Source organism: Ovis canadensis, chromosome 4 (assembly GCF_042477335.2).
Source record: "Ovis canadensis isolate MfBH-ARS-UI-01 breed Bighorn chromosome 4, ARS-UI_OviCan_v2, whole genome shotgun sequence".
NCBI lineage: Eukaryota > Metazoa > Chordata > Mammalia > Artiodactyla > Bovidae > Ovis > Ovis canadensis.
The window spans coordinates 48284119-48428297 of NC_091248.1; the positions used below are offsets into that span (position 1 = coordinate 48284119).

General features: G+C 40.7%; 1 protein-coding gene across 1 annotated transcript; it reads right to left on the bottom strand.

Moving 5' to 3' along the window:
* Positions 1-388: 388 nt before the first annotated feature.
* On the bottom strand, positions 389-105408 carry GRM3 (glutamate metabotropic receptor 3). Its single transcript, XM_069588803.1, has 5 exons — positions 104797-105408; positions 81227-82082; positions 25052-26118; positions 15039-15213; positions 389-938 (listed from the first exon to the last, which is right to left on the bottom strand). The coding sequence occupies exons 1-5, from the start codon at positions 105262-105264 to the stop codon at positions 865-867; spliced, it is 2640 nt and encodes an 879-aa protein (XP_069444904.1). The 5' UTR covers positions 105265-105408; the 3' UTR covers positions 389-864.
* Between the last annotated feature and the right edge of the window lie 38771 nt (positions 105409-144179).

Here is a 144179-nt window from a genome sequence, read left to right on the forward strand (position 1 = left end):
TGACAGGTCAGTTTTGGTATTCAGAGGAATATAGGAATGGAAGAACTCTCTCCTCACCTCAGAGACCTATTCGGGCAAATTCTGGGCTGGCTTTCAGATGTGGCTTAAAGAAACCAATAGGGTATTATTGTCTGGGCCACTGTAATAACCTGATATTTATGGTGTCATCAGTCAAATTCTGATCATGTGATCTGTAAAGATCTGCAAAGAAGTCTAGACATGCTTACAATTCTCTTACAGGGTAAAACTTGTGTTCAGTGTATCTATTAACAGATGTAAAGAGAAGCATAGTTAGATAAATTCCTCCAACAATAAAATAGAAATGGTCTAAATCAACATATTCAAATTACCTGGAATGATTAAATAAGAACAAGGCCATTATCCACCATGCTGGAAAACCTTGAAGGTTTTATTCTCAGTATCTTTACATTAATACAGATGCTTTTGATTTTGTGCTGAGAAAAACAATCTGTTACACATAATGTAACTTTAATATACAACATAGAAACTCATCCTAAGTTAGTTACAACAAGGGCCTACAAAAAACTTCATAGGAAAAAAAGTTATCTAATATTGCCACCATATTTTCTATTAGACTGACCCTGTCACACCCTGTCACCAGTGCTCAGCTCTGTAAACAATGGGTTATTTCCAGGTTCTAAGGAATCATTAATAATCACTAAAATCAGTCTAAAAAGTTCTAGCACATCACTATATACTGTACAGTCCTTAAAAATAATTTATTGTACTGTTTCTAAAAAAAGGTACTAGGGGTATTCTTTTGTTGTTTCCACATTCTGGAGCTGCACATGAGCACTTTCATCTAATATCCTAAAAACACGACAACTGAACTGCAATTCACAATCACAGAGATGAGGTGGTGGAGTCGAGGACTTCCCGGCCGTTGCACACTGTTGGCATGTATGTGCTGGCAGAGGCTGGAAAACAGAGCAGGACAGAAAATTCTGCATTAGTCAAGGGGGCCATAGAGCTACTGGCACAGGTAATCCTAGATACTAGTTAAAATTAAGTGGAAAACTTGGCTTTAGAAAATGCTAGGTGATTTAATGCTGCAGCAGGTCAAGTTTCAAAATGTGCTCTGCACAAAATTAGTGTGTATCCCAGATCTTACCTCCACTAATGTCATACCTCTTGGAAAGAGTTGATAAGCATAATCACTGTTGAAAGAAGTCACTTGTGGGTTTAAAATTAACTTTGGTAATTTCCAAACTGGTTAAAATACAGTGTGTAAAATTGAATACTCATGGCAATTTACTTAGATTGTTAAATTTATTATTATTTTCAATACCTTCATTAATTTTGTTCTCTATGGACAGGATGACTCTGTAGACCCAAGAGTCATCTGTGAACCCACTGCCTTTGAGAATAGTTTCACGTGTTTTCATTCTTCAAGTGGATAACATCAGTGATAATTCTAGTGAGAGCTGAGTTGTAAGAACTTCAATTTCATAACAGTTTGCAGAAAGAAAGGCATTTCAAAGGGATGATGCTCTCATTAGTGACAACAGTGATGACTATGTCAGGGTGTGAGTATAATATGGATACAAATATTCATTCTTTTTATGGGTCATCATTTTCCTAGATGAAATTCCTAGCTGAACTTGTTTTGAACATTTTTTTTGTGAGAAATATAAAGACAGCTAAGTTATATTTATGTCTCCCTGAAAGATTTTTCCTTTTACCGAATGAGAACAAAAGCAATACCCCCCATCCTCCATGGGATGAAACAACATGGCCAAGAGAATCAGTTAGCAATGGCCTCACATTACCTTTTGGAACTGCTGACATCCTGTCCTTGGTCTGTCCATCTGGCGTGCTCTGACCTACAGGAGCTGATCTCCTTGGCTACCTGACCACAGCCCAGGTCAAGCTGCCCAGTCAGCTGTCCCATTCTTTAAAGACATAGCTCTCTCAGTTAATAATCAAATAAACTAACTTCATGCTAGAGTGTTCATGTTCACTGCTGCTGCTGCTGCTGCTGCTGCTGCTAAGTCGCTTCAGTTCAGTTCCGTTCAGTTCAGTCGCTCAGTCGTGTCCGACTCTGTGCGACCCCATAGACGACAGCCCAACAGGCTCCCCCGTCCCTGGGATTCTCCAGGCAAGAACACTGGAGTGGGCTGCCAATTCCTTCTCCTCATGTTCACTATCATAGTGGAAATATTCTTGCCACATGAAACTGCATTTTTCATAGGAATGTCTTTAAACGTGAAGGAGAAGCTAATTGTGAAATTTGCTACTATGTGGCATTCAGTGTGGGAACATTCACCATGGTAGGAGCACTAGAAGTCTTTCAGCAGACACCCTGCTAGGGAAACTCCAGCCTCTCAATTCTGTGCTATTTGTCTTGGTGTGTGAGAAAATAAGAAAGTCAAGTCTGTGTGGCTGCCTAAGGTTACAGAGGAATCATGTGATGTGCTAACTCTTTCGGAGATTCTTCCCTTTTATCATTTTTAGAATGAGGCTCACTTTTCTTTACCATGTGATCCCACTAGAAGCTACAATATCCTGGGGGACAGGGATGGCATAATCTACATTTCCTGGAACTTCCATGGTGAAAACAGTGTGTACCAGATAAATATTTAATGGAAGGTGATACATGATAATAATTAAAAATATGATGGCATTAATTTATTCTTTGCAAAGCTTCTTCATATACTTTATCTGGTTTTTGCTTCATCAAAGCTAGGCAAGGCAAGAGAAAGAACAAGGTGAAATGAAGTTCACACCACGGTTCACTGGAGACCCAGGGGAGTGCTCCCGGCCACTCAGTGTGCGCTTTCTCTCCAGCTTCCTTGTGTTCACCTGTCTACTTGGCATCTCCATGTGGCTGTTTAATAGACATTTCAGAATCAAGTGGCCCACACATAATTTTGATTTCTTGACCTGTCCCTGTTTAGTCTTCCTTTTCTCAGTGAACGGTCTCACCATGTGGCCAGTTATCCAAACCAAAAGTCTAACATTTACACTTCCTTCCTTTTTCTCTCTCCTCCCATGCCAAACCTATCCTCAGGTCCCATCCACTGTGTCTCTACCTCCAGCTACTTGTCTGTTTGCATCCAGTGCCCTGGGCCAGGCCAGCACTCTCTCTCGGCTACTGTAACAGCTGCACCACTGGGCTATCTGTGTCCCTCCTTGCTTCCCTGCAGGGCTTTTATCTACAGCAGCCAGCGTCTTTGTAAATGTAAGTCACCTAGGTACACACCTCCCGTGGCGCCTCTGTGCTCTCCTAACTCTGGTTTATAAATCTCAGCACGATTTAGACACTGCTTAGCTTTCTGAGTTCACCTAATTCTCTCCTCCTCCAACCCCCATCCCCTTCGGATTTTGTTCTCTAATACAGAATATGTTTCTCAATTTCTGGCCTTTTAAAGTAGCTGTTGCTTCTACCAGGAATATTATTTCCTCTCTTAATCACATATCTGGCTGCTTCTTGTCAGCCACATGTGAAATGTCATCCTCTGGAAAAAGGCCATCCAGCCATCTAGTCTAACGTAACCAACCAGTTACTCTCTGTCATGTTACCCAGTCTTTAAACTGACTTTTTCCCTTGCCTTTTTTTTCCCCTTAGCATCTTAAGTATTACACTTTTGACTAGAAAGTATGCTGGGGCTCTGTTTTTTTTTTCATTATTTTATTCATCTTGCTGATCATGGAACAGACACTATATAAATACTTTTTTGAATGATTGTATGAATGGTTGCCTTTCAAAAAACGGTGGAGCCAGTGGAAATTTCAACAGGGGAAATAATTTATTATCCTGAAGAAATGACAGCAAATGTGAGGCTTGTGAGTGGCTTTATTTTGGAACGAGCTGGCCTTTCTCCTCCTCAAGTCGCATGGTGGCATCAACTGTGCTTGCAGAGAACTGGCTGGGCTGTGAGCATCCCATGGCAGTACTGCCTTTGACATTTTGACTAAGCTCTTCATCTTTTCCAGGATCAAGTTTTATTATTTCTGTGCAGGATTTTCATTTTCAGACATTGAAAAGGAATGATGTGTCATGGGGGTACGTCTAGCATAACCAGGGATTAGTGTGTTAGTGCTCCCTGCTGTCCACCTTGAACTTGTCTAATCCCCTCTACCTGCATTTCTAAAGATGGTGTCAGAAACCTACCCCAATGTTGCCCATACTATTGTGGAATTTGATGAATGCTTTCTTAAGTGTGCACTTATGATCTGCTTGCTCACTGCATTCTAATTTCTTAAAAATCATGTATATTTTGACCACGTAGGTAAGAAGTACATGGGCTGCAAAGGCAGGCACATGGAAAATTCTCAAACTATCAGTGTCACATAATCTGCCGAACACCATGTGAACGTCATCATGGAACGTTACGGAGTAACCTGAAATTATCTATCTGCTTCAGAGGGACTTTAAAGGGGACACCCTATGATAGAATGTCTAAACTATTTGAGAGGAAGTAGTGCAAATTCAAGGTCTTCTTGCAAGGAATAACAACAGCAAAAAACCCACAAGACACTGCGGTTTTATTTTTTTCCTAAACACTTTCTAGTGTATAAAAGGGGATTGTAACTTGTATTTTTCTGCTTTTCTTTTACTGTTTCATCTGTAGCTTTTGTCAGTGCATTTTTTATTATGTAAAAGATATTCTCATTTTTGTACATGCTGCTGAATATAGCAGAAGAAATGACTGTTTGATGAGTTTACCATCACAATTACTTTGCCTTTCATAAATATTTTACACATGCCTCCTGTATTAGTCCATCTGTTATTCCCCAAGGTAGTAAAATATGTGGAAGAGGAAAGTACTGTCATTTTCGTGTGTGTGTGTTTAGGATGAGCTTTTCTATGATTCTAATGAAATTCTCACAAGATTTTTAATGGCATAAGTTTAGCCTATTTTATTAAGTGCGGTTAGGCAGATTTCTGTAATTGTCTTTTCTGTCAGAAATAAGAAGTATGCAGGCTTATTTTTGGCTTTCCTGGGAGTGGGGGTGAGTAGCAGCTGTTACTCTAGGTTAACATGGTACTTTTTGCTATTTAAAGTGAAAACTGAAGAAAGCTGAAAAAGACCTAATAAGTTCCACAGCTGACCACAGAAGGACCATTCACGTCCATCAGAAGGCATGTTTTGCTTCACAAACGTTGGTGAAGCCTTAGAGATCAATGCAGCCAAGTGGCAGCTTTGTCTAGCACCATGAAATCCATTTTTCTTGTACCAGGAATGCAGGGACTGGCCAGGCTTTGGAGAAAATGACCCAGTTTTTCTGAGTAACTGGGCTCTCAATCAATGCTAAACATATTTATTCAATAGATTCTTATGGATGCCAAGTCTGTTAGTCAGTTCAATGGCTGAGACTTGATTCCTGAGAATCAGTGTGTTACTCTGTGTAATAAATACATCAGACTTAGAAAAAAAATAAACATTTAAATAGAACAGACATTCCAGTCTGTTTCCATCTGCTCCATTTCCTTGCTCCCAGTGACCCCGAATAATTTCTCCCAGTGTATCTGCTTGTTTAGAGATTTTACTGCTATGGTCAAGGAATACAATTTCCATCCACTATCTGTTGCCTTGTCCTCCTGCTTTGTTATTGGGCCTGTTTTTGTTTTACTCTTCACCTTAATTTACTTGTGCTAGGGCCCCTTGGTCCCATTTCAAAAGAAGTGCATGTGTTGATAATGTTGTCTGGGCAGAGGTGACACTGCTAGCCAACCATTTGGTAGCCTTGCTATGTTGAGATTTCTCAGTAGGAGACAGAGAATCCATTATTAATAATTTAACTTTCCCTTTACAACCAAAATGTCTTCAACTGTTACCAGTAGTTTGAAGAGGAAATTATTTTCTGTAAACTCAAGAGTTAGTTTCCAAATGTGGAGTTAGAACTTAAGAAAGCAAAGATTGCTTCATTTAGTGATTCATTTCTTATGAGACAAGATTCATGGAAAGAGAAAATAGAACTCATGATACAACTTAATTACCTTATCAACAGAAATTCCACTTGATCTTCAACTTAATACCTCAGTCCATTTTGCCACATAATGCTGTCGTGTTTTCTTTCCAATTATGTTCCTTTATCTTCTCTTCCCTCCCCCAAGAAATACCAAAGTTGGATGCACAATAATCTCTAAATAAAAATACTCAAGAAGTTTTTGTACTCTTCTACTTATTTTTTGTTCTTCTCCCCTCTTCTTAGTTGCTAAACAGTTGCTGACCACAGAAGGGCCATTCACGTCCATCAAAAGGCATGTTTTGCTTCTGTTTTTCCTCTTTTCTATCCAAATGTGTTCTCAGGCTAGGATCAGAAACTCATTTACAACAATTAATTCAAACAACGAATAGGAGCTGTAAATGCTACTACATCTAGGGATCCAAATCGAAAGCTGAAAGTGTTAAACTCTATTAAAATAATGGCAGGTATTAGTCCTTCTTTCTTGTGAAGCTGATCCTGATAGCCTCGTCTTCCAGTTACCCCCAGCATCTGCACACTGTATTGTCTTCCATCACTACCACCCTGATTTAAACCATCATCTGGGCTAGGCAGCAGCCTGCTAAATGAGGTAGGTCTCTGCCTGCTCCCTGTCTTATAGTCTGCCCACACAGATAAAACCATGCTTTACAAGTCGGGTCTTGCCACTTCTGATGAAACCCTTCGAGTGTTTTCCCAGTTCTTTCAGTAGAAAAGTAAAAGTCCTTACAATACCTCCAGAATCCTAAAGGATCTGCTCCATCTTTGTCCTCATCTCCTCTCCCTTTCACCACTTACCTATAGGCTCATTGCCTCTTTGACCCTTTGCACGTGCTGTTTCCCATGTGCGGAATGTTTCCTCAGATATCAGCATAACTCCCTTCTTTCATTTCCTTCATGACTCTGCTCAGCATCACCTTATCACTTCCTCCCATTTTATAAAAATAGTAACACATTCTATTCTCCATCTGCCTCATTTGCCTGTGTTTCCTACTATTTTCTACACGTTGCTTATCAACCAGCACCTGGAGTTATTATGGAGTATTGGTTTCTCTGTGCCCCACCTTGCTTGATGAGAATGCAAGCATCATGAGTATACAGTTTATCCATTTCATCCATGACCACAGTGCCTAGAGCTGAGCTTGGACACAAAATTTCTTTAATCAAAGTGTGCATTATCCATCAAATCGGTCACATTTACTTGGTTAGTGTTTCCTTTCCCAAAGCCTTTGCAATTACTCCAGGTGAGGTAGAAATGGTAAAATTTTTTTTTCCATATGAGTAGGCGTTTTCCTGCCACAGGCATACAGATATCTCCATTTATGGCTGTTCTCTAGAGAATTTCACTTAAAATGTAAAAGAAGTAGATGAAATAGGATATAATAAATTGATGTTAGACCCTTTGCTTTGTTTTAAGGTATTGATCATCTGAGATCAATGTATGGACAGGATTTGATTAAATACATATTTTCTTTTTTATTGACATATACGCATAGTTCTGAACATGCTACCCTGTTCTTAAAGGCGTTAATAAATTTGGGGTTACATGGAAATGCATATGACTATAAATATCTCTGATACAATGCTAAACTCTCTGGTTTAGGAACTTTCTTTGAACTCCTGTGTTTATGTTCCATTCTAATATACAATACAGAAGAGAAACTATACAACGTAATTTAATTCAAGAAAGTGAGGCTTTTAAAAAACTATGTTAATGGGAGAAATTATATCTCTGACATAGACAATTAGAGAGGGTCACCATTAACTATATTCCTTTGTCTTCATCAAATCACGTTTTCAAAGAAACTTTGTGGGTAGCCCTTTTGGAATATGTCACCTTGTCTGTGTGCAGCCAGGGTGTGGGGGTCACAGGGCTTTCAGAGAGACATGATTTACGGTGCTGAACTTGCTATGGATTTTTGAGAGGAACACAAGTCTGCACCCATGCTGCTAGAACAAGATGACGTCATGTGCCGTGCTTAAGAGAAAGCTTTGAACTTAAAAAAAAGAAATCACTGAATTTGCAGATGCTAAGATTTGCTCACTGTCAGAATGGTCTCTGAGATGACTTCTGTAACTGAACTGAGGTAGAAACTCCAGAGAGTCCAGAGGAGCCACAGAGAAGCTTTTGAGAGTTTTATCTATGACTTCAGTTATCAAATTCTATCAAGTACCTAATAGATGGGACCTTGGTTTTCTCATCTACAAATGTGTTTGTTAGAATAAATGGTCCATATCATCCCTTGCAGCTCCAGTCTCTGTATTAGAGGAGGTGGGCTATAGTTACTTGGGGAAAACCTAGGAAAATAGTAGAAGTAAAGAGAAAATGTTTTAAAGGCTGTGTAAAAGTGGTTGTGAGACAAGTAGATGGACATGTCAAATAAAAGGAGAGGTATTAAACATCAGCTCCCTGATGTATATGGGGTTACCTATTATAGCTGGAGACTACCCTTCCTTCCTCAATGAGGGAGAAAAAGCCAATAGAAAGTGGTTTTCAGGAGTGCTGTGGACTTGGCTTTCTTAAGGGAAAATGGATTGACATCTATCTGATTTGGATGCACTAGGTTGTATTCTGCCTGAAGCAAATGGCTTAACTTGCTGAAAACTCTAAGCTCTTCCTACATTGGTCAGAGAGGATTTATGTTTATAATATACTTATGCCTGTGGCAAAGAAGACCGTCACTTCAGCGTGGGTTGCCAAATAACTTCCTAATTTGCTGGCCAGTCGTCATGAGACTCCCTGAACTATAAAGTGCAGGTATGTTATACTGTTTTTCTGAACTATCCGTGTAGAGAAGCAGCTTGGTATTATGTGCTTTATTTTCTTTTATAAAGTACTATTCAGAGTTGAACAGTGGCTTGCCCCTGCCAACTGGGGTATCTTCAAAGCTTGACCACTGATAAGTACAAAATCTGGCCCTCATGCAGTTCCTTTCTGTTGGTATCGATCCCTGGCACATTATGCTGTGATGGTAGAAGACTGTTCCCTTTACCATTTTATTTCATTAAAAGATTTTTGCTTGATGTGGGCCATTTTTAAAAAGTCTTTATTGAATTTGTTACAATATCACTTTTGTTTTGATTTTGTTTTTTTTTTTGGCCCTGAGGCATACGGGATATTAGCTCCCAAACCCGAGATTGAACCTGCCCCCTCTGCCTTGGAAGGTGAAGTCTTAACCACCGGACTGCTAGGGAAGTCCCTCCCTTTATCTTTTTAGACTACTGCTTTCTTTTTATAATGTGTAAATTCTTAGTAATAATAATTCTATTAATTGAGCTGTTCACACATTCCCACCTAAACAAGTTACTTTCTGAATAAGGTTTTGGATGAAAAAAATTAATCTCCATATGCCCATGGCTCTTCTGGGACCCAAATCTGGGCATCATTAGTTAGCAGGAGCCTCTTGGCTGATCTTAATGATAATGACATACATACATTTGAATGATCACCATGAGCAAGAGAACTACACATCCCCGTAGGACCATGTCTGGGTACATAATAGCTCTGAAGACCATTGGGCACACTCCATTTCTCTCTTCTCCCCTCAGTCTATGCTGATGCAAACTCACATTAGTGTCAACAATTTTCTAACCTGCACAGGCCCTGTAGGATTTTATGGTGTGAAACCTCACATGTTCACCCAGCTTGTCTCCCTCAGAATGATGCCATTCCCTTACACTGTACACCCACGCTGGTAGAACAAGACGCTGCCAGGTGAGATGGGAAAGGGAAGGCTTTTATTTTTAAAAAATCATTAAATTTGCAGATATTAAGATTCTTAGCATAGGTTCTTGATTGCCTTACTTTGGGGATCAGCTCTGGGAAGATCCTTTGCTTCTAAAGCTGATCAAAACAAAGAATTACCTCTTTTTTTTTTTTCTTCTCTCTTCCAAATATGAAGGCTGTTTGCTTATGTGTGTGGGTGTGGGAATAGCATTACAAGTATGAGTTTAGGATATCAGGGTCTCTGAGTTCTACTGCTATCGGATGTCTATTCCCACCTTCACCTTTAGTAAATGTTTTTTTTTTTTTTTGAGGGGCCTGATGCTTCTATGAAAGAAATACCTTCCCTTGAGTGTTCTGAGGGTGGTGGGGAAATAACTGTGCTGAGATGTAGCTCTTGGCATCACGAAGCAAAGGACAGGACTTCAAAACCACTCTCCTTCTCTGAACCCAGGGCCTCCTTCCTCTTTGAGAGTCATATAAGTGATGCTCCCTGCTCTTCACTGATCACAGTGGATGAAGTAGACAGGTTGCCTTCAGCCGAGGTCCTCAAAATGTTTTCCTTGCACCATTTCTATTGAACCAGCTGGAGTATCTGTTATGGACCAGATTTCTGGCCTTTACCAAGAATCCATGATACAAAGGGTCTGGAGACAGGATCTGGGAATTTCCATTTCAAACATTTTTTTTTTAAATACATAAATATTGGGAACACTTAGCCTATGGGCACATTTAGTGGAAAAAAGTTACTGTTTCCTTTATTTTTATTATTCTGTATATAGTTAATCAGATGCAACTAAAATTGTTCTCTCTTATATACAGTAATATGTAAACATTTCTCAGGTTGTGGATTTTCCAGGATGTCCTTAAACCATGTTGTTTCTTCCATGCCTGCTTCTGAGTTTGGCCATTCTTTTGCATTTTTTGGAACAACTGCCCAGCTTTTAAAACCCAATAACAGATACTCTTTCTACTAGCAACCACCTTAGTTGCTGTCAGGGAGCTCACTTACACTCGAAAGTAGAGGGATGTGGTATCTCTGCTATTCTCTTGCCAGAGAATTAACTGGGAGTTAATGTGGCTGCACCTTTCAGTCAAGATGAGTTCTAGGTATTGCGGGCGTCATGTCACTTAATCTCCGCTAAAGAGTGCAGTACTAGATGGATTTAGGATTTGGAGAGGGTAGCATGATGGAAATGGCCACACATTCTCTGAGAAGTGAGGACTTCATCTCTCCCCTTGAATTAGGGTAGGGTCTGTCATGCTCTCCAGGTCCTACATGGAGATGCGTTCCACCAAGCTGCCATATGAGGGAGTGAACCACTGTGTTTTCTCCAGATTAGCTCAGTCTCAGCCGACAGCACAGAAGGACCCCAGTAAAGCCCTCGTAGGGGAGCCGGACTGCTCAGTCCAGCCCTGCCTGAATTCCTGACCCACAAAACCAAGAGACATAATGAAAGTGCTTTCTTTTAAACCACTAAATTTTGGGGGAAGTTTGTTATGTGGGAATAGATAACTAAATGTGTCTCTGTGGGGGTAACTTTGTGGCTATACCAGCTGACTCTTATCCATACATAAGGTTTTCGTTTTTACCTCTGAAGGAAGTAAGTCAGAAAGTCAGCAGCAATATTGGTAGCAATAACCCAATGGAATAACATGCTTGCAAATACTCACCAGAAGAATATAAATTATGTACAACTTAAGAAAAACATATGCTTTACTTAATGAATTCAGAACAGTTTAAAGATTTTTCTTGATTACTTAAAAAACACACTTCCCAGTATTTAGGAGTGAAATGAATATTAATTGAACTGAATCTATAATGGAGGAAACAGGCACTGAGATGTTAAACCAGTTGCTCAAATTTTCACCATAGTGGGTCAGTAGCAGGTTTATACTTATAACTAGATTCCATAGATCAATGGCTTTCAAATTTCTCTGATGGAAATTCATAGAAATAAATGTTTTACCTGAACCTGGTATCCATATATAAACTTGAGCAAACTTCACGAAATGCTATTTACCCTATTACATGTGATGCACTCTAAGATACTTTATATTTTCTTTTAAAAAATGCTGGTCAAAGCTACTAAATCAATTTCATGACTCATTCATGGATTACACTCTATAGCATGAAAAACAATGCCCTAGACATTAAGCTTCCTGGGACCAGGGATTCTATCCTATTCATTGTGTACAACAGGTGCTTAGAAATTTCTGGTGCATAGAAGGCATTCAAGCATTTAATGATTGAATGGATTTCATGGCAATGGTTCCAATGTATTAAAATGGGAAGGATACTAATCACAAATCAGAAAATCCATTGTCAATACTTGAATCCTTGTGTATCCTTGAGAAGTTACGTCTCTTATTTTCTTGCTATAAAATAGAACTCATGATATCCATTATTCATGGGATAAAATGAGCCCTGAGTAAAAGATAAAGAATTATGATGTATGGCAAAACCAATACAATATTGTAAAGTAATTAACCTCCAATTAAAATAAATAAATTTATATTTTAAAAAGAATTATATGGGGAGGGGGTGGGAGGGGGGTTCATGTTTGGGAACGCATGTAAGAATTAAAGATTTTAAAATTTAAAAAATAAAAAACAAACAAAAAAAAGAATTATAAGTAAAAAATCAATGGATTTGTTATTGATGCACTTTGAAATTGCCTAGAAACATGCCAAAAGTACTTCACTTTGTTACTTTAGAAAGAAAGAAAGCGAAGTCGCTCAGTCGTGTCTGACTCTTTGCGACCCCATGGACTGTAGCCTACCAGGTTCCTCCGTCCATGGGATTTCCCAGGCAAGAATACTGGAGTGGGGTGCCATTGCCTTCTCCAGGGGATCTTCCTGACCCAGGGACTGAACTTGGGTATCCCACATTATAGGCAGACGCTTTACCGTCTGAGCCACTAGGGAAGTCAAAATTTATCTCATTTGTTACTTTCATGCCACTTAATTAATTTGGATTAATTAGAGGAAAGTCATGGGGAAAATGAGGTCTAAATTTAGACTTTTTAAAAGATAAAGAATGAAATTTCGCTGAGTAACAAAACAGTCCTAAACTGCTGGGCTGGTAGACGTCTGTGTTGAAGAACTGGCTGGGCCGCCAGCAGATCAGACTCAGTGACAGGCGGAGCGTGTCCGTGGCAGCTGCACCCCATTGTTTCTGTGTCAATGGAGGTTTCTGAAATTCTAAGGAGAGACTTGATTGGGTAAAGTGCCTTTGTTACCTTTTCAGGAATTTATTAATTCCTACACTATGCATCAGAAAATGCCACCAATCTAAATTACTGAGGTTTGGATGTATGAGATTTGAAAAATGTCTGTGAAAGACTTGGGGATTTTGATAACTTGTTTTAATAACAACCAAGAGCTCTAAGCTTTCAACAAGACTCTTTTCACCCAGAGGTAAATCATGCTGCACAGCCTAGGGTAACCTTTCTTTTGTTTTCCCTTGAAAGCCTTGTCCATGGGAAACTTCCCTTGAAAGTACCTAGTTTTCCCTTGAAAGTACCTTGTCCATGGGAAGTTTCCTGTTTGAAGTAGCAGCATGCGGTGGTGTGGTGTCCTGGTTTGGAAATTGGAGAAACTGTCTCTAAGTTCTGGTTCTGCCGTTTTCAATATGTGTGACCTTGGATGGGTTTCTTTATCTCCTAGCGTTGTGAGCATTAAATAAGCTATATCATGCGTGCACACATGTATGAAGTATTTAGCACAACGCCTAGCACAAAGGAAACAATAAATGATAGTTCCTCTTAGCTCCATTACTGTTTTTGTTTTTATTAGCTATTATTATTAGTTATATGCCAGCTTTTTCTTGTCTGGATTAGCTGTTATAGTGTGGCTGCTAGACAAGAGATTTGTTTGCTCAAGAAATAAGCAGCTTTCCTTGTGGCTCAGACAGTAAGGACTCTGCCTGCAATGGAGGAGACCCAGGTTTAATCCCTGAGTTAGGAAGATCCTCTGGAGAAGGGAATGGCTACCCACTCCAGTATTCTTGCCTGCAAAATCCCATGGACAGAGGAGCCTGGTGGGCTGTATAGTCCATGGGGTCACAAAAAGTCGGACACAAGGAAAATGATGTCACAGGTTTTACCAGGTCCTGGGACTCAGCCATTGTGACACCTGGAAGTTGAGCTGAAAATAAATAAGGTGTCCATCTCTATAGCAGCTGAGACTGGGGAGGAGTGGTATACTCAGCGCGTCCCTGAAAGGTGCTGGCAGCTCTCAGTCTTCCCTTTGTTTGCTAGGGAAAGGAGTGCACTATAAAATTCTGTATGTTGTTGAAGAAACTGGGGCACTAATGCGATTGCTCTCTGTGATGCTGAGCTATTTTGAAGTTTTCTTTCTAATCGGCTTGGGGCAAAATTGTGAAGTAGTCATTTGTCTCTGTCACTTTCAGCCCTTCTCCCCCACACTTCCCCTTCTTCATCCTTCTGTCAGTGAATTTCTCCTACTTCATACCACAGATTAGCTGAAAATGGCTTAAAAGGTTGTCCCCTTTAGGTACATTTGTGCTTTGGATGACTCTAAAGAATTAAATGCTTCTCTAAGGATAGTTTCAGATACTTGCAGGCCAAGAGGAGAGAGTATTCTGATTGGGAGTTATCCTGGCATCTTTCAGTTCACACTGCCTTCTCAGCTGGTTGTTAGCTGAAAAAACATTGTGTCTTTGTAACAGGAGGTAGATCTAGTCCAAATTTTCCAAGGTGTATTCCGTGGGATGTGAGTTGGTTTCCTTGTGGTCAGATACTTTTAAGAAACTGTAAATAACAGAATGAAACAGGGTTCCTTGCTGTAGAGACTCTTAGAACCTTTATCATGCTCATGGCAAGGAGGTACTTTGAACTTCCAAGTGGGTATTTAGGTTGTTGCATTTTCCATCTTATTTGATTATCTTCCTCTTTTAGTTTTTATGAAGCACCTTCAGCATCTACGTAACACAAAACACACTTTATAGAGCACCAATCTAGTCCAGCCCTCTAGACCACCTAAGGCAGGAAGCAGTAAAGTGATGTGCTCAGGGTTCACCACTGAACTGGTTGGACTAGAAACTTGGTTGTCTGAGTCCAGAAGGTCGTTAAAAATCCCAGTTGTGGTCGTGGATTTAATATCTGTCATCTCAGCTAGACTGAATGCAGGAACTTGCCCTCTTCCATTGTCATTCTATTGGTAGCAGCCAGCACAGCACCTGACACACAGTGATTAACCAGCACTTTTTAAACCTGAACTGAGATTGATTATGGGGTGGACATGTGTTGTCTGTTTCTATGTCTTCTGTTCCCCCTCCCAGCCTGCTCCCTACCACAATGCTATGTTTGAAGGGGTCCATGTCAAGTGCCATACTTACACTGAGAATACGTGGTCCCAGTTCCACTGACACTGAACCTGTTCAGGTGCAGCCTGTGCGTGACCACATTCTTCTGGGGTTGAAACAGGATGATGTGCACCTTAGGTGCAAACAAACATCCCAGGACCACAAAGCCACTCAGGCTGACAGAGATGCACATGGTCGTTGTCTGCACCTACAAGAAAAGGTTGCCTAGTTAAGTATCTTGCCTATAAATTCAATACAGTGGTCAACTCAAGAGAATGCTAAAAAAAAAGAGCAAACTGAAAAAACTAGATTGTCTACAGTTCTGTTCTTATTCTAGCCAAACCAATACAGCAATTATGTTGAATCTTCTGAGCCTGGGATCCACAGGGAACCATTGCTGAGGATTTGTAAGCAAACACTCTTTGTGATGGGTGTTCCCATTATGTTTGTATAAAAGATACTTCTGTACAGCCACTGAAGTCAGAGTCTTAAGTAGTAAAATGTCAGTACTGATTGATGGAGTGACCCGAAGTCTGATGGTTTGAGTTAATCAACTTGGCTTGTTTAAGGTTTACTATATCAAGAACAAATTTGATCCTGTTTCATATTTCTGTCTGTCTTTCATGCTGGGAGGGCTGCCTATCTGCTCTCGATTTCCTTACTCAACAGTGAGGGACACTGTCAATTTTCTTCTAGGTACCTACTCTTAAGCATTTCATTAGCATCTCTCTGGAATTTTGATACATCAGATACTCACTAGTCCATCTCTGTTTTCCCTTTCTTTCAAAGAAAGAATTTCCCCTTTATCCCTTTGCTTCCCCAGAAAGCAAACCTCAGAACTAGGTTTTATCATCTCCTCTTTTTATTCTCTTGCCACCACTCTTCATCTTCTCTGATCTTCTCATTTGTCCTGGCTTCAGCTCCCATAGATTTTTCTGGAAAATCCCAAATTAGATTCTACATATTTAATCACTCTTAGTATGAAAAATGGTGATTAATTATTTCTTCTATCAGTTTCTACTCAGAGTAGCTATGGTAAATCCTAGAGTCATTTTAGAGTTCTTTTTCCTTTTTATTCAGGCGATGCTATTACCAGATAGCAATAATTTCTCATGCCCCAAAGTGTCTGACCTTCTTCTATAATCAAGGAAAACTGAAGACTGAACAATTAACTAGAAGAGCCACATAGTTTTAGAAGATTTCTTCCTGTTTCTGATTTTTTAAAAATCAGGTTACATGTGTTTCATAACTCTTTAGAATCTGGTTTTACTTTAATTGCTGAAAGCAAATCTCTCCTCACTGTCTTAAAGCTCCTGCTCCACTAACCACTCCAGTGCTCTCCACCTTGGTCCCCGATTTCAGGCTCCTTTAACTTCTCAGAAAAGTCTACTATCTAATTCCATGATGGAAAAGCCTTGACCATCATAACTATGTTATTCATAGCAACTCCATTACTAGCACAATTTTTTTACATAGATATATAAAACATGTTATTAAAACCGTGTTCTTCCTGTCTCAGATCTGACTGTGGTGCCAGTTTGAAAGTGATGAGTTATCCCATGAGGGTGAGACAGGTTCAAATGTGCACATTTTCTAAACCTTTTCTAAAAAATTTAAAACTCATCACACATTGTACGACATTAAAAGGAGAGGAGGAAGGCTTTTGTGAGAAGAGCCTGCACAAAGTTGTACTGTGAATTCCACATCCTCTCTACTATAGGGGGATTGTACCCCTCTCCTCACTAGAGAGAAGGGCATTGGTGTGGCCATTCACAGAAGGTTTGACGCTTTTTCTGTGGAGGGAAGATGCTCTGACTGGGAGCCTGATTCCTAGGTGAGAAATGACCAGTTACTTTTGTACCACAGCAAGAAGACTTGTGAATGTGTTGAAATAGCCTTTTAAGAATTTATCAAAGCAGAGGCTATGTGAGTGGGATGCTGGACAAGATGAGCCACGGGATAGAGAACCATCGGGGGGAATCTAAGGCCCATGTGGAGGGGCCTGGAGCCTTTCCCAGGATGGGAAGGAGGCTGGAGGGGGAACAGCTGGATGTTTTGGGCCTAAGTGTGACAACTTAGAGTAGAAAATTGCCAGCCAACTCACTCAAGGACCTGCAAGAAAGAAAAAAAAAAAAACACAGGAAATTTCTGATAATCACATGAAAACATCCTTTAATCATCTTCCAGATTATCCCAAGGATGTGTCTTTAGCCACTGGGGACTCAAAGATCATAAAGCCCTCTGTTCCATAAGGACTGTCCTACTTCTTCCTTATTACTCTTTAACCAGAGCCGAGGGGAAAGTAACTGGTGGACTGAGGACTATGAGCTGGGAGAAAGGGGAAACCGACTGGTACAGCTCGAAGGCAGGCCAGACTGCAGGAGAAAATAAGATTGAATGTTAAGTCATGATATGGTTTTGATAATTACATGGGCAAGGCTTTTGAATTTCCTAATAGACTATTTCCCACTGAAAGTTATTGTAGGACCTTATGTTACCCAAGGGTGCACAAAGTCATGGACCTCTTGAGCATTGTCACCTGCTTTTCTGTCCCATGGTGCCTTACATGGTGAACACCCTGTGTGTTTGTTCTATCCACTGGGATTTCCATCCAGGGCTGGGGGGTGATTACTCTCACTCACTACTAAGGGAACAATGCGAGGCAAAACTAAAGGTGCATTTTGGTCACAGTTTATGCTGCAAAATTAAAAGGTACTTTTTAAAAAAATCCAAATATCAGCCTCATAGTTTCAGTTGCCCAATTCCTTCTATAAATCACATTATAAAAAGTCTGCACTTACATATAATTATTTGTCCTGCATCTCTGAATGTTCCCAGTTCACGCTGCTCTGTTTTCATCTTCCTCAAGCTCCTAGCAACACCTGACATGGTTAACCACTTCCTGGATACATCCTTGCCTCACTGACAGTTCCTCATCCGAGTTACCTTTGCTAACTTGTTCCTCTTCTCCCTGAGCTCTAAGTGCTGGAGTGTCTCAGAACTCAGTTTGGGACACTCTTCCCTTCACCATCTCATTGAGTTCCAGGGTATAAGTACTTCCTGTGTGGATGATATTCACATATGCAGTACTAGTTCTAGCTTATCCTCTTGGGCTTCCAAACCTATGCACTCAGCTGCTGTCTTGGCGTACCGTTGTGGCTATGTAGTGGGCAAATCAGAATGAATCTGTAAGCAGACTTGATCCTTTCCTCCAGTGTCTCCATTTAAGTGACACCAAATGCCACCCAACTGTGCAGCCCCCAACCTGAGAGCCATCCTCAGTTTTTCCACTCCCCTTACATCCACACTTCCAGTCCAATAGCAAGTTGTATTTGTTCTTTTGGAAGATAATCCTCTACGACCTCTTGGGCTTCTATATCTTTCAAGCCGTGGCTCTGACTGCTTTTGTTCCAGATTTTCTTCTCAAGGGGTTTTTATTGCAAAGAGCCTTAAGAGATGAGACAGTGTCTGTGAAACAAGGGACCAGCGTATCATCCATTAGGGAAGACTCAGGTTCCCTAATCTCACAGTGCCTCCGGCTTATGCCACCACTGACTATGCGGTGGTTACAGTCCCCTTTGCCTAGTCTGCAGAAAGTAGGGCTCAGGGAACCAGAGCCAGTGCTAAACTTCCAGCTACTGCTATTGCTTTGAGTTACAAAGTCCTTTTTGTCAGCGTCTACAAAACTGGCAGGGTAGCATGGTAAGTTAGAATAAGTTGAGTAAAATCTAGACTTTATGGTCTTAGACAGCTGTGACAGTGAGATTGGAAAGGTTTTCTCAAAGAGAAATGGGGGCTGATTAACAGGCCTTGAGAGAAGTCCCGAGAATCTGCAGCAAACAGGTTGACCAAGTTATGTGGTCGTCCAAGCAATGAATAGTGCTCCACTTTACTGCCATCAATGAAGAAGATTTGAGGCATGGGGTCACAGGCTGAGTAACAGGAAGTGGGTTTAGATAGAGCCGCTGGACCAGTACTGAAATCGTTGCTGACTCTCCTCTGGGCATGGGGTGGATTTCCTCCCTATTCTGATTTGGATCCCTGATGGGCAGAAAGTTACACTCTTTCCCACATAAAAGATGCAGGGACATGTGACTACATTGACCATGAAAAGAGGAACCTTGCAGAGACCAGGTGAATCATTGGGACTTTGCCTGCCTCCCCTGGAAGATGAGGGAGGCAGGTGACTGGTGCTTGTGAAGGAGGAATGGCAACAGCTGAGCCCCTTTTGGCTTATCCCCTGCTGTGGTCTCTCTTGCCAAACTTAGATCCATTCCAAGATGACAAAGGTCTCAGCTTTTTTTTACACTGGAAACCTGGCTGCAGAAAAGGAGCTTTGGTCCTTTCTATGAGATTTCCCTGAAACAGAATAATGCTTTGGAAGACCATAGATGAGGCACTGACTAGTGTTTGGGCTTTTACTGACCTGCATTGGGTTTAAAATGCTGACAAAAGAGCTACACCAAAGAATGAGAAACTGATGTGAGGAAATCTAGAGAGATTCTTACAGTCAGCTGCAGTGCTGGAACACTTGCTGAGCTCTATGCTAAAACCAGGCAAGACACTAAGCAATGTCATTGTGCTGAGATAGCAAATGACCTGAGTTGAGATGGATGCCTTTAAAAATGTTGCTGTCTATGTGAGTCAGTGCCAAGTAAGCTGAAATACACAAGCAATATTCCCTAGGCAGATAGCTACCTGGCTCTGGCCTCCTGAGTCAAGGGGTCTCCAAAGTTGAACAGTGATAATAATGATGATCTTGCCATTCAGTTCAAGGTTTTGGGTGCTCAGAAACATTGGATCTTCATTTGAAACACAGAGCAAATGTGCTTTCCTTCTTGGCATGCAGATTTGCCTTCTACCTGGTTCTTCCCTTACTCTCCATCCTGACTGCAGCTGCCTTAAGAAGACAGGAAGGATTGGATGAAAGTCTCCCCATCCCCAAGGGTAGCTGCCAACTGTATACATCAGACCCAGTATGCTGGGAAACTTTGGGGAGGTAAGAACTCAAGTATTTATGCTCTGTTGTTTACAGACAACCAAGTCACCATCCTACCCAGACCTGTTAGGGAGAATTTAGGGCTGGGATCAGAATGAGAAAAGTGAGGCACTTCTTGCTAAAAGCCGATGATAAACACAATACCCACCTTTTAAAAAAAGGATAAGATCAGTAACGGTGCTGGGCTGTGACAGATTCAAAGAGAAGGTGAAAGGTCAGTAACACTGATCTTGTCCTGATGACTGTGTATGCAAGCGTCACCAGCCCACTCTGCATTGCCTAGTGGAAACTGGGAAGCCTACACAAATGCTGATGTTCCGGCTACAGTGGTGGCTGTGGGTGATAAAGTCCTTTGTCTCTGAATCAGGAATCTCTTGTCTTCTGTCAGCATCCCTGAAACTGTGGTGGACTTACCTGTTAGACTGCATGATGGTTTAAAAACCCTTCACAGTTCCTGACAGGTTCTGTCTCCATCACTGACATCCTACCCTTGGCTCCAGACACCATCAGCTCCAACCGGAACACCTACCACAATACCTAACCAGTCTCCCCTCTCCTGCTTTTGCCTTTCTGTCATATAGTGTCTTCAGCAGATTGAAATTTTTTTTTTTCTAAAATGTGAGATTACTAAACTGTTCTGCTTAAAAGTGAATTTCAGTGGTTTCTTTTTCCATATAGAACAAAATCTAAATTTTTGCTATGTGTTATGAAATCCTATGTGGTCTAGCCCCCCATGCCCTGCCTACCTCTCATATAAAATCACACTTCCATCTGCTCATTAAACTGTAGCCAGATCCACCTTTCTTTGCTATGACATTTTTGTCTAGAGGCATTTGTGCTTACTGCTTCATCTGTTTAGTGTGCGGAATTCCCCTGTCTGGCTTTTCCATCTTTCAGTCGAGTATTATGAAATGGGTACTAGGAGGGGTGGCAAAGATTTTTTTTTGAAAGAACGAGATGTGATACATTTCTTTAAGTCTTCAAATATTCAGCATGGGAACACTGAAATTTCTTTGCAAGTACTTAAACCTTGTAAAAAAAATTCTAAAGTCACCCCCAAGTCTCTGCCTAGATTAAGTGCTTTGCCTATCCCTAAACCAGAAAAGAATCTAGCACCTTGAAACCTGAAGTACAGTCCTTTGCCCAGCAGCATCTCCATCACTTAAGAGCTTGCTAGAAATCCAGAATCTTGGGCCTCATCCCTTCTCACTGAATCCAAATGTTTAGCAAGATTTCCAGGTGTATACACCTTAAAGCTTGGGAGGTAGCATACCCCCTCTCCCTTCCATCACAGCACTCACCCCTGCATGAGTTATCCCAAATTTTCATTTGTTCATTACTCACTCTCCATCTCTATCTCCTCTTGTTCCCTACTTGACTATAAGTTATAAAAAAGGAGGGGCTGGTCTATATTAATTGCTGCATCTCCAAGGCCCATGATAAAGGCTCAAATACTTTTGGAAAACATGACTGCACAAAATACTTAGTAATTACCATTTTAATTTTTTATGGAAAACTTTCCACCCAAACATGGCCTAATTTTTTATTTACACCATGTACACTATGTATTGAATCCCTGATGGCTCAGTGTTTGTTTCTTTACACTATCCAGGACGGTTATGTTGCAATAAAGGAGATGGTCTGGGTATTCCTCTAAGACTCTTCACAGTTTTGGATTCTTACCAAGTTTTTGCTTGCTTTGTCTTGATGCCTCTTATAGCATCAATGAGCCTTGCTTGTTTTAGGCTTTACTCCTACAAATGTATTCCTCCTATTAAGAACAGATAAGTTTGTGGTGTAGCATGAAAGGCACGGATTTGGATCCAAAAATCTTGTCCTACTATTTCTTAACTGTGCCACCTGGGACGTTAATTATCCTCTGAGTCTGTTTACTCATCTTTCCAATGGATAATGAAATTTGCTTTCCAGGGTGCTAATGAGAATAAGTGAGCTCAAGTATGCAAAGCATTTAGCAGAGTAAGGTCTTGGAGGTCGAACAGGTAGAGTCAGTTCCTTTCTTTCCCTCTTACCCTAATTATGTTACTTTTTTGCCCAAGCGAACAACCAACCAAAAGAAAACAAGAAAAATTAAAAAAAAAAAAGTCACAAGACCTCAAAGCCCTTAAACATTATTTAAATGAATTCTTTTACCTGGTATAATCTGACCAAATTGCCAGTTCCCATGAGTTTCTTACTGGACTCCCCTTACCTTCCATTTGAGAACAACCAATATTACCATATTTTCTTGGTTCATTTCTATTTTGCTTCAAGAATATTCCCTGTAAGATTTATATTCTCTAACTACCTTAATTTCACTTTCCAATGAAGGTCCAGGGTGAAATCTCACCTTTTTCAGCAGGAGTATTCCTGGAAAGACCAAGCTCTTACTGATCGAACACTTTTTTTGAAACAAATAGGCATTTAAGAGTTTGTATCAGTAATTTAATTATAAACTATTCTGCATTAGTCTTGGATTCATTCATTCTTGTTATTTTTTCCCAACTGGAGTATAAGCTTTTTGAAGACTGGAATGGTACTTTATATTTATGCGTAACTCCCAGTGGGTGGCAAAGTACTGAGTCATAAGCCTTGTTGACTGATGTCCAGATTTCTAATGCCGGTTCTTAGATTAATGGGTACTTTTCTAGTGCTGCTGATTCTATCTGAGCCACATGGTTTACCTCTGAGAAATTTAAAATCTCAATCTAAAACAAGGGGCCCGAGTTCAAATACTTCATACATGAAGGAAACCAAGTGTAAGAATTCAGGGGTTGGTGGGCATTGTGGGCAATAGGAGTGAGAGTTCTGTCTAGATACATGAACACTACTCAACCAGCTAATTGCTGCATGTAGGAATTAGGGTTCACATGTTTCACTTTGTTAAGAGGAGCCAAGAATCTGGATAGCTATATAAAATTTCTCAGTTTTCTAACTTTGACAGATGTTTCAAAGAATTTCAGAACAATGCAGGCCACACTAAAGCTATCTATGAGATGAGAAGAGCATGTGATTCATTAGAGCAGTGATTTTAATCGTGGCTGTAAGTGAGAGTCACTTGGGGAGCTTTGACAAATCCTGAAGTTCAGGCCACAGATCAGGCCAATTAAATCAGAATTTCTGGGGCTCTGCCCCAGGTGTCAGTAGCTTTTCAAAGCTACCCAGTTGATTCAGTGTGCAGTTGAAATGAGAACCACTGTGTTGGAGGCTCTGGTGTACCTTCTCAGTTCTCTTGTAAACTTAGGGTTGCCATTATTGCAAGGATAAGTGAGACCTCAGATGATCTCTGTATGCTTTGTTGCCTTAATTAGCACACACCTCAAACACTCAACTTCACTGCATTTTACACTCTCTGCTGCATTTCTCTAGTAACCTGTCATGTGGTGAAACTTTGGGGCTTCAGCTAATTTCATTTAATCATGATACTGCTATCATGTTAAAGGGAGGGAAGTCATTTTTAGAAATAAATGCTAGTTCATTCAATGAAATTAAATTTCATTCTAAGTAGTATTTTCTGCTATTTTTTAAAATTAGCTTTTCTGAGAAAGAATAGTTTCAAATCATATGTTGAGGCTGAAATAATTAACAGTGTAATAACCATTTTGCAGTCCCAATACCCCAAGTCCTATCTACTAAAGATGGCTACCTAAGAACTGGAAAAAAAATCCTTACAGGTCTTTAAGAGGGTGATGTGTACTGAAAAATAAAAGATAGAATTGAGAGTATTAAAATACATGAACTGTAGTTCTCCATTTAATCCCCACACTCAAAACTTGTGGTGCATATAATCTAGCCTTTGATTTTAGTTCTGACCTCTGATTTGGTTCTGATGTTTTTTCCTTTGACAGATTTTCAAAAATGTTTATAGATAGTCTCAGAAAGCCTGACGGTCACCCCAACACTGAGTATATAGTCTTCATTTTTCTTGTTCTTCCTTTGTGGTCGTCCAGAGCTTTGAGTCATATGCTGGTGGATAATTTAATAGACTAGACACACTAAGCTTTGCTGGTCTCTTGATCTGTTGCTGTAAATAGCTTTGTCTTATTTTTGAGCTGCTATATTCAAGAGCTTGGCAACACAGGAACTGCTGATAAACAAAAGTTTTGGAGACTATTCTAACCTACAGAGGCACTTTATTTGGTGAAATCACAATGTAACAAGGAAACCATAATGCCTCTGGAAAACTTTATGATAACTTAAGAAATATAGAAAATAAAAACCGACTGCTTTAAGAGGGAAAAATTCCTATACTCACTCATACTCACTCATTGGAAGATACTAAAATTACAATTTTAAATGCAAGAACAACTGATGGATCATTTCAACAATTTGAGAAGTTTTGATGGAATGATGAATCAGTTTCTTTTAGAAAAGATGATAATTATATTGAAGCCCAGAACTTTGAACTACGTATCACTGATTGCCTGAATATAGACAGTAAAAATTTTAACTAATTCAAGGATTACATATATATACCATGCCTACAGGAACTAAAGTTTAGGAAAAGTACAATAAGTAAACATTGTATTTTAACCCATTTTAGAGAAATAATGATGCTTATCTGAAACTCAAGTGAGAGTTTTTAGGTCTTTAAAGTGATCCTGGCTTAATATTGCAAGTCTGTTTTAACTTATAGATCGATCGATGGTAGCCCGGGCCTCTTGTGTATAATTTAAAGTATTCTCATTAGATTTCTAGTGGTGTAAGTCTTATTCGCTCGTCATTCATTTTCTAAATTTAATTAAAAGTTTTAAAGGTGTGTGTGTATTATACTTTTCTCCCACCAGATTATAAATTGTTTGAATGACCATGCTGTATACATGTATCTTCCTCTCTGTGCCTAGCACAATGTTTTCCACATAGTAAGCACAAATTAAATGCTTTTAAAACACAGTGAATTAATTTCCATATGCAACATGGCAGTTCACCATAGCATTTGTTATTTAGCTACCTGATTGCTGAGATAAAGAGAATCTATTGTAAATTCTACATAACAAAACAGTAGAAGGATACAGGAAAAAGGAAAAGGAGAAACCATTCCAAGACTTACTCTGTAGTCACTTGATGTCACATAAAATATAGGGAGGAAGGCCAACCAGATGATGCACGTGGTGTACATGGTAAAACCAATGAACTTGGCCTCGTTGAAATTTTCTGGGCACTTCCGCGTTTTGAAGGCATACACAGTGCACAAGATGACCAGGACTACGTCGTAGGTAAGTGAGATCAACATGCTGGAATCTTTGACGTTGCATTTTAGGATGACTGTTTCCCGCTTCTCTGGAAGGGTGTGCCGCCTGGTGCCTGGAGCCTCCAGGATGAGCCACACAGACACAACCACAATCTGCACCAGTATCAGACCCAGGCAGATGAAAACCTGAGAACTCGGGCTGATGAATTTTGGCCTCTGAGCGCCATTCTTTACCCCATCGAAGATGCGGGCAATGCAGTTTGTCTTGGTCAGCAGGGCTGAGTAACAGACAGCGAAGGAGGTCCCCAGCCCCAGTCGACGCAATGCGCAGATGACTGGTGACGGCTTGGAAATGAAGAAGAACGTCATGCAGTAGGACAGGCCCACCCCAAACAACAGGATATAGCAGAGCTCCCGGCCTGATGCTTTGACCAAGGGCGTGTTGTTGTGCTTGATAAAAACAGTCACAACTACGCATGTGCACATAAAACCCAGGCAGGCGATGGTGACTGGACCAATGGCCCAGGCATCTTCCCACTTGATGTAGTCCTCAGGAAGGTCAAAGCAGCCAGACAGGTCTGCAGTGGGCCACTGCCCAAGGCCGCAATCCATACAGGTGAACTCATCAGCCAGGTATTCGTAGGGCTCGCAGGGGATGCAGATCCAGCAGCAGACATCCCCTGGCTGCATATTCTTCATTTCATTGGGTGCGCAAGGGTCGCTGCACTGGGAGGTGGGCATTGAGTTCCGGGCCCAGTGGATAGAGTCAGCATCTAGTGATAAGGTTTCGGACCAATGACCAACCTTCAGGTAGGAATACTTGCCACCCACATACTGGAAGTTGAACACGTTGTATCGTCCCATGCCATCTCCAAAAGTGTCAAACTTGACAATGCTATCTACACCTTTATTTGCGATGAATGGAGCTGTGATGTGTAAGTAAAAGAAAAAGAAAAGAACACTGTTTAGGTGTCTTAAGTATGATCAGTCAATGACTTTATATCATACACTTAGCAAAACTGAAATAACAGGGAATAAGATTCCAAGGCTGAGATAAGTTATCAATTACCATTGAATTTACATATTAAAAGCTACCGGAATACTCAAGCATTCATAAATTCATTCACTTAACATTCCTGAGTGCCTCCTATGTGCCAAGTGCCAGTGACAATCCTCGAGTACAATATAGTGTCTGCCTTCAAAGGAGCTGATTATGTAACTGGGGAACTGGGGAACTGGGGAACGGCAAACATGCAGTCATAGTCTATGTGGTATATAAATATTCATTTCTTGAAAAACTCCAAATAGGAATGGACAAAACTTTGGATCATATCTGTATTATTTATTGAATGCATAGAAATTAAATATTTTCATGGAAGTATATAATTAAAAAGGAAGATTTCTTTTTCTCCTTCAAAGTCAAGAAAAAATATTTTCACCATAAATGGATGGTACTTTTCTTTTAAACAGTTTAGATGATTCAGATGGAAAAAAACCACTCATCCATAATCCTTCAACTGTAGTATTTTCATATTTTGGAGGATAATGATTCTGACTACATATTTGCAAGCATCTATGGATGTGAGAGTTGGACTGTGAAGAAGGCTGAACACCAAAGAATTGATGCTTTTGAACTGTGGTGGTGGAGAAGACTCTTGAGAGTCCCTTGGACTGCAAGGAGATCCAACCAGTCCATTCTGAAGGAGATCAGCCCTGGGATTTCTTTGGAAGGAATGATGCTAAAGCTGAAACTCCAGGACTTTGGCCACCTCATGTGAAGAGTTGACTCGTTGGAAAAGACTCTGATGCTGGGAGGGATTGGGAGAAGGAGGAAAAGGGGATGACAGAGGATGAGATGGCTGAATGGCATCACAGAACTGATGGATGTGAGTTTGAGTGAGCTCCAGGAGTTGGTGATGGACAGGGAAGCCTGGCGTGCTGCTATTCATGGGGTCGCAAAGAGTCGGACACGACTGAGCGACTGAACTGACTGACTGATTTACAACATGCATGCTAAGTCACTTTAGTCATGTCTGACTCTTTGTGACCTTACGGACTATAGCCCACCAGGCTCCTCTGTCCATGGGATTCTCCAGGCAAGAATACTGAAGTGGCATTGCCATGCCTTCCTCCAAGGGATCTTCCTGACCCAAGGACTGAACCCATGTCTCCTGTGGCTCCTGCACTGCAAGCAGACTCTTTACTGCTGAGCCACTGGGGAAGCCCCATGTATAACATATTCCTATCTGTCTGTCTGTCTACACAGAACCTGAATATTCTGAAGGCACCTGCAGTATGCAGAAGCTATGTAATTGCTTTAAAGTTTGTTCCTAACTGTACAGGATTGGTACCCTCAACATTGTCTCTTATTGCTGGATGTGAGAGTTGGACTGTGAAGAAAGCTGAGCGCCGAAGAATTAATGCTTTTGAACTGTGGTGTTGGAGAAGACTCTTGAGAGTCCTTTGGACTGCAAGGAGATCCGACCAGTCCATCCTAAAGGAGATCAGTCCTGGGTGTTCACTGGAAGGACTTATGCTGAAGCTAAAACTACAATACTTTGGCCACCTGATGCGTAGAGTTGACTCATTGGAAAAGACCCTGATGCTGGGAGGGATTGTGGGCAGGAGGAGAAGGGGACGACAGAGGATGAGATGGCTGGATGGCATCACTGACTCGATGGCCATGAGTCTGAGTGAACTCCGGGAGCTGGTGATGGACAGGGAGGCCTGGCGTGCTGCGATTCATGGGGTCGCAAAGAGTCGGACACGACTGGGCGACTGAACTGAACTGAACTGAAGAGCAGCAGCTGTCTAGGCGTGTCTGCTTCCGCTCTTCCAGCTGCTGCTCATCACGTCTCTTGCCGACATCTGCTGCCGTTTTTATGCCACCTTCTCTGGTTGACTCTGTGCCTACTATTTCACACTGCTGACTTCTACTCTTTCCTTAAATGTAGAGAATGTGGCTGGTGTCTCTGTGATGTGTAGACAAATTTAATTAGTTAGAGTAGGCTTGCCTGTGTGGATAAATAGACCCAGACTATTTAAGGGTTCAAATACAATGGAAGTGTATGTCTCCCTCACGGAGCAGGCTAAGGTCTTGGTCCATGGGTATCTCTCCTACACACGCTGATTCAGGAACTCGGGTCCCTTCCATCTCAAAGCTGTACCAGGTCCTAGGGCCTCCTTCCCATCAGCATCCACCCAGTGGAAGGAGAAAAAGAGTATGAAGTAGTTGCACCTGCCTCTGAAAAGTATAAACCTGGAAGTGGCACGTGTTTCTGTTCACATTTATTGACTAGAAATTAGTTACAGGGTCACACTCAACTTCAAGAATGGCTGGGAAATGTGGCTTCTACAGCTCTTGTGCATAAAGGCTCTGGGAGGATGCCCAAGGATAGTGGTTACCTATGGCGAGAGATGGGAAGTGGGCAGATGCATGGCAAAGATGGGTGGGAAATTTTTACTGAATTCTTTTATATTTATATTTTTGCATTTTGAAGCATATGATTATAATACCTATTCAAAATACAATAATAAAAAAAAAAAAAAAAAGGAAAATATACATTAACAATCAAGGAACACCAGATATTTGAGTAAACTTCCAACCTGAAAGAGAAAGACAAACAACCAGGAAAGGAAATTTGGCATCAATAGAGACAATGCAAGGAGCAAAAGATGAAAACTTTATAATAACAATGAGCTCAGAGAGATAAGGAAAGAGGCTGCATCTAGGAGACAGCTACAGTCTATTCTTAAAAAGGAACATTCAGGGAGCAAGAATGAACTTTTGGAATTGAGAGCAGAAAATAGAAATTCAGTATAAGGATTAAAAGTTAAATTTGAGAGAATTCTCAAAGTTTGACCAAAATGCTCAGAAGGAAAGTAGAAAAAAACCAAAGATTTGAGAAGATTCTATGGAATTTCAGCATTCAATCAGATGTTTTAGAAAGAAAGAGAAAATAGAAGGAGGACAGTATCAAGACAGTCAAATTATTGGACAAACTGACTTGGGAAAGGGTGACAAGAAACTATTGCTCTTTCTTATGAGCTTTGTCAAAGTCATGTAAAAAATATGTACATGTATTATTTTTATAAAAATAAATTATTAAGTTAAAAAGTATAATGAATAATTGGGCCAGGTCAGGCAGAACAGCTTGCAAAGTAAATAAATACGGAAAATGATACTGCTGCAAATATTATCACAAGTGCTTGGTAAGTGGGTGGTAAACAGTCATTTGGTGGAATTTTTTCATATAAATTTTCCTCTTATTAAGTCTGTCTCATTAAATATGTAACAAACCCATAGTCAGCAGAAGTGCTCTGATCTGTAGTTTGGAATAAAGAGCTACCGTGTCTGCGTGTGTGTTAGTCCCTCAGTCATGTCCGACTCTTTGAGATCTGAGAGAGTCTTGCCTGGAGAACCCCATGGACTGTAGCCTGCCAGGCTCCTCTGTCCACGGGGTTCTCCAGGCAAGAATACTGGAGTGGGTTGCCATTTCCTCCTCTAGGGGATCTTCCCAACCCTGAGATTGAACTCGGATCTCTTGAGTCACCTGCAATAGCAGGTGGATTCTTTACCACTGCACCCCCTGGGAAGCCCTTGCTAGGTCTATACTAGAAGGAAAAAGAATGAAAGGGGAACCTAGAAGAAAAAGGTAAACTGTATCCATCAAATAGTCCACAAGGGAGAATCTTCCTGCACCTGAATGCTGATCCAAACACAACTGACTTGGATAGTGAGGAGGCGGGTAGGAAAACCTAGCTCTTTCTCAGGTGTTGCTGGAGTGACTTCAAGTGACAGAGCAGCGTGCAAGTATCGATCCTGTCACCTTCCTGATGCACTCAGAGTTGCTTCTGAGTCAAATGACTCACCTGGGAAATAGTTCAAGTCCAGAGATCCGTAAGTATGGTTCTCTGGAGATGAGCTGTACTGTTCTTTAGAGTGAATTTCCTATTTCTCGAGTTGAATTTCCCCAAGGGAACTAAGCATCATTCAAAATGGAAAGATAAATCACCTCTGTTGTGGTAACAGCATGAAAAAAACTAAAGGGTTTGGGGAAGAATTGGAAAGTAGCGGAGTTTTTTGTTTTTGTTTTTTTTTTTTTTTCCCCACAAAGACAAAGAATCTTTCTCCAAAATCTACTTCACTGAGCTAGTGTCTCAAAATCAGGTCTTCATGTTTCAGAGGAAACCTGATCTGGCCTCGAATCAGGCATACTAACTTCTCAGTTTAGCTCATTATCCAGTTAGTTCTGATCCCAGTTTCAAATGGACTTATTTGGGAAGTTTCATACCAAGATGACCTGCCCTCCTAGGGTCCATTTCATAGAGATGAGGCAGGTCGATACCTTACAAATACCACAGGTCAATGGCAGGAGGAAATTAAATCAGTTCTTTATTTTTTCTTCTCAGACAGAAGTCCAATGAAGGTAAGACAGTAATGTGGCTCTTAACAGGCTGTTAATAATGGGAATATAACTGCCACTGCCTGGGTTCACATCCATAAATGCTAATAAAGATTGCAAGAGCTACCAGCAGCAACATGGCTCCAATTTTACAACCAGGCCATCACTGAAATTTCCGTGAACTATTTTGATGGATTGGAATAAAGACCGAGGTGAGAAGACAGAAAATGGCTTTTCCCTTGAAAGACCTTGTTAGGGGTCAAGAGGTGAAGAAATCAAAATCCTCTGGCTGGAGCCAACAGAATCCTTACAAACATCATGCAGCAAGAAGACAGGAAAGAATAAAAATGAACTCTTGGCTACGTGTGATTAATTTACCTACTGATTAGGAACACAATTGCCGATGCATTCCCATGGTTATTTATCACCTGACAGTGGTTGCTGAGGCTCAGCACCATCTAGATGTCTGAAGTGCTGTCTCATACTGGAAAAATACTGGCTAAGTTCCTCAGGTGCAAGGGAAAGTGAGTGTTCTAAAAAAGCTATTGAAAGAACATTGCATTTTTTTAGTGTTAAGACAGTATAAAGACCTTTCCAGTTCTCCTGAGAAGTTAGCACAGCTAACACATCTGAGGTCTCATTACACATTTTCCTGTTTCCCTATCTAGAATCTACATCTTACGGCTGAAATTTTCAGCACTGGTGGAGGTTCAGAAAGGAACAATGTTTTCCTAGACTAAGAATGAAGAGTGTGGAGGCAAGGCACAGAGAAAATAGCAGTGAGTGGAAATTAGTGAGCCCCAATTCAGGGGAAAGGCTCAGGGTCTGCTTTTGCTTTTTTTTTTTTTTTTTTTTTTTCTTTTTTTGGTTTTAGCTGGAAGGTTCACGGTGGCCCCTGAATCTTGGTTAGGGACCATTTTTAACCTGAGCTAATATAACTACCACATCTTTTTCTACCCTCTCTTCCCCAAGTCCTGATCTCCATTACACAATCTATTGCTTTTCTCACATGCCCTATGATGAAATTTTTAAGAACTTTTAATTGAAATACATATACAGAAAAGGGGTAAAAATAAGGATTACCACAAAGTGAATACTCCTATGTAATGTTATGGATGTTAGGAAATGGAACATTGCCAGTACTCTTGTTCCTATCCCTGTCTACCCTTGCTTCTTCCCAACGGTACCATGATCATCTTTAAGTACCATGAACAATGGATTGCCTGATTTTATGTGTGATATGAATATAGTAATAAAGTATGGGTTATGTTAATTCTAATATCTTTTGCTCAAAATTAAGTTTGGTGAGATTCATTCAAGTAACATTAAGAAGCTATAGTTGGTTTACTTTTATTGATGCCTCATATTTTATTATATGGCTGTGCCACAATTTACTTTGCCAGGCTGCTGTTGACGGTCATGCCTTTTCCCCTTTCTTTTTAAAGTCTTCAGCTTATATGAATCATGCTGCGTCTTTAGCTGGTTTATCCTGGCAGTAAACCTTAAGGCTAGATTTGGGTTCAAATAGTTGATTTGAGAGTTGATAGGGAAATGGAGAAATAAGACATACACAGGAATGAATCCAAAACAAGACTGTGTGCATGAGAGCCATGGGTCTCATTCTCCCTGGGGTCTTTACAGAATGGGTGTTGGGACAGAATACCAAAGCTACTCACTAGCTGGGATGGGACAGCTCTTGTTTGTCATTGGTTAATGGCTGGCCCAGGCCCCTTCAGCTGCTCTGGATGCAGACAGAGCATGGCTCTGTGGCCAGAGAAAGCTCCCTGGCAGAGGGTCACAGATGCATCTATTAGGAAGCCCTTGACTGCAGATGGTGACTGCAGCCATGAAATTAAAAGACGCTTACTCCTTGGAAGAAAAGTTATGACCAACCTAGATAGCATATTCAAAAGCAGAGACATTACTTTGCCAACAAAGGTCCATCTAGTCAAGGCTATGGTTGTTCCAGTGGTCATGTTTGGATGTGAGAGTTGGACTGTGAAGAAAGCTGAGCACTGAAGAATTGATGCATTTGAACTGTGGTGTTGGAGAAGACTCTTGAGAGTCCCTTGGACTGCAAGGAGATCCAACCAGTCTATTCTGACGGAGATCAGCCCTCGGTGTTCTTTGGAAGGAATGATGCTAAAGCTGAAACTCCAGTACTTTGGCCACCTCATGCGAAGAGTTGACTCATTGGAAAAGACTCTGATGCTGGGAGGGATTGGAAGAAGGAGGAAAAGGGGATGACAGAGGATGAGATGGCTGGATGGCATCACAGAACTGATGGACGTAAGTTTGAGTGAGCTCCAGGAGTTGGTGATGGACAGGGAAGCCTGGCGTGCTGCTATTCATGGGGTCGCAAAGAGTCGGACACGACTGAGTGACTGAACTGAACTGAACTGACTGACATGTATGAGAACAGTGAGTGCTAAGGGAATTTGGGGGAGACGCCGAGAGCATCTCCTGCGTGATGCTGTGACCTCTCCAATACATGTGTGCACTTCTGATGTGTGTATGTGTGTACAGTGTACATATGTACATGTTGACAGTAGTAAAACTACTATGTATGTGAGTTCTGGTTGCTCTACTTCTGAATGTTGCTGCTTTTGAGTTTTAGCAGTGCTGATGGAAATGGAGTGACATCTCAAATGTTGTGCCATCAGGCTACCAGTTCTTCCTCTGTGTTGGTACAGTGTCCTGTACATTTAACATTAAGAAAATCGAGTACATCTTGGAAATGTTTCCACTGTGTGTCCATCTCTTCACTAGGTCATTAGCCTCTCATTCATCTTTGCTCTCTCATCATCCAAGGCAATGCTTGGCATGCCGTATGCATTCACTGATTGTTTCCTAAACTGATGATTAGACTTAGTAGGTCAAATATCATCATTCTAGGAACTTCAAACACATACCAGAGACCGATTAAACATCAGTCTTAGGAAATGGGCCTGCACTTGTATTTTGATGGTTTCAGTTCAGTTCAGTCGCTCAGTCGTGTCCGACTCTTTGCGACCCCATGAATCACAGCATGCCAGGCCTCCCTGTCCATTGGCAACTCCCAGAGTCTACCAGTTTACTGTATTATTACACAGCCATGGTTAACAGCCAGTGGTTCTCAGCCAGGAGTAATATTTCCTCCCAGAAAATATTTGACAATGTCTGGAGATATTTTGGTTGTTATGACTCAGGCTGGTGGCTACTACTAGCATCTAGTGGAGAGAGGCCTGGGGTGCTACTAACCAGTCCATAAGGCACTGATCACAAACTCACAACAAATAATTTCCCAGCCCTAACTTTCATCAGTGCCAAGACTGAGATATCCTGGTCTAAGGTAATACCTGTTTAGAGTTTTAGAAATAGTTTAATAATCTCAAACCTCTTTAAAAATGGAAAACATCCATTCCAGAGGAATTCTTTATTGGTGTTGTAAAATGGGTGTTATAATTATCTAGTCCTTTTCCTTCCTCCAGTCATTTCCAGCTTACAAAGTCCTTTCAGTGTTCTCCTTCAAAGTCCTTGCCTTTTCACATTCGTCAACAGCTTTCCTGCCCCCAGTCCCCTCTCCGCATCCTCTCACCTCTACTGCAGACCCCATTTCATACAGATCTCTGTGATTTTCCTTTTATCCATTTTGGAAAACCAGTCAGCCCGGCTGGGTGTCTCCTGGCTCTCAATCACCTTGTAGGAGAGCAGCAGTCTCTTGTGTGTCACAGGGGTGGGTGTCAGGGACCCTTTTAGAGCAGATCACAGCGAGAAGAGCTGTCGGGGGGAACAAGCAGTGGGGGCTCTGTGGGAATTTTCTTCCTTTTTAATGTGACATCTCCGGCACAAATCTAAGCACCCAAGAACACTGTGACTTTGCAACACTCACCAGAGGTGTTCAATTTTATGAAAAAAAAAAAATTGTGAATTCTGAGGATAAATTTAATCTGTCCTCATGCTTTTAAAGGTGACTACCTCACATGAATTAAATAATTTAATCACATAGATTTAAAAAAATGCTTCCCCAAACCAAAGTTGGATACAAGCACATGTCCATCACTTTGTTAAAAAAAAAAAAAAGAAGGCATCTGTTTCCCATTGTCCTGCCCTTCAGTCACTTGGCCTTCTGGGCTCCAATTCTAAAGCTGCACGAGAGTGAAATGTGAAGTTGAAAACTGAGAAAATCCCTTTCAGAGAGGTGATAGTAAGTCAGCAGTGAAAACTGGTAAAAAAAAGAAAACTTATTTAAAATATAGTAGCAAAGCTAGTATTCTGAACATAATCATGGTTGCAAGAATACTTGATAAAATGAGTTTCCCTTTTTAAGCAAACAGTATACCATTTCATATGAAAAGCCAAACGGCAGAAATCTTATTCAGCATTCATGGATGAACATCCACAGATAGGCAGGGCGGCTTAGCATGCGGTAACTGCGGTTTCTATGAGGGAACCAAATTAATTTCTAGTCTCCTGCCTTATGCATGCCCGGACATGCGTTTGACACTCTGTATGGTGTGGTGCAAAGAGAATACAGGGGAAATAAATTGCTTCTCCTCCCAGTATGTGGGTCTGCTGTTACATTGTCATGTTTTTCCTAAATGACTGTAGCGTAGCAGGTCTTCACTGAGAGGGACTGCATCAATGAACTCCTGTATGTTAAGTGACCTTGTCAGAGCATCAGGCACTTTCACACTCTGTTAAAAATTCCAAACCTGCATCTTCCCAAAAGGATTTCTGTTCTGCTGGAAATAATTAAGGTGACAAAATTGAAAGTAATTGCTTTACATTTTCACCCCAATTTGTGCACAAAATCTATTTTGAATTATTCTAAAAATAAGAGTGCAAAGGGTATCATAAATCTATTTATTCTGTTCCTTCTTAGAAAATATTCCTAGAAATTAATCAACCTCAGGAATCGTTTTGAATCAGATGAGTCTTCCGCTCTTCCTCCAATTGTGTTAAATTAACTTACTGATAGAACTCTATCATATCCCTTATATAATTATATAATATGTTAGTATGTAATTATCAATTATATAGGGCTTCCCAGGTGGCGCAGAGGTAAAGAATCTGCCTGCCAATGCAAGAGATGCAAGAGATGTGGGTTCAATCCCCGGATCAGGAAGATCCCCCAGAGAAGGAAATGGCAACCCACTCCAGTATTCTTGCCTGGAAAATTCCATGGACAGAGGAGTCTGGTGGGCTACAGTCCACGGGGTCACAAAGAGCTGGACACGACTGAGCACACACATACATGTCAATTATATAATTAGACAGTATATACTGACATAGTACCTATAATGTATATAACATTATATATATATACATACATACATATATATGTATATATATATATATATATATATATATATATATATATATATATATACACACTTATACTTCCCTGGTGGCTCAGATGGTAAAGCGTCTGTCTACAATGCGGGAGACCTGGGTTCAATCCCTGGATTGGGAAGATGCCCTGGAGAAGGAAATGGCAATCCACTCCAGTACTATTGCCTGGAAAATCTCATGGACAGAGGAGCCTGGTAGGCTACAGTCCATGGGGTCGCAGAGTCGGACACGACTGAGCGACTTCACTCACTCACTCATACTTATATAATACATAATCATTCTACTTAAGAGATGTTAGGATTCTATCACCAAGTTAATTTTGTCTATTATAAAGTCATATATATATACATCATTTTCTTGCATAAATTCCCTCATTTCCCAGATGGTGCTTTTGCTGCAAAACCAGAGGACTGGGCATTGTTAACATCAGGACTTTACCCAAAGTCATCCTTGAAATCAGTGAAAACGTGATCATATTTGCTGATAGCATCTGAGCAGATGTGTAACAATGACGGTGGCACAAATTGTTCTTGGGACTCATCTTCCTCCTTTTTATCTTCTTTTTTTCTCAGCATGCTTTCTTGTTCCCAATACCCCAGCTTTCCACATAGCCCTAGGCAAAAGTAATTCCCATCAAAGTACTAGATTCTGTTTAGGTTACTCCTTTCAGGGCTGTTCATAGTGAAAGAGATCATACTTAGAGGACAGTGTGAAAGGTCATCAGGGATACATTATTGATGATGGAATGTGATATCTCAGTAGAGAAAGAATTTGGCGCAAAGAAGGTTTGTCCAGCTTTCCTAAAATAATGCCTTTCATGTTTTGGCCTCTGGCCTAAGAAAGAGGGATTTCTGCTCCTTAACTTTACCTCTTTTTCCATCTTATCTTTCTCCTTCATAGAAGAGAATCTGTGGATGTGATTGGCGGAGTCTGATGTTCATGGATCTTTTTTCCTGTTAGAATCACAGTGATTAAGAAAGACAGGCAGGTACTCTTCTACCTCCCAACTGATGGAGGCACCAACCTCTCAGGGCTGACCTGGACCATCTTCATGCCCATGTTTGCACCTCTAGTCTGCAGAGTATGCAGACATGCTGACATTTGTCTAGTAGCTCTGATCCTCCTCCAGGCTCTCTGTTCTTCCTGCCTGGAAGATGAGGGAAATAAAGTTCTGATATTCACTCCTCATGTAAACAGACGTTTGGATTTGTAGGCTTAGAATCTGCTCTAAAGATTCAGCTGTTTAGAGGGAGGAAACCAAAGCTTTTTTTCCGCTTCTGGCCTTTGCCTTATATCCTACCTGTAATATCATAGCGGTATTGTAGGGCGAGGACGGTGGGAAAGAGACCAAGCCCTTGCTCATTTTTTTTAAACAAACATTGAAATTTGTTTCCTCTTGGCTATTGATCCTTATGTACTAAAACCCAGGAGGAGAAAAAGGAGAATGGGGATTTGGCACTGTTAACGACCTACTTCAAGGAACAGTAAAAAGAGGAATGAGTGGAAAAATGCTTTAATGGCAGCATTCAAATGTCTAATGTTTGTTTTCTTTCAAATTGTAGTTATAGGGCACATGTACTTGTATTGGAGAAGGAAATGGCAACCCACTCCAGTGTTCTTGCCTGGAGAATCCCAGGGACGGCGGAGCCTGATGGGCTGCCGTCTATGGGGTCACACAGACTGAGGCGACTTAGCAGCAGCAATACTTGTATTAGAAGTAAAAGGACAGGGAGAAATTATAGAAAAAGCTGAGAGGATGAGAGGGGAGCAGTGAATACTGGCTGATCCAACTTTTTCCTGAAAGTGAATAGTGAGGACTGCTCTTACCCTAACTTTGGTTCTCATTACAATATGTATATATGAACAGCACCTCATGTGATATCTGGCACACAGGGAGTGCTAGCAATCCCAAAATGTTTTATTACAATGGATTATTATAATAGCCTCCTAGGTAACTTTCTGTATCCGGTCTCTCTCCTCTCCCCGCCCCCCTTTATTTTAACGGTTCACACTCCTATTACAGCCTGGTGGTTCAGTGGTAAAGAGTCTGCCTGCCATTGTAGGAGATGCGGGTTCAGCCCTTGGGTCGGGGAGATCCCCTGGAGAAGGGAATGGCTACCCACTCCAGAATTCTTGCCTGGGAAATCTCGTGGACAAAGCAGCCTGGCAGGCTACAGTCCATGGGGTCGCAAAAGAGTTGGACATGACTTACTGACTCAACAAAACAACAATATATAGCATACTCCTGTCTATCCATCTATCTATACAACCTTAATATTCTGAAAGCACCTACAGTATGTGGAAGCTAGGTAACTGCTTTAAAGTTTGTTCCTAACTGTACAGGGTTTAGTTTTTAGAGCATCTAATTTGTGAATCTGTTTTGAGAATCATCCAGAGATTGATGTGGTATGCAGCCTTTCCCCAAGATTTGGACTTCCAAACTTTATTCCATTTACTTCATTGAAGGACGCCTAACATCTTGTGTATTGGTGATCCTTGGGACTATACCCTCCAGAATAAAGTATCATGCTAAATTCCACAGTCCTGCAAAATCCAGTCCATCTCACTGTTTGTATCTTTCACTTTCTCCCTTCACAATGCACAAGAAGCTCCAATAATCCTCTTCCACTTTGCTGTGATGCAGCCTGCACTTTTCCACCTGCAGCTTAACTCATCCCCTTGCCTGCGCTGCATATGCCCTCTCTTTCTTGTAAATGCCTGTGAAATTGCTCACATTGACTTGCTGCCCTTTGCTGAATCACAGTTGAAAGTGTAATTCCTCTCTGAGCCTACGTCTAACATTCCTTTTCTTCGGCATTCATCGTCTTTCTCTTAGTATAAATCATCTTTGTCTCTATTTTCCATTGCTATCCTTGTTTTGAGCTCCTCAGTGGCACAAGCCAACTTTATTATCTTTCGAGACTGTAATCTGGGATCCATAGGCTAAGATCAGCCTGAGAAATAGTTTTATTTGTCCTTTATTGCATTTGTAAAAGTGTTAGTTGCTCAGTCATGTCTGACTCTTTGTGACCCCGTGGACTGTAGTTCTCCAGACTCCTCTGTCCATGGAATTCTCCAGGGAAGAATACTGGAGTGGGTTGCCATTCCATTATCCAGGGGATCTTCCCGACCCAGGGATCGAACCCAGGTCTCCTGCATTGAGGACAGATTCTTCATTGTCTGAGCCACCAGAGTATTTGTAAAACACTTGAATTAGCTTTATTAAAATACTGAGAGAAAAGTTTAGATTTATTTTCATCTCTTGAATCACAGAAAGACCAGATAACTCTGGACCTTTATTGAAAAACAGCCATGGCTGATGGGAGTTGCAGTTCAAATCCATACCTGGTGGGGTATTTGAACTTCCACCCCTCAGATAATGACTAATACAGAATAGGCCCTTGAAAAACGGTTTTTTCAAGCCAGGTGTAACTACCTCAACAAATACCAAGGGAGATGGAAAAATAATCCTACTATTTAGGAAGAAAATTTAAGATTTCAAAATTTGATTTTCTTTTCAAAACGAGGAGAGAGGAAGTAACTGAAGGAAGTGTTTTGGTGGAGAAGGCAAGTAAACAATGAGGCCTGACCATAAATGAACTCTCTTCTGGGGTTCCAGAGCCTGTGTGTATACCTGTAGCAGAGAGTGATTCATCGTTAATAAATTGTTTATTTGCTCTGGGACCCCAGTCTAGACTGAGAGCCCCATGAGACCCGGAACTATGTCGTGCATCAATTTGCACTGGAGCCTGCCTGCCTGCCGACATTGGAATCTGGGTTTCATCACTTACTGGTTACTTACTCGTATTTCAGTGACCCAAAGAATTCCTGGGACCGTTACATTGACAGTGCTTAGTATAGTGTATAGTGTACTGAAAGGTTCTATCACTCTCTGATTATTAGAGCATCTGTCCTCTGGTAGGTAGTTGAAAAATGGTTGTTAAATTAACAAATGAATGAATGAGAGAGTGAATCAGTGTCTACCATTGTACAGCCACTATGTTGTCAGCCAGCTGGTTCTCTGAGTCTTCATTAAATGGCTTAGGTCTGTTCCAATAATCATTATAGGAACCCTGGCTAATCTACAAACCATAGTTCTTTAGATTCCAGACTTCACTGACCTAAATTAGACTAAAACCGCCTAAGTGTTTAGAACATAATATGTTTATTTATAGCTAAGAAAACTTTCCTCTTCATTCAGCTTGTTACCATGGAGCATATTATCTGTACTATTGTCTTTGTTTCCAGTTTTGCAAATTGCTTATGAAATAACTGCATCCCACCACACCCTAGACCTTGCCTGCATACCTCTGTTAGGTTTGGATGTCAACACACACACACACACACACACACACACACACACACACACACACGCAAAGCGAGAGCTAGTGAAGAAATGTTGGACCTTTTCTTCAGGGTATGATTTTGGCTATGGAACTGAGCAAGAAAAACCTATGACTTTGTCTCTCTGTACTTCTAGGGATTTCTTGCCAGAAGATGGGCATGGGGGTGCTGCTGAAGGGGGAAGAGCCTGGAAAGGTGGAAGCAATTCTGTTTTGGAAAGTTCGTTCTGGTTCTGCTTTCCTATCCCAGTCCTTTTCTTTTGGAGAACCTATAACATGTTTGATAGCAAGGATTTTGTCTTATTAATTGTTACAACCTTAGTAGCTAGCATTTACCAATTTTGTGCTGGAGGAATGGATAAAGGAACTAGAAGAAGAAAGAAAGAATGAATAATACGAGGCAGAAAGCAAGGGACCTCCCCAAGCATCAGATGATAAGTTGATAAAATTCTTATAAACATACATGGTAGAGTATATATTATTATAGTCTATTATTGGTGGTGGTTTAGTCACCAGGTTCTGTCCAACTCTTGCGACTCCATGGACTGTAGTCTGCCAGGCTCCTCTGCCCATAGGATTTCCGAGGCAGGGATACTGGAATGGGTTGCCATTTCCTTCTCCAGAGAATCTTCTCAAACCAGGGATTGAATCTGGCCTCCTGCACTGCAGGAAGATTTTTTTTTACCAACTGAGCCACCAGGGAAGCCCATTGTATATTATTATGATGCTATAAGTATGGTCATAACACTCTGAAGAAACCTGATATATTTAGGGTTAATACTTCAAAGCTTTCATCTGAATACTAACAAATGTTTGCAAGTTAAGTAGATTATCTGCTTGTGTAAGGTACTTAATACATACTACCTGATGAGTTAATTTGGGAAGGCCCAATTTAAGGTTTTAATTAATTTCTGTTATCTATTTTAGAATAATGACTTTGAGATAAAGTAATTCTTCCTCGCCTCTCCATGCAAGCACCAGGGCTGAGACCCTGATGGAAATCAGAGAGCACCTTTTGCATGCTAAGTTGCTTCAGTGTGTGTCCGACTGTGTGACCCTATGGATCATGTGACCCTATGGATTACAGCCCTCCAGGCTCCTCTGTCCATGGGATTCTCCAGGCAAGAATACCGGAGTGGGTTGCCATTTCCTTCTCCAGGGATTCTTCCAGACCCAGGGACCAAACCTGGGTCTCTTACATCTACGTGCATAGGCAGGCAGGTTCTTTAGCGCACCTGTCATGCCCTAAATGCAGGTCTGGTCTACTCCCAGCAGGATGAGCCTCACTCAGAGCTGTGTCTAGGCACTGGCATTGGATGTGTGAATTTTGAGTATCTAGTTTTTTTTTTCCCACAATACTTATATGCTTTCCATGTGTCATGAGCCAGAAATATTCGCCACATCAAAACTTGCTCCCAAGGGCATGATTATTGGTTATAGAGACTGGAGTATAAATTTAAAATCACTGTAAGAGTTGGATAATCAGTTCATTTTGTAAAAGTCTGCAATCTTAATGGGATCGAATATGATCATCTGGGAACAGATAATTTTGGAAGGCCGGGAAGGATATATTCAAGGATAGTGGGGAGTCTTTGTCATTCTCCTAGAACTTGGCAGATCCTATTTTATTTTGACTTCAAAGCAGCTTCTGTGGAGCGTGGAGTAGGAGGGGATTTGTGTGTGTGTGTGTGTTTTGTTTTGTTGTTTGTGTGTGTTGTTTTTAAATCTATTTTGTTTTTGACTATTTTCATCGTGGCGAGTGCTTTCCACTCAGAACTAATGACAGACAGCTTTGGAAGGAGGCAGCAATGATGTGTGATTTTGGCATTCACGAGGTAGAACATGGTACATCTTGGATCAAATGCCTCTGAGTAATTGCACTGCAGAAATTGCAGTTTGGAGGAGAGTTCATTTTTTGGTTGCTGATCATAGCCATTGTGATGTGTTTGTGCCCCCGGGCCTGCTGGGCAGCCTGGTATTAACTTCAACTCGGCCCCTACATCTCTGATTGCTGCTGCTACAGTGGTCAGCTTTCAATACTTTTCTTCAAACAGGTTCCAAATTGTCCTTGGAGCATTTCTGTGGTTGGCTTTAGGGTTTATGATTGTCCTTAAATGTAGTATATGATAACTCATTTGAAGCAAAAGCAATAAGCAAGAACATTATTAAGGTAGCAATTGGAATGAATGTAAAATCCTTTCTTTTTTCAAGGCCTCTCTTAATAATGTATGATTTGAGAGAGAAGAAATTTGCAAAAATTTTGTTGCCGGGATAAAGGGGAAAGATGAAAAGCTATTTTCCCCTTAGATTTACTGCTTCCCACACACATGTATAAAGACATACAAACAATGATGGCTATTGCTTTCTTTTTTATTTTCATCCAATGAATTCAGCAAATGGCATCAAGTGTCTCTGGCTGGGATAACTGCCATAGAAAGTGGAGTCTTCTTTCTAGTGAAGTAGTTGAACCTGGTGGAGCAGACTTGGCAGGGATATATCTTACAGGTAGATATGTCTTACAACAATGAACTTGGAGACAGATGTTTTGGGGGTGACTGTGATGGCTGAGGGACACCATACAGCCCAGTTCCCATCAGAGGTCTGGTCAACAAGATGAGAGATGTGGTGCCCAGAAAAGAAGCTTATGGTCCAAGGTGTACAGGTGCATGTCCCAGAAGCCGATCCACTTCACGCAGCATTGTTGGATCAGACCTTCTTCTTTTATTAATTGCTGTGTTAGATGGAGGTGGTTGTCGTATCTGACTCTTGTTGCTGCAGGGACTGTAGCCTGCCAGGGTCCTCTGTCCATGGGATTTCCTAGGCAAGGATACTGGAGTGGGTTGCCAATTGTATTTAGTTTCTAGAATTTTAGGTGCTGCTGGGAAGTGAGTAAGGCTGCAGGTTTCTGTGACCATTGAGGCATTTGGCATTATATGCACCTTCTCTTATTGGATAATAAATACCCTTTAGTACCTTCTCATGGAGAAGGCAATGGCAACCCACTCCAGTACTCTTGCCTGGAAAATCCCATGGAGGAGCCTGGTGGGCCGCAGTCCATGGGGTCGCTAAGAGTTGGACATGACTGAGTGACTTGACTTTCACTTTTCACTTTCATGCATTGGAGAAGGAAATGGCAACCCACTCCAGTGTTCTTGCCTGGAGAGTCCCAGGGACGGGAGAGCCTGGTGGGCTGCTGTCTATGGGGTCACACAGAGTCAGACATGAGTGAAGCAACTTAGCAGCAGCAGCAGTACTTTCTCAAAAGTTCCTTCTTATAATCATCTAAGAGAGGAATTATAAGCTATATTTATGAACACTGCTACATATGCATCTACTTGAGGAGTGCTACACTTGTGCTTTCCATATATCATCTCATTTAATTTAACCAAGTCAAGTGGGTCCTTATTGAACATTTGCATGTGAGAGAAGTGAATGTGAAAGAGGCTGAGTCACGAGACTAGTAGGTGAACATCTCACAACCAGGCCTGGCCTGTATGACAACAGCACTCGTGTTCTGAACTATGGTTTGTCCTTAGTATGAGTCTTGTCTCCCCAGCCTTATTTATATGTTTGTTTATGGTGCTTCCATAAATAGTAAGTGAGTTCATCTACCTTAGTGATTTTCACATACTGATTTAGTTGTCTTGAAGGCAGAAACCATGTCTTATTCATCCTTAATATTTAGCACAGTAAGAGGTACATAGTAAGCATTTCAATAATTGTTAGATGAGTGATTAGGAATGACAATCAAGGCTGGTCTTTTAGGCAAAGTAAGCAAACACCTTCATAGTGCTGTAAGTGGGTAATTTTAGAAGGAATTCATTTTTTAGGCTGTCACCAGGGAAAGGAGTGATCTAGGCTAGAAGGAATACCCTTGTCTGCAATGTGAGACAACATCTATGGAGACATGCTGTGTGTGTGTGTGTGTGTGTGTGTGTGTGTGTGTGTGTGTCTGTGTCTGTGTCTGTATAGTGCATGGTCTACTTCAATAGATCTAAATTCCCTTTCTGGCTCAAGGCTGCGTACCAGATAGTTGCTTTGGTGGTATAAGTGTCTTCTGGACAGACTTAATGTTGTTGCTTTGAGTATTTCATTGCTTAATAAATTTTGAGACCATATTTGTGAGTTTTCATTGTGAGCAATTAAAAAAATTGCATCTTATTAATTAAAGTAAAGGGGGAGGTTGAGAAACTGTAGAAGACTCTGAATTCTTTCCATCTTTCCTGATTCATGCACATTAATTTTTTGACTTCTAGTAGACTTCAATTTCACTTTTCACTTTCATGCATTGGGGAAGGAAATGGCAACCCACTCCGGTGTTCTTGCCTGGAGAATCCCAGGGATGGGGGAGCCTGGTGGGCTGCTGTCTATGGCGTTGCACAGAGTTGGACACGACTGAAGTGACTTAGCAGCAGCAGCTTCAGCTCCATGAGGCAGATTCCAGTACTATACCAGATACTAAAGCAGTTCATAAAGACTATACTTATGGAATGGGAACAGTGAGAGACTTTATTTTTGAAGGCTCCAAAATCACTGCAGATGGTGACTGCAGCCATGAAGTTAAAAGAGGCTTGCTCCTTGGAAGAAAAGCTATGACCAACCTAGATAGCATATTAGAGAAGAAAATGGCAACCCACTCCAGTATTTTTGCCTGGAGAATCCCAGGGGCAGAGGAGCCTCGTGGGCTGCCATCTATGGGGTCGCACAGAGTCGGACACGACTGAAGCGACTTAGCAGCAGCAGCAGCAGATAGCATATTAAAAGGCAGAGACATTACTTTATCAACAAAGGTCCATCTAGTCAAAGCTCTGGTTTTTCCAGTAGTCATGTATGGATGTGAGAGTTGAACTGTAAAGAAAGCTAAGTGCCAAAGAATTGATGCTTTTGAACTGTGGTGTTGGAGAAGACTCCTGAGAGTCCCTTGGACTGCAAGGAGATCCAACCAGTCCATTCTGAAGGAAATCAGTCCTGAATATTCATTGGAAGGACTGATGCTGAGGCTGAAACTCCAATACGTTGGCCACCTCATGCGAAGAGCTGACTCATTTGAAAAGACTCTGATGCTGGGAAAGATTGAAGGCATGAGGAGTAGGGGACAACAGAGAATGAGATGGTTGGATGGCATCATCAATGGGATGCACATGAGTTTGAGGAGGTTCCAGGAGTTAGTGATGGCCAGGGAAGCTTGGTGTGTTATAGTCCATGGGGTCGCAAAGAGTTGGACATGACTGAGCGACTGAACTGAACTGATACTTACGGACATCCAGAGAGGGAGACTTTCCAGCCTAGTAAATGAATTTCCAGATTTAAGTTGAGTCCACCCCCACCCTCACTTGGCCACCCCAATCATGCTGTGGCAGTAACAATCTTCCTAAAACCATATTTGTTAGGTTCCTTCTTGATTAAAATCTTCCAATGGGCTTATGCCTTCATGAAAAATACTTCAGATTCCTCAACAGGATACTGTTTGTCTTTGACAGTGTGATCCTTTTACTTCTTTATCAAATGCTTATCTCTTCCCGCACATCCTTCTTCCCAGTGTGTGTACCCACCACTTCTGCTCCAGAAAATCCTTCGAAAGCTCTGTGCTCTGTGAGTACTGAATCACTTCCTATTCCCTGAAAGTTCCATGTTCTTGCCTTTGTTCCTTTGCACAAGCAATTTCCTTCACCTGACTCCTTTTTACTAATCTTTATGTCTGAAGACTTGTTTATTTTTGCTGACCCCCTCCCCCCCACCGAATTAGGATACGCGAGACTCCTTTGTATTCCCACAGTGTTTGATTCTAACCTCAGTTGATTCATGTATTTATCAAACATGTAGCAGATGCTAAGGCTAATCGTGTGACCAACATGACTACAATCCTTGCCTCCATGCAGATGACCCTAGTGGATTACAAGCAAACAAATATATACTGTAACTTTAAATTGTGATCAGTAAATGCTGTGACAAAAAGTCAAGCAAGGTAATGGTATAGAGAATGACAGGTAATGCTGGTTGGGAGGATTCTCCAGGGAAGTAATAACTGAGCTGAACTTAAAGACAAGAAGGAGTCAGACACTTGAGGCTCTAGAGGAAGAATATACTAGATTGAAGGAGCAGGAAATACAGTTTCTTAAGTTGGAACAGGCTTAAAGTGCTCAGTGGACAAGAAGAAAGCCAGTGTGGTTCATGTGTAGAGAATAAGAAGCAAGCGTGGTGCAAGATATGAATTTGGAGAGGAAAGCAGAGGTCAGGATCCTGGAGGGGCTTATGGGCTTTGGTAATGTATTTAGATTTTATTCTATCATCAATGAAAAGTGTTCAGAGGATATTCTGACTAGATTTACATTTTGAAGAGCTCACTCTGGTTACTACGTGGAGAATGAACTCTAAGAGCATCAGAAGGGAGTCAAGGAAAGTCATTTAGCTCCTGTTTCATGGATCAAGAGATGAAGATGGATGACTTGGAAGAGGAGTGCAGACAGTAAGAAGTGGTCAGATTTAGGAAGTATCTTTTGAAGCGGTGCTCATGAACTGAACATTAGGTATGGGAAAACAGAGTTAATCTTTGATTGATTATAAAGTTTTATTTAAATAAGCAGATGATGGTACTATTGACTAAAATTGGTAATGGATTGGTTGTGTGTGTGTGTGTGTGTGTGTGTGTGTCTTTGTTTTGGTGCAGGAAGGAGAGGTGAAAAATAAAGATCTTTGAGTTGAATATGATAAACAAGATTTTTTTGCCTATGCAAGATGAGATGTCAAAGAAGCCATTAAATATACAATTCTTTATGCCAGCAGAGAGGGTAGGGGTGGAGAAAATCCACTTGTGTGTCATTACTACATGGATGATGTCCAATGTTAGGGACTAGAGGAGGTAACCATATGGGAGGAATAGGAGGATGGAGTCTTTAGGTGTCCCACGGTTGAGAGCTTGGACACAGGGTGAGAAGAGGAAGCCTTCCAAGAGACTGAAAGAGAAGGGCTACAGAGGGAAGAAGGAAAGATAAAGAGGGTATGGAATCGTGGACATCATAGAAGAATTGTGTTGTGAAAAGTAATAGGAGCCAGAGAATCTTAAAAAAGAACGAATAAAAAAGCAAAAGATCAATTGTGTCCAAAGTGGGGTAGACTTATTACACATACTGTAGTCGCCTCTTCACTCATATGTATCCTCCAATAGATTCGAACTTCCTTGAAGGTAGATTAGGATACCTTTCTAGCCTTAATGTGCAGGTACAGGGCCTAACACCTACTGGATGCTTATTAAATATTTACTGAGTGGATAAATGAACTCCAAAGCCTAACAAGATGACAGCTAAAGTGAGACTAGGCTCAGGAAATATGGGAAGTATTTGTCGTTCTTCACACTCACCTCCAGCCTAAGTTATACTTTAAATTTCCTATAAAAATTAACATAAAAGGCAATCAGAAGCAGGCCCCTGAACAGCTCGTTGAATAAGATTCATTAAAAAATGATGGACAGTGTGACACAGTACCCCATACAGGAGGGAGCCGGGGAGCCTGACTGAGCTATATTTTGAGTTAATTTTATATTCATAAATAAGATTGGAATTGTGGCACTGGTTTGATTCACCTCATTGAAAGTGAAAAGGTGGAACTGCACATTTCCCCACAGGAAATCTAAAATCAAATATAGCATAGATGGTAATGGTGTTTTTGCTTAATTTTCAATAACGCATAATTTTATAATTTAATTACAGTGCTAGGGAGATACATTAGAAGGGACACACAGAGCATTTAGGGTTCCTTGGAGAAAGGTGTTCATAATTTTAAAATTATTGTGTTAATTATTAGATAATGAGGGAGCTTAAAGCTACATCTGATCTACACCGTGGCAAGCTTTGTTTCTTCTGAGCTCTACCTAAATCCTCCAATTGCAGAGAAAGAATAAGATACGTTTTTCTTTTTGTTTTATTGTTACCATACCAGCTAATTTTGTTGTTGTTGCTCCTTTGAGAATTTCTTCATCTTATTTCTAAATATCAGAGTACATCAGGGTTTGGTTCTGTGTCTTTTCCTTTTTCCTATGCATTTTCCCCCTAAGTCATCTAATCTGTTTCCTGTCAGTCTAAACACACAGATGATTCCCAACTTGGCTCTAATTCAGAAGTGGCCTCTGAAATACAGATGCTCAATACTACTGCTTGCCAGGCTGTGTATTCTTCAAGGGAGAAGCTGATGTCCGTCCCACCTATCAGTGTGTCAGAGTGAGTGCTTGACACTTAGTAAGCTTTAAGAAATGTATGTGGAAAAGCAGTGTGAACTCTGTGATGGGGAAGCACTATATTTCCCTTGATTTGCACAGGTTATTATTGAAAGCGTCTATCTTTGTTGGAGTGCCCAGTCCCCAAATCCTGCATCTTTTTCAATGCTCACTTCAAATGCTGCCTTATTCATAAGGCAGTGTATCCACCCAGGTATTAATAGAAGGGACTTAAATCCCAGGTGGTGCTGTGGGAGATGTAGGAGACATGGGTTCGATCCCTGCCTGAATCAGGAAGATCCCCTGGAGGAGGGCATGGCAACCTACTCCAGTATTGTTGCCTGGAGAATCGCATGAACAGAGGAGCCTGTTGGGCTGTAGTCTATAGGGTCACAAAGAGTCAGACACAACGGAAGTGGCTTAGTATAAATCCCTTCTAGGTACTTGTGAAACTTTATCTGACATTCCTATGATATTTAGTCATGGATGAATTCATGCATGCAAAACACAATCAAATAATTTCAATGCTGAACCTATTAGTGATGAAAACTGAAGTTTTTCTCACTGTCCCAGTCTGGAATCTTTTCAAGGCACTGATCATTTAAACTTTTAAGTTTTCTTCTCTAACGTAAATTGGTAGTAGATAGAGAATGAGAGTTGGTTTCTGTTGTGAGGAGACTGGGTTACCTATGATGGGAGGGATGTTTTATCCTGAATTAGCCCAGGACAGTTCCAGTTTAGGCACTCTGTTCTGTTGTTCACAGCATTCCTTTTCACTCTCAAAAGGGCCTATGTTGAAGGATAAAGCCTATATTCACCCAATTTATAAGATTTAGAAAAGCACAGCCCTTGACAAATTTCAAAGTGCTTTGTGTACAGAAATAAAAAGAGAGAGAGAATAGAAACATGGAATTGTGTAAAACATAAATATTTTCCCCAGAATCTGCATTTGCCCATGATGGTGGAAGCTTGACTATCTTTATATCCTTTTGCATAAAGGAGGTCCCTGTTTATTTTCTTATGATCAGTTTTGCTTATTACATCCTATAATGTTACAGCTGAATAGGGAACACGGCTCAAAGTCAAACACATCAACACAACTTGTGAGATGTTAAAAAAAATCATGAAATGAGGCCACTAGCATCTGGATATAGCTTAGAGAAGTCCCACAGATGAGCTCCCATATACATCTCAGCTCCCTAATTGGTTCTGTCCTTATAGGCTTCTAAATCATTTTCCTAATGTGCAGGTGGATTCCTAACAGTGTATCCACACTTTGTCCAGCAGATGGTGTCTTTGCAGCAAACTATCCATTTCTTCCTCCTCCCCCCATCCGACACCCCCAAGGAAATTAACCACCAGGTTTCTGCCAGAACCTGCCATATTCAAGGTGATATATGATGCTGTTAAAATAAAATATAAAGGTTAGAGAAAGATCAGTAATAAGTCCTAAATTGAACATAGATTTCAAGAAAGTACCTCTAAAAGAGTCTAGAAATTAATAGTCCATAATATGATGAAAAACCCCAGCTGACATCAAAGGAACCTCTTGCCTTCTTTTTAAAGAATTCTGTTTAATGCATAATTCACCAAGCCCATGAAACATTCTGGGAAACTTTTGGATGGATATCAGCCTTTTAATTCAAAATTATGCACTCTGGGAAGTAGCTGGCACTGAAGGTGGCAAGCCTACTAGGTAATTTACACCCACAATCAAATTGCAATTACAAAGGAGATTAAAACATGACTTTAAACAGCCTAATTCCACCCTCAGGGCTACTAGCTGTTTGGTAAACATGGCAAGGGAGCCTGTAATTAAAAATTCCAACCCTCTTCAGCTTTGTTAGGGTGACACTATGGAATTCCAAGGGAAAGGGAAGAACATGTCATTTCAAGTAATCTTTGGAGGGTAGCTTTCTATCTTCAACAGGCTGTATTTCTTCTGATATTATCTACCCCATCCTCTACTAGTTGTTTTTTGAAGTATTATATGACTCTTGTTTCATTAAGAATAATGTGAAAGCTTTTCAAATCTGGAGACCCTGTAGAGAAGGGTGAGTGTACTCAGACTGTGGCAGTGAACACAACTGTACAGTTGGGAGTGCGGACTCCTGGGCACACGTGGGCTTTATAAAGAATCGGTGTCATCTATGTGTGTCTTTTGATTATGCTTAGATGTTTATAGTCTGCTTTCCCCTGCAGAGCTTTAAAAACACCATCTGGTCTGGATTTGGGGGAAAGCCCAGAGTAAAGGGCTAGGCAGAATGATTCAGTGGGGGAGATGATTTTCACTTTTCTCTTCCCTCTTGGATGCCAGTTCTTCTAGGTCCTATGTCCATGTACTTTTTTTTTTTTCAGTGTATTGCCCTCAGCAACTCACACACAACTAGGGTTCTAGCTGACAAAATGTCACGTTGCATGAGAGATCTTGAATTGACCAAGCGTTTTCCTCAATAGAGGAAGGAAGTTAACATAATGGTATAATACACAGGTGATTATTATATTATTATACACAGCTGTCCAAGAGCCCTGGCCACTAGGACATGTCCACACACATTCTACCTAACGTGGGGAACTTTAACAGGGACCAAGATGTTGCTCATTAAACGATAGCACGTCTCTTTATTTGTTCTATACTTTCAGTGCTTAACTCATGCTTTATTAATAGCTTTGATTTCAACCAAGCCAATACCCTAAACTCACTGCAAATGAATGGTCACTCGAATGTTAACAAATCTCAAAAAATGAGGTTGATTAAAAATTCAGTGGGTGTTATCTGAACCCTGAGGTGAATAACTGATGAAATGATGAGGATGTTAAGGACTCACACTTCCTTCTTTCCTTGCAGAACTTGACTGGACTCTAAGCAGATTGAGAGATTAAGATATTTTGGATGATGCCCAAAATGTTTCATTTCTAAAGACCCAGGAAGCTGGAAAAGTGTTTTCAGAGACTCTCAGAAACATAATTAATTACTGAGTTAGGCCCTTAGAGACAGGAACTGCTTCAAGCCTGATATGGACCTTTTATCTAGTTAATTAGCTTTACGGGAAGAATTTTCTACATTTAGCAGATAAGTATAGATTTTATGACTTGAAACACAATACAATTTATTTTTATGTTGTACTTTATAATTAGGGGAATAATCAAAACAATCTCAGAACTCGGAAATAACTCAAAGAGTTCGTATAATAACGAGGGCCACTGTGGTTAGACTTCATTCTGTCAAATAATTTGTATCTACCAAGGAAAATAAAAATTTAAGTAAAGTGCCCTCCAGATAGAGCAAATGAGTCAAGATAAGGGGGTTTTGGTGTTACTCTGAAGTTTATTTGTTCATTATATGGAGCAAACTGGTTCTCTATCACTCAGTCGTATCCGACTTTTTATGGCCCTATGGACTGTAGCCCACCAGGTTCCTCTGTCCGTGGAATTTTCCAGGCAACAATACTGGAGAGGGTTGCATTCCTTCTCCAGGGGATCTTCCCAACCCAGGGACTCGAACCCGTATTTGTGTCTCCTACACTGGCAGGCAGATTCTTTACCGCTAGCACCACCTGGGAAGCCCCTAACATGAATGAACTCGACTCCAAAACGCTGTCCGTCAGTCCTTTTGGTCCTAAGTCCAAAGTGACTGAGGTGAGTTTATGCCTACAGTCCCTTCATTTTTACTAAACAGAAACAGGAATGGTAAAATAGGCATATTATTCTTTTCCCAAATAGACCGATTTTTCTACATCAAAAGTCTGCTGGGATGGTTAACAGGCATCAGAAGTAAATCTCCTGTTTTGTAGCCTCACACACTCCAAAGTTCCCCCACTTTTGGTCTGTTGCTTCTCCTTGTCTCCTGGTGCTCAGCTGCATCAGCACAAGGACGCGGGCTTCCCCACCTTTTGAGTCAGGCCGTCTGTGAGAAACAGCAGAACTCTCTGATGTTTGATCTCAGTGTGTGTTGTAAAATTGGTCACACTTAAAAAATGATCTTACATGCTCAACATCACTCATTATCAGAGAAATGCAAATCAAAACCACAATGAGGTACCATTTCATGCCAGTCAGAATGGCTGCGATCCAAAAGTCTACAAGCAATAAATGCTGGAGAGGGTGTGGAGAAAAGGGAACCCTCTTACACTGTTGGTGGGAATGCAAACTAGTACAGCCACTATGAACAGTGTGGAGATTCCTTAAAAAGCTGGAAATAGAACTGCCTTATGACCCAGCAATCCAGAATTGAAAAGACACGTGTACCCCAATGTTCATCGAAGCACTGTTTATAATAGCCAGGACATGGAAGCAACCTAGATGTCCATCAGCAGAGGAATGGATAAGAAAGCTGTGGTACCTATACACAATGAAGTATTACTCAGCCATTAAAAAGAATAAATTTGAATCAGTTCTAATGAGGTGGATGAAACTGGAGCCTATTATACAGAGTGAAGTAAGTCAGAAAGAAAAACACCAATACAGTATACTAACGCATATATATGGAATTTAGAAAGATGGTAATGATAACCCTGCATGCAAGACAGCAAAAGAGACACAGATGTATAGAACAGTCTTTTGGACTCTGTGGGAGAGGGAGAGGGTGGGATGATTTGGGAGAATGGCATTGAAACATGTATAATATCATATATGAAATGAATTGCCAGTCCAGGTTTGATACATGATACTGGATGCTTGGGGCTGGTGCACTGGGATGACCCAGAGGGATGGTACGGGGAGGGAGGAGGGAGTGGGTTCAGGATGGGAAACACGTGTATACCTGTGGCAGATTCACGTTGATGTATGGCAAAACCAATACAATATTGTAAAGTAATTAACCTCCAATTAAAACAAATAAATTTATATTTTTAAAAAATGATCTTACAACTATTTTGTCTCATAATCAAATACATCTTATTAGCACTTTTAACATTCTTACTACTTTTAACCTTTCAAAATGGGGTAAGCGCTCTTCATAAAAACACTTCAAAGTAACAACACACAATGGTTGTGGACACGATGGCCATAGAGAGTTGCCCAAGCCCCCATTTGATGGTGGTAGAGTGGGGAAGAATTTTTATTCCACATCATAACTTTGCTAATCTGAGTACAAATTGAGAAGTTTAAAATCTGTAAATAGGGAAGCTTCTATTTCATATGGTCTATATTATGTTGTTTAGTCACTAAGTAGTGTCCAACTTTTTGCGACCCTATGGACTGTAGCCTGTCAGATCCCTCAGTCCATAGGATTTCCCAGGCAAGGATACTGGAGTAGGTTGCCATTTCCTTCTCCATCTATGTGATATAATGTATCAATATAATGCTCTACATGTTTTACATAGTCTTTCTATTATATAGATTGGGACGTATCTCTGGCTTCTCATCCAGCAAATGAGTACAAGGAACTGACGAGAAGGAGCAGTAGGGAAGCAGACTATTGGATGGATATCAGGGTTCCCAACACCCTCAAATTCAGTCAGAGTGCCTCCACTTTTATCTGGTTTGGATATCCTACTTCTTAGTATAATACTGTTTAAGAAATAGGTTAACTTTTAAAAGAGCTTGAAAACTTTGATTAAGTAATTGCAATGTTCCCTTTCCATTTTGTTAAAAGAATCTGCTCAGTGAGAGCTCTCTGAAGCCTCTCAGCATGTAGGGTCAGATAGATACTTGGCCACATCAAGAACATAGTTCAGAGTTCGCAGCACATTTGCTATGGGAGCATCAGGTGGGTAAAAGAGCACCATCAAAATTCTGAATCTCTCTTCACTCGTCTACCTTCAATAGCCCCTGGAGACGCTTCCTGGAAAGCAGGGACAATGCAGAAAGAGAAAATCATATAGCTAGGACAGAGCAACAAAGATGGTTCATGGAATGGTTTAGTTTCTTTTATTGGTTCTTTTAGGACAAGCTAAAAATGTCTTAAAAGTTCAAAAGTGGATTCTTGATGTTAGCAATCCGAAAAAAAAATGAAAAGATCAAAAGCTAAATTTTTTCCCCCCAGCCTTTCAGTAAACTTACCATTGTCCCTTACCATGAACTTTTGCTCTAATGATTTAAAGCAACTGGATGGTACCTCATGTGTTGTAAACAAAATTTATGTTTGAAATGAGTTGCTGTTAGTTCCTGCTCTCTCTTCTCTACTTCTCACCTGATGTTTCCCTTATGGTGAAACTCACAGAAAAATAGATATTCTGGGCAATTTTATTATGAACTCTAGACAAACAGGAACAGTGACATACTGAGCAATATGGATTAAACATGCTCCCGCAGGACCAGGAAACAGTATTGACTACACAAAATTTTGATGAAGTTGGGAAAATTATCCATGTTTCTATGGCACTACAGGATAAAGTACAGAAACTATTCTGTGGTGATTTTGTGAAAAAAGATGAGACCTAACTGCAACGGGTGTATTTATATGTGATGTTTAAGTGTGTGTGTGAGAGAGAAATGAGGGTTTTAATTAAATTTCTGTTAAAAAAAAAAGAAAGATTCTTTTATTTGATATATGGCATAACTGAGGACCAGAGAGCTTGCATAACTTGCTTCAAGATCTCAGGGCTAGTTAAAGTCACAACTTGGGGCAGACCTCACATCTGATTCTCCGTTCAGTGTGCTTCATGTATGCCATAATACTGGGTTATGTGCAGTTAACCTTCAGTTAGGGTTACCTTCTATGACAAAGTCATTAAGCAAAAATTGGCTTCCAGAAAGAAGACATTTTCAAACTAGAGGGGATATTTTCAGTCAATATTATGTGAAGTAGTTTCCAATTTGGAGGAACCACACAAGATTACCTTGTCATTCTCAGTGAAGCAGAACCAGAAGATGAAATTCTTGATGATACAGGCTACATCAACACTGTTTTTCTTCATAAGAAAAGTAGCATGTATTTATAAATTTCTAGCAGAATGTAATTTTTGAGATTTCACTTTATACCCCTGTAATTCTTGAAAGCAAGGTTTGTGCTTGCTAGGTTCCTGAATGCTGATGATGACCACAATCATGTAATGGGTTTCAATGTATTCTTACTTAATATATTGAGCAAAAGTTTCTAGTATCTTGACTGTTTGACAAGGAATGAGGCTGAGTAAACCATTATAGGCCATAATCAATGCAGTTTTCCCTAGAACAGAAAACCCAAGGTCATCACTAACCATACAGCAAGAGATGCCATCCTTTGGTAAGAAGGCAGAGGCTCTAGTTCGGGGATTTTTAAGGTGTCTTACCTATTATACTTGTTCAAATATTTACTCAATTTAAAAAATGTCTTATTCTTCAAGTTCCTCTTGAGAGGACTTTCTTGAGCAAATCCTGCCCTTGTCTCAATCCCTAGTTGAAATTTGCATTACCTTCACCTGTTTTTAATAAGCATTGTTCATTTGTAAGTGGTATAAAAATCAAATAAGATCAAATAATATATGTATAAGTATGTTTTTAAAAGGTAAAGTACCAAATGAGTTATTTTGCTGCCTTAATAATTATAGACTTTAAGGCATCCTGCCTCATGTGATGTTTTAAGATATATGTTTGCCTCTTGCAGCTGATTATATGGCTGTTCAAAGGAAATAATTACATCTTTTTCTTTGACCTCTTTCTGTGTATGACATAAGAAATATGCTTCAATAATTATAGTAGAAATTACTTAATATTTTGATCAATGAAGCCCATAACATTTTGTGATGTTTCTATCATTAATAATAAATATTAAAGGGACAGAAGTAGATCACCTTACTATCAATATTATGCACAGGAAGTGCCTGAGGCCAGAACAATTTGAGGATTGCTTTAAGCTGCACAATTGGAGTAGGTGTCTTGTGCTGTGGGAAAGACAGATTTGCAGAGAAAAGAATATCTCTTATTGCCATGATTTTTCTCTCTTTGTAGATATGATCAACAATTATATGGTAGGAAGTCTGGATGGAGAGAATACAAATTCCTGTAGAACCACATTCTTATCTGGTAAGCACTTTTGTCCAGTTTTAAGTCCGGACTATAAAATTCAAAGCTTAATATGAAAAGCAAATTCATCTGTGATTCATAGGTAACGCATGATAAAATCAGTTCCAGTTCTAGTTGAGTGCTTCAGAGATTTAACAAAAGGTTTACTCTTGAGAAATTAAAATGTCTTAGAATCTTCCGAATTTATAGAAGCTGTGTATTAGGATGCCAACCTTGACAGGCCTCTTTAAGTTTCCTCATTAGCTTTTCTGACGCGTGCAGGCTCAGTCCTGTCCGACTCTGCCGCTCCAAGCACTGCAGCCCACCAGGCCCCTCCATCCATGGGATTTTTCCAGGCAAGAATACTGGAGTGGGGTGCCATTTCCTTTTCCGGGGGATCTTCCTGATCCAAGGATCGAAGCTGTGTATCTTGCGTCTCCTGCATTGGCAGGAGGATTCTTTACTACTAGCACCATGTGGGAAGCCCAGCTTTCCTGCTGGGTAAGCATACTTTCAAAAAGTGCCCTCTTCTAAATCTTTGCAGTGGTTCCTGTCACTTCTTTTTCAGAGCCTTCTGACGGCTTCCAATCTAACTCAGAGTAAAGGCCTGCCTTAGGGGCCAGGGACCTGAAAGTGAGTCTTTGTCACAGCTGTGCCTCCTGTCTGTGTGGATAGAAGTACTGCCGGTGACCATGAGGTTTCTGAGGACACACGTCAGGAACTGTAGGATCTGTTCAGATTGGAAGTACAGTGGGCTTCTTTTGGTAACTGTTAGTGGATCAGAGGAGGCTCTCTGATGGATTTGTCTCAAGTCCCTAGATATTCCTTTTGTGGAATCTGTGGGAATGAACTGGAAGGATTGGCCCTAGTAGCTTGAGGATGAAAATCGCTTTTTCCTTGCTGGCCAACCCTCCGCCACCTCTTTTGCTATCACATATACGGGCGTGGTAACACTCAGAAGGGACATCTTGGTCGTTGTTTGTCCCTTTATGACTCACTGTTTCTACTGCAGCCAGGACTGTACTGAGGAAAGTGCACGGCACACGTAAGACAGACGCTTCCCCTAGTAGTCTTAGCTTGGGAAACAGTCTAGGAAACGACTCTAGCAAGTCAAACAAAGGCCTTGGTGGTATGGAACTGAAAATCAATCTGGGATGCCATCAGGTCTGCCCCGGTGCATCTCCACCCTGCCTTGGTGATAGAACGCGGACGGACGAGTAAGACATCTGTGTTGGTAAGGGACAGGCTAGGTCCGACCAGGGAAGGAAAGCTTCGGTGGAGAGTCTCTCTACACCCCCATCCAGAGTAGGGGAGATGCTTCCAGTGGGAAAAAGCCACGGCTGCGGATGCCACTTTTTTCTCTCTTACAGATGGGAGCTAGCAGTTCCAGAACCACTCCTTTAGAACGTATTTAAGAAAACTGGGACAAGTTTCATCCCTAGAATTTAAAAAGCCACTCCTGATCTTTTCCTGTGATACTGAATGGCCACAGTATCCTTTGGAAGATGGGGAATGCTGGCCCGTTGAAGATCTCTTAATTACAATCCAGTTTTACAACTAGACCGGTTCTGTAGAAAACGAGAAATGGGTAGAAGTGCCACATGTGTTGCTCTTTCTGTCTCTGCGAGACATGCCAGACTTGTGTCCTAAAGGTGCGGATTTGGGTGTGAAAACTTCAGCTCCCTTCTGTAAGCTTGCTTTGCCCCTGTATCAGAGGCTCCTAACTGAACAGGGTGAGAATCAGAGCACCCTTCCAGTAGGGGTTGCCTCAGTCTTGGTAGAAATTCAAACAGTACCAATTGTGGCCAAGACTATTGAGAGGATCCAAAAGGTACGTAGAAGGCTTTACAGGACAAACTTTATTTTATGAGCTTACTTGAAGAGATATAATGCATGTCTTGGGACAGACGCTGACTCCTGACTCAAGAGCTTGAGTTTTAGGGAAAGCTACTGCTTTTGGAGATGAATGGCTTGAACGTGAGATAAGGGAAAAGAGGGAACACAAAATAGCCCTCCTTCCTACTGGGAGCCAAGTGATTCCAACTGTCAACTACAAATTGGCACTTACCAAGAGCACTGCCAAGAACTGAACAACAAAGGCATTTGCCATCTGCCTCTATGAGACTGAACCCCATGCTGCTATGGCTGTGGACCTTCAACAACCCCTGAGGGAGTTCAGGGTGGCGTGAGGCACTCTGTGCTCCAGGGAATCTGGTGGGACAGGTCTTCAGATAGTTGGATGTTTTTAGGAACAGATTTTATGATCTCAATCCTTCAGTTCAGTTCAGTCGCTCAGTCGTGTCTGACTCTTTGCGACCCCATGAATCGCAGCACGCCAGGCCTCCCTGTCCATCACCAACTCCCAGAGTTCACTCAGACTCATGTCCATCGAGTCGGTGATGCCATCCAGCCATCTCATCCTCTGTCGTCCCCTTCTCCTCCTGCCCCCAATCCCTCCCAGCATCAGAGTCTTTTCCAATGAGTTAACTCTTCGCATGAGGTGGCCAAAGTACTGGAGTTTCAGCTTCAGCATCATTCCTTCCAAAGAAATCCCAGGGCTGATCTCCTTCAGAATGGACTGGTTGGATCTCCTTGCAGTCCAAGGGACTCTCGAGAGTCTTCTCCAACACCACAGTTCAAAAGCATCAATTCTTTGGTGCTCAGCCTTCTTCACAGTCCAACTCTCACAACCACACATGACTACTGGAAAAACCATAGCCTTGACTAGATGGACCTTAGTCAGCAAAGTAATGTCTCTGCTTTTGAATATGCTATCGAGGTTGCTCATAACTTTTCTTCCAAGGAGTAAGTGTCTTTTAATTTCATGGCTGCAGTCACCATCTGAAGTGATTTTGGAGCCCAAAAAAATAAAGTCTGACACTATTTCCACTGTTTCCCCATCTATTTCCCATGAAGTGAATGGACCAGATGCCATGATCTTCATTTTCTGAATGTTGAGCTTTAAGCCAACTTTTTCACTCTCCTCTTTCACTTTCATCAAGAGACTGTTGAGTTCCTCTTCACTTTATGCCATAAGGGTGGTGTCATCTGCATATCTGAAGTTATTGATATTTCTCCTGACAGTCTTGATTCCAGCTTGTGTTTCTTCCAGTCCAGCGTTTCTCATAATGTGCTCTGCATAGAAGTTAAATAAGCAGGGTGACAATACACAGCCTTGACGTACTCCTTTCCCTATTTGGAACCAGTCTGTTGTTCCATGTCCAGTTCTAACTGTTGCTTCCTGACCTGCATACAGATTTCTCAAGAGGCAGGTTAGGTGGTCTGGTATTCCCATCTCTTTCAGAATTTTCCACAGTTTATTGTAATCCACACAGTCAAAGGCTTTGGCATAGTCAATAAAGCAGAAATAGATGTTTTTCTGGAACTCTCTTGCTTTTTCCATGATCCAGCAGATGTTGGCAATTTGATCTCTCGTTCCTTTGCCTTTTCTAAAACCAGCTTGAACATCTGGAAGTTCATGGTTCACGTATTGCTGAAGCCTGGCTTGGAGAATTTTGAGCGTTATTTTACTAGCCTGTGAGATTTCCTTATATCTAGAGAAGGACTAAATACCGTCGTGGTGACATCAGATCCTCGTGACTAACAGAAGCCTTTTGTAAAATGAGTGCTTCATGGTGTTGAACTGCCCCTTCACCAAAACCTTATATATTGACTTTCCCCACTGCTGCTTTGGCACAGTCTCTCAGAGCTGAGATGTTGCCTCCTGGGCTGCAGTCCTCATTTTGCCCCAAATAAAACTTAACTCACAACTCTCAAGTTGTACATCTCTTTTTTTTTGTCAACACAGTAACAGAGCCACTTTGCTGGATGTATTCTTGAAGGACTTAAGCAAGCGCACACTAAGACTTTAGACTTTGCCAAGTTGGCTGACATGGATCAGGGAGAGACGGAAACTCCTGGTAAATTCCTAAATAGACTATGGGAGGCTCTCCACAAGTTTACTGATGTTGCAGAAGGAGCAGTGATCTTAAAAGATAGATTTCTCACTCAGTTGGCTCCAGATATCTGCTGTAAGTTATGAAAACAGGCGTTTGGACCAAATCAGTCTTTAGATAATCCGTTGCAACTGGCTTAGACAGTATATAATGGTAGAGAATATAAGGAGGAAAATAAGAGGCAAAAAGAACCAGGCAAAAGACTGAAGCCCCAACAATGGCTGTTAGATCTGTTGTGAAACAGCCTGAGGAAAAATGCCCAGAGGAACCCAGGTGAAAAGGGATGAACTTGCTATTACTGTGGAAAGGAGGGGCATCTCAAGTGGGATTGCCCTCAGGAATCAAGCCATCCCCGGCTCTAGGTCCGGTCTGCAAAGGACCATGCTGGAGAAGAGACTGCCCTTCTAGGTGTAGGCCCCCGGGGCTGGACTCTCAAGACAATTGGGACTGAAGGTGCCCAGGGGTCCTCACACAAGCTCCTGTCCTAATTACACCTGAGGAACCCTGGGTATTAAATAGCTGTGGAGGGCCAATCAGTTGATTTCTTCTGGACACTGGGGCAACTTTCTCTGTGCTCACTAAAGCCCCTGGCCTGCTTTCCTCCTGATCCACTACCATACTGGGACTGTCTGGATGAGCCAAACATTACAATGTCAGTCATCCTTTAAGTGGCACTGGGACTCTGTGCTGTTTTCTCATGAGTTTCTAATCATGCCAGAGTCTCCCTCACCCCTTCAGGGAGGTATATACTGAGGAAGGTCCAGGCCTCTGTTTTCATGAATATGGAAGCAGCTCTTTTTAATGGAACAAACTGTAAGTCCTAGAGTGTGGACTGCTGGAAAACTGTGGGTCGAACGCAAAATGCTGTTCCTGTCATTATCAGGCTCAATGACCCTCACTTATTTCCACATCAAAAGCACTGTTCACTAAAGCTTGAGGAATGGGCAAAATCTTACTGTACTGGCTTCTCATGATGTAAGCGGGATCTTGAACTCTAAAGTTCAGAGCAACAATCCTCTACCTTTAAAGCTGCTGTAACTCAAGCGGTGTCAAAAGCTCTATAAATAGAATATCACTTACACTGTTCCTGGAGACCCCAATCTTCAGCAAAAGTTGAAAAGCCTAATGACGTTATTAAAAGACACCTGTGTAAACTAACTCAGGAAACACAAGACAGTTGGTTTAAAGTTTTATCTGTAGCTTTAATGAGGGCCCAAACTGTCCCCCGCCCCCCCAAATGGGACTATCTCTATGACAGACTGTTTTTGTGCACAGATATTGCCATAGATCCCGAAGCCTTAAAATGAACTATGTGACTCAGCTTTTAGCTTTTCAACAGACATTACCAGGACGTTAATTCCCAACCTAGCCTTTGAGTCTTTGCCCTGCTTCATTCTGCATTCCAAGGCCATATTTGCCTGTTACTCCAAGTGTTTCTTGACTTCCTACTTTTGCATTCCAGTCCCCTATAATGAAAAGGACATCTTTTTTGGGTGTTAGTTCTAAAAGGTCTTAAAGACTAATAGAGTTTTGCCAAGAAAATGCACTGGTCATAGCAAACACCCACTTCCAACAACACAAGAGAAGACTCTACACATGGACATCACCAGATGGTCAACACCGAAATCAGATTGATTATATTCTTTGCAGCCAAAGATGGAGAAACTCTATTCAGGCAACAAAAACAGGACTGGGAGCTGACTGTGGCTCAGATCATGAACTCCTTATTGCCAAATTCAGACTTAAATTGAAGAAAGTAGGGAAAACCACTAGACCATTCAGGTATGACCTAAATCAAATCCCTTATGATCATACAGTAGAAGTTAGAAATAGATTTATGGGCCTAGATCTGATAGACAGAGTGCCTGATGAACTATGGAATGAGGTTTGTGACATTGTACAGGAGACAGGGATCAAGACCATCCCCATGGAAAGGAAATGCAAAAAAGCAAAATGGCTGTCTGGGGAGGCCTTACAAATAGCTGTGAAAAGAAGAGAAGTGAAAAGCAAAGGAGATAAGAAAAGATATAAGCATCTGAATGCAGAGTCCCAAAGAATAGCAAGAAAAGATAAGAAAGCCTTATTCAGTGATCAATGCAAAGAAATAGAGGAAAAGAACAGAATGAGAAAGACTAGAAAATTAGAGATACCAAGGGAACATTTCATGCAAAGATGGGCTCGATAAAGGACAGAAATGGTATGGACCTAACAGAAGCAGAAGATATTAAGAAGAGATGGCAAGAATACACAGAAGAACTGTACAAAAGAGATCTTCATGACCCAGATAATCATGATGGTGTGATCACTCACCTAGAGTCAGACATCCTGGAATGTGAAGTCAAGTGGGCCTTAGAAAGCATCACTACGAACAAAGCTAGTGGAGGTGATGGAATTCCAGTGGAGCTATTTCAAATCCTGAAAGATGATGCTGTGAAAGTGCTGCACTCAATATGCCAGCAAATTTGGAAAACTCAGCAGTGGCCACAGGACTGGAAAAGGTCCGTTTTCATTCCAATTCCAAAGAAAGGCAATGCTAAAGAATGCTCAAACTACCGCACAATTGCCCTCATCTCACATGCTAGTAAAGTAATGCTCAAAATTCTCCAAGCCAGGCTTCAGCAATACATGAACCGTGAACTTCCAGATATTCAAGCTGGTTTTAGAAAAGGCAGAGGAACCAGAGATCAAATTGCCAACATCCTCTGGATCATGGAAAAAGCAAGAGAGTTCCAGAAAAACATCTATTTCTGCTTTATTGACTATGCCAAAGCCTTTGACTGTGTGGATTACAATAAACTGTAGAAAATTCTGAAAGAGATGCGAATACCAGACCACCTAACCTGCCTCTTGAGAAATCTGTATGCAGGTCAGGAAGCAACAGTTAGAACTGGACATGAAACAACAGACTGGTTCCAAATAGGAAAAGGAGTACGTCAAGGCTGTATATTGTCACCCTGCTTATTTAACTTCTATGCAGAGCACATTATGAGAAACGCTGGACTGGAAGAAACACAAGCTGGAATCAAGACTGCCGGGAGAAATATCAATAACTTCAGATATGCAGATGACACCACCCTTATGGCATAAAGTGAAGAGGAACTCAACAGCCTCTTGATGAAAGTGAAAGAGGAGAGTGAAAAAGTTGGCTTAAAGCTCAACATTGAGAAAACGAAGATCATGGCATCTGGTCCATTCACTTCATGGGAAATAGATGGGGAAACAGTGGAAACAGTGTCAGACTTTAGTTTTGGGGGCTCCAAAGTCACTGCAGATGGTGACTGCAGCCATGAAATTAAAAGACGCTTACTCCTTGGAAGAAAAGTTATGAGCAACCTCGATAGCATATTCAAAAGCAGAGACATTACTTTGCTGACTAAGGTCCATCTAGTCAAAGCTGTGGTTTTTCCTGTGGTCATGTATGGATGTGAGAGTTGGACTGTGAAGAAGGCTGAGCGCCGAAGAATTGATGCTTTTGAACTGTGGTGTTGGAGAAGACTCTTGATAGCCCCTTGGACTGCAAGGGGATCCAACCAGTCCATTCTGAAGGAGATCAGCCCTGGGATTTCTTTGGAAGGAATGATTCTAAAGCTGAAGCTCCAGTACTTTGGCCACCTCATGCGAAGAGTTAGCTCATTGGAAAAGACTCTGATGCTGGGAGGGATTGGGGGCAGGAGGAGAAGGGGACAACAGAGGATGAGATGGCTGGATGGCATCAGTGACTCAATGGACGTGAGTCTGAGTGAATTCTGGGAGTTGGTGATGGGCAGGGAGGCCTGGCTTGCTGCAATTCATGGGGTCACAAATAGTCGGACATGACTGAGCGACTGAACTGAACTGAACTGAACTGAACCTTTGAGTCAAACAAGCTGCTTTTGAGCCAGGAACCGAGGTGCGTCTGAGAATCTACGTGGGCTTGCTTCTGCTGTCTCCAAAAGTCCTGAGTCTGCCGTTTGACCCTAAAGTCAACCCCATCCTGTCCTGAACTCTTTCCTATGCTGCATTCCACAATCAGTCTAACCGCTGGGTCTGTGGAACAACCCCCTCACCCCCCCACCATCAACTGAAGGTTTAACATGGTGGGTTTCTCCACTTCAAGGAAAGGACTTTCTTCAACTCTGCAAAAACCTTCATCAATGACAATCATATGTGATGCCTCGTTTTGATCTGATGACATCTAACAGTCCTAAGATGGACCTGTGAACACATTATGGATATAATGTGTCTTTTAATTTTGATAATGTTTTGCTTGGTTTAATGACTATTTTGCCTTACATCTGTAAATGTAAAATAGGTTTGTTTCTGTCTGAAAGCTTTTAAGTTACAAATGGTTGTCCAGGCTCCTATGAGTGCCACAACCTCCTCCAACTATTACTTGGGGCCCCTGGATCAGAGACCCTCAATATGAGGATTAGGAGAATATGTTGCCTCAACAATTTAGGGGCCACGCCCCTCAACAGCAGGAAGTAGTTATGGAATGAAAGCAATGCCCCTTTCCCTTGGCAACATAATTTTCCTAAAAGAAAAGAGGGGGATGAAAGAGTCAATTCCTAGGCAGGTTGATAAGAAATCCAGGATTCCCCGACGGGGAGAAAGGGGTCTAGGGCTCTCAACACTTTTTTTTTTTCCCTCTACATTCCTTAGTCTTAGTCCCATAAAACGTGTTTTTCTTTAACACCAGAACTGATGACTACACAAAAAACAACACAGTTTAAACTCTGTAGAAAGAAAGGAAGAAAGTGAAGTCGCTCAGTTGTGTCCGACTCTCTGCAACCCCACAGATTGTAGCCTACCAGGCTCCTCTGTCCATGGGATTTTCCAGGCAAGAGTACTGGAGTGGGGTGCCACTTCCTTCTCCAGGAGATCTTCCCGACCCAGGGACTGAACGTGGGTCTCCCGCATTGTAGGCAGATGCTTTACTGTCTGAGCCACCAGCCTACCATAAACTCTTTACTAAGGATTATATAACAACAATGTATCCTGCTTGAGGACAGTTTCTCCTTCCTGGAAACCTTCTGGCTAATCCTGTTATCTCAATTGTAAATTATGGGAGTGGGTCTAGTAAGATCTTTACAACCTTGAGACATTTTTTTGATTTATTGTAATAACTAATTTAAAAAGTATATAACTCCCTTGCTAACACTAGTGAGTGGAGCACTCTCCGTTCCCCTTCTGATGTCTATATCAGAAACTCTCTTTGTCCCTTTTCATGCTTTACTAAAACCCTGCTACACAAAAGCTCTTGAGTGACCAAGCCTGGTCCCTGGTCCTGAAGCTAAATCTTGTTCTTCAGAGATCATGAATCTGACATCATTCGTCAAGCTATCAGGGGGACATATCACAACTAATGATGAAGGGACACGAATTCTAATCCAGGAGTTTTTATTCTTTGACTTTGGGTGAGTGACTTCACCTCTTCTGTAAAATGACAAATAGTAACTGCAACCTAGTTCGTAGGATCTAGTTTTAGTGTGTTTCAAAGTGTTTTAAAAATGATAGTGTAAAACCAATACAATATTGTAAAGTAATTAGCCTCCAATTAAAATAAATAAATTTATATTAAAAAATTATAGTGTAAATGACATACATTTTTACAACGATCAGTAGGATTTTAGGATTCTGAATATTTGGTGAAGTTTTCATTTTTATTGATGGAGTGAGCTCTGGGGACGGGCTATCAGACATGAGGGACAGGATTCTAAACTCCTTGTCACATTGTGGCTTGAGATAGGGTGAAAAGGGATGGGCCTGTGTAGTCATGGAATTGAATTAACTGTATCACTTCATTCAATCTCTGGTCTAATAGCTTGGATGACTAAATTTAAGCTGAAAGTGAAACTCACTCAGTCTCATGTCCGACTCTTTGCAACCCCATGGACTCTACAGTCCAATGGAATTCTCCAGGCCAGAATACTATTTACATTTAAATACAATTTACTATGTAAATTTAAACTGAAGAGACCAGCAAAAAGGAGTGGACAACTGGGATATCCAGCTCTTGTTTTCTTACTTTTGTTGTCAGAGGAATTGATCTTACTTCACTTTAAAAGTGTCTGTCAAAATCCTAAATATTGCTACAACATTTTAAATAAAATTATAATAATTCTGAAGAAATGAAGAAAAATAAAACAAAGTAGATGTTCCTCTATTTTTTTTTTTATTCTGTTTAAATACTGGATTAATTCAGCAGCAAAAGATGCTTGCAAGACGGAAGACAGAAAAAGAACTTAATACATTTCTGCGTTGAAAAGGGAGGAACTGAATGGAGGAGGGATTATCCAGAGGTTATATTCACAGGGAGAATTTAGATAGGCAAAAGAGTGGAGGAACTCATCTCTGAAAGTTGGCATTATTGTTTTCCTTTTAGAAACTTTATATATATATTGCATATATATATGTATATGTATATATATATGTATACACACACACATATATATATGTATGTGCATATAAAATTTGGGGGGCTTCTCTGGTAGCTCAGATGGTAAAGAATCTGTCTGCCATGCAGGAGACCCTGGTTTGATCCCTGGCTTGGGATGATCCCCTGGAGAAAGAAATGGCAACCCATTCCAGTATTCTTGCCTAGAGAATTCCATGGACTGAGAAGCCTGGTGGGCTACAGTCCATGGGGTTGCAAAGAGTCAGACATGACTAAACAACTAACACTTTCACTTTCATATATAATTTTATTTAAAATATATCTGGAGTTGACACAGAATTCTTAATGAATAAAAATGAAGAGGCTGTAAATGACCTCATTATCCAAAGCTTGCTTTTTGATGATTGAGACATTTTCTTTGTTTTCTACTTTTATTAAAATAGAGATAATTAAAGATACATTTTTATTAGATTATAATATTTTAGGGATAAGAAGACTTTTTTGCTATATTTTTATTGGAATATAATTGCTTTACAATGTTGTGTTCATTTCTGCTCTATAGCAAGTGAATCAACCATGTATACCTGTATCCTTGAGAAGACCTTTTAGGTGCCCCGAGAAGCTAGTATAATGCCACCATATGTGATCAATAATTGGAACTATAAACAAAACTTGTAAGAGAAAAATTCTTAAAAATAAAAAGTTTTAATTTATGAAAGTCCCAAGGGTATTTAAAAATTTTTTAGAAAGAACACTTGATTTGTGATGTGTGCTAAACAACCACCACTACCCAACAATAAGAACAGAACAGAAAAAAAAAAAACATTCAAATACATTAAACAAACAAGCCCTCACTATTATTATGTTCTTGGATGGAAATTCTGAAAGGGTTTCACATCTACTATTTTCCCTCTTTCTTTTATCAATTTACTTTTAATTAAGTATGAAGATTTACAATTAGAATGAGAGAATGGGGTGACAGGGAAGAAAAATGCAGAAATGCAATCTTAAACAGTGTTTAAGATACAGTGACCTGCAGCCTGATTACTCTTTTTTTGCAATTTGTTATTGATTTTTGGAAATAACAGTATGATATCAAGAATATTGATCTAGTGCAGAAGAAGGAGTGAAGTATATAATTGGAGGCCTCAGCAAACAGTCATTCTTTATGAAGACACCATTATGGCAATTAATGAAAGAGTTAACAGGTTTCTTTTCAGATCATGATCATTTTGGAGCAATTTTTTTTTTTATCATTTCTGCAACTGCACACAGTAAGCCGAGTCAAATGACAATGGGGCTGTCTCCTTTTTCTCAGTATAAACTTGCCTTTTCTCTCCTTAGGAAACAATAGTGGAAAATAATGTGTGATTAGGAAACAGCCTTAAGTTGGCTTTGGAGGCTACTTAGCTTTGCAAACTTGAGAGAGTGATTTAACTCCTCTGGGTTTCATCAAAAACCTTTAAACCTGGGGAAATAACATCTGAGCGGACAGGATTTTTGTGAGAATGAATGAATGAAATGTACAACGGCTATTGGCAGGCAGCTGGCAATCAATAAACTCTGGTTTCTTTTTCTTTTCATCCTTTCTTCAGGTTAGAGCTCTGCTGGTTTTAGCTGAAGTTCAGGGTTAAGATAGAGGATAATGATCACAAACAACGTGATTTTGGAAACTTTTATGCATTTTCTATAGGAGGAGACTGAAAAGGCACATTTCAGATCTAATCTAAAAAACTCAGATCAATACTTTACTGTTTAATTTTAGTTTCTAAAAGAGCTCTGCATTTACTGCAAGTTAAAGAGAAATGATGCATTTTAAAAGTTATTAACATGCTGGTGTGGCGTGGAATGGTTTATTCACCTGGAAAGTCTCCTTCTCCCTCTCCACTTCTAACAAGATCTGAGTCATATCCAGTGTTCCATATTTTAGAAAACCTTTTCTAAAATCCAGCTCACTGTTGATTTCTTCTTTGTACCTACACTCTCTCTTCTCCCTGTCCCTCTCTTAAGACGCCAAAGATGAAATGCTATATAGGGCAAGATATATTCTCTTAGTGCCTTTACTAGTTAGGAAGCTACTTAAGTGTAGAAAGGATGCAGTTACTCTGTTTTTTTCATACCTATAGTACCCGACACTAATTCACTGTGAAAACTAAATATTCTTTGAAAAGTTTCAAAATCATACTCTATTTAGTATAGCAATATAGCAATAACTTCTGGTAATAAGAGGAATAAATTTGGAGGATCTAATGTAAAACATGAAGTTGAACGGTTCTATGAAGACCTACAAGGCCTTTTAGAACTCACACCCCCAAAAGATGTGCTTTTCATTATAGGGGACTGGAATGCAAAAGTAGGAAGTCAAGAACACCTGGAGTAACAGGCAAATTTGGCCTTGGAATGCAGAATGAAGCAGGGCAAAGGTTAACAGAGTTTTGCCAAGAGAACGCACTGGTCATAGCAAACGCCCTCTTCCAACAACACAAGAGAAGACTCTACACATGGACATCACCAGATGGTCAACACCGAAATCAGATTGATTATATTCTTTGCAGCCAAAGATGGAGAAACTCTATTCAGTCAACAATCACAGGACTGGGAGCTGACTGTGGCTCAGATCATGAACTCCTTATTGCCAAATTCAGACTTAAATTGAAGAAAGTAGGGAAAACCACTAGACCATTCAGGTATGACCTAAATCAAATCCCTTATAATTATACAGTGGAAGTGAGAAATAGATTTAAGGGCCTAGATCTGATAGATAGAGTGCCTGATGAACTATGGACGTAGGTTTGTGACTTTGTACAGGAGACAGGGATCAAGACCATCCGCATAGAAAAGAAATGCAAAAAAGCAAAATGGCTGTCTGGGGAGGCCTTACAAATAGCTGTGAAAAGAAGAGAGGGGAAAAGCAAAGAAGAAAAGGAAAGATATTCCCATTTGAATGCAGAGTTCCAAAGAACAGCAAGGAAAGATAAGAAAGCCTTCTTCAACGATCAATGCAAAGAAATAGAGGAAAACAACAGAATGGGGAGGACTAGAGATCTCTTCAAGAAAATTAGAGATACCAAGGGAACATTTCATGCAAAGATGGGCTTGATAAAGGACAGAAATGGTATGGACCTAACAGAAGCAGAAGATATTAAGAAGAGGTGGCAAAAATACGCAGAAGAACTGTACAAAAAAGATCTTTATGACCCAGATAATCATGATGGTGTGATCACTCACCTAGAGCCAGAATCCTGGAATGTGAAGTCAAGTGGGCCTTAGAAAGCATCACTATGAACAAAGCTAGTGGAGGTGATGGAATTCCAGTTGAGATGTTTCAAATCCTGAAAGATGATGCTGTGAAAGTGCTGCACTCAATATGCCAGCAAATGTGGAAAACTCAGCAGTGTCCACAGGACTGGAAAAGATCAGTTTTCATTCCAATCCCAAAGAAAGGCAATGCCAAAGAATGCTCAAACTACCACACAATTGCACTAATCTCACACGCTAGTAAAGTAATGCTCAAAATTCTCCAAGCCAGGCTTCAGCAATACATGAACTGTGAACTGCCAGATGTTCAAGCTGGTTTTAGAAAAGGCAGAGGAACCAGAGATCAAATCACCAACATCCGTTGGATCATGGGAAAAGCAAGAGAGTTCCAGAAAAACATCTATTTCTGCTTTATTGACTATGCCAAAGCCTTTAACTGTTTGGGTCACAATAAACTGTGGAAAATTCTGAGAGATGGGAATACCAGACCACCTGACCTGCCTCTTGAGAAACCTATTTGCAGGTCAGGAAGCAACAGTTAGACCTGGTCATGGAACAACAGACTGTTCCAAATAGGAAAAGGAGTATGTCAAGGCTGTATATTGTCACCCTGCTTATTTAACTTCTATGCAGAGTACATCACAAAAAACACTGGGCTGGAAGACGCACAAGCTGGAATTAAGATTGCTGGGAGAAATATCTATAGCCTGAGATATGCAGATGACATCACCCTTATGGCATAAAATGAAGAGGAACTAAAAAGCCTTTTGATGAAAGTGAAAAAGGAGAGTGAAAAAGTTGGCTTAAAGCTCAACGTTCAGAAAACGAAGATCATGGCATCTGGTCCCATCACTTCATGGGAAATAGATGGGGAAACAGTGGAAACTGTGTCAGACCTTATTTTTGGGGGCTCCAAAGTCACTGCAGATGGTGACTGCAGCCATGAAATTAAAAGACGCTTACTCCTTGGAAGGAAAGTTATGACCAACCTAGATAGCATATTAAAAAGCAGAGATATTACTTTGCCAGCAAAGGTCCATCTAGTCAAGGCTATGGTTTTTCCAGTGGTCATGTATGGATGTGAGAGGTTGACTGTGAAGAAAGCTAAGCGCCAAAGAATTGATGCTTTTGAACTGTGGTGTTGGAGAAGACTCTTGACAGCCCCTTGGACTGCAAGGGGATCCAACCAGTCCATCCTAAAGGAGATCAGTCCTGGTATTCATTGGAAGGAATGATGTTGAAGCTGAAACTCCAATACTTTGGCCACCTAATGCGAAGAGTTGACTCACTGGAAAGACTCTGATGCTGGGAGTGATTGGGGGCAGGAGGAGAAGGGGCGACAGAGGATGAGATGGCTGGATGGCATCACCGACTCGATGGACATGAGTCTGAGTGAACTCCGGGAGTTGGTGATGGACAGGGAGGCCTGGCGTGCTCCGATTCACGGGGTTGCAAAGTCGGACACGACTGAGCAACCGAATTGAATGTAGAACATGGAGATTATAGCCAATAAAACTGTATTACATACTTGAAAGTTGCAAATAGAACAGTTCTTAATTGTTCTCACCACAGAAGTGTAATGGTAATTCTGTAATGGGATGGAGATGTTAGTCAAGGCTATAATGGTAATTACTTTGTAGCATATAAATATGTCAACATGTTACACACTTTACACTGGCAAAATGTGGTATGTCAACTATATTGCAATAAGCTTGATTTTTTAAAATAATAAACAAAAGTGTAAATGGTCAGTCTTAGAACATCTAATCATACTAGGGTCAGTGGCTTAGTTTGTGGATAAGCTTGTATTTGTGATGTTATTGTGCAAATTTAATATAGGGTCAATTTTGTGCTAGTAAAATTTTTTATAGTTTTTGGATGGAATTAAATACTTTAATATTCTGAAATGTTATTTAGCACTATAAGTTCTGGGGACTCTGCCACCTTTTCAAATTCCAATTTATCTTAGCAAAATGAATTATTTAGCTATCATAGTTTTTAAATGAAACACACCCAAGTGGAGTGTCTACATTACCTCAGGTTCAATGCTAGGTATTTGGGGGGAAATGTGAAGAATTACTATGTAATCTTGCTGAGTGATGTCATATACAGTGACTAAATATACCGTGGACATCTGTTAAGTATTTAAAGTAAGAGGGAGGTCACCCTCCCTCTTACTTCCCATTGGAGGGAAGTAAACTGGTACAATCACTTTGGAAAACAGAATGGAAGTTCCTTAACAAACTAGAAATAGAGTTATCACATGATCCTGCAATTCCACTCCTGGGCATATATCTGGAGAAAAATATGGTCTGAAAAGATACATGACCCCAGTTATATTATGTAACAACCTAAATGCCGAAAGAATTTGAAAAAGAATAGATACATGTATATGTATAACTCAATCATTTTGTGGTACACCTGAAACTATCATCCCTTTGTTAATCAACTATGCTGCTGCTACTGCTGCTAAGTCGCTCCAGTCGTGTCCAACTCTGTGTGACCCCATGGACAGCAGCCCACCAGGCTCCTCTGTCCAAGGGATTATGCAGGCAAGAATACTGGAGTGGGTTGCCATTGCCTTATCAACTATACTCCAATATAAAATGAAAAGTTAAAAAAAAAATAAAAGAGAGTGGTTAGACGTGTGACCAGTCCTTGAGTCCCTTAGCCAGCCTCCTCAGTGCCTACTCCTCAGCTCCGAACATCAGCTCCCATCAGCTTCAGAAGCTGTGCTCACTGCTTAGGCATTAGGAGAATTTTGCTAGGTTCCCAGGAAGTGCTCCCCGGGTATCCTGAAAGTTAGGATTGTAGGCTAAGTTTATTTTTGAAGAATATGTTGATTATATATTTTTTAAAATGGTCTGAATATTTTCTTCAGTCTCCAGACACCTTTTCTGGTAATGTCCTTGTAAACACACTGCAGTGTCCCAGAGTCTGGACACATAGAAGAAATAGCACATTCATCGTATTATTTTTTTTCCAATTAGCAAGATGGTAAAATCCATTTTACTGGGGATGATTATGTTTTTCTGCTTCATTGACAGGACGGCTCTCCAAATGGATCGAGAAAAAGTAAGCATTATGAAATAATCATAGTGATAATAATAACAACCATATGATCATAATAACAAGCAGCGGCAGTAGAAAGCTCAGGCCAAAGTGGAAATTAGGTTTTCTAGAGGCTCCTGTTCTCCACTGTGTGACCTTAAAATGAGAATCATTTCTCAAGCTTCTAGGCGACCAAAGCACAGATGCATGATGTATAAACAAATAAGTAACTGCGTGAGCAATGTCCTTTGGGGGTTTAGATCTTATTCTGGTGACCCCAGGAAGCTGACCAGAGAGAAAAGGGGGCAAAAAAAAAAAAGTACAGGATATTTATCTTTACATTTTGCAAATGCTTTTGATCAGCAGGGCTGGAACAAGTTTCTGTGCTTTTGTGGGAACTACAAAAGTTCCAGGGGAGGAAGCAAGATCAAGAGCAGTTTGCTCTTTCAGGAACTTCAAAGCCCATTCATCTAAAGATGTGGCCATTACCATTTTGGCTTCCTTGCTGTGCCTTGGATGGCCCTGGACTTTTCAAGAGGAGAGCCTTACTGGGTTGGGGCCAGCTCTCGCATATTCCTTAAGAGTGCAGTGTCCCAGAAAACCTGCCCTTCCTGGCCTGTGCTCTGTGATTACAGCTCCAAACAGGAGTGAACGTTTTACCTACCGGATGAGTCAGATGCAGAGCTGAATGGGGCAGTGAGGCTGGACTACGCATTTTCTGCCTCTGCTCCTCTTTTAGGTTTGGAGAACTGTAAACATAAGAACAAAGCTAGACCATCTCCGTGAGCTCGAGGCCCCCCTGATCTCAGGAGTCTGTCTCTTTGCTGGTACCAGGAGACAAGTGTGCCACAAAGAGAGAGAGAGAAACACAACTAACAAACAAATGAACAAAAACCTTTCACAGCTGTGTGCTCTACTGTTCAGCCCATTGTTGATTACCACGTCCAGTACTAACAAGGAGCTGCCCTCTTTACTTATAATTCAAGTCTTGGGAGTAGGATTTGCTCAGTTAATTTCGATTTATTCTGGGCATAAGATACACAATGATTGTCCAATCCAAAACAAAACTCAAAACCAAATAGAACACAAAACTTAATGCGTGTGTGCGTGCTAAGTTGCTTCAGTCGTGTCTGACTCTTTGCAGCCCTACTGACTGTAGCCCACCAGGCTCCTCCATGGAATTCTCTAGACAAGAATACTATTGCAGCACCACTAATTCTTTAACAAAAAGTGTTTATATTGGAGTACAGTTGGTTTGCAATGTTATGTTAGTTTCAGGTGTATAGCAAAGTGATTCAGTCATACATATACATGTATGTATTCTTTGTCAGATTCTTTTCCCATATTGGTTATTATAGAATATTAAGTAGAGTTCCTTGTGCTATACAGTAGGTGCTTGTTGGTCATCTATTTTACATATATTAATATGTGTAAATGTTAATTCCAACCTCCTAATTTATCCCTTCCCTCCCACCTTTCCCCTTTGGTAACCACAACTTTGTTTTCTAAGTCTGTTTCTATTTTGTAAATAAGTACTTTTGTATCATTTTTTAGGATTTCACATATTAGTGATATCATATATTTGTCTTTCTCTGAGTTATTTCACTTAGTATGACAACCTCTAGGTCCATCCATCTTGCTGAAAATGGCATTATTTCATTCTTTTCTATGCAACCCCACTAATCCTGCTTCTATATTTTGAGGATGTTCTGGGGACTGGCTGTTGGTATAAGCTTCACAGAGTTGGAACTCCAGCTGTCTTGTTTGCTGGTGGGTCCCCAGGACCTGGACTAAAGTCTAAACTTTAGTTGGAATCAATGGCTACATCAGGACCTTGAGGATTTGTTCTACCACCTATTTTTCCTGTGATCTTGGATCAGTTTCCTACAGTGTAAAATTCTCAGTTTTTCCATTCTCAAACATTTTAGCCCAGGCTTGTGCATCACACAAAGGAATGTTATGAGTGTTATTCCCGAGATAAGGCATCCTCGACGCTGGCTCTGCCTTGGAGAACCCTGGCAGTGTGCACAGTAAGTGGAATGCTTTCTTTTGAATTGGGTGTACTGTAGTTACCACGTCATCCTGACAGCTGCGTTCACTTTTAGGTGTTTCAGTAAGTGAAGATCATGATGCTGACATCCTGAATTTCCACCTCTGTCAAGTGAGGAATAGAAGTATGTTTCTCTTTGAGGAAGGCCTTTTGGAACTCTATGGTTTTAGTCTATCCCATTTTCTGGAGCTCGTCTCATAATAAAAAGTGAGAGGCATTGTACTAGACCACGAACATACAAAATGACAGTGGCATTGCATTTCTTTAACTGCTTCACAGCCCTCTCTGTCTCGTCCGTTTTTATCTGCATTGGTGAGTTTAAGCTCTGTTTTTACATGATGAGTGCATGGAAGTTTACTCAAAATGCTTTGGAAAAGTCTCATGCCACCAAACATAATTCTGATTTAAATATTTATCTTAAAATTCAACATGACATGGCTCTTTCAGATGGAAAAATTTTACTAATAAAAGAATACTTTGAAGCTTTTTTTTCCTTTTACTATCCTAAGGTTTAAGGCTCAGCTTCCAAAGTTTGGCTGTTTTATGAATAACCTTAGCTCCAAATAATTGAGAAAGTGATCCAGGAGCATTAAAGGTATAATGAAAAGGAGAGCAAGAAGAAGCATATTTTGAACTTACTGACTGTCTTTTATTCTTTAATAAGCACTCCATTAATAAATGGTGAGCATGTGTTAGTCACTGTGTTAGGTGTTTGGGATCAAAGTCCGCAACTTCCCAGAGTTCCCGTGTCTGTATAAAAGCAGCGCTGGGTCTGATGACCTGGATTTCAACTTTGCTCCTTGCCTCTACGAAGATGATGATCTTCGGCAAATTACTTTCAGTTATGAGGCTTCATATATACAATAGGAACAAATCCCAGATCCAGTGCTGATGCTCTTTGGTTTTAAATTTGCCTCAAATACAAAGATAGAACCAATGGACAGTGCTTAGGCTAAAAAAAAAGTCAGTCATTCTAGAAGTCATAAACTTTTCTTTCTTGAAATTCATTTGTTAATGAAAAAATATACATTTAATTTTCACAAAAAAGAATGACATTATAAAGCTATTGATTATTTCTCTCATCCTATTTTCCTTTGGTAAACACTGATATATTGTGCACTCTATACCAGTAAATGTGTTGTGTATTTGAGATCAGAGATGGAACACATGTGTTCTGCCTTGAAAAAGTTCACAATCTAGTAATGGAGACAGAGAAGGAAACACAAATATGGGCATTAAGTGCTAGTCATAATCAACAAATATTTACTGAACACTTATTATGCTGGGGCTACTGCAGTGAATAAAATGGATAATAATTTCTGTTTTCAGGAGTTTATATTCAAGTGTGAAGGTCAAGCAATAAAGAATAAACACGAAAATGTAAATATTATCGATAAAAAGGTGAAAAAATCATGGAGTGAAAAAAATTGTAGAACAGGTTAAAGGGAAATAGGGGCACATGTGGTAGGGATTGGGGGCATTGCCATCTTAAGAAGCATTGCCAGGTGGGCCTCAATAAGAAACTAGAATTTAAGGAAAGCCCGAAGGAAGTAAGGGAATAAATTAGCTATAGGGATGTCTTGGGAAAGGGCTTTACCAGGCAGAGGGAATTGGGAGTGGAAAGCCCCTAAGTTTGGAAACAAGGCTGGCTGGGGTGAAGTGAGCAAGAGAGGGGGTAATGGATGATGGCAGGGGAGCAGCAGGAAAAGGGGTGCGGGAGCCACGGTGGGCCAGCCAGGCTGGACTTTGTAGAACACTGTTAGAAGCTTGACTTCGACTGTGAGTGACATGGGGAGACTCTAAGAGGTTTTGAGTAGAGGAGTGACTTCCTCTGACTTTCATTCCAATCCCAAAGAAAGGCAATGCCAAAGAATGTTCAAACTACCACAAAATTACATTCATCTCACATGCAAGCAAAGTAATGCTCAAAATTTTCCAAGCCAGGCCTCAACAGTACATGAACCGTGAACTTCCAGATGTTCAAGCTGGATTTAGAAAAGACAGAGAACCAGAGATCAAATTGCCAACATCTGTTGGATCATCGAAAAAGCAAGTGAGTTCCAGAAAAACATCTACTTCTGCTTTATTGACTATGCTAAAGCCTTTGACTGTGTGGATCACAATAAACTGTGGAAAATTCTTCAAGAGATGGGAATACCAGACCACCTGATCTGCCTCCTGAGAAATCTATATGCAGGTCAAGAAGCAACAGTTAGAACTGGACATGGAACAACAGACTGGTCTCAAATAGGAAAAGGAGTACGTCAAGGCTGTATATTTTCATGCTGCTTATTTAACTTCTATGCAGAGTACATCATGAGAAATGCTGGGCTGGATGAAGCACAAACTGGAATCAAGATTGTTAGGAGAAATTCCAATAACCTCAGAATGACACCACCTTTATGGCAGAAAGTGAAGAAGAACTAAAGAGCCTCTTGATGAAAGTGAAAGAGGAGAGTGAAAATGTTGGCTTACAACTCAGTATTCATAAAACTAAGATCATGGGATCTGGTCCTATCACTTCATGGCAAATAGATGGGAAAACAGTAGAAACAGTGGCTGACTTTATTTTTCTGGGCTCCAAAATCACTGCAGATGGTGATTGCAGCCATGAAATTAAAAGACGCTTACTCCTTGGAAGAAAAGTCATGACCAACCTAGACAGCATATTAAAAAGCAGAGACATTACTTTGCCAACAAAGGTCCGTCTAGTCAAGGCTATGGCTTTTCCAGTGGTCATGTGTGGATGTGAGAGTTGAACTATAAAGAAAGCTGAGCACCAAAGAATTGATGCTTTTGAACTGTGGTGTTGGAGAAGACTCTTGAGAGTCCTTTGGACAGCAAAGAGATCCAACCAGTCCATCCTAAAGGAAACCAATCCTGAATATTCATTGGAAGGATTGCTGCTGAAGCTGAAAGTCCAACAGCTTGGCCACCTGATGCGAAGGACTGACACATCTGAAGAGCCCCTGATGCTGGGAAAGATTGAAGGTGGGAGGAGAAGGGGACGACAGGATGAGATGGTTGGATGGCATCACCAACTCAATGGACATGAGTTTGAGTAAACTCTGTGAGTTGGTGATGGAAAGGGAGGCCTGGCGTGCTGCAATCCATGGGGTCCCAAAGAGTCAGACACGACTGAGTGACTGAACTGAACCGAACGCTGTAAAAGGCCATCCTGGCTGTTGTGCTGTGGATGGGTTGGAGGCGGGTGTTGGCAGCTTGGACCAGGGTAGTAGCAGTTGAGATGGAATAAGTAAAGGGGCTAGACCTGACGGAAGGGGATGGGATGAGCAGGTTCCAGGTAGAGGATGTAGCATATACAGAGGGCACAGAGGCAGAAAGAAAGGCATGATGTTGATAGTGATCTGCAAGTAGTCTTAATGAAGGGAAGGGTGAATTCTCGGTGTGTGGCAGAAGATGAGCCTAGAGAGGTGGAGAGTCATTAGATCTTATGCCAGGAGGGCTCACTATTTAGAAGTCTTTTTAACACAGCACACATAGTTTTGCAAAAATCTCTTTTGTAAAAGAAATATTCACTGTTGGTTAACTTTAAGGAATACTCATAGTGGCCAGTGTTGGAACTAGTTGGTAGGAATATACCCAGGAACAGAGGAGTATTCTCAGGAGGCTTAGAGCTTCCATCCTGTGAGGACTAGGGCTCTAAGGGGATTGACTACAACTGTCTGCCAGAAGAATCCTGGAGTAGATGCACTGAGAACAAGCAGATGGGTGCATGAGGACTTTTTTGATCCAAGAGAAGATTGTGCAGTGTTTGCTGAAGTGTTCACTATTGTGCCTAATCCACTGCCTCAGTATTCAAGTTAGAAAATCACAGATACTATTTTCAAAAAAAAAAAATGTAAAACAGATCTACTTTTCAGTAGTTTACTAGGTTAACCTTATTCTTTCAACAGACATATTTAGCTAGTTTAGCATCTCAGGATCCTCTCATAGTAAGGCATTTTCTTGCCCAAGTCCTACTGCTATGCATAGCTCCTGGGAGCTGGTCTAAATTCCCTCTCTTTTCTGTAGTGTGAATCTGTTTTTCACCCTGCTATTCTCTTCAGAGATGGAGAGTGGCTAGTAGCAATGTCGAGCAAATTGAGAAGGCAAAAATAGCACTTTGTGGTCAGGTCTCCACAGCCAAACTAAATCGTAGAATCGAAGCCAGTAATTGAACAAGGCAGACAAAAAGAAGATCCTGTTGTTTCATTTATCCAAATAATGGCCTTATTTCTTCATTTTTCTTTGCCATTTGAGACTCATCAGTGAAATCAAGGAAAATATTTTGGTTACAAAAAACACTTTGCAAAGGCTCTCTGAAATCCAAGAGTTTTCATTCTATTAGCTGTTAACGAGTGGATATATTTGTATATTTGCATACCAAGGAGTAATGAACTAGAATAACAGAGTTAATTAATAGTTGTGATGCATAAAGATGAATGATTACCCCAAGGGTAGTCTGAGAGGGAAGGAAGTTGCTTATCTTATTCAGCTTTAAGAATTAAGTGCATTGTAGATGCTATTTATAGATATCTAAGAGTTCATTTATGTTTAAAGATATTCTTTTTTTTTTTTTTAACTGACTCTGTGGTCCATTCTTATATTCTGGAGTCATCAGTGTGAACTGATCTGGGATTTTGAGATAAATCCTGGACATGTATACATGTATATCACACACACACACACACACACACACACACACACGCTTTTATATGGAATACACCTGTGGGAATACAGGGCACAGGAAAGGCTTTATCTTTACCATTTTCAGTGCCTGTTCTAATGGTAAGAGATGGTATCCATCAGATGAATAGGAGCAAATGCTGACATAATTAATTTCAGCTACTTTTGGCTCTCTGTGTAGAATGCAGAGAGGATGTGCAAAAATGCAGGCTGATAATTTTGGTGCTTATCTTCTAGGCTAGAGTAGGGGTGAAAGTTCTGGACTAGAAGCCAGTTGTCATGGGGTCTTCTTTCAGTACTACCATTGATTATTTTTCAGTCCATTTGACTTCTGAGTGATTATCTATGAGGGAGAAGTGAGAATTGCTACTTGCTTCACTGATAATATGATTTGAGCATAAAAACTTTCATGTCTTGGATGATAAATCAATTGAAACAGACTCTGCAGACTAGAATGACGCCTTAGTGGCATGGGAGATGATTAGCAACTTAGACAAATGAAAGTGTTCTATCATTGTAATATTTTTGGCATCAAAATCTTTTGTACTCAGTAATATTACTTACCATTTTATGACTTAGGGTTAAGCTAAATTCCCCGGAACTGGTACCTTAATGCAATGATATCACATGCACTGTAAAAGGGCATGCAATTCTAAAGATGTTGTGTTTTTTTATATATTAGTAGTACATTAAAACACAGTGCTATATTGAGAAATGTATAGACCATATTTATTAACAAATAGAGCAGCAAAAGCCACTCTGAACACACCTCTGGATGTTCACTTCTATATCAGAATGACTTCCATCAGTCTTCAGTTTGCTTAAAGTCAAGCTCCCAGGAAAACAGTTTCATTTCATAAGATAATCTGAGAAAAATCCACAACTCTTAATACTGACATGTAAATGCTGCTGTACAGCAGAAGATAGAAATTCGAATGCCAGGAATCACCATGCGCAGAGTGTCTTTCTCTCTCTTTCCCTAATTAGGCTCTGGAAAAAATATGGCTTTTTTTTTTTCTCACCCCCACTGTGAAAGTTATGAGACTCTTTTGCTCAAATCACCCAGAAGGAAAGCTTGGAAGTTCACGTTCCTTAGAGAGTTGTCAGTTCTGCTAAAGAAGATTAAATGCTTATTGTGCAGGTGTCAAAGCCCACAGCTAATCACAAGAAAGAGAGCAAATGCGGCACAGCCCGCATCTACGCAGCTACCGCAGGTCAGTCCAGCCTAGGGGGTCTTCAATCTCATGTGGTGTACCAGCCAAGATATTCACTAGAAAATAAGTAACTGACATCAAAACCCCATCATATTGCATCTTGGAATATTTCAGTTCGAATTGCTTGGGTGGCTCTGAAACAAAGATTTCTGGGCTGGGGCAGAGGTATTTGATTCCACTATTTGCATCATAGAAGAAGATTGATTAAAGGCTTCTTGCTTACCTGTGAAGTTGATTTTCAGCAAGTAATCCTTGTACAGCTTCTTCCCGTCCAGGATCTTCATGGCGTCGCAGAGCTTGGTGGTGTTGGGGCAGAGCGTGCGCTGCATTTTGTGCAGGGCATGGGCCATAGCGTACACCGCATTCACCACGAACATAATCTTGGATTCCTGCTCATAGTTGCTACTGTCGATGGCCAGGTGCTTGTCGCAAGGGCGCCGGTGGTTGTGCTTGTTCTGGAGGCTACACTGGAACTTCTGCTCCCAGAAGTCCCGGAACCAGGGGTTGCGGTGGTTGTTGTAGGGGTTGAGGCTCTGGAAGTAGCGATCGAACTGGCGGACGGGCTGCGAGGCCAGCTCCAGGGTGATGGCGCCATAGGCCACGTGCTCGCTGCCCTTGATGATGCTCTCCTGCGCACCCCAGCCGTCGCTGGCCACCCAGGTGAAAGAGGCGTTGGCGCGGCTGGCAGCGGCGATGAGCTCCCGGGAGTCGTCGCTGCGCATGAAGAGGACCACGACACGCGCGTTGGGCTTCTGCAGCAGCTCGCGGATCACGCTGTCGTAGGATTTGCGGATGTTGGAGCGGCCCACCTTTTCCGCAGTGGCGATGCAGATGTTGCGCTGACGAGCTTCTTGCTCGAAGGCCTCGATCCCCGTCTCCCCATAGTCGCCCTCCGAGGCCACGGTGGACACGTAGGTCCAGTTGAAGAAACGCAAGATCTCGGCCATGGCTTTGGCCTGGTAGAAATCGGGGGGCACGGTCCTGGCAAAGTAATCGTAGCGCGATTTGTCGCTGAGTTTGGCGCTGGTGGATGCGTAGCTTATCTGTGGGATCTGGAAGAGCCTCAGCAGGTTTGCCACCTGGGGGCGGAAGGGAGACAAGGCAGGTACCATTTTTTTAGAAATCTGGAGGTAACTGACTGCACAGGAAAGATGAAACATATTGGGCCTTTACCCCGCTCCCTTTGCTACTCCAGATCGCTAAGCTGTCCTGGACGCTTTGCCAGCTGCTTTCCTGGACACTGTATTTGGGGAATTAGGAAACAGGTTCCAAGCAGGTAATTCAAGTGTTGGGAAAAGACAAAGAGAAATGAGAAGGGCATGTTTCTTTCTCTCCTAGACTTTATACCACATCCTGGACCAGACTCAGCTCTGTTCAGGTGTGAGTGGGGGCTGCTTTAAGTTTCTGGAACCCTCTTATAACTGAGTCTAACAGTGAACTACAGTGAATTAGCCAAATTCGGTTTTTAGACAAACTTGGCTGTGGTTGTATAGAAAGAGCCTGGGTGTTGTCTAATTCTCACTTCCCCCTCTTTTGCTAAAAAAGGCAGTCTCTGAAAGAATTTAATTTGGGAACTGTATGCCACATGGACAGTCCAAATTAGACACTTATTATCTAGGTTAAGCCAAAAAAAAAAAAGTCCATTCTTTTTGGTCCACCCCAAGTTTAGGCATACGCCTTTGTAACCTTAAAGAGCTTGACCAACATTTTCTTTACCTTTTTAACATTTTGTTTCTGCTTGGATTATACATAGCCCAAACATACAAATGCTATTTTTGTGATATTTTTGATTAAAAAGCAAATTAGGGAGTGTTGAGGACCTTGTCGATAAAGAACTATTTACTTTAAAATGTTTAAAGTTTATTCTGAATAAAGAATGTAAATTTCTTATAATTTACCTTGGAATAATATTTCAGTTCTTATTTATTACAGAATAATAAAGGAAAGTGACAGTAGCATATCAAGGAACATTTTATGCATAGAGTATTTGTGAAGTTTATACATTTTAAAATATATATGCAGATTGTATGTAAATCTAATAAGTTTTTGTTTTTCCTGGCTACCTCACATATTCTGAACATTTCTATGTTTACAATGATTTTAGTTACATAATATACTAAGTAGACTTTAATTGGAAATGATGTTGACTGTTCCAACATACTCTATGAGAACTTTGAATTTTCCCTTCTGAAAGTTGCGGTTTCAGGTTTATGTTTGACGTGTAGGCAGCACAGCTTGAAGTAGGCAGCTGTTAGCAAAGAGCACAAGTAACATCAAACAACTGACAGCTGAGTCCTGATTAATCATCATTTCATCTGGCAGTGGAAACCAACAGCCGTATTCCTACACAGCCACACAGCATGTTCTCAGAGGTCTGGCCTGCTATTAAAACCAACACTATATAGCCCAGAGCTATCAAATATGTTTTCTATATCTTTGCAAATCATGGTACCTCTCATGTAACTACGAATAAAACAGTAAGAAAATCTGGCACTTAGCATGCAGTATAATGCAAATTTAGGATCCAGATCTTTTTTGCATCTTGACTTTTAATATATGTATATATACTAGGATGTGAGTGAATTTTGGAGAATGGAGGTGAGTGAATGGGTAAGTGGGTGGATGAAGGCTAGTATGTCTTTTATTTTTTCTCGGGGCTAGAGACCCTGAGCAAAATGGCCTCTCCTGATTCATTTGAACATGGGAGTGCTGGTTGTTTACTCAGCCTGATTGTGATGGCACTGAGCCAGTACTGTCATCACTTCTGTACTGAGTACCTGGCTTCTTTCGGATGTAAGGAGCACTGTGGCAGACTGTGACGAGACCCCTGCCTGTGCACGGACTTGGCTTGATTATGGAGACTTTGGATGACATTGGAGAGACCATCTCTTCTGGATGCTACAGTTTTCTAATCTTCAAGTTCTATTCATCAGGATCTGAACCCTTCAGGGAGGCAGAGAATGAAAGGACCTGAAAAATGCCCGTAGACATCATTTCTGGCAGCTAGGAACCACAGCGAAAGAATCCTAAACTGTTGAAACTTCCTTCTCCCGGAGGGATATGAGTAAAGAAAAAGTTCTTGTCTTTTGATGAATAGGATCCTGTGGCTCCACGTCTACCTCTCCAGGATATCTGAGAACAATTTACAAACAAGGCAGACATACAAGAGTGTGAACTGGGCCTAGAATGATAGCGATGTGGAGAAGATTCTCTGGGTAGGAAGGGGCACGATTGTAGCAGGTTTGGGTAGGTAGTGGGTTAGAATTCAACTGCAGCGATTGCTATCATTTTATGAGCAGTTATCTGATATATAAATGATTATGTACAAAATAAACAATAAGGATCTACACTGTAGCACAAGGAACTGTATTCAATATCTTATAATAATCTATAATGGAAAAGAATCTGAAGGAATATATATGGATATATAAATATGTATCTCTATCTATATATCTGAATTACGTTGTTGTACACCTGAGGCTACCACAACTTTGTAAATCAGTTCTACTTCAATGATACAATAGCTTGTGTGTGAGTGTTTTAATGAGGAGACTACAGCCTACTTTAGAAAAAGGAGGCACATTTAGTGAGCTAAACATGAGAATGGAACTCTAATAAAGTGTAATCTCAATTGTATTACCTCTTAAATAGCATGGAGCAATCATATAGTCAGAGCATGATGTTCAGAGTTACATTTACATTTTTGAAACACATGTAATGCAAATGAATGATAGAACAAAGTGTTAAAGTCCTTTTGTCATGGTGAACCATTCATTTTAATACTAGTTTCCTTAGATTACATGAGTAAAAATGCTTAATATAAAAATTAAACACCACAGAAGTAAGCAGATTATAAATCTCATTTTCTTTCCCTCTCTCACCCTCTCCAGCCTGACTTCTAGAGAAGAATAAAGTTCTTAGTTTGATATGTGCATTTTCAAAATTATTTATTCTGTTGTAAAGCCAGTGACTGATGTACTGGGTATTTATATGTGTATTTTCTCCTTTGATATTCACAACTGCCTTTTATGATGAATATTGTTTTCTCCATTGTAAGAGTGCAGAAACTGAGATGAAGAAATTTGTTTGTGATCATAGGATTAGAAAGTAGAGGCAAAATCACAATTTAGAGGCAGGTCTTTTGACCCGAAGGACCATAGCTGCCCTCTTATAACCTTGAGTCTGCTGTCTCCTGTATGACTGTGAAGCTGAGGTCTGAAGCACAGAAGGGCACCCAGGTAGGAAGAACAGGAGGGAGGAACAGAAGCAATAGTGTGGTTTAATTCCTACTAGGAGCTTTCTTTTTAACATAAAACCGGCCGTCTGAAACATTCTTGATTTGCTTTACTGGCCATGTGGTTTCCTCTGTGAAAACATGAAGGTGTAAGAGGACATCTACATTGGACATCATTTTAAACATACAAGAATCATTTTAGGATGGAGAAATAATGTGGACTTTTGGAAGAAAGTTACCCAGTGATAGTGTTAGTAGGAGTGGAGGAAGGGCAAAAAGATCTAGTTATATCCTTTAGGGAAAACCACTTTAAAAGTAGAGAGATACTTTTCATGGTTAGAAACTCTAATTAAAAGGTATATAGCTTAAGAGCAGTAGGAAAACTTAAAAAAATAACTCAAATAATATGGAATAGTCTCAATAAGACAGACAAGTCAAGACCTCCAAAGAAGCCACTGGATGGCTAGGCTGCGAAAGAACTAGAGAGAAGGATGAAACCTGTAGGTGTGTTAGGTCCTTGGGCAGGCCTTGGACAATATACAAGATCGGCATGAACCTGTGAGAACTAGGAAGAATAAAGCACAGAATGTGAAAATGGAGTGCTGTTGATTGTTGCTATGACTGTTTTTCAATTATATTTTAGGAGAAGTTGTGATAAGAAGGCAATGGCACCCCACTCCAGTACTCTTGCCTGGAAAATCCCATGGACGGAGGAGCCTGGTAGGCTGCAGTCCATGGGGTCGCTAAGAGTTCGGCACTACTGAGCAACTTCACTTTCACTTTTCACTTTCATGCATTGGAGAAGGAAATGGCAACCCACCCCAGTATTCTTGCCTGGAGAATCCCAGGGACGGGGGAGCCTAGTGGGCTGCTGTTTATGGGGTCGCACAGAATCAGACACAACTGAAGTGACCTAGCAGCAGCAGCAGCAGCAGTGGTAAAAAGAGAGCAAATCACTGGTTGGGAGAGTTGGTTCTAAATGAGTGAAAGCAAGACACTGCCCAGTCCTTTATGCCTCCTTATGTGCCTTCATGAGAATGTTTCCTATCTGGAGATTGTGATACAAATATATGAAAAAGTTCTCACACACCCAAGCCAGGGAGAAGACCACAAGAAGGGTCCATAATCAATTAAGTTTGCCTCCAGTTCTGAATTCTGGAAGAAATCACAGATTAGATCAGGTAATTACTATTAATAATTTCTGAGAAATTAATAATGGGAGGACTGTCAAAGGATAAAAAGAGAGGAGTAAGAGAAAAATCAGGAATAAATATAAATCAATAATCATGATATATTTTGGTAATTTTTTTTCTCAGAGTTCCCTATAGAGAGCTTGCAGGCATTTAGAAATGAACAAAAAAGGTGCTAGAAATCAGCATGGATTCACTGAGAATGAATTTCAGTAGAATCTTCCAACATTAGTTGGACCATTTAGGTAGGAGTTGTAGCCATGAACTCTGACTTCAACAAGGTATTGGTGACATTACCTGGATTCTTATGAAAAGGGGAAAGTGATAGGAATTGGATAAAAATGTAAATATGCTAAAATAGAATAGCTTGGAAGAAATTCTATATGAGGTGGTCAAGGAAGATTACATTTTTATCAGTGACTTTGGAAAAAAAACATAAATAAGCTATGAGATCATTACGTTTTTGAGCTAAAAGGAGCTGTGAAGCTAATCTAAGCTTTTTGCTTTATAGGTGAGGAAACTGAAGCTCACAGAGTGAAGTGACTTTCTAAAATTTATATAACCAATAAGCAAAAAAGCTGAGTGGAGCCCAGTTTTTTGATTTTTCCAAAGGACTAGCCTTCTTTTCTGGCAATTAGGTGATATTACATAGGAAGAGATGTATATTTCTGAATTTAAGTTAAAATTACATATAAGTGAAGAAAAAATAAGAAAACTAGGGGAAAATGAGGGTATAGATGCCAAGTTGAATGCTGCAAAAATCTACCAGGAATCCAAGTGTGGCTAAAGTCAAGGAGGAATTATTAAGTGGTTTGCTTTCTTTAGAGTCAATTTTAGATCCACTGTTATAGCTGTATTATCTCCTTTAATCCTCATAACAACTTTATGAGGATGTTACTACCATTATCCCATTTTATAGATTGAGGAACTGAGGCACCGAGCACCTGGGGATCTTGCGTCCCAGGTGTCTGACACTATGCTTACTTTCCCAGTTCAGTTTGGTTCAGTAGCTCAGTTGTGTCTGACTCTTTGCGACCCCATGGACTGCAGCACACCAGGCTTCCCTGTCCATCACCAACTCCCGGAGCTTGCTCAAACTAAAGTCCATCGAGTTGGTTATGCCATCCAATCATCCCATCTTCTGTTGTCCCCTTCTCCTCTTATTCAGTTCATTCTGCAATTCAAGCTCTTAACCTCTGCCATATGGAATTTCTCTCATTACAGTATGAGTGAGTGAGTGAGTGAAGTCGCTCAGTCGTGTCCGACTCTTTGCGACCCCAGGGACTGTAGCCTTCCAGGCTCCTCCCTCCATGGGATTCTCCAGGCAAGAGTACTGGAGTGGGTTGCCATTTCCTTCTCCACTCATTACATATAGCAATGATATATTTCAAGTTATAATATGTCCATCCTTTTTCATTTCTTAAGGCACTGTTTCCTTGGCTGGAGGACCATGAGTAGTCATTCCCTTTTATTAAAAATATACTTTTTCATTTGTCAGTTCTGTACTTTGAGATAACTCTGTAGATGTTTATTTACTGCCTGACCATCTACAGAGGTAAAAACAGTGGACTAAGAAACCAGGGGTCATTTCAGCTGGGAGTTTGAAAGCTTCAAGTTATACATATCATTATCAAGTTTGGCTTTATGATTTATGTAGGAAACACCATGACTTTATGGCAGAACTCATTGTTTCCTAAGGCCTGAAAGACTGCATCCAGGTTTCCTAGAAGCCCTTTCTGCATATAGTGTACTATAGTTTTCTGTTCAGTGTTCAAACACCTGAGGAGTATCCACTTTCTGGGTGGTTTGAATTTATCCTGGACTAGGCAGTGCAGTCGGAGAAGGTGATGGCATTCCCCTCCAGTACTCTTGCCTGGAAAATCCCACGGATGGAAAAGCCTGGTAGGCTACAGTCCATGGGGTCGTGAAGAGTCGGACGCTACTGAGCGACCTCACTTTGACTTTTCATTTTCATGCATTGGAGAAGGCAATGGCAACCCACTCCAGTGTTCTTGCCTGGAGAATCCCAGGGACGGGGGAGCCTGGTGGGCTGTCGTCTATGGGGTCGCACAGAGTTGGACACGACTGAAGTGACTTAGCAGCAGCAGGCAGTGCAATGTTTTCAATGCAACCTCTCAAGTCACAAATGTATGGACTTTTTTTTGATTTGAGAAATGCTAAAGATGCTGGGCTTGACCAGCTACTGTTATGTTTTCCAGCAGATGTGATGGTTTGAATTAGTAGTTCTGCCTTTGTTTCATTTTTGCAGTTTTAGTGAGAGTGAAAGTGAAAATGTCAGTTGCTCAGTCACACCCAACGCTTTGCTACCCCATGGACTATAGCCCTCCAGGCTCCTCTGTCCATGGGATTCTCCAGGCAAGAATACTAAAGTGGGTTGCCATGCCCTTTCCAACCCAGGGATTGAATCCGTGTCTCCTGTGTCTCCTATATTGCAGGCGGATTCTTTACCTGCTGAGCCATCAGGGAAGCCCCAGGATCGCCGTTACCGGCAATAGTTGTCCAACAACCAATGGCATATAATGTTGAATGTCTGCTACTATGTCCCTATTATTTCTGTCTCCCAATGAACTATCTAGTTTCTCCCATATACTGTGTCCTCAAATCTGTGTGCCTTTGCCCATGTTGTTCCCTGTGCTTAAAATGACTTTTACCACTTGTCTGCTCAGTGAATCCATTCAAATCCATTCAAGGGCCCCTTCTCTGAGAAGGTACTTCAGGCTGAGTTGTGCACCCATCTTGTGAGACTGTCACTCCTGTATGTATTTCCCTCGTGGCACTAATCAAAATGTATGGTGACTTCTAGATCATTCACTAATTCCTCTTCTGGAGTGAAAACTCTGAAGGCCAGGGAATGTGCATTGTTAATTTCTGTTCCTTCGATGCCTTGTGGAGTAAAAGAGGTGTGCCATGCGTGCGTGTGTGTGTGCTAAGTCGCTTCAGTCATGTGTGACTCTTTGTGACCCTATGAACTGTAGCCCGCCAGGCTCCTCTGTCCAGGGGATATTCCAGGCAAGAATACTGGAGTGGGTTGCCATGCCCTCATCCAGAGGATCTTTGTGACCCAGGGGTCAAACCCACATCTCTTATGTCTCTCCTGTATTGGCAGGCGGGTTCTTTACCACTAGTGCTCCCTGGGAAGCCGGTGCGACATTTGTTAAATAAATGAGCTGATGAATGAGTGGATAGTTTGCTGCACTTCCATGTGACCTTTTCTAATTGCAACGATATGTTTCTGTGGGAACCCCCCGCAGACTAACTACCCCAGTAAGCAATGTAAAGCTCCTGTCAAACACTATAAACAATATTCTGTGCATTGTAGATCCTTTGCTAATCATTGTCAAGTTTTCACCAAAGTGAGATGATACATAGACAATTGGCTTAGACCTTAAGGTAGCTGAAGCAAAGGTTTTCATACTGTTAAAACCAAAATTTCTCCAAATTACCTCTGTGTAACTAATTAGGAGTATACAAAAGGAAGTCAGTATAATGCCAACTGGATCTGGTTATTGCACCAATTTCCTTGGGCTACAAAGGTGCCTTTTTATCTTAAGGAAAACAAACTAAGGGCCTTATCATGGAGCCTTAGTTTTCAAACCATATAAACCTAAAGGAGGAATCAGATAAACATATACCTAAGGGAAGTCTTCATCAAATGAACCCATACTAAGGTCTACTCATAAGGGAAGATTTTTCTGCAGACTAATGCATTGTGTACAGATACGTAAGCAGCCAAACCCTCATTACTCACATCAGTTGCTTTGTTTATTCTTTCTTGGGAATGTTTTTCCAATAATCAATAGCTGACTGTGGAGTCAGGCTCCTGAAGGTAGCCAAACTATCCTCATTGGCTGTTGAGAATTTTAAGTTAAAGACCAATTTATCTGGGAGTTTTATTTCTCCTGGCATTTTTTTAGCAAGTTATGGGAAGTCTTTAGAATTCTAGGTGTCATGCTTCATTTCAATGATGCTCTGATCATAGGGATAAAAGAGTGTAAGCTTTGGGAAAGAGCTGGGGTAGTCTATTCTTTGAGGTTGTGAAAAAAGGGAATATGAATTAGAAATGTCAGTCACTGTGAGCCTCCACATCCTGTAGTCACTCTTCCCATTCAGGACATCCATGACATACCCATTTTATTTTATAGTTTCGCTGAGATACATATTCTTTTTCCCCAAACTTTTAACTTTTATTTTATATTGGGATATGGCTGATTACCAGTGTTGTCATAGTTTCGGGTAAACAGTGAAGGGACTCAGCCACACATAATACATGTATCCATTCTTCCCCAAATCCCGCTTCCATCCAGCTTGGCACATAACATTGAGCAGAGTTCCATATGCTATACACAGGTCCTTGTTGGTTATCCATTTAAAATATAGCAGTGTGTACATGTCCATCCCAGACTTTCTAGCTATCCCTTCCCCCCCGCAACCACAATTTCATTTTCTTAAGTCTGTCTCTTTCTATTTTATAAGTAAGTCCACTTGTATCTTTTCTTTTTAAAGTCCGTATATAAGAGATATGACATACCCATCTTAAATATGAGCTTCATGCCTTCTGTGCTGATACAATGCCAGACATTTTATTCAACAGAAGACAAAAAGGCAGATGTAGGTCTAGAGTTTAGTAGAAGTAAGTGTCCTACTAAAGTGATTGTCCATGATGAGGATTCTTCTCAGAAATTTTGTGGTTATTATCTTCTGAGGCTGTGCTGATGGGGACAACAATAGCTGGTTTTTACGGGGACCTGTGCTTAGCTATAAGAATTCCAGATGGTAAAGAGGCATCAAATTATTACTTCCCAAGAAAATTGCTATCTACAAAGCTGAACTGTATGCTTTTGAAAAATAAGCCACTGGTGCTAACCTGGGAATGAGGAGACTTGATAATAACCTCCAAGGGTTTGCCTTTGCATTTGGTGTTGTTTCCATATCACTTTGGGGCTGTTTTCTAAGAATAAGCTACACCTTTAATTGTTTTATCACACATGCAGTGCTCAATGCTTTGTTTCATTCTTTTAATTAAATGATTATATACAAGCCCACAAGACTACTGTACTTTAAGCCATCTGCTACCTTATAACCCGTGTTATTACATAAAGCCAGTTCTCAAAATTGTTATGGGATGAGACCACTGTGACCCTCCTATTGAGAATGATCAAGCTGTACTATTAGCTATACAGAAACCTCAGATTGGCTTGGATTTTAAAATGAAACTGGAGGTGGTGTGTAGTTGAGAAACTGCCTGAGGGATTCAAGCTGTTCCCATCACATGAGTTATCTGCTCATAAAGGATGCCAATCATATTGTTATTGCAGAAAGGATTAGTCATTGTTTTTTGTTGTTGTTTGTTTGTTTGTTTTGGACCACACTACCTGCAGCACATCTGGGAATGTTTTGCATGAAATGAGTTGACTGGAGCCCATGTTTGAGGGTCAGAGATTAATCTGGATTTAGGAAGTCATATGACAGAGCATAGCAAATGCCAATTTTCTCAGTTTAATCTGCAAAAGTCACTGATTTCTACGTGCCGTGAGCACAAAAAACACTCTAGTCCAAGATTTGTACTGCCATTCCCGTTAATGGTATGATAAAGTCCTTATGATTTTGTAGGGATGTTCCAGAAAAGGACTCTCTAATCATGGTAGAAACCTTCATAAATGGCGTATAGTAACCCTGATTGCTATCTCTCTCTCTCTCCTGAAATGTTTGTAACCCATATTGTCAGACATTTTCATTTCCTTCCTTTGTGACTAAGTAATTTATGAATAGCAAGGTTAGCCATTTTGGCATTCTCATCCCTTATCACTGAGGCTGAAGTGCTATGTAGACCATGTAGGGTCCCTTGAATCACATTTTCCCGGGAGACTGGCATCATCAGACATGTCAGGTTTCTCATCGTGAAAACCCATATTTGACAAAGGTCTGTCTTGCTCCCTTTCTAACAAGGCACTGTCTCAGGAATGACGTTGTTTCCAACTAGACTTAGCAGATACTTAGAAGGGGAATAAGCAGACCTTTTGCCTACTGTATCAGCCTGTATCTGCTCTTTACTCCTTTTCCCCTCGTGAAATAATTTTTAATTAGAAATCATGGGATTGAGTGAGCCTGAGTTGCAGTCCGTAACAATAAGGTCAGAAAGTCTACGGCATATCTGGTCCAGTGTGTGTTAGTGTTTGCCAGTGACACCTGCAAAAAGACTTCAAGGATGACTTGACAGCAAAAGACCTGTTAAAAACACATCCTTCCGTGCCTTGGATATTGATTTTTTACAGTGCCTCTTGAGGATTTAACAAAGCCACAAGTTGGACAAATCCATATTTTTCTGTGGCCCCTGAAGTCACTTGTATAACATAATATGATAAATTTAGTCCTATTGATTAAAAAAGACACTCCTATCCTTTTTTACTGTTAACTGAAGTCTGAAACTGTTGAGGATGTGTAGGAAGAGCTAAGGACTGTAGCTTAATTTTTTAAAAATGATTTTTATTTATTTCTGAGATCCTTTGCAATAGTTTAGGACAGAGGGTTATATACCATATTATTTGTAATAAATAAAACTATGCTATTCATGGGTTTCCTGTTAAATGTTCATCACTTCGACAGAACTGTCAGGTATATAAGCAAGTAGGGTAACCATTCAGTGCATAGGATTGGCATCAAATAGGCCAGCAGTGGAATAGCAGCCCATTCTCTCACTAGCTGCTTGAATTTAGTTTTTTAAGTTATTGGTTTATTTAAGTTATTTTAATTCCTTAAGCTTCAGTCTCCTCTTTTGTAAAAAGGGAATAAGTAGTCTGTGGCTTGTGAAGTTATTTAAGGATGAAGTGATAATACTTGTGAAGCACTTAACTCACCAGCTGGCACTTAGTAAATGTTCAAAACATGAAAGAGGTGGTGGGAATGGCTGATCCAGCGGTCATTCATTCAGCAAACTTCAGTCGACTTTGATGTTACAAGACACTATTCTCAAATTTATACTGTCCTAAGATGAGTAATGTACCTCCACTGTCTTCTAGGAAGGTGTAGTCTTGTGGGAGACAAAGACGCATACTAAGGATAAAATTTTGAGATACATGTACATATACAAAAACACAGGTGGAGGAGCAGGTTCAAGTGAGTCATGGTGGGTTCCCATGTAGAGGTAACACTTAGACTTGAGCTTGAAGACCAAGTGAACGTTTACCAAGCAGAGGAAGGGAAAAGAAGTTTTCAGGCAGAAAGATGAGCACAAAGGCAGAGATGGGCAAATTCACATCTGCTTTATGAGTAGCAAATTATTCAGTGTTATCAGGGTACCCAGTGCCCTCGAGGGATTAGTAGGATGAGGAAGAATAAAAAGATTGTGGCTGGACTGCTAAGTATTTCACATGCTATGATAAAGATTTTGATTTTTCTTCTTTAAGAGATAAAAAGACATTACGAAGTTTAAATAAAGGAATGACATGACAAAAGTTATGTTCTAAGCAGGCCACAGCGGATGACATCCAACTTGAAAAGAAAAAGTCAGGGACGGGTAATCAGATGGACAACATACTCATTCTGACTCAGGCTGTGAGGTTTTGAAGGCCAGGGACCTTGTAATCCTAATAGCAGTTAATAAGTTAATAGTAGAAAGGTCAAGATTGGAGGTGAAAAAATAAAACCTGAGTTCATTAAAACCATTTATTCGGTTGGTAGTAATTACTTAAGTACTCATGTCTTAATTTGTTTTCCTGTTTGTGTCATTACGGGTCACATTGAAATCTTCTTGAAAAGAAGCAGGTCATAAATAATGTTCATCACTGGAGACTCTAAAAAGGCTAAAGAACTTTTAAATTCCTGGAAGCATCTCAGAAAAAGGGCATAAGCCGTTTCATCCAGGTAGAAATAAAAACAGAGCTTCAGTTAAGTGAACTCTGATAGCAGTTGAAGTCTACTGGATGACACCAGCCTACATTTATTGTCACATTTCTTAAATCTTGTATAAATGATATTCCTTAAAACTACTGTGTCAATATAGGTAATATATGCTTAATGCACATATGCCCTTTTTACTTTGATGGAAAGTTACTTTTTGGAGAAAAATCCTGAACAAATTATAGGTTGTGTGTTCCATCACATCTGTTTTCCACACTGGGAGAGCTTAATTGCCTGGTTTGTATTCTCTGAGGCCTCATTGTGAACCTAATGGCAGCTACCCAAAGTGGAGACACAGTGACTGGTGGGGACCTGCTAGTCCCTGGGATGCACGCCCTGCCAATTTGACCTAATAAGTGGCGGCAAATGTCTCAATATGCTTTGCCATTCTGACCACTTGGCAAGTAAACCTGGTCTATATTTGGAATATAATTTCTGAAGATGTTGTCCCTATTGTATTTTCTTGTGTTTTACAGTTCCCTCTATGGGAATGTAAAATCAAGGAGCTGGCAGGAATCAAGACTTTGTCACTAGTAACAGAGGGATTTCCATAATATACCAGGTGGTGATGTCAAAAATAGTGACACCACAATTTTAGTGTTCCAAGTCCCACTGCTATGCGGCCTGGAGTAGCAGTGTTTGCTTAGAGTTTAACTGCAGGTGTTTTTGGAACATTATTCTTGAATTTTCAGAGTCCACTATTGCGAACATACTCTAAGTTTTCAACTGTGTTTTTCACAGAACTGTAAAAGTGCTTCTATTCTGCATTAAATCAATAGACTTTCAGTATTATAAACTGTTATGTATTGGCTCTTTCCATATTGAAATCCTGGGCCTTGTATATATTGAGCTATTAAAAAGGCACATATTTAATAGTGATTTGGAAAGAGAACTTTGTGTTGGTAAAGCAAAATCACAACTTCATTTTAACTGAAAGTTGCAGCAGTCCTACAGTGAGGAGCTGACCTATTAATCTATAATTGTACTATATTATGAAACACTCACTGATCTTTCGGGAATGCCCGTACCCCTTGATTTTCACTTCATGACCTCCATCCTAGACGTGTGAACACCACAAAAGCTGGTTCTCAGTCACGGGCCATTCTACTGCCCTGTGGCCAGTGGTCCTGATGGTAATCTCTTGTTTTTCATGAGTAGTTTCCAAATAGACACATGACAGAAGGAGAATTAATTAAGGAATAAATTAACTCCAAAGCAAAGGAAAAGAAATAGTGCATCTTAGATAATTACCTCTGGCGAGAAATTTCTACAGTGAAACAATGTTAACAAAAGCATTTTTGAATTGCTCTTGCTGTTGCCTCCCTCCCTGTGATAAAGTCCTTAAATAACACAGCCCTGTTTTGATGGGGGGGGGGCGGCGGGGAGCGTGGGGTGGGATTTGTGAGATTGCTTTAGCATGAAAAGCCTGGGAAGGAAATAAATAAAAAGATTCTATCTGAGATAATTCTTGAGTTGAGTTTTTCTGACACTTAGGCTGTGAGAGGGGGCGATCAGGATAGCAGTGTGGGAGGCCAGCTATCTAGATTTTAATGTTGATTCCACTACTTGTAAAGTGGTAGAAACTTAAACTTGGTACTTGACCCTCATGAACCCCAATTCCTTTTGGAACGATTCCTCTTGCACTGGAGATGTTGAAAGTTTTTTTTTTTTTTAAGCCAACATAAAATATATACTAAAATCTAAAATGTTTAATTCTCATTATGTGTAAGACTCTATGTTTTTAAACCTGGTTTTCATGTATTTTCTCATTTAATTCATGCAATAACCCAGTAAAAGAAGTACTATTAATATCTTAGTCTTAGAAATGAGGAAAGAGGCAAGGATTAAATAAATTCTAGTTAATCTGCACCCAGAGTTTTAATCACTGAGCTGAAATTTTTAGGAAGGCATGCTAAAAATGTATAGCCGTATCTGTGCTGTGATTGTTGTGTTTGCAATTTTAAGCTCATTAAATGCAACTATCACTTTTACTTTTCTAGTGATAGAGACACTAAAGTTGGATTGGTGAATGGATTTCTAATGCTGTCCCTCTACTTGTCTTAAGGATAGGATGATGTTTCCTTCTCTTTTGTCTTGGCTCCTAGCACAGAATCTGGCATAGTCAACACTGTATTCTTTATGTGGAAACACTGAAGACAGCTTGATTAGAGTAAGTATGGGGCACTGACCTAATCTGGAATGGCCCTGGGTGCCCACCTATGTTGAGTGTTGGATAGTAGTCTCTGGGAATAGTCAGTCTAAGGACAAATGGAATGGAACCCTTAGTTCAGTTCAGTTCAGTTCAGTCACTCAGTTGTGTCCGACTCTTTGTGACCCCATGAATTGCAGCACGCCAGGCCTCCTGTCCATCACCATCTCCTGAAGTTCACCCAGACTCACGTCCATTGAGTCAGTGATGCCATCCAGCCATCTCATCCTCGGTCATCCCCTTCTCCTCCTGCCCCCAATCCCTCCCAGCATCAGAGTCTTTTCCAATGAGTCAACTCTTCACATGAGGTGGCCAAAGTACTGGAGTTTCAGCTTTAGCATCATTCCTTCCAAAGAAATCCCAGGGTTGATCTTCAGAATGAACTGGTTGGATCTCCTAGCAGTCCAAGGGACTCTCAAGAGTCTTCTCCAACACCACAGTTCAAAAGCATCAATTCTTTGGCGCTCTGCCTTCTTCACAGTCCAACTCTCACATCCATACATGACCACAGGAAAAACCATAGCCTTGACTAGATGGACCTTAGTCAGCAAAGTAAGGAACCCTTAGAGCTACTCTCAAATCAAGACATCTTTTGTGGCACGCAGTGAAGGTGGGGAGGGTATGGGAGAACTTTGTCCCACAAGCTCACTTTTCTACATCATCTGTCTTTTGTATCATATGCATTTTTCCATTGTAGAAAAATGCTTATTTTTCATTTATGATGATCCAGACTGACCTAGAATAAGTAGGTCATGGTTGTGATCTGCAACGCAAGATTCATTCAGGGATTTCCAGCTTTCTGGACAGGCAGCAGGTTATCAGTCTGTTAATTCTTTCAATTCATTCAAAAAGCATTTACTCTCAACTTGGTGGAGGTATTGTTTTAGGTACCCTCAATACAAAGATAAAAGATGTGGTTCCCAAAGTCAAGTAGCTTATTGTTAGGTAGGAAAATAGATATGCAAAGGAATAGTTATGGTTAATAAGCTAGTAATGCAGGTGTGTGCTTAAGTAGTGGGAGCTTGGGAAACATTTCTCAAAAGATATAGCGTATGAGGCTTCCCTGGCAGTACAGTGGTTAAGACTCTGCATTTTCACTGTAGGAGGCATGGGTTTTATTCCTGGTCAGGGAACTAAGATTCCATATGCTGTGTGGCATGGCCAAAAAGTTAAAAACAAATAAAAGGGATTTTTTTTTTTTTAAAGGACAGTGTCTGAGCTGAGAACTGAAAGAGAGAAGGATTTGGCTTGGCCAAACGGCTAAGGGACAGTGCATTCCAGATAGAAGAAACACTATGTTCTCCTTTTCAGGCAAGAAGGAGCAGATAGTATACATCATTAGACTATGAGAAAGCAGCTTTCCAGGGACAATTTAAAGGCAAGCTTTCTGTTCACACGGATCTGCCTTCTGTTCACACAGATCTAAGAGTCTTTTCCCTCTCTACCTCCATTCCCTTCTGCTCATTCCGTCGTTCTCTCTGGTCTCCCAGCACTTACACGGTCAACTGATTCTCAGTTCTTGTACGTGTTTTATATATGGATTCGATATTTGCTTATAGATGCGTCAAGGGCTCATAAAGTGTCTACTATTTATAAATGTTTTTATTGAAGTACAGTTGATTTACAGCATTTCAGGTATACAGCAAAATGATACTTTTTCAGAGTCTTTTCCCATGTGGGTTGTTACAAGATATTAATATAGTTCCCTATGCCATATAGTAGCTCCTCATTGTTTATCTATTTTATGTATAGTAGTGTGTCTCTGTTAATCCCAAACTCCTAATATATCCTCACTCTTGTTTCCCCTTTGGTAACTCTAAACATGTTTTCTATTTCTATGAGCCTGTTTCTGTTTTGTAATAAGATTTATGCATTTTATTTTGCATGCTCTCTGCTTCCCCTTACCTAGTCTACACAGTAGTGTTCTTGCTGAACCTAAAATATATATGCCTAACAGTGTCAGACTTTATTTTTCGGGGCTCCAAAATCACTGCAGATGGTGACTGCAGCCATGAAATTAAAAGACGCTTACTCCTTGGAAGGAAAGTTATGACCAACCGAGATAGCATATTGAAAAGCAGAGACATTACTTTGCCAACAAAGGTCTGTCTAGTCAAGGCTATGGTTTTTCCAGTGGTAAGGTATGGATGTGAGAGCTGGACTGTGAAGAAAGCTGAGCACCAAAGAATTGATGCTTTTGAACTGTGGTGTTGGAGAAGACTCTTGAGAGTCCCTTGGACTGCAAGGAGATCCAACCAGTCCATTCTGAAGGAGATCAGCCCTGGGATTTCTTTGGAAGGAATGATGCTAAAGCTGAAACTCCAGTACTTTGGCCACCTCATGTGAAGAGTTGACTCATTGGAAAAGACCCTGATGCTGGGAGGGATTGGGGGCAGGAGGAGAAGGGGATGACCGAGGATGAGATGGCTGGATGGCATCACTGACTCGACGGATGTGAGTCTGAGTGAACTCCAGGAGACGGTGATGGATAGGGAGGCCTGGCATGCTGCGATTCATGGGGTCGCAAAGAGTCGGACACAACTGAGCAACTGAACTGAACTGAACTGAATAAATGCTTATTTTCTAATGAAAGTGAAATTATATGTGTCCTAGTTGTAACTAGCACATAATTGAGAAGCTTGATTTACCAAACTCACACAAATACTACCATAATCAAGTGAAGTAACAATTGATTAGACTTCTTCAAATTAATCCCAATGGTGGGTTGAGTCTATAATTTATTTTGTTTCATGTTTTAGATACTTTCATTATAATCACTCATCTTAATAGAGTATTTTGCTTTAGCACTGTATAATTATAAAATTAAGAAATGCCCTTCAATGCAACACAATTCAATTACTAATATGTTGCTTTGTCTCCTCGATTATATATAGGTCAGTTTGTGTTTGAATAACTCTGGTGACTAAGGACTTACAGCCTCCTCGTTCAGGACCATCATTTTGTTTCTAATAACTCTTCCTTATGCTGGCTGTAGATACACCCTGCTCTACGTCAGCACTGGTCCGTGGGGAAGGGGGAGAACTTTGTCCTTTGACAGTGTGTGGAAACATCTGGGTGCACCACAACTTAAGGTCCTGTTGGCATGCAGTCTAGTGAGGAGGGGCCAGTGATGCTGCTAACCAACCTATACTGCACAGGGCAGCTCTGCACAGCAGGAGTATCCAGCCCAATAGGGACAGTGTTGAGAAACTCTGCTCTAATTTAAATTTATTTATTTATTCACAGAAAAAAACCCATTATTTTTCCATTCTGGAGTCTATCTGATACTTGGTCACAGCTAACCCTATGCGGCCTTTTGTAACACCTAGCCCTTCAGCTGTTTTTCTGATTTTCCTGTGATAACAGGAACTCATGTGTGATTCTTCCCCACAGCATTTGAATTAAAGGAGGAAGGAATCATTGAGGGAAGACGATACCTAATATAGATTGACTGGAGTGCTGGCCCACTTTCTCTCTGTGGAATTGGGTGGAGGAGGAAGAATAGCCTGCTTAGTGTCTTTATAGGCTATTCTTCATACCCTATCTAGATAAAGTCTGGGAAACTTATTGCAAGGGCTTTAGTTTGAGCTACTCTTCTCAGGGACTTGATGTGAGCAATGCATGACATGTCCAAATCCATGTCATGGTAAACGGTATAATGACTACCTCCCAGGGTCAGGGAGTTCTTGGGATGTGACTAGTGCTAAAAATTCTGAAAAAAGATTTTACTGTGTCAGGCATAGAAAAGAGGTTGTTAGGATCCTTTCAAGGCTCGATTCTGCCCTTTGTATGAGCTATTTAACCCAAATATCCATTTGTTGCTGAGGCTACTTTAACATTCAGGGATGCAATAATAACTGGTCAACTTATGCCTGTTCTGTTGCAGCTGACCTTGCTCTGGCTAAGGCAAGAAAGACGAAGGAAATAGACATTTCCTGAAAGGAGTGAGGAATATTTTGGAACAATTCGTGAGACTTTTTTTTTTTGACTGAACAACTTAGGAGCTCTGTTTGAAAAAGCACAAGTGTAAACACTGCTTTGGAATAGTACCATGTAGACAATTGCCTTGCTAAAGGCAACCAACCTGCTTTTCTACTTGAATAAATAGTGTTTTTCCCCAGGAGGGTGGGTTGCAGGCTTATAGAGGAGAGTGGAATACAATCTCTAAAATACTTTGAAAAGAAGCTTATTCACCAGATGGGGTGGTGAATAGACCCCATGAATATTTGCTAATAAAGAAAGATTTTGATTCTAGCTTTCATTGATTACCAAATTAAAAAATCAATTCTGTTGCTTTAGACAATGGACCACCAAAGAGTGGTTTGTCTACTTATTAAGAGTGTCAAGAAAATATTCTGTTTTTTGTCAATGGCGATACAGATTAACTCAGTAAATCATTAAGAATTTCTCCTTTCACGTGGTTTCTGCTGTCTGTAGGCTGCCTGTTGTATGAACTAATACAGTGGAGGGTGTCTCCTCTGCTGATTTCTAGAGGAATTCTTCTTTAGTAGGAAGATAATGAGAGGAGAGGAAACTGGAGAGAAAAGTACCTTCTGAAGCCATCCCAAGAGTAAAGCTATTCCGGCCAAATGGGGAGATGATAATGTCTAACCTGACCCAACCACAAAAGAGAAGATGCACAAATTTTATCATTCTTGATAAGTCTGGCTCTCAGGAATGATTTTGTGACTAAAAACTCTGTGCTGTGGTTTGGTACTGGATGCAACAATTAAATGAGTGGAATCTTTGTAATTTTGTGGTGGACTTATCTTAGTGTGTGTGTGTGTGTGTATATATATATATATATTATTTTTTTTTCCCTACAGTTTAACCCTCTTTTCTCCCCCTAGCTCAGTTCAAGCTCAGACATTTTCCAGTAATTATTCAAGAAGTTAAAAGCAGGTGAAAATAGATGGCAGAGGTGACCACAGGGCATGCATCTTTGTGACTACCAGCTGCACGCTGTCACCACTGTTACCAGACACCAGGGCAGAGGATCAGAATCCATCCTGAGCAAAAGTGAGGGTGAGGGGCACCCAGAAAATGCCTTTCTTCTAAAACACTTCTCTCATTAATATAGGTGCAAGAGTGTCTCAAAGTCCCCATCAGGAATTTATTGCTTTGGATTGCTATTGACTATTTCTTTAAAAAATTCTTATTTAAAGACAGATAATAGGCTTACCAAGGGTAACTGAATTCTTAGCTATGTAAGAGGCCCTAAGACTGCTTTTCATTCATGAAGCTGAAAGCAAGGCTCTATGGCGAGGGATTCCTTGGAAGGCGGCCTGGAGATCAGAGTGTAGACAGATGGCCCCACCTCCCCACTTCCTTTGGCTGAGGGGACCAGTGGGGGCCTAGTCAGAGCCTGAGCACCTGGGGACCAGGAAGGGGGCAGCGAAGCCCTCTCTCTCCTTTCATTTCCGGCTCACCCTCTTAGTGCTGTCAAGGTCTTTGTCCTCTTGCTCACAGATTCCTACCATGTCTTTCTGATCGACTTCCTCAGATCCAGTGTTTCGTTCAGACTGTGGCCCAATTAGCTTTTCTCTAGTGCAGCTTTCATTCTCTCAGTCACCCTCAAAACTTCCCAGAGGTCATTTCTTACCATGTAAGCCCCTTGAATGTATTCAGAAGTGTAGTCACTATTATTTCCTAATAGTACTGTATCCATAGCCAGAATTTAGGTTCCTCGAGGTCAAGGCTGAGTTCCGGGACTTGAGTGGTCTCTCTAACCCCTGTGATGTTGCAGGATGCACCCAGGGAGCTTCGTATAGATCACCTGACTGACGAGGCACATGAGGGACCAGCAACAATTTCTTGGGACTTCTTGGAGTTAGTGTTAGAGGTGGCTCTTCCACCGATTTTTCCAATGATTTTAGGTTTATAATAGTTACTGCTTATTGAATCTGTTAGTTTTTTTTTGGTAAGGCATTTCCCATGGCTTCTCTCAATTTATCCTCCCAATAACTTTTTCAAGTGGATAGTATTTTCCTTATTTTATAAATAAGCTTGTCAACTGAGGCTTCCCTGAAGGCTCTGATGATAAAAAATCTGCCTGCATTGCAGGAGACCTAGGTTTGATTCTGGGTTGGGAATATCCCCTGGAGGAGGAAATAGCAATCCCATGGACAGAGGAGCCTGGTGAGTTACAGTCCACAGTAGAAAAGAGTCTGATGTGACTGAACGATTAACACTCACTCACTTTTTGTAAATTGTGGAGCTGGAGTTCAAGGTCCATTTGGTGCTGCCTAAATTTATGTCCTTTTTGATATAACATGACAGTTTTAGTTTCCTTATGTATAATGTGGAGACAAAAACCATATCAGTATTTGTGATTTTATAGTGATATAGACCAGATAAGTGAACTAATAAGCCAGGTCCTTTGATGATTAAGTGGTTTTTCCCCTTGTGAACAAGTGCAGGGTTTTAATAGCCTACATTTTTAAAAGATAATCTGACCTCTTTTGAGGCGTTTATAGATAATAAAACAGTAAAAGTAGATTAAAATTTTATTTGCCTAGCACAGTTTGTTAATTACTTTGGGTAAATATATAGTTACACATCTGCTGTGGAGTGCTATTACTGTATTGGGAGAAACTAAGGTCAGAAAAACATATTTGTAACTCTTTACTAGTGGTAATATTGAGTATAATATAAATATTTATAAAATGTTTGGCACTTATCTGATGAAATTATTATTGAAGTATGACAAAGATATACTTTAGTTTTCTCTTTTCAAATAGCAAATTCCATCTTTTGTTATCCAAGTGTAGAAATAGTGGCAAAATTAACATGATATGCTTTGAGATGTGCAGTATTTTCTATCCATCTAACGAAGTCAAAGGATATTTATGAGAAATCAATTATCCTAATTATTCATGAGTGTGTGCTTATAGAAGGAAAAAAATTTGCACTAGCTGCGTAGAGCAGCACAGAACTCTGTGTAGAATTTTAAAGTCTCTGATATGGAAATAAGATTATTCCAATGTGAGTAGAGCCAGTTTAAGTGGTTGGTGACATGTACAGACAACACAGGTGTAATATGACTTCTTTTAGTGTACGGAGCTTTGATGACAGTCATTTGGTAGGAAGCAAAGTATATGATTCATATCTTATGGACTTGTATTACTGCCGCATTTACCAGGAAAAATATTGAACTTCATATAACATAAAAATCACATAGGAGAGTTGAAAGAGCCCCAAAGTACGAAAGATCAGTCTAAGTTCTAGTTCATGTGCTACCTACCAATGGGAATATTCATGAAACCAATATTTCTAGGGCATGGGAAAAAGAGAATTTTGACCTGGATGATTTCTTAGCTCTTTTCCATCTCTAATTTTGTGACCTGTGAGCACTGTAAGAGTTTGACTAATATGTTCCTTCTTTCCCTAACAAAATTATGAGAACCAATTATCAGGTTTTTTTAATCTAGTTTAAATTATGTGCTAAATTGTTCCCTCTATTTTTTTTTTTTTGGTAGTAATTATCTAGCATCTCTGCATACATTTGCAGGTTTATACCATGAGAAAAATTTTTATAATTTATCTCTGAATAAAGCAACGCTTGGAAAAAAATAGTGTGGAAAAAAATAGAGCTCAGTGATTTTGTACCTTCTTGTGCTCGTTTATATTGAGGACTTGAAGTCATGGCTCTGTGATGTAACCACATTCTTTGTGATGTAACTTAGCAGCATGTGGGTTGTGGGTGGCACCTATTTCCCTGCTCCTTGATTCTGGCTGAGCCTTGTGAGGTGCTTTGGCTGGTGGGATGTTCACAGCTGTGAAGCATGCAGAAGTTTGGAAGGGGCCTGTGCAGTTAAATTTGCATTCTCTTGCACCTCTGTCATCACTCAGACAAACATGACCGGGTTAGCTGACTGACTCCAGGTGGAGGATAAGGGACAAACTTGGAGCAGAGCTACCTGCAGCTGAACCTAGCCTTGATCTGCTCGCTCCAGCCAGTCTTCAGACTTATAAACTATAGTAATTAATAATTGTTGTTTTAAGTCACTGAATTTTGCAGTAGCTCATTATGCTGCACTAGCTACTTGCTATATCTTTAAACAATTTTCATTGCTCAAGTACTGTTCTGTCTGCAAACCTCTATTACCAGAGACTTACAGAAATGAACAATTACATGGTTAATATCATCCATTGATGAAGCTATTAGGATATTTTCCTTTTGTTCCCCAAAGACATAAAACCAAAGAGATACAGTGTTTTATCAGCAACACTGTCAGTCTTACCTGTATGGAAACGCTGCTGTAAGAGCCGCCAATGACCCCTGCAATGACAAGTGGGATATTTTCTTGAATGGCATAGGATCCATCAGGACACATATACTCCGCTTCATCCACTTTAGTCAGAGATGCCCTGACAAATTCCAGTGATTGCTCTAATGCGTAGGTATCCCTTGAGCAGGTATCCAAAATGTGAACACCCAGCTTCACTCCTGGAAGCAGGTAATCGTCTTTGTTAATTTCATCGATAGCAAACAACATGGCTTCCAGGCGTTGGATCCCTCGATCTTCGTTGATTCGCCCACATTCTTCAGTTCCAGTGCCTTTTTCATTAATGGGAAATAGGCCCCCTAAAACGAGGTCACCTTCTATTTTAATCTCCCTCCTAAGAAAGTTATGGTCCCCTAAACAAAGTAAAAATCCCTTTGAAAACAAAGCTAATGTAAGAACTTGGAGTCTTGTCAACATCTTCATGAGTCCCGTGTCTGTACCTCTGGCAGATATCAGTGGATGGCGCCAATGCTGCCCGCTAGTCCTCCTCTCTCATTGCCAAACTGGATCTTTGCTCTATCCTTCGTGTAAAGGAGGAGCAGACTAACAGAGGCTGTCACCAAATTCCTAAAGAGATAAAAATTGAATGAACAAGAATGGTAGAGAAGGCAACAGTGATTATACTGATGGTCCCCATTCAGACCTTTGATGGGATAATGATTCCAGTTACCATCTACTAAACACATATGGAGCAGTGCGCCAGGAATGCTCCCAAGTATTCTCACCCAGTCCTTACAACACCCTGCTGTGACATAGCTCTTAGTGGCCCCACCTCCCAGAAATGGACACTGAGGAGTAAAGAGAGGAAGTGACCTGACAGACTGCACTTGGTAGTGTTCAGACTCTGGGTTTTCTAATGTTCAGTTCAGTGGAGAAGGCAATGGCACCCCACTCCAGTACTCTTGCCTGGAAAATCCCATGGACGGAGGAGCCTGGAAGGCTGTAGTCCATGGGGTCGCTGAGGGTTGGACACGGCTGAGTGACTTCACTTTCATGCATTGGAGAAGGAAATGGCAACCCACTCCAGTGTTCTTGCCTGGAGAATCCCAGGGACAGGGGAGCCTGGTGGGCTGGCGTCTATGGGGTTGCATAGAGTTGGACATGACTGAAGTGACTTAGCAGCAGCAGAAGCAGGGAAGCAACCTGGCTATGAGTCTTTATTCCCTGTCTTTCAACAATAAACCCTTTGTAGTCCTCATTTTACTTAATTGAAATCTTCTTTTCTACATGTTTCTGCTTCCTAGGTTTCTGTTCTCATGATTCATGTCCGATTACTGATTCATTCCAGTACTGAATACTCCTTTCTTGGGTTAGCTCAACTAGTGTTCAGTTTCAACCACTTAACAGTCTCCTAGGCTAACTGCCTGCTAAACAACTCTCTAGCACTACAATTGAGAGCCCCTTAGACAGCAAGGAGATCAAACCAGTCAGAAATTAGCCCTGAACTGGAAGGATTGATGCTGAAGCTGAAGCTCCAATACTTTGACCACTTGATGCAAAGGGCAGACTCAATGGAAAAGACTGAGGAAATACTGGGAAGATTGAGGGCAGGAGAAGTGGGTGACGGAGGATGAGGTGGTTGGATGGCATCATTGACTCAATGGATGTGAGTTTGAGAACCTCCAGGAGATAGTGAAGGACAGGGAAGCCTGGTGTGCTGCAGTCAATGGGGTTGCAAAGAGTCGGACATGACCTAGTGACCAAATGTAACACATAAACACCTCTGACACCTCAGGGTCTACGAATGGTTCTTCTCTGTACCCAGGCTTCTGAGCCAGAAACCTGCATAAAAGAGCCCTTCCCAAAGCCACGTCCTCTTTTTTTTTTTTTTAACCCCGTAATGTCAGACTGTTGTTATCTCTAACAGGACAATAGCAGTATATTGCTAGGGAGCTGATGCTAGCCCCCAAAGCATCTTTTTGTGAGTTAGGAAAAGATAACCTTCCTCAAATGTAAACTTACACAATTTTTTATTGTATAACCTGTAGCATTGATATAACACCGATTTTGGAGAAAGTGTGATGCTTGGGGGCTGCCTTCTCTAGCTGGAGTTAGGCAGCTCCTGACATGGGTCTCACATTTCAGGGAGAATGGTAAGCATGAGTGCTGGGGTTTGCACAGTACACTGGAGCTTAGGCCAGTTCCCTAAATCAAGCTTCTTTTTACATGATAAGCTTGAACATATGCAACTTTTATGAATCAAGCAAAGGTGGGGATCATGTTGTTGACAGTAGGCTGGGGTCTTACCAGGGGACTTTTTAAAAAATCCTGGTGTGGGGCTGTCTGGTTGCACATGCACATAAACCAATGGACTTGCTGCTGTATTCTTGACACGTGGCTCCCTGGCACTACTGGTCAGCACAGTGTCTCAATTTGCCCATCCCCTTGGTGATGTAAGCTTGTTATATTCAGAGGCAGGTGAGAGACGGCAGAGCAGGGACTCCTGCAGCAGTTTCCTGACAACACACAGTTGTAATGCCCCTGTATGTGTGGTTGAGAATGTGGGTCTGCTCTCCCACTTTTGTGCATGATGGTGTATTTGTGAGGTTTTATGGAGGAGGGGTCCTTCCGGGCTGCTTATGGCTCAGTCAGACTGTCTAAAAGGCACACCACCAGTGTGCTCTCAAATATATTAATACTAGTAAATGTTAGCCATTGGGTGTCCCATTGGAGGAGATACTCCATCTAATGTATAATCTTAATTGCTGTTCAGAGTGCCCATCTCTTATTAATTTATGCTGACTTCCCCTTGCCTCTAGGTTGAAGGAAGGACTTCATGCTCCATGATCTTGAATCTGGCAAGCTCTCAAGTCTTATTGTTCACCATGCCCATCAGCATCATTCCTCCTCTACCTTCAAACTTTTATGTTTCGGTTATTTGAACTCTTCACTTCAGAGGAAGAGTTCATCATCCTGCACATGTTGGTCTCTTTGCTGGGAGGGCCCTTCTACACTGTTTGTTCAGTAAATATCAACTTAGCATTTAAGATCTTGTGGTCAGCACCAGAAAAGGCCAAGAATTTTTCCTATCTTCCTTCCTCAGTCAAATTGTTTATTTCTTGCTTTGTCTTCCTGCTGTAGTTGGATCAAGAAATATTTGCATTTATTATTACGATTGATATTTGTTTCTTTGCTCATTTAGACTAAATGAAATGCACACCATTAAGGATTTTAAAGGTAGGAAGAAAAGAACCAAAACTCAACAAAAACATCCAGACAAGAATTAGTGCAGTGTTTATTTCAGCATCTTTGACATTTCTTCCTTTTCCTATTGGCATTGGCCTTTAAAACCTGGCCTTCCATATGCTTCTTATTCCTTTTATGTGAGGCAAGTGATGGGTTGTTTTCTTGAGACACACAAGTCACCTGAGTTTGGTTTTGTTTATTTAATAGGTGTGAACCTCCACACTCAGAGTGGCAGTGATTGGAACACTCAGTGTTAACCCAGAGCTTCTCTGGGAGATCTGCCACAGGGCACCAGAAAATCTAATAATAATAATGATTTTTAAAGAGGTTGATACTGTAGTAGAATCTTGTTTGTTTCCTGTCAGTTCTGGTCTCTCTTTGATCTTTATGTGCAATTCCCTTTGAAGCAAAACTGCCATGGAAGGTAAAAGACATTGCGATCATTATCACTAATGATAAAGAAACTAAAATTGGCATTACAAAACAATTGTTTTATATGCCTAGTGAAAGAGAATAGTTAATTAAAAGAAGGTCATCAATGCAGTCTTACCGTTTTCCTATTAAAAATGTAGATATCTCTTGAATATGAAGGCAATTTGACTATGCAGAGTAAAGATGACCTTATAGTTTATGGAAAGCTTAATTCTTTTAAGAAAACGCTCTTAGCCAGAGAAGGCTTCAAATGAAACATCACATCATGCTGAAAGTAGTAGTGTGTGTCAGGCTCTCGTAGTATTTCATATCTGTTTCATATGTAGGGCCTGTGTTGTATTTACCTTTGTGTACCCAGGGCCTAGCATAGTGTCTGTCATCCAGATGATATTCAACAAATATTTCTTGAAGGAATATAGACATCCACAATAATGATATTTGCAAATGACTCTACTATTTTACTTGTGACATAGCAAGTGGAAATTAGAGAAATCAGTTGTTCTATTTCATTACCTACCTAATCATCCCAAATGTTCTTCCTCTGTTACGGTCTTTGATGACAGGACTGCCAGCAGGTAGTATTTTGTACCCGTGCAGGAGAAAATGCTGCCTTTGAATTTGGAAGTTGTAGCTGAGGCAGATCTGTACAAAGCCAGGAAAGATGTGGCCTCAAGTTGACCTACATTCCTACATTTACTGGTTTTCAGTCAGCAGAATACTGAAGTAGGAACATGCCTATTATCCTATTTCAAAGCTTCACAGATGCAGTCACTCATCAAATATTTATTGAACACCTACTTTGTGTGTGCTGGGCCATGAACTGGATACCCAAGATAGAAACTTTAGTTGTAAACAAACGAACATTATGCCTGGAGTCGAATAATTTAAATGCTTGTATATTTTTATAAAGAGCGTGATGGAAAAGTACTCATCTCTCTTTCTACCAACTATCTCCACCATTTGTGAAAATATTGATAATAAGTTTGCCATAGGTTTCCTTTAACATGGTGATTGTTATTAAGTATTTGATTGAAAAAGCAATTCATTGCATATTATATATATTAAAATATTAGATATACAGTACTTAAAAACAAGTTGACTAACACCTATTTCATCTGAAATAGTTTTAAGCCCTCTGACAGGGCGTCCTTAAGTAACACTTTATGTAGTCTTAGACAGTTACTAGTTAAGCATCAATTAGAGTAATGTTTAAATTCACACTGTCAATATGTTCTTATTTACCTTTTCCTTAAAGCAGAACTTGAAATGATTAAGACTGTAGGGTTGTGCATAATTTTAAAACACTTAGCATTATTAAAAATGAAGCCCCAAGAAACTGAAAGAACAGGAAGTTAAAAATCAGCATTGAAAAACAGACAAACATGCTTAATTCAATGCAACTGTTTATCTCTGTGTAACAGCTTATCGGATTGCGGGAAAGAGCAGCCACCACTTCTTTTCAGGCTCCTTTCATGATAAATCAGCGAGTAGCACATTCCCCAGATAAGCAGGCTTCCTCCTGTAGCCACGTTTGTACGCAGCCAGAGGCTCTGCATTCCAGAGTTCTCCATTCAGGGGCGGTGAGTGACGTGTGTGCCATAAGCAAGCATGTATAGTCCACTCAGTAAGCAACCTGCTCAGCAGTGTTTTATTAATCTTTGCATTACGAGCATCTCAGGGGTTGACTGTGAATATAACCCCTGAAAGACGTGGGCAGGACACGTTGCTATTTTCTGCATATGTTAATATATATTTTGCTTCCTCTCTTGACTTTGCCCAGGGACTTAATGTCGAAATGAAATCCAGTTTGACTCAATGAATAAGTAGTTTATCCAGGGGAGATATAACGCCAGAAGTCATGCTCACTCTTTCCTAAAAATAAGCCCTTGAGGTGCTGAAGGGCTTCTGAGTGTGCTCAAAGCCTGCACATCCAACTGATCCGAAGAAAATTTAGGGTTAGTGCTAGCATGTGCAATTTGGCTGTATGTTTCATTAGAAAGTTTTCAGCTTCAAGAGTTACAGGCAATAAGAGACAAGGTTTTTGTTCCTAGACTACCTTTTTAAATTGGATAAACGGAGGCTGTAGCCGTGCTGGTGTTTTTATTAGCAGGATGTATCACTGTGCAGTTCTACTTCTTTTATTCTTATTAGGCAACAAAGGAGCTTTTCCCAGAAACATTTAAGGAATTACTATGAGAATCTATTTAAAATCCATTCATGTTTAGCAGATCTAGCTTGAAATTTCTACTGCCTATAAGCCTTCCATATTACTGCAGCAGTAAGGAAGTTTAATATCATTTGCTGAATTCCCTTATAAGTTGTCCTGTGTTTATTGTGTGCATGCTAAGTCACTTCAGTCATGGCCAACTCTTTGTGACCCCATGAACAGTAGCCCACCAGGCTCCTCTGTCCTTGAGGTTCTCCAGGCAAGAATACTGGAGTGAGTTGCCATGCCCTTCTCCAGGGGATCTTCCTGACCCAGGGATTGAACCCATGTCTCTTACGTCTCCTGTATTGGAAGGTAAATTCTTTACCACATGGGAAGCCAGTGTTTATTAGGATGATCATATTTTGTTTTATATTTACTTTGCATAGTTTGAAAATTGAAATGTAACAATTGTGAATTCTTCTTTCTTCATTAGATTTTAGTCTAATGAGGAAAGAATGTCTGACTCTTTGCGACCCCATGGACTGTAGCCTATGAGGCTCCTCCGTCCATGGGATTTTCCAGGCAAGAGTGCTGGAGTGGATTGCCATTTCCTTCTCCAGGGAATCTTCCCAACCCAGGAATTGAACCCAGGTCTCTTGCATTGCAGACAGACGCTTTACCGTCTGAGCCACCAGGGAAGCTTAGATTTTCATCTACTTGGTATCAAGATCAATACCTTAAATGATATTGTATTTTTCACGGTGTCTCATGTACATCATTGTCAAATGATAAATTCCAAATAGCATGTAAGCTTTTGAGAGACTGGTCAGGAGACTGGAAAAATGATTTGGAAATTCCAGTCAAAGAATAAAGAAATGACCAGGTTTTTTCAAAATGATTTTTATCATAGGACAAGATTCAACCTTGGCACTAGAGAAATTTGGCCTAAATAGCTCTGATCCTATTTAAAGCTCTGATCCTTTAAATTGCTGGCTTTTAAGGAAGAAATTAAATAAAATTAGAAAAGTTGAGAGCACTTGGAGAAACTAGAAAGATTGGAAACGTATTGTCCATCTGAGAGAGATATTAGGAGGAATGGAAAGTAATGCACCAAATAACAGGCTATATTCTGTGAAAACATGAATGACAAGAAGAGTGGATGCCGGGCTTATGCATTAAGATTTGATGTTAGGGAGGAGAGTTCTGCTTTCCTCAAATTTCTCTAGTTTGAGGAAGTTTGAAGTCCAACCATAAATTTAAAAATTTCAAATAACCAAACCATTGAGTTGAATAGTGGGAACAAATTGATCAGACCCTTTCCTATGAGCCTGTTTTACTCACAGAGAAGATAAAAGAAGCCCAGGAATGCTGCATGATTATAGGGAAGAGGGGAACTCTACTAACTGGGATGATGGAGCCAGAAAGAGATATTGATGAAGCCAAAAGGAGACTAGCCCGCTTCACTAAATGGCCTTGGACAACTTTCCTCACCTTTCTTTATCATCTGAATTTAGAGGGACATGTTTTTATGAGGTAGGAAAACTGACAATTTTGAACTGTCAATTCATTGACATTGCTAAACTTTGGTCCTTAGAGTAACTGCAGGTAGTTTGCCAATAATGTTAACTTGAGTTGATCATTCAATATGTGTTATACTTAAAAACCATTTATTTCCCTTCAAAGTAAACCTTTATTTTTGTTTATATCAAAGGGCACATTTATTTTCCTCTGTATCTGTGTGTGTTGCCATTTCAGCTGTTTTTTCATCTTTAAGTTTCCTAACCTTATTACCATGCCTTGGAATTGGAGCCTCCCCTGGCTCCCTGCAGTGCATCTTTATCCTTTCCCTCTTAGAAGCTGCCAAGTCTACTAGAAGTTGCAGGTTTGTCAGCGTGAACAGAGAGTACAGAAATTAGGTTTGTCATAAGCTTTCCTTATAGCTCTGGACAAAATATGAAGGGGAAAACATGGAGGAATATTCTTCACAGGAGAACATTTTTACCTATTAACAATATGATTCCTCACGTGGATATTATTCATAATATCCTGTGTGTATACTGTCCTTCCTCTTGAATAATGTCAAAGTGTTTTGAAGAAAAATGAAGCCTTACTGCTTCCTGAATAGAGCAAGAGACAGAAAGTAATGCAAATTGCTCAAAATAGTAATGAAAACTAGATATAGAATTAGATTTAAGAAGACTTTTATCATTAGTTTCCAATGTAGTTTTACAAAAGAGAATGCATGCCATACATATTTCCACAAAAATCTCATCCCTATCAAATTCTCCTCAGTATATAAATGGTACAGTGTTTGAAACAGCACTATCTTTGCTTTGTGCTAAATGAACTCTTCAGATTATCTTTAGCTAGCTTCTGCTTTCGGGCATGTCATTAGACTTCTGATATTAGACTTGTCCTCTGGCTGAAAACAGCTATAAAACTGACAGCACATACAAGGCAAACTATGATCTTTGAGAGAAAGAAACATTTAAGGGAAACACCATGATTACCCTATGAATTCCCCAACATTCTGCATGGGAATGCATTTCTGCCATGGTGCAATGGCAGTCTTGTTGACCTCAAGAGGCACAGACATAATATAATTCCATAGTATACAACCAAAAATTACTTGCAATATAAGAAAACAGGAAAGTGGGACCTGAAGTAAAGAGAGAAAGCATTAATTAGAAATAGGTCCCCAAATTATCCACATTCTAAAACTAGCAGATAAAAACTAAATAGTTTATTATAAAGATAAGTTTGTTCAAAGACTTTAAAAAAAAATGAATGATCAGATGAGGAATCTTAGCAGAGAACTGAAGCTATAAAAAAAAAAACTTCAGAAATTTTAGAGCATAAAACTAAATATCCAAAAAAACTACTTATTTAGTAAATATATAAAATAAAAACGCCACTGGGTGTATATGGGGGACACAAAAGATTGAAGATGGTAAAATAGTCAGTAAAGTTGATATAGATGAAAGAAAGTGAAAGTCATTTGGTCATGTCTGACTCTTTGTGACCCCATGGACTATATAGTCCATGGAATTCTCCAGGCCAGAATACTGGAGTGTGTAGCCTTTCCCTTCTCCCAACCCAGGTATCAAACCCAGGTCTTCTGCATTGCAGGGGGATTCTTTGTCAGCTGAGCCATAAGGGAAGCTGAATATAGATGAAAAGTAATAACTTAATCTGACCTAATAGAAAAAACATTGAAAAAAGTTAAAGTTTCAGAGTTCATTTGAATATTAAGAGATCTAACACAGGTAGAAGCTGAATTTCATAAGTAGAGGAGAAAGAAGAAAAAAAAATACTTGAGGAAACAATGGCTGAAAATCCCCTCAATTTTGTGATTAAACGTAAGATTAAAAAACTTAAAAAAGAACCAACAAGCTCAGCAAACCCTAAGAAAGATAAATGCAAATAAAACCATATGTAGACAAATCTTTGCCAAATGGATAAAACCAAAAAAAGAGAGAGAGAGAGAAAAAAACATTGAAAACAGAACAAAATAGCACAATTTGTGGGTAACAGTATGAATGAGGGATCCCTTTCTTCAGAAGCAATGGCAACCATACTCAATGGAATCTTTAAAGGTTTGGGGAAAAAACTGGTCAAGTATCCCAACATTCTACTTCCAGTTCTAACATATTTCAAGGATGAAGGTAATATAAGAACTTTTTTTCAGGCAGCTAAAACTGAGCGATTTATTTCACTGCCAACAGACTTACACTATGAGAAATGCTAAAGGAATTACTTCAGAGGAAGAGAGAACAGCACCAGATGGAAAATCAAATCTACAGGAAAGGATGAAGAGCAGCAGAAATGGTAAATATGTGGTTTAATATAGAAGAATATCTGTAAATCTAACTATTAAGTATTGATAGGATGAAATCATGACAATTTTATTTGTCACAAATTTTAAAATGGTAAGGAAAGATGAATTCTGCTATTATTTGGTTTATTTTATAGTTTGAGTTGACTTCTCCCTTTGTGTATATGTTTTCATTTATCCTAGATCTTGTTAGCAGAAAACCTTTTTGCTCCTCCGGTGTCCCCTGAAAAGAACAGTTTCCTAATTCAAAGGCCAGGCTTCTGAACATAAGAGGATCATAGCCAACAGCACATTCTTCTTTATGATACAGCTGCAAATAGATTCAGCCAAGGCTGAAACACCACTGGTACACACTGGTATAGTTGTTCTAGTTGTCAGGATGTTGAAACACTCTGTCCAGGTGGCGAATAGTCAGTCTTCCACACTCTGAATATTCTGCCACTTCTCCAGCTGCTCTGGGTCCCTCTCTGGCCTGTCTTCACCACTTCTCTCAGTTTCCTTGTGGCACAGCTGGAAAAGTGTTCAGTTCTGAAAGAGTCTGGTCTTTAGGTTCCAGGTCCAAGGGGTGTGGTTGCGGTTCATTTTTGTAACTTTATATTAGTTGTTAAACCTTTTGCGTATCACCCCTGAATTAATTTGCTGAATAAGATGTTGGAAATTTGGAAAACATTTCAGTTTTAAAATTCTCATGATCTAGATGCTGGGAGGGATTGGGGGCAGGAGGAGAAGGGGACGACCGAGGATGAGATGGCTGGAAGGCATCACAGACTCGATGGACGTGAGTCTGAGTGAACTCTGGGAGTTGGTGACGGACAGGGAGGCCTGGCGTGCTGCGATTCACGTGGTCGCAAAGAGTCGGACACGACTGAGTGACTGAAATGAACTGAACTGAACTGAGAACAAAGCTGGATTTTCCCTTGTAGTTTGACAGATTAGCATCCATTTCCAATTTTTCTGGAAAGCATACCACAGTCTTCTGTTGGGAACCAAAACTTACGTTCATAAAGTGAATCCATTCCTGACTTGCTAGGTGGCTTGTGACACGCGTGACTAACCAGAGTGTGCTGGGCCCCCGACCACAGCAATTTGTTTCAGAATGAGCCTGTAACCAAATCATTGCCAACCAGGGTGAATGTGAGGATATTTTCTAGAGCCATCAGGAGAAAACCATCCTCTTTCTGTTAGAATGACTAGGAGCAATGGATATAAGCCTTGAGCTGCTGGGAGTCATCTCACCACCATGAGGCAAAGCTTGTCTGAGATGCAAAGTCAAGAGATGGAGAAATAATAAGACCTGACAATATTGGCGAACAGCTGACTCATTTGAAAAGACCCTGATGCTGGGAAAGATTGAGGGCAGGAGGAGAAGGGGACGACAGAGGATGAGATGGTTGGATGGCATCACTGACTTGATGGACATGGGTTTGGGTGGACTCTGGGAGTTGGTGATGGACAGGGAGGCCTGACGTGCTGTGGTTCATGAGGTCGCAAAGAGTCAGACACGACTGAGTGACTGAAATGAACTGAACTGACAATATTGGATGTGCTATTTAATTCAGGTAAGATTTTTCATTCATGTGAGATAATAAATTCCTCTTTGCTTATGTCAGTTTGAAATCTGTTTTTATGTCACTTTTCATTAAATGATTCCTGAATAGAACCTCTCTTCTTTTCCCATCTCCTCCCTTTAAAGATACTAAAATTTACTGAGCAACTAGGCTGTTCTAGAAACTATAATTAATGTTCTAAATAGATTATTTTATTTAATCCTGCAACTTTCCTCCTACTCAGTTATACCTTTCCACAGATGCCTGACACTGTCCTGCATCTCAGATACCAGGATTTGTGATGGTGCCTATTGTGTTACCCTGTTCGTGATGGATTTTCCTAGAAATGCAACTACTCCAAAGTCATCAGTTCCTTTACACTCTTATCTGAATTTCCATTTTCTCAATTCTCTTACTTACTACAAATAAAATAATCTGATATTTTAAACTAGTGGTTTTTAGCACGTTAATGCAAGTTCATTTGTCACCTATTTATGGATGGTCCAAGTTTTAAATGGGCTAAAACATGGGCTTAAGAAAAGAGAAATACTTTTAATGATGGAATTTTAGATACTCAGTGTACAGATAATGAAGTAGCAGGGTCTAAATATTCTTCAAGTTATAACACTTAGGAACCCCTACTCAAATAGAAAAGGCTTGTTTATATATATATATATTAGATACTGTGAGACTGTGGGTTTAGACTAATTGCCACGAAAGTGAAGGTCACTGAGTTGTATCCGACTCAGCAGTTTCATGTACTGTAGCCTGCCAGGCTCCTCTGTTTGTGGAACTTTCCTGGCAAAAATACTGGAGTAGGCTGCCATTCCCTGCTCCAGGGGATCTTCCCTACCCAGGAACTGAACCCTCTTCTCTTGCATCTCCTGCTTTGGCAGACAGATTATTTAAGACCAGTACCACCTGGGAAGCCCCTAATTGCCATGAAACAGGCAGTTGAATGTCACTGACAAATCATCTCCAACTCTTCTGATCACTGACATGACTTTAAAACATATTTTCTGTTCTTCTTGTTGAAAATTTTGGGGCAATGTATTGGTGCTCTTTTAGTTGATTTAGCTCTTGGCAGCCAATCATCTGTATTTCTTCCCAAGTCTGTGTTCATTGATGTCATGTTGATAGCTTCACATTGGCCACGGTGGGAGTATTTACAGTGTAAAAATCAGGAAACATTAATAATCAGTGCCTTCACAATCCCAAAGATCGAGTTGTTAGACATTTACTAGCACACCAGTGGTGGTAAATTTAACCGTGTGGTCATAAAGTCCATTCCTGGAGAATCAAATAAGAAGAGCTTGGGAAAGCAATACAACATAATGCTTTAGCCAGTGTTTTTCTAACTGCAGATCCCAAGATATTCAAGTGTCATGAAACATGTGAATGAATTGTAGTGACTAACGGAAATAGAAAAGTTTAAAATATAATAGTGAATGTCAAAACATTGATCTAAGGCATGAATCTACTTCCTGGCTTTGGCATACAGGCATTTCTGCTTCATTTTTTTGTTGTTTAGTGGCTAAGTCATATCCAATTCTTTTGCGACCCCATGGAATGTAACCTGCCAGGCTCCTCTGTCCATAGGATTTCCCAGACAAGAATACTGGTTTGGTTGTCTTTTCAGACATTATTAGTACCTATCTCATGCGGTTGTTTTAGGAATAAATGAAATAATCCATAATTAGCTCAATAACTGTTAGCTACTATTAGAGTAATAGGAAGTTTGGGGGAGAATGGATACATGTATATGTATCATATGACCAAGTCCCTTTGCTGCCCCTCTGAAACTATCACAACATTCTTAATGGGCTATGTATGTGTTAGTGCTCAGTTGTGTCCGATTTTTTGCAACCCCGTGGACTGTAGCCTGATAGGTTCCTCTGTCCATGGAATTCTCCAGGCAAGAATACTTCTCCAGGGCATTGTTCCCACCCAGGGATCGAACCCAGGTCTCTTGCATTGCAAGCGGGTTCTTTACAGTGGGAGCCAACAGAGAGTTAAAAAAAAGAATGATAGTAGTGAGGATAGTTTGTCAATGGCTCCAGTGGTATTCGGGAGGCATTCTGGACTCTCCGTATGATCACCTCTAGCTCAAGGCCACTGTTGATCCAGGACTGGGTACCTTTCACTGCCTAGTCTCTTTCTTCTTTTAGTGAACAGACCACCTGATGGTAATGCTCTGGCATCCTGTCTTTCTCCTGGATGGTGTTTAGGAGTGGCATCATCTTGGGGAATTGCTGGCTGCCTGAGTGATGCAAGGTAAGTCCTAACTTCTAAGATATCCAGTGAATTCTAGACTGTTCGGTGTGTATGGGTGCTCAGGACCATAAAATGCCTGGAGAAGATGGGAAGTAACCACCTAAGAAAAAGAGGTGCTTACTGCCAATTGATTTATTCTGCTTATTCTAAACAACTTTGCTTCATTCCTTGTCCCTTGATCCTTTCCTGTCATACTGAATTTTACTGGAAGGGGCTGGGCACCTCTTACTCCAGGTCACTGTGGACTAGAATATTAGTTGATTTATATGTCAAGGGCAGACAGTTACTAAGGTTCTACCAGCAAAACTGTCTTAATGTTAATGATCCCAGAGCATTAGGAACCTCAGCTACAGAGGCTTGTGGCTGTAATAATGACCAGTCCTTAAACTCCATGGCAACTACTGTGCCTACAAGTCCGCACTGCCTTCTACCCTCTTAGCCAGTCCCTGCCTAGCTTTCAGGGAGAGTTGAGCCCCTATCTTTGTCCACATCCAAATGTGGGGAGCTGCTAACACACAGCTGTAGCTCGACTCAGAGTTTCAACCAGCAGGACTCACATGTCTCTTGGGTAGCTCGAACTTTTAAACGGGTCTGACAACCTTAATCTGTGTTTTAAGAAAGACTGAGTTTAACACAAAGTCTTCCTATAACACAGCTTCAGGGTATCCTTTTGTTTCCTTGTATACCACCCAAGTTATCAGCATGAAATGATTAGTGCTCCCATGTTACACAAAGGCCATTTCCTCCATCAGGAAAGGGGGGTGGGGTGGGGCAAGACACAGAAGAGTGCATAGTGTGTGAATCTGCACATAGAAAAAAGCCAAAACCAAGTCAATGTCATCTCTGGTGTTAAAAGTGAGGATGGATGTTATGCTTGGGGATGTGGGAAGTTAGTGACTGGAAGAAGCATGTAAGCTCTTCTTGAGTGCTTGTAGCTTTCTTGTTTCACAGGGAGTATTCAGTTTGTTAAGATTCATCAAGCTGCACAATTAGGATGGATACACAATTACAACAGATAAAGTGTATGTATATTATCCTTCAATGAAAATTTAAAAAGTAAAAGCAAGACTAAAGTGAAAAAGGATGGTGAACAAGACTGTGTGCTTTTTGAAGTGATTTTATGACAAATTGGTCGCTGGGGTATTGATACAAACTTTACAACTGTGGGCTTGTTGACAGCTCCAGCCCTGATGAGAGAATCTCTTAATGCTGGGTGAGAGGCCCTGGTGGAAAATGAGGTGCCTTACTTCATCGAGAGTGAGTGTGGGCAATGCAGAGAGAGACCTCCTTCTCATTATAATAGGAAAGCAGGCACTTTGTTTTCCTTCCTGTATTTAAGCAGAAACCAGGAATCAGAGTGTAACTGACACATCCGCCAGTCACATGCAAACTGATAGTCCATCCCTGCGACTTAACATCTCAGGTAGGATGGGAGCAGAAAGGTGAACAGTGAGCTCCAATTAGTGGAGCTGAATTTCAGGCTCATTATAAAGTGAGGCAACCAAGGCTTTCACAATTAAGTTCTGAAAAGCAAATGGAATTAATCTTTGACTTTCTTATGTTCCAGTGTTGAAGAAATTCTGTTCAGCAATCTTAAGTAAATCATTTACTATACCATTACATGCCAATGCCTCTGGTAGATTCTCAAGATACAGGGATGAATGGATAGCATCCTGGCTACATACAGTAAAAATACGGTTTCTTGCAAGCATATAATCATCGAAAGCTAATGTAATGTGACCCAAACTGATTTTGGCAGAGCACTCCACTGTGCCCTGATGGGGACCTAGAGACTCCTGCCTTCATTGCCGTAATTGTTTGCTCGTACACACAGGTTGGGCTTGATTACCATTTCAAGGCCATCCATCTGGTGGGGTTCCAAGGGCTGTAGATACCACTGCCCTTTCCAGAGACAGTTAATCTCTGAGTATGACCATTCTGCTTTCTGTGAAGCCTGGTGCCATTTTAAATAACTGCAAAACTGGTGCCTGCAGAGGCCAACTTGTGGTCCAAGATCAAAGCGTCAGTAAGTAGCAGTCCTGAGAATATATCCAGACATTTGCTTCTGTTGTCTTTCTTATGCTAGGTATTTTTGGTTACAATGGCCTTTCATTTAAAAGGTCACGAATAACTGTATAGAAAGTTGATTTTAATTATCCTTCTTATCCCATCTTTGAGGTGCACATTATTTTATACATGCTCAAGCCTGCAGCTGATTGCTGTTTCGATCACAGCAGCTCTGAACTTGGCTTTCTTTGCTCTGTCGCCACTGTTAGATAACATGACTCTTCTCTTGGCCTTAGTTTCTCACTGCCAGTCACAGCCTGCTTCCAGTTGGATTTCACACATCTGTCTTATCTCCACTTCAGTCTGGCCAACATACTGCTCTCCACTTGTCGTCTTGACTCGTGGTCACTTGAACAGATTCAGACATCTCTCGTCACTCTCAATTCAGTCTTAGCATGACCAGTTTCAATCACTTTACCCATTCACTTCATTTCTGTTCTCTTTTACAGCCTGTTTTCTTTAGCTAGCTCCTAGGAAATACCAACAGAACATTTGATGCTTTCTGTTGTCATTCTTAATTCGGAATAGTTTTCTAGTCTGCACAAGTTAATTTACCGGTTGACTTGTAGCACTAGCGAAGCCTCTATCATTTGATTTGTCCAGTTGCATTATTCTACAAAGAACCTGTATCACATGTTTGGCTATGGTCTATACTGCAAAAGTCCACTATTGGTCATAAAGTAAACTGTTGGACATGCTACCTGGCAAGCTGTGAACAAACCAGTTATCATAGCTAACCTTTGGAGAACCAGTGGATCCGTGGAGCTTAGTAGGGTCTTCCCTTTCAGTGGATGGTGTGTTGCCAGGCGACACTAGCAGGTGGGCCAGAACTATTTGTTGGCTAAATAAATGACTATTTTCTCCTTTCCTTCACACTTTACAATAAATCACAGTTTCCTTTTTCATTCGATCCTTCATTCCTGAATGGAAAAATAATTAACATTTTTGGAGCTTATTTGTAATTTGTACTCATTTACTCTTCCCAAGGTTTCTTTTGTAAATAGATGAATAAAACTGGCTTAAGGGCAGACTTCAGCACTTCTTGCTCAGGACTGCTGAGTCACTGAGCAATGGAACCGATCTGTCTGATTCCCAGTTCTTTGGCCTTTCTGTTATTACTCCCTGTCTTGGAGGATTCTTTCCAGATATCCCAGTGGACAGATAAGAAGAGCATGACCTGTAAGATACTGTCAAGAGGCTTGAATGTCTTTCTGGGGCTTCCTTTTACTTGATCGCATTTGTGTTTGCTTCACTTAAATTCTTTAAGTATTATTGCCTCAAAAATATTTTGTCTCACGTCCGTACAAGGTCCAGTTTTATTTCAGAAGACTGTTTCCTCTAGGGTGAGACTTGTGGAAAGATCCTAACTGGGAGGACATCTTTAAACATGAATTTGTTTCTACACCTTGTGCCCATTAGCCTTCTCACCAGGGCCATCTTTGAAGCTAAGTCCATCCAGTGTCCAGATGTTTCTGAAACTTGTGACTTAGCATGAGACATTTCCACCTTGCTATTCAGTGAACATATCAAGTAATAACCTTGGGGAGTTTCAAAACCCTGAACTGCAGTTCCTGTTTGCAATTCCTATAAAATTATCCCAGTGGCATGGATGCGGAACTAGCCAAGCATCCCCTCCCCAGCATGCCAGTGACCCACTTCCCAGTGGGAGGGCTGCCACTTCTCCAAGCCTGTGGTGGGACACACAGATGCTACCCACAGGATTGTATTTTCACATGACACCCAGAGGAAAATTGAATACCTCAGGAAAGCAGATTTTCTTCAAAACCATTATTTCTTCATTAGGTCAAAAACTTGTAGTAAGAATTAGAAAATGGGCTCTGATTTTATTGATGAGAAATAGCACCTTTAGTTAAAACAGCACAAAGAATGAGCATGTTGGATTTCCTTAAATATTACTGATGCTGTGTGGACTTTACATGAAATCCCTTGCTAGTATGTTAGCATCTGAGTATGTTCAATGATGTTTGCATATTGATCAAAGCAAAATTGCCCTCTGATACTCCCCTGGAATGCATTATTTGAGCTGTGAAGACTTGACATAGCAAGAACAATGAATGACACTGACATAGGTGAATCAAAAGAAGATAAGTGTCCTTTTTGGGGTTTTGAGTGGATTCTGTGGCAACCAGTGAACTACAGACAGTAGTCTAATTGCATGAAAAATTTCACGGTGTACCTCTTAATGTACTAGCTCCACTGCTCCTTCCTCTAAACAGCCACTGTCCTTGGCATCACAGTTTGTGTTTTTGTTTTTGATATGTGTAATTGCAGATGATAAAATCTTTCAATAGAAGAGCCTTAGAAATAGTCCACTCTGACCCTTGATCTTCTCAGTTTTTCATATGAAGAATCTGAGTCCCTAAGAGAAAGGGGATCCCTATTTTAAGGTCTCTCTCAAAAACTTTGGTTAAGGGCTCTTGCCCTGGATGAACTCTAGTCTGCATGTGGTGCCTATCTGTGAGTATCTGTGGGTGTAACACAACACTAGATTTTTTCAATATATTTTCTTCTAGATAGAGATCTGTTGTGAAAGTGTTAGACAGTCAGTCATGTCTGATTCTTTGCAACCCCATGGACTGTAGCCTGCCAGGTTCCTCTGTCCATGGAATTCTCCACACAAGAATAATGGCTGGGTTGCCATTGCCTTCTCTAGGGGATCTTCCTGACTCAGGGATCGAACCTGGGTCTCTTGCATTGTAGGCAGATCCTTTACCTTTTGAGCTACCAGGGAAGTCCTTCTTTTCCCCAAATGATTTGAAATTCCTGCTGATATTTTCCTTCCATTAGACAATATTGTTCTTTTCTGGGGGGGCAGTTTGTTAAAGAAAGAATCGGGGGTATTAATGTGGGTGAGCCAAGGTGGACAAAGAGGTCTCCCACTGTTGCTTCTTAGGGATGGCTGGCAGCCAGCTGTAGGAAACACAAGGTGTGTATTGGACATATGCTGCTGCTCTGAGAACAATGGGGAAAAAGGGAAAGGTTAAGACAAAAGCAAAATAATAGGTGTATCCACAGGCTGTCTGCTGTCACATAGGGGGACAAATAAAAGGATGTCGCCTTGAGGAAGGCAACTGCTTCCATCTCCTGAGCTTTTGAAAAAGGTGACGTTAACCGCAGGGCGACAGGAAGAACAGCAGTGGGGAGGACAGAGTAACAGAACACTGAATGTTCCTCGCAGAAACGTTCGCTCCAGGTTGTGCTGCTTAGTGGGCTGTGAAATCACAATTAACAGAGCAAGGGTTTTGTAAGTGAGCCGAAGCTGCTTCCAATTACATCCTGCTATTAGCTGCGTTTAGAACGACCACACTGAACAACTCTGTGGTCACTGGACTGTGATACGGCCTTGAAGAAATCATTAATAAAAACGTTGGATGATAGTATCCCTTGCTGTGTGGCTATTTTAGATCTTGGCCGTTTCGGATGTTTGCCAGGGTGGGCTGCTGAAGCAGGAAATGGGTTGAGTAGAATTGGCAACCAGAGCTGATGGTCCCAACATATTCCGACAGAGTCTGCCTGAGGTTTCCATTTATGTCTCTGCGTACTTCTGCCAGGATTATACCTGGACTCTGTTGCATGGCTAAAACCGCTTCAGTGCCTAATTTGTAGACGGATGAGTGGGAGCTCAGCACACACTGAGCCTTTATGAAAATAGAGGCTTTGATTTATGTAGAAGATCCAAGGTATTCAATATCACAATTGCCATTTCGGAAATACAATGAGCTCACAGAAAATATGCCTTAAAATATATAAAAAAAAATCCGTCAATTTTCTCTTAAAATAATGGCTTTCAAATCGTTTTTGCCCCCCAAGATATGAGAGGGTCCATTATCATGTCCTGAGACATATTAGTGAGGGTCTAGGAGCTGTAAAGGAGAGCACATTTTATGGATGAAACATCACGTTGTTGAGTGTACTGAAACTTAGTTAAACAGTTGTGGCAGTTGACTTTTCACCACATGGCTCAAGGGTGTCTGTTGAAATTTTTCTCTGGGTGATTGGATGTGTAATGGAATCATGGACACTTACATGTGGAAGTGAGCTTACAAGGTGTCTCCTTCAGTTCCTCTCAGGATCTGGAGCAGTGAGCAGTGTCGTCTGCATTATTAAATCAGAACGAAACCAGAATGAAGACTAGAATTCAGTTTATGACTCCAGAGTCCTCTGAGCATGTTGTCTCCATGGGAAGAGTCAGTGGTCTTTGCTCCGCTCAGTCTGCAAAATCAGTGCAGAGTGGACACTGGAATCTGAAGCCTGTGTGAGACATTTGACTCCTTCCAGCTGTTGTCAGGCCAAATTTGTGTGACATTTGTCAACCCTGTTATTCAAAGAAGCTGATTGTAAATGGTCTGCTTTACCCAAGAATCACTTAAAGTACCACTGGATCTCTGTCCCATGTGCTTTTTGAGTAAAGTGGTATAAGATCTGTGAAATTTGGCCTCAGCAAATGCACCAGGCTAGAGATTCAGCTTGCCTTAGAAGGTGAAACAAACGTGATGAAGGCCGTGGCTGGACTCTGATGAGTTTCACGGCCTTGGGCAGTCTCTGAATTCCAGTTTTCCAGTCTGTACAGCCAAGGGGTTGAGCTGGATGGTCAGTGTTCTCTAACTTGCATATTTTGTTTTCCATCTTAAATTCGTGGTTGACACATATTTTTGGAATTCTAGAGGTCTATTTAACTTAACAACACTTTTCTCTCCTCTCAAATACAGCATAGACTGCTACTGAAGTCATTCAAAAAAAATATATATATATATATATATATATATATATATATCCTTTTCTGCATATGGTTAACCCCCGATGAGTCATGTATTTGGTTTTTTTCTCAGTTCTGGGCTGCGTTAGACCCATCCTGCCATTCTTTCTTATTTGTTCTCCCTCCTTACCCACCAAGGATAGAACACAAACAAATTAGTCATAAGATAAAGATTAGAGAGCCTGATGAGGAAACAATTAGAAAATACACTCAGATACTCAGTATTTTTGAAAGATACTGAACAGCTGAGGCCTACCTAGAAGAAGCTTCGCATTTTTGGCAATGTTGGAAAAAGAGTCAGGGAGAAAACTATGAAAAGTAAGAATAGTTATTAAGGGCCTATCTTGCATTAAGTATGAGACTAGGAGGCTAGACATAGCAATAGATTCCTAATGTGGTCCTCTCCATCAGTCATTCATTTAAACCAATGCTAATTAATGCACTGACATGACTGGCACTCAAGATACACAAGTGAATGGGACAAGTATGGTCTTTGTCCTTTGTCCTAAAGTGAGCCATTTAATCAAATAAATATATTATCTTTAACTTTACTCCAAAGTTCCTGTGCTTTTGTAAAACTATGGATTTCTTCTAGAAGCTTTGGAAATATTACCTCTCTTTTAAAAATTCCTCCTAGCCATCTATATTTAAAAAAATCAGATGTGAATATATTCTACTATAATGATGACATAGCATATTTTGTCCAAAGAATTCTCACTTCAAAGGTCCAGTTTCTCAGTCTGTTAAGTTCTTGGTGAGCAGCTCTGCAGGAAGGTGTTCATGTAGTGTTGGAACTGGAGGCAGAGCACGGTCATGTAACTACACCAAGGTCACTGAATGAGATGGCAGAAAGTCCTAGATTCAAGGTGTTTGCAGGTGTCTAGGGAAGATTTCTGGTTTTATTTTTTTCCACCTTCATGACTGTTCAGTCAGATTTTCCAGTGTACAAACTGCCAGGTTTGGAGGGAGGTTTTCTAAATCTAAGTCTGTCTTCTCCAAGGTAGGCCAGTGCTAAAACAAGAGAGAGCGCTCTCTACCCTTGGCCAGTGCCCCACTCTACCCCAGTGGCGTGGCTGTGAGTAATTAGATAAAGCACGCATCCCACTGCCCTTCGGGGCTTTGGGTATACCTGCCAAGTCAAATGCACTTTATCTCAGTCAAACACTGGCCTGACCCTCTGCTGTGGCCAAATGCCCAGGCAGTTCGCTGCTGTTTGACAAAGCCAACTGGAGAAGAAAATGACCCAAATGCCAGCACTGGGAGAGTTATGAGATGGAAAGGAAATTTCCATAAGGTAAAATGCAAATGAGAAAGCCTGGCTTTTCTTTGCCACATAAATCAGCCACTTATCACACGGGGCCATGAGATGCCAAGACAGCCAGCGGACCCAGACTTGGCCACAGCAGAGGGAACCGGCATGTACTGGTGTTGGCTAAAAGTCCAAGGCCAGGGAGTGAGGAATCAAGCAGAGCCCACTTCTGCTTCTGCTGGTTACCATTCATATACTTCCAAGGGTGCTTTTTTTGGGTATCTTTTGTAAGGCACATCCCCTTCTGTACTGTAGAGAATCTCTCTCTGCCCTTGTTTTGGTCACCATGCTAGAACTCTTGTAAGCTCCTTGGTGGTACATTCACTTCCTCATTCCTCTGTTCATGCATGAGAATGTTGCCACACCTAGAAGGAATTTAACTCTTACCTCTGAGATGGTGGTGCTCATCGTCACCCCCATGTTGCTCTGGGAGCAGGAGGTTGGAAGCTTCTCCAGTGACCTTGTGGAAACTCTCAGCATGTGGTCTGTTTGGAATCTTTGTGTCTCCTTCTGAGCCTCACACTCCTATGGGAGCTATTTCCTCTGGGTGGGGCTTAGTGATGGGTAGTTGTTCTTGCTTTCCATTGCAGAAGAAAATCAACAGCATAACTCTCTGTGATTTTTTTCAGGGGCCCAGACTATCTGGGAGAGACACCCATATGACATTAGGCTGCTACAGAGGGCAAGAACTTCTGGTTCCACATGTCTGCTATAGCTCTCCTTGAAGAAGAACTTTAGCATTGTTGAATGTGATCTTAAACAACTCTTGGTGTCTTAGTTTTCTTATCTGTGAGATAATGCTAACAACACTTCCCAATGTTGTTCATAAACTTAAATGAGAAAATGCTCATGGATGTGCTCTGTTTTATATATATATGTGTATATATATATATATAAAAGACCAAATACCTTATAGTGGAATATCTCATTGTCATAGTCTAAGCCAGCTCACTTCTTGAGGAATTACATATGAAAGTGACTTGGGTCAAATTTAAATTAATTAGTGTATTAGTGTGTATATAATAGATTTTGAGGAGGGGCTGAACACTCCCTTCTCACTCACAGAGATCCTGGTGCTTAGCCTCTTTTACAAAGCCTGCAAACTGCAATTCTGCTATGAGATTTACTTTTTTATACCCCTAAGTCTCTTGTTATAATACAGATTCCACTGGGCAAGATAAATATCACAAACTTTTTTTCAATCCATCGAGGACATTTTAAGTACTTAGGGGTGAGTAGTTGCTAATAAAATTCTAAAAAAAAGCATTGTCAACCTTCCAATTTGTCCCTGGTCACAGGGATATGGTATGGTCAGGCTTACAGATTGAATATCAGAATAAGAAAAACAATGTGATTTCAAAAGGGAAAAAAATATGAGATGTGAACACTGTTTTTAGTAGAAAGGGAATAATGGAAGGACCATGCAGTCTCTATAAATTCTCTCTACTTTTTTGTAGTTTTCTTTTGATCTTTCAGAGACTGTGCTTTTCTGAATCATTGAGGTGCATCTCTGTGTGTGATAAGGGAGAAAATGTACATCTTACAGCTCATAGTAACTTGGAATATACTGCCTACCTTTCTATTTTCCTGACAAAGTTCTTATTTCAAGGTGAAAGCAGAAAATTTTAATTGAATCTTCTGTTGCTTTCATTTTCCATTCAGTTCAGTTCACTTCAGTCACTCAGTCATGTCCAACTCTTTGTGACCACATGGACTGCAGCATGCCAGGCCTCCCTGTCCATCACCAACTCACAGTTTACTCAAACTCATGTCCATTGAATCAATGATGCCACCCAACCTCTGTTGTCCCCTTCTCCTTCCGCCTTCAATCTTTCCCAGCGTTAGGGTCTTCTCAAATGAGTCAGTTCTTCACATCAGGTGGCTAAAATATTAGGGTTGCAGCTTCAGCATCAGTCCTTCCACTGAATATTCAGGACTGATTTCCTTTAGGATTGACTGGTTGGATCTCCTTGCTGTCCAAGGGACTCTCAAGAGTCTTCTCCAAAACCACAGTTCAGGAGCATCAATTCTTCCACACTCAGCTTTCTTTATAGTCCAACTCTCACATCCATACATGACCACTGGAAAAACCATAGCTTTGACTAGACAGACCTTTGTTGGCAAAGTAATGTCTCTGCTTTTTAATAAACTGTCTATGTTGATCATAACTTTTCTTCCAAGGAGCAAGTGTTTTTCAATTTCATGGCTACAGTCACCATCTGCAGTGATTTTGGAGCCCCCCCCCCAAATAAAGTTTGCCATTATTTTCACTGTTTCCCCATCTATTTACCATGAAATGATGGGACCAGATGCCAAGATCTTAGTTTTCAGAATATTGAGTTGTAAGCCAACTTTTTCAATCTCTTCTTCACTTTCATCAAGAGGCTCTTTGGTTCTTCTTGGCTTTCTGACATAAGGGTAATGTCATCTGCATATCTGAGGGCATTGATATTTCTCCCAGCAAACGTGATTCCAATTTGTGCTTCATCCAGTCCAGCATTTCTCATGATGTACTCTGAATATAAGTTAAATATGCAGGGTGACAAAATGCAGCCTTGACATACTCCTTTCCTGATTTGGAACCCAGTCTGTTGTTCCATATCCAGTTCTAACTGTTGCTTCTTGACCTGCATATAGATTTCTCAGGAGGCAGGTCAGGTGGTCTGGTATTCCCATCTCTTAAAGAACTTTCCACAGTTTGTCCTGATCCACACAGTCAAAGGCTTTGGCACAGTCAATAAAGCAAAAGTATATGTTTTTCTGGAACTCTCTTGCTTTTTCAATGATCCAATGGATGTTGGCAATTTGATTTCTGGTTCCTCTACCTTTTCTAAATCCAGCTTGAACAATCTGGAATTTCACGGTTGTACTGCTGAAGCCTGGCTTGGAGAATTTTGAGCATTGCTTTGCTAGCGTGTAAGATGAGTGCAATTGTGCGGTAGTTTGAGCATTCTCCATTATCTGACATTCAAACACACATAGAGAGTGACTACTGCATTGTTTATATTTTTGCATGAAACATATAATGTGTGAGAATTTGCACTTTCAAAATGATGATGCCATATAGAACAACACAGTGAGAAAGTCCTCACTTTGTAGTCAGACTTGTGTTTTAATCATGACTCTATGGATATAAGCTTTTTGACTTTGGGCAAGTTATTTAACATTTCTGAGCTTCAGTTTCCTCATCTGGAAAGTGGTGATTATCTCTGGTTGTTCTTGTGATGATTAAACAAGATAATACATTCAAAATGTCTGGCATGTGGGAAACACCTCAAAGTGCTCCCATTGTTCTCTTTGTCTTAAAAATCACAACTGTAATAATGGAGAGCAGTCACAGAGAAGAAACAGAGTTCAGTTCTCCAGGCCTATAACACACTTTCCCTAGAGGGCTTTACAAAGTTCACCTTTATTTACAGTGTGTATCTCTTGTGGGGGTGAAATGCACTAAGAATCCTTTGCTCAAAGAATGCTTTGCTCAAAACCCTTCCATGGCTTGATTTCCTACCTTAGCATGTCTAAACTCTTCTTCCTGATGTTCAAGTTCGTTTAAACTCTTCTGTACAGTGCCTTTCCAATGCTATTTCTTACCATCCTGCCTTATTCTCTGTTACATATCTTCTACTTTACTCATGGTATGGCAGGTGGTAGTTCCCCAAAATATTTCTGGTCCTACATGCTTCCAGAAATTTGCCACTCTCTCTCAAGAGGTGGAGTCTATTTTCCATCCTTTTAAGGCTGGGTGGGATTTCGTGACTTCCTTATGAAGAGAATGAGGTAGAGATGCCAGCAGCTGTGTGACCTTAAGGTGTAAAAGGGACAAGATTTTTTTGCTTCTGCTGCTTTCTCTCTCTTGGGATGCTCACCTTTAGAGCCAGACGCTTTACTGGGAAGAAGCTGAGGAGAACGTGGAGAGGCATCGTGTAAGAGATTCAGGTGGCAGCACCTGCAGGGGTCCCAGCAGACAGCCAGGCTCCACCAGCAGACAGCCAGGCTCCACCAGCAGACATTTGAGAACGCATATATTCCAGCCCCCAGTCCTGGGCAGCCCCAGATAGGATGAATGGAAGAGAGGTGAAATGTCTCCATCAAGCTCTGGCAAAATGGCAGCTTCAGGAGGAAAATTAATGTCATCATCTTAAGCCATTAAGTTTTGAGTAGTTTGCTACTCAGCAATAGAGAAGCATAACAAGTTGGGAGAACTGATTCCCATTTATATTTAAAGATTTTGATGGTAAAAGGCATTTCTTCTTTGTTCTGTACTTGGAGGAGAAATCAGTGCTGGGTATATGACTGAGCGACTTCACTTTCATTTTTCACTTTCATGCACTGGAGAAGGAAATGGCAACCCACTCCAGTGTTCTTGCCTGGAGAATCCCAGGGACAGGGGAACCTGGTGGGGCTGTCGTCTATGGGGTCACACAGAGTCGGACATGACTGAAGCGACTTAGCAGCAGCAGCAGCAGCAGCAGCATACAGCGTATAAAACAAAAATGGTCCTTGGTGATCATCTAATCAAATCATTCCAGGGCTGAATTTTTGGAAAATAGATATCCTGGGCTTTATTTCTTGTGATTCTGATGAAGAAGATCTGGGGTGGTACCCAGAAATATAGTTAAAGCCTTCTTATGAGTTTCTGGATTTGGAAACCACAAATAGGGGTTTATTCTTCTGACCTTAATGATGCAGAAATAGCTCCAAAGGCAGGGTAGCAATGCAAATAAGGTAGCAAAGCAAATGAGCAGAACTGAAGGTGGAACTCGGCTCTCGTGTCCCTTACAGTGGCTTGGCTTTGGAAACACCTTTCTTCATGGATAACTCAACATAGTTGGCTATAGATGTTAACCCACTTCCTGAACCACCTGTTCTTCTGTGGGTAATTTCGGCTCTGATTTTGCTTCAGTTAAGGTTCAAAACGTGCATTCAGGTGGTCTTAGTTCAACAGTTACCAAACTGAGCATGATCAGAAACACCTGGAGCAGGCGTTGATCCGCAAATGGCCAGGCTCCACCCATAGCGTTTCTATTTTTGGAGATCTGGAGAGCACTCCGGAACCTGAATCCCAGCAAGCTTCCAGCTGAAGTGGACACTGGTGGTCTGGGCTGGCTCTTTGAGAATCACTGGTTTAGCTCATTCCCTTCAGGTACAGTTAAGACGCTTCTACTTTCTAATTCCGTCCAAATGTGGCAAGTTGGTATATGTGTGTAGTTGGCCCTTGAAAAACGCGAGCTTGAATGCGTGGGTTCACTTGCAAGCAGATATTTTCAGTAGTAAACACTAGGGTCCTACATGGTCTGGGATTGGCCGAGCCCGCTGATGCGGAGGGGCCCCGAATGCGGAGGGGCCCCGAATGCGGAGGGACTATGCCTTTGAAGGCAGACTATACATGATACACGGATTAACCTCTGCATTGATTTTACTGTAATATCAACCAATTTAGGAATTGTTTTTCTTCTTTTTTTGCCTCCTAGAGACAGAATTATGCATGATTTATGATTTTTCTTTTAGCTTTTTAAAGATGGCTGGGGTGTCAGCTCTGACCAAAGCAGTTTCCTCAAATTGAAGTGATGCCTTTGGCTGAGTGGGCCTCAGGTAGCACACACTCAGAGACCTGGGAGTATTGATTCTTGCCTGTCTGTCAATCGGCACAATCGGCAACCCATGACACCAAGGGAAGTACCCAATCTCAATAGTCCGAAAATGTCAGGCAGCCGGTGTGTAGGCTTATCCGCTTTTTAGCTCTTTCCTTATGATCCTTAAGTACGTGAAATATTTCTATACTCTCACGAAGTCTGGGAAGAAAGGGCTCTTGAAAACTCAGCAGGAGGGGGAAATAGTGGCATTGAGAGGACTGTTTTCTCTTTGCATGACTGCCAAGGTCAGTCCACACATACATATATTTCTGCCTTCCTCTGCCTGCAAAGGTTGAATTAGACATGAACTGTACAGGTTGATCTCTGCCTCTGCAGTTAACATGTTACAATGCTCTGAAGAATAGTACACCACAGGGACAAGTGGATGAAGTGAAAATCATTTCCATTGCCCTGGGAGGAAGATGACAGATCAATCAGGCAAGTTCTGGATGAATGAAGTCAATGAGTTGGAAATCCTTGCAAAGGGCTTCTTTCTGCTTTTTCAAGTCTTCAGCCAGTTAGAAGATTGAGTTTTGAAATAACCAAAGAATTTTTAAGTGTTTTTGCTTCACTGAAATCAACTCTAGCTTACTTCTCCCATAATTTGACTTTTGAATTTTGAATTGGTTCTTGAAATTTCCTTATGCACTTAAACAATTCAGTTGGGTTTCAGATCACAAACTTTCTTCTGCAACTTGATTTTGGATAGGCAGAAATATTTTATTTATTAAAAAAAAATCTGGTTGGTTTTATGTTTTTCAATGGCAACAAAACTTGCTATTTTAAGTTTTATATTGTCAAAATTTCTTGCGTTTTAAATGGACTTAGTGTCCATTTTGTCACTAAGTCCAATGGAGTTTTACTGTAGAATATTTAGCTCATCTTCTGCTCCTTGGTCTTGATTTTCCAGGTTAAGAGAGCATGAGTTACTCCTAGAATGGGTTACTCTAAGGAAGGACAGGTTACATTTATTTTTTTCTCCTCACAGTAGAAACTGGACTAATGGAATGGTTATCAGATCTTATTAAATACCTGTTCAGCTGTTACTAACTTCACAATCGGAAAATTTTCTCTTATCTTTTTTCTCACTTCCGACAGTTTTTCATTCACAGTGGATGTACTGTCTTTCCTCATTTATATCTGGTTGCTTTTCTTCCTGATTTGTAAATTTTCTCATTTATATTTGGTTTGCTTAAATTTGATTATCCTTGTGGACATTTTCTTCAGGTTTGGATGTTTTGTTTTTGGTGTTAATTTGAACTGTAATAACAATAGCTAATATTTTTGAACGCTGACAATTGCGTCAGGCACATTTTGTGAATCCAAACATTGTCTTGTTTAATCATCACAACTTCCTGGTGAACTAAATTATACTATTATTCACATTTTAGAGATGAGGAAATTGAAGGAAATGAAAATATGTGAGTTCTCAAAGAACATAAAACTGGTTCAATTCAGTTCAGTTGCTCAGTTGTGTCCAACTCTAGGCGACCCAAAGGACTGCAGCACGCCAGGCCTCCCTGTCCATCACCAACTCCCGGAGCTTACTCAAACTTACGTCCATTGAGTTTGAGTCGACGCCGGTGATACCATCCAACTATTTAATCTCATAAAACTGGTACAAAGGACTTAATCATTTACTACTATATCCTAAGTAATAGATCTACTTTCCTAGTCTTCTACGGGTAATTTTGGCTCTGATTTTACTGCGGTTAAGGTTCAAAAGGTGCGTTCAGGTGGTCTTAGTTCAATAGTTACCACACTGAGCATGATCAGAAACACCTGGAGCAGGCGTTGATCCGCAAATGGCCAGGCTCCACCCATAGCGTTTCTATTTTTGGAGATCTGGAGAGCACTCCGGAACCTGAATCCCAGCAAGCTTCCAGCTGAAGTGGACACTGGGGTCTGGGCTGGCTCTTTGAGAATCACTGGTTTAGCTCATTCCCTTCAGGTACAGTTAAGACGCTTCTACTTTCTAATTCCGTCCAAATGTGGCAAGTTGGTATATGTGTGTAGTTGGCCCTTGAAAAACGCGAGCTTGAATGCGTGGGTTCACTTGCAAGCAGATATTTTCAGTAGTAAACACTAGGGTCCTACATGGTCTGGGATTGGCCGAGCCCGCTGATGCGGAGGGGCCCTGAATGCGGAGGGACTATGCCTTTGAAGGCAGACTATACATGATACACGGATTAACCTCTGCATTGATTTTACTGTAATATCAACCAATTTAGGAATTGTTTTTCTTCTTTTTTGCCTCCTAGAGACAGAATTATGCATGATTTATGATTTTTCTTTTAGCTTTTTAAAGATGGCTGGGGTGTCAGCTCTGACCAAAGCAGTTTCCTCAAGTTGAAGTGATGCCTTTGGCTGAGTGGGCCTCAGGTAGCACACACTCAGACCTGGGAGTATTGATTCTTGCATGTCCGTCAGTCGGCACAATCGGCAACCCATGACACCAAGGGAAGGATCCAATCTCAACAGTTTGAAAATGTCAGGCAGCCGTGTGTAGGCTTAGCCACTGTTTTGTTCTTTCCTTATGATCCTTGCTCGCTGCAGTGGGTCTGATGGCGCTAAGTGCTCATGTGTCAAAGCCTCCCTAGTCTTTGTTTTCAGTTGTTGACCTTTCTCATTGTCTGCCCCTCAATTTTTATCAGAGGCAGCCGTCCTTGGCTCCATGTTTTGGTCTGTTGGTAGAACCCTGAATTGATGGCCATTACATGATTGATTGTATGAAGTGTTTAGGAAAGACATGAGAGGATGAGGGAGACCAGAGGTTCCAGAGAGAACCAGCTACACCGTGTGGGAGTAGGAAGGGCAACATTCTTGTAACAGGTCAGCAGAGACGCTCACAGGGCATCTCAAAATGAAGAGACCAGAATGTGCCTCCCCTGCCCTTCACCTACAGCTCCGCAAGCTGATGAATGTGGGCTGTGGAAATGGTGCTCCGATTTAAACTGTAGGTACACTGTAACTCTGAGGCAGGACTGGTGTTCTAGGCTTCTTTCAGTACCAGCCATGCACTTATAAGGCACTGAGTTGACAAGTTCAGAAACCTTCCAGTGTACCCCCAGTGCCTCCTGCCTCAGGAGCCTGGATTCAGAATAAAAATGAGTTGTGCTTTGGAGTTTGTGAAGTGTGTGATCTTGGGCAAGTCATGTAGCTTCTCTGAGGATCTGTTTCCTCATCTGTAAAATCTGTAAGATGAGGGGAAAGAACATCTGCTTCACGTGGAAATTGTGAAGGTGAAATAAAGTTAAGTGAGATAGTGAATTGAAGAGCAGAGTGTCTGGCTTTATATTTGACTTTAGAGTTCTGTTATTATCTGATACAGTGAATTCAGCTTTGTATCTTGTATTCTAAAATGTGACCTCTGCCACAGTCAGGCTGGTTTCCTCCTGGTGCCATGAACATGGCACTTTGTTCTCCTTGGCTGTGTTTACAAGTGTCCATGCCTTTTCCTTGCTGAGCTAAAAATGTGGAGATTTGGTGTCTCTCAGGATGGTTTCATTTTCTGTTCTATCTGGGAGCAGGAGTTGGCTGAGGAGGGGCAATGCCTGTGAATATAGTCAGTGGGAAACCATTCGGTCACTAGTTCCTGAGACTCTTTTCTCTTTCCATCCCTGGGGTGAGCAGTAAGCATCCTTAAGAGACAAATCTATGGCTCCTTCCTGCCCTTCGTTCTTTGCCATTCGGCCAGGGATGCTAAATGTTCCATCACATGGCTGCCCACAAAATATTTCCAACAAAGCAGAGCTAAAGCTGGGAAACGTTCTTGTGTCAAATCTGTCAAAGGAGTATCTAATTGGTGGAGAAAATGTGTACCATAGATTTCACAGAGAACAACGTGGGTCATGTGAGAGTATTTATCCTTCATAATGAGAGTATTTATCCTTCTTGTCTGGTCTGCCAGCTTATAGATTGTCTGCTGCTAATGCTGACTGTTTCATTATGGCTTTACCAATGTATTTCAACCTCTTTTCTTCCATAGCTGTTTTAAAGACCATATTGGTTTTATATCATGCTCTGTGCTTGCAGGGGCCATGTGAACCTTATAAACTACTAGCAAAGCTGCCCCTCTGTAAATTTCTGGAGATCTCTGTGTCCCAGAGATATGGCATAAAGAATATTTTTATTAGACTCTTCTCAGATATACTTTTTTGAAGATGAACAAACTATGGTAGATCAAAACTCATGTTGAGGGAGCAGTTCCTCTCCTTAATATTATTAACAAGCCAGGCCTTTCATTAGGTGCCTCTTTTTGTGTTACATACTTGCTCATTTACCGTTTGCAAGAAACCTACGATGTAGGTGTGGTTAGTTCTGTTTTACAAGTGAAGTAGCCAGTGTTCAGGGAAGCTCAGGCAGGGTGAGAAGAGCACAGGGCTGCAATCTCACTCAGCCTTTTGTTCTGAGCCTAGTTCTGTATTCTCTTGTGTTCTTGGGCAGGTCAGCAAGCCCTAAACTTGTTTTAGCATCCATAAAATCCACTCTCTGTGATAATACATGTCAAGTGCTAAATACTTGCTTGGTCCTTGACACTTGTTAAACATTAAGTCTCACCAATGAGAAGCACAGTCAGGAGTCAGATCTGGAACTTTCCGTTTCCTAAGTCCATCCTCTTGAGCCCAAGGCTGTGCTTGTTTCTATTCCTGTGCTGAACTAAAATCTGATCCGGCAGGTGCTTATGGCTGTTTATGAAAGAACCACAGAAACTATCATTTTTGAAGTGGAATTAGATGGTTTATATTGTTTATGGGCCCTAATAGTGTTCAGGACTTCTGTCACAAGAGTTAAAATAAATATGATTTTTTTTTCTGATAAATGTATTAGGAGAATTTCATTAGGTATGGATTCAGTTGAAAAAAGAAAACACAGAGGCCAGTTTTGCTAGAGTTCTGGGAAAGTGTGTCAGTTTTTCAGCAAATCTAGTTCTTCGTCTCCTTGGATGCACTGAGCAAGATGATATACCCCAACCTCCTGTGCCTGAATTCAGCCAATGGAAGGTGAGTGGCGTATGGCTCCTGTAAACCTCCTCATGGGGTTGTCTCCATGTTCTTTTTCCTTCCCTGCTAAACTGAAGGAAAGCACAGGAGCCTTGGAAGCCAACTGCAAAATGTGGCACAGCCATACATGAAAAATACCTGGGTCTCTTTGGATCATACTTGGGTAACTGCTACCTATCCATCTAAAACACTCCAGTGGAATTTACATGAGCAGAATATAGCTTTCTTTTGTGTTGGGACACGATCCCTCTTGGGATTTGTTTGTTACATCAAACAAATGTCTCACAGACTTTGGCAAGGATGCCAACCAGATTGACTGAGAACCTGCCTCTTTTAATGAGTCAAGGTTCACCACCTGCTTGCAGGAAAAATGAACTGGCACATGGCCCCTGGAGAGCTCCTTGAGTCTCTTCCACCTTTCTGCCTGCCAGCCTGGCAGGATCCTCACTCACCTCCCGTTAGAATCAGCATTTATCCATCAGCTTTATCCCCTGTCCACGTGTTCTTCAGTGCTAAGTGTTCTTTTGTGTTATGTATCATCATATCATATTGTACTATGTCATAGCAGTTAGGACAGTTCAGATAGAATTTGAAATTTAATTCAGCTCACAACTGCTTTAAACACAGTGGGAAAATAAGCTGGGAAGACCTGCGGGCTCCTTGTGCTTCCACTGCTTATTGACCACGTAGCCTCGGGCAAACCTCCTTTTCTTTTAAACTCAGTTTCCTTGTCTGTAAAATGTGATCAATTCTTATGCTGCTTCTCTCCTGCAATGCTTTGAGGATGGACATACTATTTATGCGAGTTTTCAAGGAATTGCAAAGTGCTCTATATGGCATTATAACTAATATTTATATAAAAATGTGCACCCTAGAACACCCCATGGACAGAAGAGCCTAGCAGGCTACAGTCCATGGGGTTGCAAAGAGTTGGACACAACTGAGCAACTAACACTTTTCACTTTTGCAGTCTTTATATTAAAATGGTATTTAGTACTTAGTCCGATTACCTGATTTCTTTTTATTTGTGAAAGGCAATATGGTGTATTAAAACAAATTGATAGACATCTTTATTGGAATCTTACATTCCAGTGCTTACTAGTTGTATGAACAAGGAATTTATTGAACTAGTAACTTCATGGCTTGGTTTTATTATCTGAGTTTTAGTTAATAATGCCTACGTTGCAGAGAGTTGTGAAGCCAAATAAATGCTTGCAGGTTAGGCATTGAAAAATATAAAAAATTATACATTTGAAGGATTTGCAGCAGGTCAAGATAATTCCAGCATTAGTAACTATCTGTATGCATGTTAGCAAATATTTAACAGTGGAGGCAAGGAAGCAGACAAACAATACTGAAGAATTAGAAGTCACCATCAATTGGAAGAAGATGAAGTGTCTTAGACAGTATAACACTAACCATGGGAATATTATTTTGTATGACTTCTAAAATTTCTATATCTGTGTAATGTTTATAAGAACTAATGCTTCGCATAGTTTCTTGTATGAGGAGTGCAGTGATTGATAGCCAGGCAGATCTGCTCTTAAGTGAGGACTGAAGGCTGAAAAGGAGGCAGGGTGACAGCAGGGGGATCACATTGTCACCATCAACCATGTGTTGTCACTCTTTCCCAGTCCAGCTGTGTTAACAGTTTCTCTTCAGATTCCTGTGGTCTCTTGGAGATGAAGCTTCCCTATCACATTGAGATTTTGATCCAGTTTCATATGCAAATAGAGAAAGACTATCCTCTCCACTCCCTTCTTTCATTCTCTTCCAGTCATTTTAACAAATATGTGAGACCGTTACTGATAGTAATACTGATAAACTCTCACACATTATAAATAGAAAAGCTTTTGCAGTGGTCACGTATTATTCTCTATTGCATATAGGGGAAGGAAATTCGTGTGTGTGTGTGTACAAGAGAACTGAGCCGGAGTGGAAGATGTGGAGTGGAAGAGGAGAGGAGTTGGAGGGAGCTGTGGGAGTGGAAATACAGATAAAAATGATGGGTGAGGAGAAGATGGAGGAGAAGAGGATGAGAAGAATTTGGCTAGATCCCAAACTCTCCATGAACGGAAATACACCTCTGGGTGTACCTTTCTCTGTGAAGGACATTTGCATCATTAGAGGGTGTTGTTCTAGAATGAAGCTGCCTGCAGGGAAATTTCCTATGTGACATTTCTGGGCATATGGAGCTCTTTTTCTTTGTAAGTATATACTGGGGCTCCCTAACCTGAACATGTCTGTGAAGAGATTAATGGCTTATGACTAATTCCATGTTATTAATGGAGAGAAATAGGGGAGGGAAACTGAATCCAAAAGTAATCTCTAAATTTTATTTTAACCCATAGTTTCGAATGGCAGAATTGTTAGCAGGCACCAGAAGTGATGGATTTAGTGTTGCCTCCTACCTGCCTGGAACCTCTCCCAGAAAAGGAACTAATTGAGTAATGAACTGGCTCAAATCAGTGAGCGATAGAGGTGATGGAGAGATCAAAGGCTTTAGAAAGAGATGTGCTGTGTAATTCATGCTGAGCTGCTGTTTAACCTATCCTTTTATCTTTCTTGAACAATTAGTAGTTAGAAGTAGAAGAAAATGACACTTGAGTATCTCAAAACTCTATAGGACACCATTCATCTCCCTGGATGCTGTATGGAGTCCTCAACCTGGTATCTTCCTTTTTCTATGTTTTTTGGCTACTTTTAGGAATAAATGCTTGGCTTCAGCAAAACTAGATTGCTCCCTGTTTCCCTGCTACATCTTTGCTTCGTTAGAAGTCCCTTTCTTTTGCCCAGTCTTTATACATTCTTTTGTTTCTTGAATATACAAGTCAACTCTTATCTTATCCATGAGGTCCTTTTCTAACCTAGTGTTTGTGTGTGCGCTTCTAAATCTTGGCCCATCCCTCTGGAGTGACAGATGCTTGCCCATCTGTAGGCTCATGTGTGCCTAGCACTTCCCAGAGGGAAGAATGACAAGAGCCTCAAGGCAGCTGTTTTCTGGATTTAACCTCAGTCTTTTTTCCATAGACCGGGAATCCAGTTATTTGAGGGGGTGAGCCTGTAAGTCTCAGCCTTTACTGTTTCCCCATCCTTTCTTTCCTCATGGAGTTTCTGTTTCTGTATTCTTGTTTTAGTTTTGCTGCCTAGCATCTCAGTTTCCTTCTGAGTCTGGATTCCAGTGCTGTCGTCAGAGTCCATAGAACTTACTGTGATGTGCTTCGGTAAGTGTGGTGCTGGATGCTCCTCCAGCTATTTCTCCATTCTGTGAAATGAATGGCCACCCAGGATCACCGCCCGCCTTTCTCTAAGAGGTACTTAATTCCTAGTCTCTAGCTACCACTGACTCCTCCTGCTACCTGAGTGACTCTTGAAAAGTTACTGAATCTTTTTAAACCTTACTTTCCTCATATTGAAATTTTCTTAGTATTGACAGTATTACTTCATAGGACTGTTGGGAGAATGAACCTAGTTAATCCTTGGGACATTGCCTGCTGTACAGTACATGCTCAAAAATGTTAGCTGTTATTGTTTATGCTCAGGATCATTAGCAATACGCCATCTCTGTTGAGGTACAGTCTCTGAGTCAACATCTTCTATTTAAACCACACCTAAACTTGCCAAGCTCGTTGGACATGAACCACTGCCTGTTTCCACGTTTGTTTTCCCAACCCTCCTTGTCATGTGCCTTAGGTTTATCTTCTCTGGTTTGGGTCTGCCTCATACTTAGGTGTTCTTGAGTCCTGACATACTAGGAATTTGATATTTCTGTTCTTAAGACACCTAGTACACTTTGCCTTAAAACTTATTTACTCATTTTATCCCTTCTCTACTAAACTGTAGACTCCTTATGGTCAGGGACCTTATCAATTACATTATTTCTCCTAATATATCATATATGGAAAACTCTTATATATTTTAAATAATTGAAGTACTGTCCATGTAGAATATAATACACATCATAAAATATTTCTTTTTCTTATTGGAGTATAGTTGATTTACAATGTCGTGTTAGTTTCACATGTACAACAAAGTGAATCAGCTGTACATCCACTCTTTTTCTAGATTCTGTTCCCATATAGGCTATTACAGAGTACTGAGTAGAGTTCCCTATACTATACAGTAGGTCATTATTACTCTAGTTATCTACTTTATACGTAGCAGTGTGTACACGTCAATCTCAATCTCCCAATTTGTCCCTCTCCTTGCCCACTGCCCCACCCCTGCCAGTTGATTGTTTTCTACATCCGTAACTCTATTTCTGTTTTGTAGATAAGTTCATTTGTACCCTTCTTCTGTATTCTGTATATAAGCCATATCAAATGATATTTGTCTTTCCCTGTCTGACTTACATCACTCAGTATGACAATCTCTACGTGCCCCCGTGTTGCTGTAGATTATTTCATTATTTTTCATGGCTGAACAATATTCCATTGTATATGCATATGACATCTTCTTTATCCATTTCTCTGTTGGTGAATGTTTAAGTTGCTTCCATGTCCTGGCTGTTGTAAATAGTGCTGCAATGAATGTTAGAGGCATGTATCTTTTTGAATTATGGTTTTCTCTGGATATATCCCCAGAAGTGGGACTTCTGGATCATATCATAGCTCTATTTCTTAGTTTTTTTAGGAACCTCCATACTGTTCTCCATAGTGGTCACACATTTTAAATTTTGGTCTTTCAAATGCATGTACATCAATGTTCATTACAGCTCTATTTAAAATAGCCAAGACATGGAAATAACCCAAATGCTTATCAAGAGATGGTTGGTTTAATAAGATATGGCATATACATACAGACCCACATATACGATATATACATACATATCTATCTATCTATATAAGGGAATATTATTGTTGTTGTTTAGTTGCTAAGTCATATCCTACTCTTTTGAAACCCCATAGACCGTAGCCTGTCAGCCTCCTCTGTCCATGGGATTTCCTAGGCAAAAATACTGGAGTGGGTTGCCATTTCCTGCTCCAGAGGAGCCTCCTGACCCAGAGATCAAATTTTTGTCTCCTGCATTGGCAGGCAGATTCTTTACCACTGAGCCACCTGGGAAAGCGCCTTCATGGAATATTACTTGGCTATTTTAAAAAAGAAATGAAATATTGCCATTTGCAGCAACATGGATGGATCTAGACGTCACCATACTAAATGAAATAAGACAGAGAAAGACAAATACTAGTTCAATATGATATCACTTCTATGTGGAATCTAAAAAATAATACAAATGACTCTATTTGCAAAACAGAGACACTCACATAGAACACAAATGTATGCATGGTGTTTGGTAACTTCTGGCAAGATTTTCTTGTTTTGGAGTCACAACATGGAATCCAGGAAGAATGTTGATGTGAATGTATCCATGAGTGAGCGTGCATATGTACATGTAGCCTGTAGATCAGTGTGGAGAGATGCTGGGGTGGGGAGCTTGTTAGGAATCAGGTTCAGCAGTGCAGGGAGTAGTTAATGGTGGTGTCCCAGAAGATGAAATGAAATAGTTGTAACTGTGAGTCATTTCTTGGGAAGAATAAAAAGAATTTGGTAGTTGATTTTGTATAGTGAATAGAGAGAAAAATCAGAGATGATTCCTAGGATTCAAACCCAGGTGACTAGTAGTTCCAGTGGAGGATAGAATACTAAGGTTTAGAGAATAAGTGGTGAGAAAGTAGAAGCAAGGAGTGTAGACTATCTTGCCAAGCGACCTATTTTTAAGATCCAGGAGTATAAAACAGTTGGGAGAATGATGGTCTAGCGAATACTTGTTATTTAATTATTTTGAAAATTATTTTTGGAGTATGTTTCTACATCAGTTCAGTCGCTCAGTCGTGTCTGACTCTTTGCGACCCCATGAATCGCAGCACGCCACATATGTGTATATATTTGAAGTTTCAGGAAAAATTCTAAGTTCTGTCTTTTCTGCAAATTTGGAAGAAATTAGATGGTTTCTAAAGTTATTAAGGGAAAAGATATAGGTAGTGTGATTTCTGGAAAGCTGATTTTCCTTATGAAAATGCACAAAATTAATGGAGTAGCAAATATAATCTATAAAAATGAATACCTAGGAGACAAGAATACTAGGCCATTCCTTTCCACTGAGACCCATCATATTTTTAATAGCTTTCCACTATGGCAACTAGTCACACTATTTTTTAATAGAAATTTAAATATGCTGGGCTATTGAAAGAATGCAGTTGATCTTGTATGATCAAAGCAATGATGAACTATGAGAACTATGATGGGACAGAACAAGACTTGTGAAATTATTTCTGTTGTTTGACAGTAATATGCAAACAATTTGTTCAGATTCTATTGGGAAAGTTAAACACATATGTAATTTGATACACATATATGTGAAATCATCGTTTTCCTTTAACTTAGAACTGAGATATGAGCCCTAAGTGAATGGCTTCATTACTAATGAAAAAGGGTAAAGTTAGCACTAGAAATTATAGCTTTGTCCATGACAGAAAAGCGTGTGTTTGGGATCAGAAACATAAAACAGCATTTTGTTCAAAACCACTTTTCAAAAGCCATTAACAAGATAGAGTCACTTCTGTGTGGAACCATGGGTAGCACGGGGATGCTGTCTAGAAAAATAAAGATGAATCCAGAGTGAGAAATAATACTGCTAATGCACGTTTTATGGCAGGCACTCTTCTAAGAATCCCTGGAGGAGGGAAAGGCTACGCACTCCAGTTGTTGGCCTGGAGAATTCCATGGACTGTATAGTTCATGGGGTCGCAAAGAGTCAGACACGACTGAGTGACTTTCACTTCACTATTCTAAGAATGTTAGCTTAGCTATGTTATCTCTCTTCATCCTTCTGACATCATCATGTGGTAAGCCCTGTCATCATCATTTTTTAGGTGAAGAAACTGAGGTATAGAGAGGGGATGAGATTATTTTGCTTGAGGTTAGTAGAGCTGGGATATGAACCCAGGCAGTGCAGCTTACCCTGCCAATGCAGGAGACATAAGAGACACAAGTTCGATCCCTGGGTTGGGACGATCCCCTGGAGGAGAACATGGCAACCCACTCCAGTATTCTTGCCTGGAGAATCCCCATGGACAGAGGAGCCTGGTGGGCCACAGTCCATAGGGTTGCAAAGAGTTGGACA

Excerpts from the sequence above, each read along its gene's own strand:
- GRM3 (XM_069588803.1), bottom strand. The coding sequence starts at position 105,264 with ATGAAGATGTTGACAAGACTCCAAGTTCTTACATTAGCTTTGTTTTCA. Across the intron at positions 82,083-104,796 it reads ACAGCAGCGTTTCCATACAG|GTGGCAAACCTGCTGAGGCT; the intron begins GTAAGACTGACA and ends TTCCGCCCCCAG. Across the intron at positions 939-15,038 it reads TGGGACCACGTATTCTCAGT|CCTCTGCCAGCACATACATG; the intron begins GTAAGTATGGCA and ends TCTGTTTTCCAG.